The 141,644-nt window shown below is 54.3% G+C and overlaps 1 protein-coding gene, 3 long non-coding RNA genes and 1 other non-coding gene across 6 annotated transcripts; 1 reads left to right on the forward strand and 4 right to left on the reverse strand.

Annotated features, from left to right (window-relative positions):
- Positions 1-9,304: 9,304 nt before the first annotated feature.
- Positions 9,305-19,867, reverse strand: LOC129634933 (uncharacterized). Its single transcript, XR_008706004.1, has 3 exons — positions 19,649-19,867; positions 12,180-12,293; positions 9,305-10,317 (listed from the first exon to the last, which is right to left on the reverse strand). It is a non-coding gene; the product is annotated as an uncharacterized LOC129634933 (long non-coding RNA).
- Positions 19,868-24,119: 4,252 nt separating this feature from the next.
- TRNAC-ACA (transfer RNA cysteine (anticodon ACA)) lies at positions 24,120-24,191 on the reverse strand. Its single transcript has one exon. It is a non-coding gene; the product is annotated as a tRNA-Cys (tRNA).
- Positions 24,192-31,201: 7,010 nt separating this feature from the next.
- On the forward strand, positions 31,202-94,506 carry WNT7A (Wnt family member 7A). Of its 2 annotated transcripts, XM_055557610.1 has the most exons (4): positions 31,202-31,272; positions 35,851-36,077; positions 52,601-52,872; positions 94,027-94,506. In XM_055557610.1, exons 1-4 carry the CDS (start codon positions 31,202-31,204, stop codon positions 94,504-94,506), a joined length of 1,050 nt encoding a protein of 349 aa, XP_055413585.1. The 2 variants fall into 2 exon arrangements, with proteins under 2 accessions (XP_055413585.1, XP_055413584.1); XM_055557609.1 differs by lacking the exon at positions 31,202-31,272 and having other exon boundaries at positions 35,672-36,077.
- On the reverse strand, positions 77,033-115,430 carry LOC129635018 (uncharacterized). The gene is made up of 3 exons (XR_008706067.1): positions 114,823-115,430; positions 114,364-114,488; positions 77,033-78,098 (listed from the first exon to the last, which is right to left on the reverse strand). It is a non-coding gene; the product is annotated as an uncharacterized LOC129635018 (long non-coding RNA).
- On the reverse strand, positions 113,201-114,357 carry LOC129635017 (uncharacterized). Its single transcript, XR_008706066.1, has 2 exons — positions 114,049-114,357; positions 113,201-113,498 (listed from the first exon to the last, which is right to left on the reverse strand). It is a non-coding gene; the product is annotated as an uncharacterized LOC129635017 (long non-coding RNA).
- Positions 115,431-141,644: the final 26,214 nt, after the last annotated feature.

Raw genomic sequence — 141,644 nt, forward strand, 5'->3', positions numbered from 1 at the left:
AAATATACTCAATTTAATTCTCTCCACAAAGCAACTAAAACTATTATATTTATTGTGTCTTCTGTAGTTGGTATAGTTTTAAAAATTTAGATTCCTTATGAGGAAATTAGGTTCTTTGTTCAAAAAACTGTTTCATAAAGAGACTTTAACTTTGCCTAACTATAAAATATCTACAGTATTGTTTCATGAAAACCTTTTTTGTCTTGGTTTTAATACCACAAATTTTAATGGTGTCAGCACTTAAACCTACGTTTTAGCAGCTACAAAACCTCAAATCACAGAACAGTGAAAATGAGGCTGCAATTATATTAAAAATTAAGAAAATAAAGTGATGATGATGATAGAGATTTCCTATGCTTGTCTAAGGATATTATCTCCCAGAAATCTGTGAGGAGAAAGACTATTTGGGTCCGTTTGTTTATCTTTAATCCATATATTATTTCATATTCATTAAAAGATTTCCATTGGTATGGATATGCCAGAACAAATTTCATTAGGAAGAAAATTATAACCCTTATCTCTATGCTTGGGTTTTGCATTTTCTTTTTCCTTTCTTTGTGATTTTTCAGTTGAGGCATAATTGACACACATCATATCAGAAATTTCAGATGCACAACATAATGATTTGATAGTTGTATGTGTGGTAAAATGACCACCACAATCCGTCTCGTTAACATGCTCACTGTAAATGTTTACAGGATTTTTTTTCCCGTGGTGAGAACTACATTTTACTTTTCAAACTATATCTTATCATGCATTTATAATAATAAACAGATAGATGTTAACCAATCTCCCTTCTTGTTACTAAAATACCAAGACTGTGATGAAAAATGGAAGTGAAAGCCGTTTAGCAAGAAAGCCTTTCTGCTCTTATTTTGCCGTTGGTTGATTAGGGAAACCAACTCTCACACAGGACTCTTTGTATTCTCGAGGTTTGACAACTTAATATTTGTGACATGTAGAGCCTCTGGGGTTTTAATGTTCCTTTAATTGGAAAAAATAATTACTCTTCTCACTATAGATAAAACATATTTACACTATAAATACTGTTGTTCAAGTGAGCACCTGAGATTGGACTTCACAATCCTTTCACTTAGGAAAATCAATAGATAATTCTCACCCATGTTTTCTGGGAAATAGCTGCCATCCATCAACTCACATACTCCCCAGGTTTGTCTTCCTCGTCCCTCTGGGGTTTACACACGTCACCGGTGCTCTGCACGCCACACTGACATCTGGCTGATGCTTGGGCTTTCCTGAGAGTGCTAGACGGTTCCCTGCAGTTCTCTTTGCAGTTTTCCAGCAACAGTTGTGCTTCAAGGTAGGTGGAGAATATACCCAATATACCCGCAGCCCCAAACCCACTAGAGTGGTACGTGATCAACTGCATCTTATAAATGCCTCTGGACCATTTTAACGTGATTTATGGATGACAAATGTAAGAGCAAAGATGAAGCTGGCCTATAAGATAATGAAAAACCAGTATACATGCTCTTTCACGTCGCAGGCCAGTTCCTAAGTGCTGACGTTAAACATTATTTACACATCATCTGCACCCTAATAAGTGTGCATTGTTATGATCCTGTTGCAGATGAAAAAGCGCACACGTCCTTTCTTCTCTTCTCCTGGTGTCTATGAAATATTCAAATCCTCCAGGATGTTTTCTAATAAAAACACTATGTTAGCACAGAAATGGCTACATATCTTCATAATGCAGTCAGTTCTCTGTATGTGTGGGTTTCATATCCACAGAGTCAACCAACCAGGGTGGAAAATATTTTTTGTAATTCCAGAAAATTCCAAAAACCAACACTTGAATTTGCCACATGCTGGCAACTAGTTACACAGGATTTACATTGTTTTAAGTATTGTAAGTAACCTAGAGATAATTTGGGGCTTCCCTGGTAGCTCTGCTGGTAAAGAATTTGCCTGCCATGCAGGAGTCTCCAGTTCAATTCCTGAGTCGGGAAGATCCTCAGGGGAAGCGATAGGCTACCCACTCCAGTATTCATGGGCTTCCCTGGTGGCTCAGCTGGTAAAGAATCTGTCTGCAACATGGGATATCTGGGTTTGATCCCGGCGTCAGGAAGATCCCCTGAAGAAAAGAATGACAACCCACTCCAGTATTCTTGCCTGGAGAATCCCACGGACAGTGGAGTCTAGTGGACTACAGTCCACAGGATCGCAAAGAGCTGGGCATGACTGAGCAACTACGCACAGCACAGCATGTTCAGAGCAACTAAGCAATAGAACTTCTTGCTAGGTACCTGTGAAAATATCATAGCCCTATACTCTTGATTTACAGATAACAGATCTGTGAAAATGTCTAAAGCCATTTTATGATGCTAGGTACCTCATATTTATAAGGCTTGACTTAAAGTAAATAGCTGCATGGCACAGATAAAATATCCCAGTAGACTATCACCAAATTCTTGAGTATAAACTGTGTGCTCGGTCCTCCTGATAGCGAGATAGCAGTGCTTGCTTGAAGGACACCTCCCGGCTTGAAGTCCTGTACTGAAGCCCTATGAAAGAAACCTCCTTCAGGGTGGGGTGAACACCAGTTTTCTAATTAAAACCTGCAAAGAAAACAATCTAGAATCTATTTAAACTGCTGTTATATTTACCACCCTGGTACCACATGTCAAAGGGTGCAGAGAAAAGAAATCTGTTCCTGCTAATGACTGACAACTCAAAGAGTCGTAAAGTAGTGTTTTCAGGTTAGATAATGAAATATATGTAGGATGTGAAGTTACCTTGGAGGATTCCAAGAAAAGAGCAACACTCCATCAGGACACGATGTACAGAGATTTTTTAAATGGTCCCCAGTTTTGGTAGTGATTTCCCCTCTCCCCTGAGGCAGGAGCAGGGCTAAGGAATTATTAAAAGAACTGCACCAACTCTCCCAAGTCACATGTATGAGGAACTAGATAATACTAAATTCTATAATTCTATAGAGACTTTAATGCATCATACACTCTTCTCCATTTGGCACGCTTAATCTGTTTATTCTCATAATATCTTTAGCATAGAGGTAATGTAGTTTACCGTGTTCTACACAAGAGATAAACAGTTGAGGCTCAGACGTAAAGTGGCTGCTGGAGCCACACTTGCACTCGGTGTCCAATCACACATTTAATCTCAAGCTGCCTCTCAGGGACTGTGCCTGTCAACATTTAGTCTTTGTATATTTGGTCTGACAATCAATAAGCTGGAGGAAAGGGAAAACCGAGATAAAACAACTCTGTGCATGGCCATCTAGTTGACACCCTTTGTTTAAGAGGACCTGCGGTCCACCCGTAGGCATTTCTCCTCATTCTAATTCAACAAAAGCGATAGAGCTCTTTTTACATATGTAGCCTTACATCACATTTCTGCAGATAAAAGGCAAACTATTTCTCACTATAGAGGAAGTCTCAGGTACTATGCAAGTCCAGCAATGACGTACACAAGCCAGGGAAGACTGGGAAGTAGTCAGGCTAGAGGAATACTGGGGATGGTGTTGGGGCAGGGGATAGGTAAAGCAGTCTTGTGCACTGAATAGTGGTAAAGCATAAACTGGGGTCAGCCCACCTGTTCATTTTTAATATTCACTCATTTATGCAGCTGCACCTGGTCCTAGTTGTGGCATGTGGGATCTAGTTCCCTGACCAGGGATGGAACCCAGGCCCCCTGCCTTGGGAGCTCAGAGTCTTAGCCAATGGGCCACCAGGGGAGTCCAACCCACCTATTCAGGTGGTGGCAATAGTGCCAGCTGAGGTTGTTGACATTGGTCATATTTGTGATAAAGAGTTTTCCTTGAGTTTCTCCACAGGTATTCACTACATGCTTATTTTCCTCCACAAAGATGAATAAAAACAGACTTTCCAGTTTCATTGACATAAGAAATGCCTTTTTCTCCGAAGTTGCCGTTGGGATCTTGGCCAACACCATCCTTCTTCTCTTCCATGCCCACAACTTCCTTCTTGAGAACAGACCCAAGTCCACTGATCTGACCATTGGTCACTTGGCCCTAATCCACATAGTCATGCTACTAACCATGGCATTTATGGCTACAGACACCTTTGGGTCTCAGAAAACCTGGGATGACACCCAATGTAAGTTGGTTGTCTACCTGTACAGTTCGATGAGGGGCCTCTCCATTTGTGCCACCTGCCTACTGAGTGTCCTCCGGGCCATCACCCTCAGCCCCAGAAACTCCTGTCTGGCAAAGTTCAAACCTCACTCATCCCATCACAACCTGTATTGCACTCTCTTCCTGTGGGTCTTCAACATGTTCATCAGTGGTTACTTCTTAGTGTCCACTATTGCCACCCCCAATGTGACCTCAGCCCATTTTCTACGTGTCACTGAATCCTGCTCACTTCGCCCTGTGATTCACTTCCTTAGGTATGTACACTTTGTATTGAGGACCTTCCAAGACGTCTGCTTGTTGGGGCTCATGGCCCTCTCAAGTGGATACATGGTGACTCTCTTGTACAAGCATAAGAGGCAGACCCAGCATCTTCAGAGCACCAAGCTTTCTCCAAAAGCACCCCCAGAAGAAAGGGCCACCCAGACCATTCTGTTGCTCATGAGTTTCTTTGTGGTCATGTACTTTTTGGACATAACTGTCTCTTGGTTCTCAAGAAAGTTGTGGGATATCGACTCTGTGCATATGTGTGTCCAGATGCTCGTGGGAAATGGCTATGCCAGCATCAGTCCTTTGGTTCTAATCAGTGCTGAAAAACGAATAATCAAGGTCTTAAAATACATATGGGTGAAATGGCATTAAATATGTAATTATTCTGCAATGGAAGTGAGAGTTGCTAAGTCATGTCCGACTTGTTACAACCCCATGGACTGTAGCCCACCAGGCTCCTCTGTCCATGTGATTCTCCTGACAAGAATACTAGAGTGGTACCCATTTCCTTCGCCAGAGGATCTTCCTAACCAAGGGATCAAACATGGATCTCCTGCATTGAAGGCAGATTCTTTACCACTGGTGCCACCTGGGAAGCCCATTCTGCAATGAATGAGCTGTTTAAAAGATGATGTAAGGTACTGACTTCGGTACTGACTTCAAAATTATTAATCACAGTGTACAGCCTGTGCTCTCTGGGTTAAATGAAATATGTGGCTTAGGCTTTGTCTGTTAAGTCTCTTCACTTTGATACATGTAGCTCACAAACACATGGAAGGTCATTTAATAGCATATCTGTTTGAGATAATTCATGAGTTTCACTCAAATCCCAGTCTTAAGATCTAAACCTCTTACCCAGTAACAAACTGTAAAGGGATAGAAAGGATATCAATGACTGTCTGGGAATGCATGAGGGGGAAAAAGAAAAGCAGAGTAAGATTTACAAATGGCGTGAAGAAAATTTGGGGGATTGTGACAGTTGTTTAACGTATTTAATACACATTGAAAAGAATCCATTCAGTTCAGTTCATTTCAGTGGCTCAGTCGTGTCCAACTCTTTCCGACCCCATGAACCGCAGCACACCAGGCCTCCCTGTCCATCACCAACTCCCGGAGTTCACGCAAACTCATGTGCATTGAGTCGGTGATGCCATCCAGCCGTCTCATCCTCTGTCGTCCCCTTCTCCTCCTGCTCCCAATCCCTCCTAGCATCAGGGTCTTTTCCAATGAGTCAACTCTTTGTATGAGGTGGCCAAAGTATTGCAGTTTCAGCCTCAGCATCAGTCCTTCCAATGAACACCCAGGACTGGTCTCCTTTAGGATGGACTGGTTGGATGTCCTTGCTGTCCAAGGGACTCTCAAGAGTCTTCTCCAATACCACAGTTCAAAAACATCAATTCTTCGGTGCTCAGCTTTCTTCACAGTCCAATTCTCACATCCATAGAATCCATTGGCATGCTTCAAATTCATGCAGTTTACTATATATCAGATAAATCAAACAAGGTGTTAAACAACAAAGTTAAAGAAGACCAAAGACAGCACAAGGAAAGAAGTCATAAAGATCAGGCAGAAATAGAGACAGAAAAAAAAGGAGAGAAAAGATCAATGAAACCAAAAGCTCTTTTTTAAAAGATAAACAAAATTGGTAAGCTTTTCAGTTCAGTTCAGTCACTCAGTCATGTCTGACTCTTTGTGACCCCATGGACTGCAGCACACCAAGCCTCCCTGTTCATCACCAACTCCCGGAGCTTGCTCAAACTCAAGTCCATTGAGTCAGTGATGCCATCCAACCATCTCATCCTCTATCATCCCCTTCTCCTCCTGCCTTCAATCTTTCCCAGCATTGGGGTCTTTTCTAATGAATCAGTTCTTCATATCAGGTCACCAAATATTGGAGAGTCAGCTTCAGCATCAGTCCTTCCAATGAATATTCAGGACTGATTTCCTTTAGGATGGACTGGTTGGATCTCCTTGCTGTCCAAGGGATTCTCAAGAGTCTTCTCCAACACCACAGCATCAATTCTTCGGTGCTCAACTTACTTTTTAGTCAAACTCTCACATCCATACATGACTACTGGAAAAACCATAGCTTTGACTAGATGGATCTTTGTTGGCAAAGTAATGTCTCTGCTTTTCAATATGCTGTTTAGGTTGGTCATAGCTCTTCTTACAAGGAGCAAGCATCTTTAAATTTCATGGTCGCAGTCACCATCTGCAGTGATTTTGGAGCCCCCCAAAATAAAGTCTGTCACTGTTTCCATTGTCTCTCCATCTATTTGCCATGGAGTAATAGGACCGGATGCCCTGATCTTCGTTTTTTGAATGTTGAGTTTTAAGGCAGCTTTTTCTCTTCTTTCATTTTCATCAAGAAGCTCTTTAGTTCCTCTTCACTTTCTGCCATAAAGGTGGTGTCATCTGTGTATCTGAGGTTATTGGTATTTCTCCCGGCAACCTTGATTCCAGCTTGTGCTTCATTCAGCCCAGCATTTCACATGATGTGCTCTGCATATAAGTTAAATAAGCAGGGTGACAATATACAGCCTTGATGTTTTCCTTTCCCGATTTGGAGCCAGTCTGTTGTTCCATGTCCAGTTCTAACTGTTGCTTCTTGACCTACGTACAGATTTCTCAGGAGCCAGGTAAGGTGGTCTGGTATTACCATCTCTTTAAGAATTTTCCACAGTTTGTTGTGATCTACACAGACAAATGCTTTGGCATAATCAATAAAGCAGAAACAGATGTCTTTCTGGAACTCTCTTGCTTTTTCGATGATCCAATGGATGTTGGCAATTTGATCTCTGGTTCCTCTGCCTTTTCTAAAACCAGCTTGAACATCTGGAAGTTCATGGTTCACATTCTATTGAAGCCTGGCTTGGAAAATTTTGAGCATTACTTTATTAGTATGTGAGATGAATGCAATTGTGCAGTAGTCTGAACATTCTTTGGCATTGCTGTTCTTTGGGATTGGTAAGTTTTTAGACACCTTCATTTAAAAAAAAGAGGGAGGACCCAAATAAATGGAATAATACATGATAAAGGAAAAGTTATAACTAATATCACAGAAACACAAAGAGTCATAAGAGAACTCTATAAATAATCATATGACCAATAAGTTGGACAACCAAAAAGAAATAGATTCCTAGAAACAGATAATCTTCCAACACTGAATCAGGACAAATAGACAATCTGAAAAGACTGACTGATATTATATAGTAATTTTAGTAATAAAAAAAGCAACAATGTCTGAGACCAGGATGCTTCACAGGGAACTTCCACTGAACTTTTAATGAGCTACTACCTATTCTTTTCAATGATTCGCAAGTATGTGGGAGGAGGGAACACTCCCAAATTCATTCTACGAGGCCACCATTATTACCTTGTTACCAAAAGCAGACAAAGATATTACCAAAAAAAAATAAAATTATAGACCAATATCTCTGATAAATATAGATGTAAAAATCCTCAACAAAATATTAGCAAACCAAATTAAACATTACATTAAAAAAAAAGTCACACACCATGATCAAGTAGGATTTTTTCCCCAGGGATGTAAGGATGGTTCGATATTCCAGAAATCAATCAATGTAGGACACCACATTAACAAAAGGACAGGAAAAAAAATCACACAATCATCTCAATAAATGCAGAAAAATCATTAGACAAAATTCAACATCCATTCATAATAAACTCTATCAAACTGGATATAGAGGGAACAAACCTCAATAAAACAAAGGTTATGACAAACCCACAGTTAACAGCATACTCAATGGTGAAAAGCTGAAATCTTTTTCTCTAAAATTAGAAACAAGACAAGGATACCCACACCTGCCACTTGTATTTAACATAGTGTTAGAAGTCCTAGCCACAGCAATCAGACAAGAAATAAAAAGCACTCAGATTAGAAGGGAAGAAGAAAAAAGCCACTATTTTCTGATGACATGATACTATCTAGAGAACACACTAGAGTTTCCATCAAAAAACTATTAGAACTAATGAATGAATTGGTAAAGTTGCAGGATACAAGATTAACATACAGAAATCTGTTATTTTTCTATACACAATAATGAACTATAGGAAGAGAAAGCAAGAAAACAATGCTGTTTAAAATTACATCAAAAAGAAAAAAATACCTAGGAATAAACTTAACTAAGGAGGTGAAACACATATACTTTGGCAACTGTAAAACACTGATGAAGGAAACTGAAGATGATACAAAGAAGTGGAGAAATATTCTGTCTTAACAAATTGGAAGGAATAATATTGTTAAAATGTCCATACTACCCAAAAGAATCTTCAGATTTAATACCATTCTTATCAAAATACTCATGATATTTTTAGAAGAATTAAAACAAGTAAGCCTTTAGGATTTTAATGTATACTGAACCACAAAAGATCCTACATAGCCAAAGCAAACTTGGGGAAAAAAAGAAAGCTGGAGATATCATGCCCCCTGACTTCAGACTATACTACAAAGCTGTAGTAATCAAAACTGCCTGGTACAGGTACAAAAACAGACATACAGATCGTAGAGAGCTCAGAAATAAACCCATACACCTACAGTCAAGTAGCCTGGGACAAGGAGGCAAGAATACTCAGTGGGGAAAAGACAGTCTCTTCAATAAATGCTGCTGGGGAAACTGGACAGCTACATGTAAAAGAATGAAATTGGAACATTTTCTCACAACATATACAAAAGTAAACTCAAAATGGATTATAGACTTAAATATAAAACCTGAAATCACAAAACTTCTAGAAGAAAACACAAGCAGTATACTCTTTGATATTGGCCTTAGCAGAAAAAAAAAATTTATATTTCTCCTCAGGTAAGGGAAACTAAAGCAAAAGTAAACAAACAGGACTACAAACTAAAAATACCCTGTGCAAAAAAGACCATTTATTTAATAGGATGAAATATTTGCCAGTGCCATATCAGATAAGGGGTTAATATCCAAAATATACAAAGAACGCATACAACTCAACATCAAAAAATAAACAACCCAGTTAAAAAGTGGGCAGAGGAACTGAATAGACATTTTCCCAAAGAAGACATACAGATGGCCAACAGGCACAATGAAAGATGCTCAACATCCTCATTGTCAGACAAAAGCAGATCAAAACCATAAGATATCATCTCACACCTGGCTATTGTGAAAAACACAAAAAACAACAAGCGTTGGTGACGATGTGCAGGAAAGGGAACCCTCATGGTGGGAACGTAAATTGCTGCAGCCACTGTGGAAAACAGTATGCAGGTTCCTCAAAAAACTAAAAAGACAACTGCCATATGACCCAGCAATTCTACTCTGAGACATTTATCCAAAGAAGACACAAAGACTAATTAGAAAAGACATATGCACTTTATGTTCAGTGCAGCATTATTTTTATAATAACCAAGATATGGAAGTAACCTAAGTGTCCATGTGGTTTATATATACACAATAGCGGAAATCTTGCCATTTACAAGGCATGGTTATACCAAAAGGGTATAGGTGAAATAAATCAGACAGAGAAAATCAAATACTGTATGATTTTAGTTATATGTGGAACCTAAAAAACAAAACAGATGAACAAACCTAACAAAACAGAAGCAGAGTCATAGACACGGGGAACAAACAGGTGCTTGCCAGAGGGGAAAAGGTGGGGGAAAAGAGAGAAATAGTGAGGGAAATAAGAGGTACAAGCTTGCAGTTACAAAATAAATGAGTCATAGGGATGAAATGCACAGTGTAGGGATTATAGTCAATAATTACATGACATCTTGGAATGTTGACAGATGGTAACGAGATTACTGTGGTCATCGTTTTGAAACGTATGGAATATCAAGTCCTTGTGCTGCGCGTCTGGAACTAACACAGTGCCGCGGGCCAACTGCACTTCAAGGCTGAACAGGTGGACTCATGGACAGGAGAGGAGACCTGTGGTGCCCAGAGGAGAGTAGGGGGAGAGGAAGTGTGAACGGGGTGACGGTGCTTAAAAGGTACAACATTTCAATTATAAGACAGGGAAGTACTTGAGATGCAATGCACAACACGATAATATAATTAATGCTGCTGCATGTTACATAGGAAAGTTGTTAAGAGAGTAAGAAGAGTTCCCATCACAAGGGAAACGTTTTTTCCATTTCTTTAACTTTGTACTGTATGAAATGATGGATGTTCACTAAACTTACTGTGGTCATCACATCATGATGTATGTAACTGAAATCATTTGCTGTACACCCTAAATTTTTACAGTGCTGTGTGTTGATTATATCTCAATAAAACCGAAAGAAAAGAAAAGATATTGGAAGACTTCCAAAATGTAAAGAGTAAACATAATAAATAACTTACTATATTTTAAAAACTAAATAGATGATTGTCACAAAACTACCCAAATGTGATTACAAACGTGGATTTCAGCAAACTTCAAACAGGAAAAATTAAAAGAAAACCTTCCCTGGGCAGATCATGATTAAACTAAAGATAAAAATCATAGATACATATTAGGAAATAATGATTCATATGACCATAGATTTCTCCTCAGCAATAACAGACATCAAAAGACAGTGGAAGATATTTTTAAGAGCCACAAGGGAAAAAAAGAAGATCAAAAACCCTGTTTTATACCCAGAAACAATATATTTCAGGAAAAACAGTAAAATGAATTAATTCTCAAAGTACAACTGAGAGAATTTGCCAACCAATCGGCTCCTGGAGGAAGGCTGAACAACTTCATGCCGAAGGGAAACACGGTACCTCAGAAATTAAAGGAGAGCCCAGAAATGGTAAACAGCTGGGTGCCTAGGAAAGATTACTTTTATCTCTTCTCAGATTTTCATTCAAATACACAGAACAGTTTAAAGCAAAATGTGTAACACGGACTAGCGGGAGTTTCATTATATGTAATAAATGTAACAGCGATGGTGCTGTGATAAACCTGTAGGGTGCTGAGGGTCTGAGAAATTACACAAAGTGCTACCAAGTTAATTCTAAACTGATTGGGAAATTAAATATGGATATTGTAATGCCCTGGGCTACAGCAAATAAAAATGTTCAAAGACATATTGCCAAAATGTCATTTGTTAACAGAATATTAATATTATTCAAATAGGGATTTCCCTGGCGATCCAGTGGCTAGCACTCTGTGCTGTCCATGCAGGGGGCAGAGATTTGGTTCCTGGTCAGGGAACTAAGATGCCACGTGCACACGGTGCACCCAAAAAAATAAAAATTAAAGGCATATATTACTCAAGTAATTCAAAGGAAAGCAAAGGCGAGAGAAAAATAAACGGAGGAGAAAAACAGAAAACACATAAAAAACATGATAGATCCCAAAACGTTAAAATCATCTAAAGCATCCAAATAAATGCAAAGCTGGAGAATGATTTTTGGAAGTCCATATTAGCTGAATCCTAAGATAGGAACACTTTAATACAGAGTGAGACAGACACCACATAGAGAGTGAGCAGGAGGAGTTTCTCTTTAATGTCAGGTAAAATAAACATAGGGTCAATGCATTTACTTTTTAAAAACTGGGATAAAATACACAAAACAAAAAATGTAACATGTTCACCATGTTTAAATGTATAGTATAGTATAGAGGCTGTGCAAGCATACACACCACCCATCGAAAGAACTCTCTGCACTTTGAATAACTGAAGCTCTGTCCCCATTACACACAACTTTCCAGCCACTCCCCCAACTCCTGGCACCCATCATCCTATCAGTGCTTCCTGTCTCTATGACACTCACTATTCTAGGCCCTCATGTAAGTGGAATCATTCAGTATTTGTTCTTACGTCACTCAGCACAATGTCCTCAAGGCTCATCCTCACTGCAGCAAGAATCACAATTTCCTTCTGACTCTCAGAGGCCCCTCCTCCTGTTTGCTCTTTGTCAAAACAACACGGTTTCTGAGAAAAGAAACGGGAAACTCACCCTCATGCAGTGTCCATCTCCAAAACGCTCCCTCCATAACTGGCCCACTTTTGTTTACTTTTCAGAGATCTTCAGAGTTGTCTTTTACACTCTGTCCAAAGATTTTATGTGCAATCAGCAAGAGCAATGGGTCTCACCATAGCACAATTGAAACATTTCCACTGCATTTTCACTTCAGTTTACTTTTTCATTTAATTTCTAGAATTATGAGATTATGAATTTCCTTCATGTTAGTTTTGACTTCAGATTAACAAACATATGCGATAAAGAATATATATTCTCTAGTTGTTAGTCCTCCAGAGCAAGAAAGAAGCAAATAACAATTCAATCATAAAACATTCTCCAGAGGAAGATGAGCTATATATGAGCAAAAAAACCCTAAATTTTCCATACACTGAAAAATCAAGTATCTGTTGAAATTAAAGAGGAAAGAACTATGTATCTCTAAAAGTACAGATCCTGTAACGATCAAATATGTAACATAAGCATAAAAAACATTAAAGAAGTAAGTATGGGAATTTAAACATGAGCAGAGGTCTAAAGACTTTAAAAATACATAAAAATAAATAAGGTTCCTATTTTTTCTCTCTCACGGATTTTTTTTCACCCATGAATTGGCCTGGCAGTAGTAATAGGAACCGTAGCCATCTGGACGGAGGATCCAGAAGAGACGCCTTTGAGGGCCAGAGAGTGTGGGAGGGAATTCCAGAGGGGGAAACCTACAGAGGGGTCCTAATTCCATGTGTGTGCCTGCAGGTGTCTCAGCCTAACCCCGCGCACACCCGGCTTACACCCACAAGAAGAGCTCGTGGCTCCAACACACAGAAGCGGATCTAGACACACAGGCTGAGCCACACCAGGCTAATGGCCTTCCGCAGCGAAAGATCTCAAAAGGGACAGAACAGGACTGAAACAGAATACAACATTCAAAATGTCCAAATATAATTTGAAGTTATTCACTATACAAAGAATCAGGATAATGTGACCAATTTTAAGGGATAAACAGGATCAGTGGATGCCAAACCTTCACCACACAGATGCTGAAAATATTAGACATTTGTTATATCACAAGATCAGACTTCAAAATTGGATTTAATGAAAAGCACAAAATTACAGAAAGAAGTCCAATTCATATTTCAGCATTATTTCAGATTTTTGGTAGAATGAGAAAGACTTCATTTTGTTTAGGGTTCAAATTCAATGCTCTTTCTCTCTATACGTAAGGAAATATTACTGAATTGCCATGTAGATGAGCGGCTCTACAACTCACTTATGACCCACATCTCAACATCTCTGATTCATGTTGGATCTTATAAACATTGAACTGACACAGCTTGATTGGGAATTTTTTTTAAAAAGTCTTAGTGATACATACGGAGAAGGCAATGGCACCCCACTCCAGTACTCTTGCCTGGAGAATCCCACAGGTGGAGGAGCCTGGTAGGCTGCAGTCCATGGGGTCTGTTAAGAGTCCAACATGGCTGAGCAACTTCACTTTCACTTTTCACTTTCACGCATTGGAGAAGGAAATGGCACCCCACTCCAGTACTCTTGCCTAGAGAATCCCAGGGATGGGGGAGCTTGTTGGGCTGCCATCTATGGGATCGCACAGAGTCGGACACGACTGAAGCGACTTAGCAGCAGCAGCAGCAGTGATACATAAAATAATGTTACTTCTTAAAATATGTAACAATTCTAGTTTGATATGTGGTACATGACCCTCATAAAAATACATATTTTTTAATTTGTTGTTTAAAAGTGAAGTAAGATACTGAGTTATAACTTCCAGTTATAACTGAAAAATATAACTGAAGTTATATCCTAGTATATTCCTATTCCATTCAAATATATGGAATTTTTACACTGTTACCTGAATTATTTAACATGGAAAAAATTATAAACTTTATCCTGAAGGCTTATGGTCTTATAAGTTTTTATCTTTAGTTTGGTATCAAACAATATCAACTTTTGAATATGTTTATATGAGTTTCACATTTTCCAAATTAATAAAGTAATTAGGTTTGTACACAACAGAAATTTAGTGATGCACAAAGAGGTTTCATTTCCAGATGATTTTCCCAGACTGGTTTTTCCACTTACATGTATCTCACCTATTTTGTACTTGCATGCATGAGTTCTTGCATGGTAAGGCACTTAGGGGCTTGCACACATTCTGATGAATTTAGTACATTAGTAAGGGTAGTGTGGCTTCCCAGGTGGCTCAAGTGGTAAAAAAAATTCAGCCATTATGGAAAGCAGTAAGGAGGTCCCTCAAAAAATTAAAAATAGAACTACCATATGATCCAGCGATTCCACGTCTGGGTATTCACTCAAAGAAAACAAAAAACACTAATTTGAAAAGATATCTGTACGTCCATGTCCACTGCAGCATTATTTACAATAGCCAAGATATGGGGAAAAAACCTGTATCCATCTATGGATGAACAGATTTTTAAAATGTGATATATATATGAAATATATACAATGAAATATTATCCAGTCATAATAAGGAATGAAATCTAGTCTTTGTGCCATAGATGGACATTGATGGCGTTATGCTAAGTAAAATAAGTCAGAGAAGGATTGTACAAATGCTGTGTAGTTTCACTTATATGTGGAACCAAAAAAAAAAAAAAAATGAAAGAAACAAAAAAACCCCCAACACCTCAGCTCTCTACAGAGAACAGACGTGATTACTAGAAGTGAGGGTTGGGGGACAAAGTGGGTGAAGGGGGACAAAATGGGTGAAGGGGGTCAAAGGGCATAAACTTCCAGTTATAAAACAAATAAGTCCTGGGGATATAATGTAGAGCATGGTGACTATAGATAATAATGCTATATTGCAATTTGACTGCTGTTAAGACAGTAAGTCTTTTTTTTTTTCTTTTTAATTGTTTTTTTTTTCAGTTTTATTTATTTTACTTTACAATATTGTATTGGTTTTTGCCATACATTGACATAAATCCGCCATGGGTGTACATGTGTTCCCCATCCTGAACTCCCCCTCCCACCTGCCTCCCCATCCCATCCCTCTGTGTCATCCCAGTGCACAAGCCCCGAGCACCCTATATCATGCATCGAACCTGGACTGGCAACTCATTTCACATATGATAATATACATGTTTCAATGCCATTCTCCCAAATCATCCCACCCTCACCCTTTCCCACAGAGTCCAAAAGACTGTTCTATACATCTGTGTCTCTTTTGCTCTCTTGCATACAGGGTTATCGTTACCATCTTTCTAAATTCCATATACACGCATTCAGTTCAGTTCAGTCGCTCAGTCGTGTTCAACTCTTTGCGACCCCATGAATCGCAGCACGCCAGGCCTCCCTGTCCATCACCAACTCCCGGAGTTCACTCAGACTCACGTCCATCGAGTCAGTGACGCCATCCAGCCATCTCATCCTCTGTCGTCCCCTTCTCCTCCTGCCCCCAATCCCTCCCAGCATCAGAGTCTTTTCCAATGAGTCAACTCTTCACATGAGGTGGCCAAAGTACTGGAGTTTCAGCTTTAGCATCATTCCTTCCAAAGAAATCCCAGGGCTGATCTCCTTCAGAATGGACTGGTTGGATCTCCTTGCAGTCCAAGTGACCCTCAAGAGTCTTTTCCAACACCACAGTTCAAATGCATCAATTCTTCGGTGCTCAGCCTTCTTCACAGTCCAACTCTCACATCCATACATGACCACTGGGAAAACCATAGCCTTGACTAGATGGACCTTTGTTGGCAAAGTAACGTCTCTGCTTTTGAATATGCTATCTAGGTTGGTCATAACTTTCCTTCCAAGGAGTAAGCGTCTTTTAATTTCATGGCTGCAGTCACCATCTGCAGTGATTTTGGAGCCCAGAAAAATAAAGTCTGACACTGTTTCCACTGTTTGCCCATCTATTTCCCATGAAGTGGTGGGACCAGATGCCATGATCTTTGTTTTCTGAATGTTGAGCTTTAAGCCAACTTTTTCACTCTCCTCTTTCACTTTCATCAAGAGGCTTTTTAGTTCCTCTTCACTTTCTGCCATAAGGGTGGTGTCATCTGCATATCTGAGGTGATTGATATTTCTCCCAGCAATCTTGATTCCAGCTTGTGTTTCTTCCAGTCCAGCGTTTCTCATGATATACTCTGCATATAAGTTAAATAAGCAGGGTGACAATATACAGCCTTGACGTACTCCTTTTCTTATTTGGAACCAGTCTGTTGTTCCATATCCAGTTCTAACTGTTGCTTCCTGACCTGCATACAGATTTCTCAAGAGGCAGGTCAGGTGGTCTGGTATTCCCATCTCTTTCAGAATTTTCCAGTTTATTGTGATCCACACAGTCAAAGGCTTTGGCATAGTCAATAAAGCATTATGCATTAGTATACTGTATTGGTGTTTTTCTTTCTGGTTTACTTCACTCTGTATAATAGGCTCCAGTTTCATCCACCTCATTAGAACTGATTCAAATGTATTCTTTTTAATGGCCGAGTAATATTCCATTGTGTATGTGTACCACAGGTTTCTTATCCATTCGTCTGCTGATGGACATCTAAGTTGCTTCCATGTCCTGGCTATTATAAACAGTGCTGCAATGAACATTGGGGTACACATGTATCTTTCAATTCTGGTTTCCTCAGTGTGTATGCCCAGCAGTCGGATTGCTGGGTCATATGGCAGTTCTATTTCCAGTTTTTTAAGAAATCTCCACACTGTTCTCCATAGTGGCTGTACTAGTTTGCATTCCCACCAACAGTGTAAGAGGGCTCCCTTTTCTCCACACCCTCTCCAGCGTTTATTGCTTGTAGACTTTTGGATCGCAGCCATTCTGACTGGCGTGAAATGGTACCTCATTGTGGTTTTGATTTGCATTAAGACAGTAGATCTTAAAAGTCCTTATCACAAGAAAACAAAGCATTTGTAACTATGTATGGTAACGGATGTTACCTAAACTTATTTTGCAATATATACTGATAACAGATCATTATGTTGTACACCTGAAAGTAATATAACATTATATGCCAATTTTACCTCAGTATAAACATAAAAATATATTAATAAGTTTGAAATCTTTGAGGTAAATGGGCTCCACTTTCCTGCTAAAGTTTTGCTGACATTATACTCTTGGGATTTCTGTCCAGTGTGCAGTTTCTGTGGTTAATGAGGCATCTGAAAGCTTTTAAATATTGATTACATTCAGAAGATTTATATACATTATGAATTTTTCTTATTGAATAAAAGAGAAGTTATTTTGAAAAGTTTTTCCCCATTAATTGCAGTTATAGATGAGTGCTCTCCAGGATGAATTCTCCAATTTCTAATGAGGATCATTTAGAGTTGAAGACTTTCCTACACTGTCTGCACCCAACGGAGTTCTTACAACTGCTGAAAGAGAGCTGAGCTATAGCTGAAGGATTTCCCACATCTACTACATTCGTAAGAATTTAATGGATTGAATTGTGTCCCCTTCAAATTTAGAAGTTTTACAATTGGTTAAACAGTAACCTCCAAAATTCACCCAGAACTTCAGAAGGTTGTCCTATTTGGAAATGAAGTCTTTGAAGATACAATTATTTAAGACAAGGTCGTACTAGACCAGGGTGGGTCCTAACTCCACTGACTGGTTTCCTTATAAGAAGCAAGAGGACACACAGACGCATGAAGGAAGAACAGCACAAGGAAGGATGCTGAAGGTTACTGGTGATCCGGGAGGCTGGGAAAGAGGCATGGGACACGAGGAACTAACCTCAACTACACCTGTTGTTCAGCTTCAGGTTTATTTGCTGAACTGTGAGAGAATAAACTAATATGTGTTCAAGCCTGGGTGTGCATGAACACTACGTCCATTCATTCGTGTCTGACTCTTTGTGACCTCATGGACTGTAGCCCTCCAGGCTCCTCTGTCCATGGGATTCTCCAAGCAAGAATACTGGAGTGGGTTGCCATTTCCTCCTCCAGGGGATCTTCCTGACCCAGGAATCGAACCCGCATCTCCTAAGTCTTCTGCACTGGCAGGCAGGTTCTTTACCACTAGCGCCATCTGGGAAGCCCATTTAGGTTTATATCTGGAAAATTAATTAGATACATAAAATTCATTGAGAGGTGTGCTAAAAAGATACAAGCTGCTAATAAAACAAGTTTTAAGTGGCTTTCTAAAAGGTCCAACAACCGAGCCAGTTCCCATGTTCAGTGGGCGCTAGAGAAAGCCTTAGGAGAAGGCAATGGCACCCCACTCCAGTGTTCTTGCCTGGAGAATCCCAGGGACGGGGGAGCCTGGTGGGCTGCCGTCTATGGGGTCGAACAGAGTCGGACACGACTGAAGCGACTTAGCAGCAGCAGCAGCAGCAGCAGAGAGCCTTGAGCACAGTTTTGGCGCCATCTCGTGTCAACACCGAGCCGAGCACTTCTAAATATTCTAAACAAGAGAGCGGGTGAAAAAAAGGCAAAGAGCAGAGGGATGTAGCCAAGCGTTCCTGAAAATCTGGGGAGGGAAAGGAGATGCGCCTGGAAAGGCAGGCAGGGCCAGCTCTGAGGGAGGCCTTTATCTCATTGGCACCGAAGGGCTCTTAGCACCTAAGTGACACGATCAAATGTGTGTTTTAGAACAAACCATCCTAGGAATACAGGCACGGACTGTGAGAAGGGATCAGATGCCACGTGGACAGCTGGTCCAAGCTGTGCTTCTGCCTGAATTTTGGGGCCAGATCACAGGAATAGCTGCCTTCTACCAGAATACAAGCAGGGATTACTCGGTTATATGTTCATGTCTATGCCCCCCACCCCACCCCGGCTTAAACAGTGCCTGGCACGTAACACTTTTTATTAGGAATTAAAAGGGGTGACATCTTACCCCATACAGACCACAGGATAATACTGCCGAAGTCCTTACCCCGAGCATCCCCCAAGCCGCTTTCTGAACATTCCGACAGGAGGGCGTGTCCACCCATCTCACGGGGGAGGTCGCCCCCGCCCGGGCCAAGGCCGCCCGTCCTCCGACTCCGGACTCCTTCACCGCCCGGAGCCCAGGGAGCGCCTCCCGCATCAGGTCCAAGCGCCGGCGCAGCCCAGGCTCGGCTGGGGTCGTCTGTCCGTCCCACCCCCGCCCCGGACCGGGGACACGTCCACCAGACGACGAGGCGGGGACGCGCTTCTCCGAACAACCTGACGGGCAATTTCAGCCTGAGACCTGTCCCCCAGGACCCCTCCCAGGTTAACCGGACCCGAGGGCCGCAACCCAGAGAGGTGACACCCAGTCCCGGCAGACAGGGCACAAGGTCTCCACCACCCACAGCCCGAGCTGTGCAAACCGGGAAACCCAAGCCGCCACAGGAAACGACTCCTCTGACGTTACCTCACGGGCCTGGCGAGCTAAGCGCCCCGCTTCCCCTGTTTAGCCTGAAAAGGTGGGGTCTAAACGCGAAGGACCGCAGGACTTCCAGAGCAGCTTCACCCCATCGAGTCCCGCCACCGCCTCCACTAGGCGGGACCCACTCAGTCACCCTTGCGGTCACCCGCTCCGCTCCCGGGGACTAGCCCGGCCCCGCTCGGCCCCGCTCGGATCCGCTCCGCTCTTCTCAGCTCCGCTCGGCTCCGCTCGGCCCCGCTCGGCCCCGCTCGGCTCTACCCGACTGGCTCTGTCCACCTGCTCGGCTCAACTCTGCTCTCCTCAGCCCCGCTCGGCTCCTCTCGGCTCCGCTCGGCTCTACCCGACAGGTTCTGTCCGCCTGCTCGGCTCCGCTCGGCCTCGCTCGGCTCTACCCGACAGGCTCTGTCCACCTGCTCGGCTCCGCTCGGCTCTCCTCAGCCCCGCTCGGCTCCGCTCGGCTCCGCTCGGCTCTCCTCAGCCCCGCTCGGCTCCGCTCGGCTCCGCTCGGCTCTCCTCAGCCCCGCTCGGCCCCACTCGGCTCCACTCGGCTCCGCTCGGCTCTACCCGACAGGCTCTGGCCAGCTGCTCGGCTCCGCTCGGCTCTCCTCAGCCCCGCTCGGCTCCTCTCTGCCTCGCTCGGCTCTACCCGACCGGCTCTGTCCACCTGCTCGGCTCCGCTCGGCTCTCCTCAGCCCCGCTCGGCTCCTCTCGGCTCCGCCCGGCTCTACCCGACAGGCTCCGTCCACCTGCTCGGCTCCGCTCGGCTCTCCTCAGCCCCGCTCGGCCCCGCTCGGCCCCGCTCGGCTCTCCTCAGCCCCGCTCGGCCCCGCTCGGCCCCGCTCGGCTCCCCTCAGCCCCGCTCGGCCCCGCTCGGCTCCGCTCGGCTCTCCTCAGCCCCGCTCGGCCCCGCTCGGCCCCGCTCGGCTCCCCTCAGCCCCGCTCGGCCCCGCTCGGCTCCGCTCGGCTCTCCTCAGCCCCGCTCGGCCCCGCTCGGCCCCGCTCGGCTCTCCTCAGCCCCGCTCGGCTCCGCTCGGCTCCGCCCGGCTCTACCCGACAGGCTCTGTCCACCTGCTCGGCTCCGCTCGGCTCTCCTCAGCCCCACTCGGCTCCGCTCGGCTCCGCTCGGCTCTACCCGACAGGCTCTGTCCACCTGCTCGGCCCCGCTCGGCTCTCCTCAGCCCCGCTCGGCTCCGCTCGGCCCACCTGCTCTGCCGCTGTCGACCCGTGGAACAATCGCGATTCGCGCGCTTCCCTGGCTGGGCGCTACGGTCCTTGCCGGGTCCAGCTCGGCCCTATTTGGCACCCTGCTTCGGCTTGTGTCCCGCACAGCCGTCTCCACCCGCAGCCTCGTCGCCTTCTTCGGCCACCCGAGGAGCCCCCTGCCCCTGCCCACCCGTCAGCGGCCGGGCCGCTCTGAGAGAGCCGGTCGTACACCACCCCGCAGAGGCCACGCGGGCTGAGGGGCAGCCCCTGGGTTTCGGACCGTCGCGGCCTCGGCTCGCGTCCAGGCCCCCACATCGCAACCGGAGGACCTTGGGGCCGACCCCTCCCCGCCGAGTCTCGGTCTCTGCATCTGCGGACTGGAGCTGCTGATAGCCCCGTGGTCCCGGGGCTCGCGGCGGGGCTGAGGAGCCGGGGAGCGCGTGTCGCTCTGTGAGCTAGACGGAGGGTGGACGCAGGGGAGAGCCGGGGACACGACCCCCAGAGCCCGGGCCCTGAGTGCGGAGACATGCACGGAGACCCGGCCCGCGGCCTGTCCGTCCAGAGCTGTGTGTCTTCCAGCAAGTCGCCCGGTTTCCTCAGTAAAGGACCAGTTCCTTTACAAGCACGAACTCTCTGTGGGCGCCCCTGCCCAGGACCTGGAAGAATGAGGCTGCACAGGTCTCAGTCCCATTCCGTGTCCTTCAGAAGGTTGGGTTGAGGGAAGGATAGCCCATAGCCTCCACTGAGTTTCATCCACAAACCTTTCCTAGCCTGTAACTCAAAGCTGGGGAGGCAGGGCAACAGGTGGGTACTTGAATTGCAAGCTGCAGAAACTGGATTTAGGAATTTAAATGAAAATAATTGTTTGAAAGGATATACTGAAAGGTTGGGGAATTAAGGGAGGCCTGAAGACAAAAAAACCAGTAGAAGTCAGTACCCAAGACCTCTGAACATTAACCCCGGGGCGCTGAGCTCTCACTGCTGGGACTGTGTCCAGAGTAGAGGATCTGATCAATGCGACATATGTGTCAGGAAATTCTTCACATTGGAGTCGGCTTTGAAGGATGAATAGACGTTTGCCAAAGGGAGAAGAATGGGGCTTCCACATGGGAGGAGCAGGGACAGGACATGATATGACAGGGCAGGGATCTGGCGACCACGCTACACCAGGTGCTTTCCTGGTCATCTTATTCAGTGCTCACAAACCCCACCAACTAAGTGCTGTTAATTTTGGGGGGAAATGATTTTATCTTCATAAAATTGCTAAATGCCTTTCTAAAGAATTCAAGCTAGATAGCAAAATGCTGCAAAAATTGGGGGTGGGGTAGGGGTAATCATAGCAAATTCTAGTACCCCAAATGTCTAACATTAATATTAGCAACATCATCACAGATATCTTTGTAGGCCTATATATGGCAGGAGGCAAGAAGGAGAAAAAACTGCGGGGAGATTGGATGGAAGGGAGGGAGGGCAAAAGGAATCAGAAAGAATTCTGTGAAGGGGATCACACTATTTGCTAAATTTTAAAATATATGAAGCTTATTGAATTTAACAAAGAGAATTTAAATGAAATAAAAGCAGTTGCTAATTTGATTGTTTGCTACCATAACAGATATTTCCTACAAGACTGCCCCCACCAAGATTATGAAGAACATTGAGAAGTTGAGGGTCACTTATTCTCTTTAAGTTACACGTTTTGCTCTTGGCTCAATTTTTCCCTACTATGAAAGTGAAGTTGCTCAGTCATGTACAACTCTTTGCAATCCCATTGACTGTACTCTACCAGGCTCCTCCTTCCATGGCATTTTCCAGGCAAAAGTACTGGAATGGGTTACCATTTCCTTCTCCAAGGGATCTTTCTGACCCAGGGATCGAACCCAGGTCTCCCGCATTGCAGGCAGACGCTTTACCCTCTGAGCCACCAGGGAAGCCCTTTTCCCTAATATGGAGCATGAAAAAAGTTAAGTTCCTCACATTTTCTTCATATGCCCACACCCAACATTCTGCTGTTGGGCTATTGTTTTCATAATTCCAAGGCCTTTGATATTACATTTACTCTGCTGCCTCCCTTCCCTTGGATATTTAATGCTAGTTCTGGATTTATTGGGAGCATTACTCACCTCCAGCCCTATTACCTTGGCTTTTCCCCCTCTGATTTCCATGCTTAGTTTTATCTCTTGGTGGGCACAGCCTCGACTGACGAATGTGAACCTCGAGCTTTGTTCAAAGACACGTTGCCTATGGCAGATCAGTGGAGGAGTCAAGATTCCGAGTTAGATTTTCCTGACTCCAAAGACTACCCAGGAGACAGAAGCTTTTGGTACGAGGTTGGCATCTGGGGAAGGGGAGAGTCACTCTCTCTCCTTGAACCTTCTTGGGAGGCCAGAGGGGGCTGGACAAGACATACAGCTAATTCAGCCCCAGGGCTCAGTTTCAGAGCTGGGCAGATTCCCTGTGGTGCCTCTAACCCAGCCTCAGAGGTCTGAGGAGGGAATGAGTGACACAGGCTGCTAGTCTTGTCCTAGATTTACCTGGAGGCTGAGAGCTGTGGACAGAGAGCAGGACAATGAGGAAGTTCAGTGCATCCCCTTTCCTATCGTAGGAACAAAAGTTCCCAACCAGTGGTCTATGCCAAGTTTCTTTCACTTGGGGGCAAATAATAAAGCCCAGAGTTGGGCAGCCTGAGCTGCAATGGCAGCTCGACCACGTCCCCGGATCCTTCTTGTTTTCCAGTCTGCCACCTTTCTCAAGATGGTGGCCAGAGGTCAGCAAAGAAGGGGGAACCCAAGAGACCAGGAGCCTGGAGACTTGCACCTGAGTCTCCCTGGCCAGAACAGAGTTCTGCGGACAATGCTGGGAAATGTAGCTTTTTAAGTCAAAAGACAAGCTTCATCTTCAATGGTAACTTGTGTTTCTTCATCACCTTTTAATCTATAGTCACAACAGCCTCATCATTTACTCACAGATGTTTGAAGTGCCAGCTGTGGGTCAGGCACAGACTTGTTGGATGTTTAGTGGTGGCTGGATAAGGGTCCATCCTCACAGGGTCACTTGAGTGCTTCCTAAGTGCCAAGCAGCTGGTAGCAATCACTCCCTTTAACTCTCCTACCAGCACTGGGAAAGAAAGTGAAGTCGCTTAGTCCTGTCCGACTCTTTGCGACCGCATGAACTGTAGCCTACAATGCTCCTCCGTCCATGGAATTTTCCAGGCAAGAGCACTGGAGTGGGTTGCCATTTCCTTCTCCAGAGGATCTTCCCAACCCAGGGATCGAACCTGGGTCTCCCGCATTGTAGGCAGATGCTTTACCATCTGAGCCACCAGGGAAGTCCTTGATGACTTCACTGGGAAGTGAATACTATTTTCCCATCTGATGGACAAGTCAACGGAGGCTCTAAGAGGCTAATGATCTATTCAAGGCACCGTCATTATATAACAGAGCCAGAATTCAAACCCATGTTGGTCTGCTTTAAAGCTTTGGCTATTCACCATTTTTTCCATCCTTCACTGTGTTCAATGCCTGGGACCTGCCCCTCAGAAATGCTGATTTACTGCTTGGAGGTAGAACCTGGGCATCAGTGTACCTGTATTACCTTCTTTAGTCTCACAGCAACTGGAGATGGTATTTTCTATTTAAAATTGGGGAAGCTAAGATCGGAGAGGTAGACTCGCTTGCCTAAAGTCACAGAGCAAGTTCTCCGTGGAGCTGGGAGGTGTGTGCCCATCTCCTGACCTTCTCCAAAGAGCTGTCCTTGGCTCCAGAAAAAGATCGCGTCCACAAACTTGGGGGGAAGCTTCCACACTGGCCAAGCCCTCTGCCCCAGCCAGGCCGGAAGCCACCCTGGAGATGTGTGTGCCCGAGGGGAAGGGCACCACGTGGCAGCCGGGTGATAAAGGGCTGGGCTGGGCCAGGATGTGCGGCGGAAGCCCAGCCCACTGAAGGCAGAGGCGCGGCTGGACCAGGGTGGGGGCCAGACATAGGAATGCACTTTTTCCCCAGCACAACACGCTGCGGGTTTCCTCCGCCCCGACTGAGCCCTGCCTAATATGTCAGGCCCAAAATGGGTCCCCAGCCAGGGACTGGAGGACTGGCTGGCGGGCAGGGGCCTACGGCCAGTCCCCGGAGGAAGTCACATGGGGGAGGGGTGGTCACAGGCCTGACCCAGGAATGGTGGAGGGAGGGAGATATTTCAGGCCCAAGAGGAAGGACCCAGCCCATGAGATGAATCACCAGGGACAGATTATCCTGAGGAAGACCTTGGGGGCGGAATTGTGATAAGCACCTTCCTCCCAAGGTGACCAGAAGCCCACGTGAGCTGCCAGCAGTCCTTGAGGCCCGTGTGGCTGGAGCACTCAGAAGTGTGTAAGAATAGCTCCAGGTGCTTTCCAAAAGGGGCTTCTCAGGGACCTTACGGCAGAAGGATGAGCGCCTGTGGCAGGAAGAGGAGAAAACAGAGTCTTGGGGATGAGTCGCTCGTTCAAGGTCACACGGGCAGAAATGGGCTCTGAAGGGGGACTTGGCCTCTTCATCTGTTGCCACCAGCTCCTCGTGTTCCTGGTACTCTGGCCTGGACATGAAGTCTCACAGATAAAACCACTGGCTGCAGACTCCTCATGGCAAACAGGCATCCAGTCCTATACATGCCTCTGGAAGATGCACTAGACTTGCCCAAGCTGCTCAGCATACAGATGGGAAGGATGGAGTCCAGAAGTGACAAACAGGATTCCGGTACCACCAAGCTCCAAGCTCCCCATCCCCTCCCACACACTATAGTTAGTGTACAATGGCCTTGTAATTACTTTAACCCCAAGGTCAGTGGAAAATCCCATGTGAGGCTCCACCTATGGGCTCACAAACCATGACAGTCCTCGGAAACACTCATGGACGGTGCTTCTTGAGCGTGAGGAGGCTGTGTGTTTCTCCCCTCCACCAAATGTCCACTTGACCAATTTTTGTTACAGGCATGCCTCGCTGTAGTGTGGTTCAAAGATTTTTTTTTTTTATTTTTTACAAATTGAAGGTTTGTGGCAACCCTGTGTTCAGTAAATCTATCAACGCCCATTTTCCAATGGCATTTGCTCGCTTTGGGTCTCTGTGCTACATTCTGGTAATTCTCGAAATATTTCAACTTTTTCAACATTATTCTCTTTGTTAAGGTGATCTCTGATGGGTGGGCATTACGTTACTGTTGCAAAAAGGCCACAGCTCACTGAAGGGTCATATGATGGTTAGCGTTTTTTAGCAACAGAGTATTTTTAAAGTGTGTACTTTTTTTGGACATAATGCTATTGCACACGTAACGGACTATCGTATAGTAAAGTATAAACATAGCTTTATATGCACTGGGAAACCAAGAAATTCTTGTGACTTGCTTTATTGAGATATTTGCATTACTGTCTGGATCATTGGTGGTCTGGAACCAAACCCACGATAACTCAGAGGTCTGCCTGTATTACATTGTTTAGTATATACTATCATAAAACAAAGTATAGGCTCTTCTAAAGTCAGCAAGTTACAGATTAAATATAGTCAATGGCAGTCAGCATAGAGAGAAACTCAAGCAGGGCAGTCAGTGGAGGGTGGCCTTCAGTCAGAAAGCTGTCATCTCCAATCGTCCAAGATCTGTGGATGTTCTATTCATGTTGCACTGAAATAAGACAATTTTTAAATTCTCACTCTTGGACCCTTGAGCTTGTCTCTGGAAAACTAAGTGTCTGCAGAAGTTCCTTTGGGGGAGATGCACACATATGGCAGCCAGCCGTGTCTGAGCTGGAGACATCAAGGCCCAGAAATGGTGGAGACCTGCTCTTCCCCTACCTGAATCAGAGTGAGCTCCAAGCTCCCCATCCCCTCCCACACACTATAGTTAGTGTACAATGGCCTTGTAATGTAATTTGTGAGTGTGTAATGTAATTTGTCGGAGAAGGCAATGGCACCCCACTCCAGTACTCTTGCCTGGAAAATCCCATGGACGGAGGAGCCTGGTAGGCTGCAGTCCATGGGGTCACTAAGAGTCAGACACGACTGAGGGACTTCACTTTCACTTTTCACTTTCATGCATTGGAGAAGGAAATGGCAACCCACTCCAGTGTTCTTGCCTGGAGAATCCCAGGGATGGTGGAGCCTGATGGGCTTCCGTCTATGGGGTCGCACAGAGTCGGACACGACTGAAGCAACTTAGCAGCAGCAGCAGCAGCAATGTAATTTGTAATTTGTGAGTGCTCTGGGCACAGTGGCCACCACTCGGCCAAGACAGGTCCAAAGGGGGCTGGGCTCTGCGTGAGGCCTGGACTCCAATGAAGCCAGACTTGGCTGGTACCTTGGAAGCTGGTTATAAGCAGAGAAGTGATGCCCACCTCCACCAGGAAATCCAGGAGAGGACCTGGGCACTTTTTTTTTGTTTTTGTAACCAAGTCATTCTGTTGCACCTGGAAGTTTGAAAAACACTGATCTAGATGAACTTTAAGATTCCTGAAGGTCCTAAAGGGCTGGATCCCAATATACAATATTATCACCGAAATCATCTTCATCAGCATCAAATAGCTATCGCATGCTGAGTGCATGGTATCTACCAGACGCTCTGCTAAATGCTCACATACATGATTGCATATAATTCGTGAGGAAGCGTTATCATCCTCACCTCAGTTTACAGAGGAGGAGACATGCAGTGACTTCCTCGGAGCCACGCAGAGTAGTGACCAAGGAGAATGTCACTCTCCTGGCTCCCACATGAGCTCCCTGCCCCATGCCCCACGGCTCTGTGTTGCTCGCGCTGGAAAGGCCCTGACTTTCACCACAGGCTGCCCCAGGCAGCAGGTCACTGGGAGCCTGGCTCTTGGGAATCTCCACACCCTCCAAATACTTTAGTGATGAAAGCTTCACCTCTGGTTTGCGTTGCTGACATTTTTCTCATAAGCACAAATGAAGGCAGAGACTGTCTTACACACAATGTCCTTTCCTGATCAGTGGTGTTGCCGAGTGACATCTGTGGCCACCCCCATTGATTTAACATCCCAAATGCGTGCACGGCCCTTTCTGTGCTCCAGGCCGCCTTCTGAGCCCTTTATGTGAGTGTCTCAAACCTTACGATGCTCAGAGGTAGAACCTGTTACCACCCCCAGTTTACAGGAGCGCCAAGGAGAGCTGTGAGGACCCTCCCAGGGTCACAGAGACAAACGTGGAGCCAGGCTTTGACCCGTTCTAAGAGCAACCACTCCACCAGGGTTGTTAGGACCCATTACTGCAACCCTTGGGGATCAAGCAGCCTCTGACTCCAGCAGGGGGCGCCAAAGCCCCCTGCCCCAGCCCTGCCCCAGGTGCGCTGCAGGTGGCTCAAGAGGGGGTCTCTAAATGCCAAATGCCCTCACCTCCCTGGCAGGGTCTGACCCTGCAGGCTCCTTGCTCCTTCCTGGCTCTCTCAGTGACTCCCAAGCCGCTCCTGCTGCTCCCGCCCCTAGCTGGTTCTCTCCATCATACTCAGCCTTTCTTTGGGGGCTTCCCCTGTGACTCAGATGGTAAGGAATCTGCCTGCAACGCAGGAGACCCGAGTTCAATCACTGGGTCGGGACCCTGGAGCAGAGCATGGCAACCCACTCCAGTATTCTTGCCTGGAGAATCCCATGGACAGAGGAGCCTGTGCAGGCTACAGTCCACCAGATGGCAAAGGGTTGGACTAACACTTTCACACTTTCAGCCTCTCTGCCTCCCAAGGCAGTATCCCATCCCTGCCTTGGTTTAACCGACTGCTGGCTGCGGAGACCTCAGTCACCCTCGGAAGCCCACACCCTCTCTCCCGGCACACACATTCACCTGTCCGATCAGTGACCTACAGACACATCAAACTCGGTACCACCAAAACCAAGTTCATGGGCCTCAGACCAGCTTCTCCTGCCCAGCTCTGTGTTGTCCTCATCAACCACCCTGCCTCCCAGGGCAGAAGCCTGTTTTGGGGCCTCTTCACCCCATCTCCCTGCCTTCAGACTGTCTGCATCCACTGGTCTCCTTGAGTCTTCTCCAACCTGAGCCCTCTCTCCCAACAACCTCCCACCTCATGTCCTGCCTCCCTCTACTGGTCCCATAACAGCAGCCATGTGCCTTCTGAAGCACAAACCGGAGCCTGTCACACACCCGCTTGTCTTTCGGAGAAGGCCCATACTTATTCACTTTCCTTGTTGTGCAGTCGCTGAGCTGTTCTGACTCGTTCAAACCCCACTGAGGCACCCCAGGCTTCCCTGTCCCTCACCATCTCCCGGAGCTTGTACCCTGAATTTATCCCCAGGCCTCCTCTTGGGCCTCACCTCTGCAGCCCTCCCCACCCCATTCCCTCCAGCACTCCGTTCATATTAGCAAGAAGAGTAACACCGATCTCATTGTTTCATGAGAGGACTGAGTTAATCTGCTGACGTTCTTGATGACAGCACCCGGCATGCAGCCCGTTCTACCTATGTGATGGTTAAACTGGCCCTCAAACTACTTGCCTCTGGACAGCAGACACTGAATTATTTATTTGATCCACCTGCCCCAACATCCTGGTCGTGAACCAGTCCCTGGTTCTGAATGTTCCCTAATATTTGTGACCTGAGTGTGTCATTGGTCTAAGACTGATGGTGCGTGTAAAGAAGAAAGAGCACATTTGAGGGGCCTTCTGGAGGCCAGCTGCTCAGGGCTGGGAGAAACAGGCGGAGGATAGCTGCTCGCCTGCCCATGGGGCTCCACGGGGTCCACATGCCGTCTCCCCGCTCCGGCCTCACTGGCCTTCCGTCTCTCTGGAGCACAGCCCTCATCCCCTCCTGGGGCTCCTGCCCACCTGTGAGCCTCTGTCCTGCCTTCCTCCTCTGCTGGACCCTCTCATCCCTGCCCTTCAGGTCTCATGTCTAAAATCAACCCTCCAGCCCCAGTGCTGTCTCTCCCCATCACTCTGTCTTATCCTCTGCACCTGCCCCTCCGACGTCTCCAATTATGCACTTGTTTACTTCGGGTCTGCCTCCCCCATCAGCTCAGAGAGAAGGATGTTGTACTTATTCCTTAAAATATCCACGGCGCCCATCCTGGGGCGTGGCACAGACATTTGTGCAACAGGAATGGACGCTAGAATAGTGGTTTTCATTGACCTTGTGTGATTTAGCAAAGCCATTCAGAAGTGATAACCCTGGGGAGCTGGGAGCTGTTCACTAGAGTCACGCACGCTTTGTTTGCAATCTGGCTCGGCCACTCCTCCAGCTGGTGTCTTTGGGAAAACACCTTCGCTGCCCTGAGCCTCGATTTCTTTCGTTGCAATCTGAGTCCCAAAGCCCCTAGCTCACTGGACTGGGCTGTGTATCACGGGAAGGGGTCAGGACCTCTGGTCAGCTCGGACGCTGTCCCCGCGAGCGAGCCAGGCCTACCTGCACCGCCCGCCAGGTGTCGCCGCGAGCGCGCGCTGAGCCGCCGGCTGCGCCCGGAGCCCTCAGGCGGCTCGGCTGCCCGGCGTCTGGGCTGCGAGCCGGGAGTCCAGGCCTCCGCCCGACTCTGACTGTCCTCCAGGAGCGGGATTCCAGCGGAGGCTGTCTCACCTGGGCACCCACCTGCCGCCCCGCCTCGAATAGACGGGGGTGAGGAGGAATACGCTGAGCCAAGTCATCCTCCTCCGCCACTAGCCCTGCTAAAGGGGGCGCCCTTCCCCAAAGCTGGGGAGAGGGGGGTGAGCTCTCCACGACCCCCCACCCCCACCCCAGCTCCGAGCACTCGGAGGGACCGGGAGGCAGGCCCGGGAGCGAGCGAGGGTTCTCGGCTGAGCCCCGATTCCCCCCCAGCGGGAGGGCCGTCCCTGCGCGTCCGTTCGCCCCGCAGTTGGCGAGTTGGAGCCGGAGGGGCGGCTCGTGCTGACTCCCATTGCCCCCCACCCGGCTGGGCGCCCCGGAGCCGGGAGGGGGCGCCGCGGGAGCGCGTGGGGCAAGCGCGAGCGCGCTCGGAGCAGGAGGCCCTGTCCCGCGGGCGCGGGGGCGCGGGGCGGGCGCTCCGGGGAGGCGGGCGGGGAGGGGGCGGGGGACGGTGGGAGGGGCGGGGGCGGGCGGCTGCAGCGCCCCCGCACGCCCCGCGCCTCGCACACTCGCCCCGGCCGCTCGCGCGCAGCCCGGCGTCGCCCCGCGCCGCGCTCGCTCCTCCCTCCTCCCCGGGGCTCGGTGGCTCCCGCGCTCCCGGCGAGGCTCCGGCGCCGAGCGCGCGGACGGGCGCACGACAGACGGCCTCGGGAAGCCTCGGCCCGCGCCTCCAGGGCGGGCTATGTGGATTGCCCCGCCAAGGCCGGCCCGCGGGATCAGCCCGGCCCGGCCCGCGGCCCCGGCGGCCAGCGGGGACTATGAACCGGAAAGCGCGGCGCTGCCTGGGCCACCTCTTTCTCAGCCTGGGCATGGTCTACCTCCGGATCGGGTAAGGGCCGCTCGCACCCCCTGCACGCGCGTCCCGGCAAAGTTGGCGTGTCTCGGGGAGGGGCTGAGCTGCCCGCGAGCCGCCGCCGGCCGCCAACTTCCTTGGCTCCGCAGATAGGCTGAGGGGGTGAGGTGCGGGAGCGGTGGGCGCACAGAGGGCCCCCGCAGGCGCGAGCCCTAGGGGCGCGCACAGCTCCAGAGACACAGCCGTCCTGGGAATGCCCGAGGGAGGAAGCCCCCCCACCCCAAACTAAGGACAACCCGCAGGGACGCTCCAGTGCGGAGGACTCTGAAGAGGGTCCCCCGCTGCAAAGGGTCAGCGCCTCCCAGGGACACTCGGACCGGGGCATGGGACCACCAGCCAGGACCACAGCAGTTCCCAGGGAGCTCAGCCCCCCAGAGCCCGAGAGAAAGTGTCCACAGAGGGGCGGGCACAGCCGCTCCTAGAGCAGGGCAGTCCCCGGGTGGCAGGCGGGGCGGGTCTGCGAGCAGGGAACAGGTACCCGCAGGGAGGGACGTTCACTGGGCCAAAGCACAGAAGCCTGGGCACCACGCGTTTCTAGGGATACGTTTCTAGACCCCCGGGCCGAGGGGACAGCGCCAGCCACCCGAGCAGACGCACACAAGGGTAGAGCTGGAGATGGCCCGAGACACCCAGGGACGCAAGCTCGAGAGCCAGCGCCGGCGAGAGGCGGGGCAGCCCGCCCCCTAAAGCTGGGCACCCGAGGCGGCCAGCGCGTCCGCCGAGCGGCCCTCCCCACCTCACCCTGGCGTTTCTAGTAGGTGGGCCGGGGAGGGGTGGGGAGGCCGCTCGGGCTGGAAGGTGGGAGGGGGCGGCCCTGGACGCGTCTTGGAGCTGCGTTTGCAGGGCCAGTCACCCTTTGTACTTCGGAGATAGTGCGCGTGAAGCGTGGGGGCAGGGGCTCCAGGGATGGATGGGGGGTTCCGACGCGCCGGGGCCACCTTGGCAGGTTTCACATGAGCGGCGCCCCCAGCTCCGCTTGGGGAGGGGGCGGACTGCAGGGTCTGCGGCGAGGTGTGTGTGTGTGTATGTGTGTGTGTGATGGACCTTTTGTGTTTTGTCGCTCGCTTCCCCCGCCTCCCCGCCCCGCGGCTCCGGCGATCTCGCAAGTTGACCGGCCGCGGCGGCCAGCAGGTGCGCACGGAGCGGACCAGGCGGCTGCCAGCCGTGACCGCGGGCCGGGAGGCGGCTGCGGGGCTCGCGCGCTGCCTGCCTGCGGCTGTTTTAAGTGTTATTGATTCGCCCGCGTCTGGGTGGCTTTGCTGCCGCCCCCCCCCCCCGCTTTAATCTTCATCTTGGCCCGCGCCCCACCGCCCCGCGCGCATCCAGGAAGCCGGTGGGGCTGATTGGCGCTGGCCGCGTGCGGCTTTATCTCCTTTTTAATTAGAAACGGGGCGGAGGGACCCGGGAGCGGAGAGAGAAAGGGAAAACAACAGAAAATAACCTCCCCTGGCCGCCCCACCCGCCCGACCTCCCGCCGCTGGCGCCGAGACCTCAACGTCCCCACAGGGATCCAGCTGCCCAGAGGGACGGAGGGAGGGAGCACTGGAGCCACGGAGGGCGCCCGCCTTCCGTCCTGCGGCCGCCCTTTGGGGTGGGGAGAGAAGGCCGGGTCAGGCGGGGAGTGGCAGGGTGGTTTGGGGCCAGGCCCTGCTGCTCTCTGCACCTCGGCTTATCCATCTGTAAAATGGGCATGAAGGGTGAAGTTTCACAGCTCTCTCCCAAGAGGCCTTCTGGTTCCAATGGATGGCAAGGCACCTGTGTATTCTTATTTGGATAGTTCCGGTGACTCAGGCACGAGCCTTTTGGAACAATCAGACCCAATAACAGTAACTACTATAGCAGCTCATTTATTGAGTGCTCCCTGTGTGCCTGACACCTTGGGAGCACTTCCCACGTTTAATTTTTCAGCCGCCCTTTGAGAGGAGGCCTAGTTAATACCCTCATTTTAGCAATGGGGAGACGGAAGCGCAGAGAGGAGATGTAACTTGCCCAAGGTCGCACAGCTTCTAGGTGAAGGAAGCTTCGGTGGCACCCTAGGCCTGAACGCTTAGCTTTGAGACTGATTGTGCCTCTGAATTTTATTTTTCCCCCAAATATATAATTTCACTCTCTGCCGGTGGAGGGGGTTTCCTGGTGGTCAGCTAGGTGTTCAGAGGCATCTCCCGTCTTGTGGCCAGAGCATCTCTGCTTGACTTATTCTTCTTATGCTGTCTCTTCCTCAAATAGTGCACACCCTTCTAGCTCTGTATTTTAGAGGCTGAGACGAATGACCGAGAGCACTTGTCAGACTCCAGGTCTCACCCTCTGTGAGCCTCAGCTTTCAGCTGTGCAGAGGGGACACGTGAAATGGACGTGACGGTCCCTGCCCAGGAGGGCTGTTCAGAGAGGCCTCGTGGTCCAGTGTGTGTGGCGGCACGGCCATGCTGCCTTTCATATAGTAGGCATCCTGCAAAGCTCACGGATGCGTCCGAGGCTGGGGGTGCCTCTGCATGGCAGGCACGCAGCCTGAGTGATGTTTCCGAGGCTCGTGATCGGGATGGAAAGTTAGGAGGGATGGAGTGGGGAGGCAGGTTCCCTTAGGCGGGATGGTCAGGGAGGGGACCCTCAAGGTCACATGGCTGATGGCAAGAGGCCAAGCACGTGAAGCTCAGGGGGTGAGAGCTTCCCGGGAGAGGGACTGGCAGGGATCAAGGACCCGAGGCAGGAGGAGGAGGGCTGGTGTGTGGCAGGGGCGGTGGGAAAGAGGGCAGAGGTGGTCTGTTACACACTTAGAGAGCAGCATGGGCCCCTCCCCTTGGCGAATCCCAATCCTGGATCGAATTCCCACAGCCCAGGATGGGCAGGAAGGATGAGGCACTCGGTCAGCGGGGCCACTGACCTTGGCCGTGTCAACAGGAGCTCATTACTACAACCCGACTGAGGTCTTCTCATTCAGAGGATGCTCGATGGCCTTTCAAGGATTACACACAACAGGAGCTCCAGACAAGTGGGCCATCTTTGTGTAAGGAGAGGGCTGGCTCCACGGTCAGCGCTGCCATCGGAGCCTCTCTGGGGTTACCTTGATGCTAGGAAGCGGCCCCACACTCAAGCCAGACACCTGCGACTCACACGGTCGCCTCTCTTTCCCTGTGCCCTTGCCTGAGCCCTCCACAATGCTGGGTCACTTCATCTGCAGCCACCCCACACCACTGCCACCAAGGCCAAGCCACCGCCACCTCTGGCCTGCCCACACTCCCTGCCTCGTCCTGGAGTCCCGCAGTGCTCTCCCGCCCGGGGCTGGAGGTGGGGGGAACCCTGCCAGTGACCGGCTTCCAGCCCTCCCGTGCCTCGCCACACATGGAGAAAGTTCCTGCCGCCAGCCATCACCTCTCTCCGGGCTCTCCCCTTCCCTGAGCACTGGTTCCCAGCTGGCTTCTGTGGCTTCTTTCTGTTCCTTGGCGATCCCAAGCTTGTCCCCCTCCCGGGACTTTGCATCTTCTGTCCCTGCCACACCCCCTCCCCGGAATACTCTCAGTCCTTCCCATGGCTGGTTCCCAAGCCTTCAAGGCTCCGCTGCACTGTCACCTCCTCTGGGAGGCCCTCCTTGACCACTCCAGCTGAAGCGGCCCCTCCCCTCCCCTCCCCTCCCCTCCCCTCCCAAGCCCACCCCTACTTGCTGTCACAGCATCTTCATTATTTTCTCAGTAGTGGGCATCGCTGAATGGCCTCTTGTGTTTATCTGGTGCATGCGTTGTGGCCTTTGGTGGCCCCTCGAGGGCAGGGCCTCGCCTGTCCGAGCCTGGTGCCCTGACAGGTGTCTGGTATGGACCTGTGCAGCGAGTGAGGGAGCAAGACAGAAACCTCACTGCCAAGGTCGTGAGCGTGCTCTAGGCCACTCGTGTCTGGAGTGGGATCCACATACTCCATGCGCCTGCAGGAAGGAACTTTTATTCACAATTGCTTTTTAATTTTGCTTTATTTTTTCTATTTTTTCACATTAAAATTTTTTTTTCTGTTTTTTTCTTGTTTCTTTTTCTTTTTTGTTTTCTCTTTAGAGTTGCTTTTTAAAGACATGTTTATAATGAAATGCGTGCATCCATGATACATCTATAACACGTCTAAATGTTTTTTTCTTTAACTAATATCTGTGCACCTGCTGCCCTATTAGAGGCAACTGCTTCGTGAAACTGAGGGGTTACCTTTGCAGTTTCATCACACAGAGATGATCCCTAAACAGTTATCAGTTCCATTTTGCATGATTCTAAACTTCGTCTCAATTGAATCCTCCCAAAGATGCAAAGGCAGCTGGCTGAGTTCGTGTGGCAGTATGTTTGTTCCCGGCGTCATCTTTCTTTGTGTCTAAAAAGAAATTACGCCTGATATTGAATATACACAAGTGCTGGGAATGACAAACGCGTGAACGTGGGCTGGGCGTGCAGTGTCAGAAGCTGAGAGGCCTGTGATGGGAGCCGTGGGGGAGGGCAGGGCTGGACACCCAGGCAGGGTCTGCAGGCTGTGTCCCGCCCGTCCACCTTGCTGGCCTAACGCTCCATCTCTCTGTGTCCCCTGCTCCAGTGGCTTCTCCTCGGTGGTAGCTCTGGGCGCAAGCATCATCTGTAACAAGATCCCAGGCCTGGCTCCCAGACAGCGGGCGATCTGCCAGAGCCGGCCCGACGCCATCATCGTCATAGGAGAAGGCTCGCAAATGGGCCTGGACGAGTGTCAGTTTCAATTCCGCAACGGCCGCTGGAACTGCTCGGCACTGGGGGAGCGCACCGTCTTCGGCAAGGAGCTCAAAGTGGGTATGTGCTACCTGGGCGCCCCGAGCGGGGTCTGACAGGCCATGGGGAGACAGGAGGCCTCGGGACTGCTCCATGATCTCCTTCTCCTGCCCCAGGGTGGAACGCCCCAGCTATGGGATCCCGCAGGTGCAGAATTCAGGTCCGGTGAGGGGGGTCAGCTCTCTGGTTTGCATCCACGCCACCATCTGTTCACGGCGGAGCTGCAGACCAGGGGCCCAAAGGCGAACTGGCTGATACAGCACTGATACTGGTCTGCAAGTTGACACCCAAATTTTCAAGTTATCCGTTTCACCCAAAAACATGAACTTCTGGCTGCTTTTGCAAAACTCGGAAGAGCTACTGATAGCTTATACCTGTGTCCACTGAGCTAATGATGGGCTGCAGCTGAGAACACCGCACCCTGTCGATGGAGCCTGGGCAGCCCAGTCATGCCACAGGGCCCACCCCTACATGTCCACCCGCTGCCCTGATAGGGGCTGCCTGGCCTCTGTGGGCATTCGGGTCTCCAGCCCTTGTCTTACGGGAATGGTGCCTTGTGCGGTTAAACACACACAGACACACACACAGTGCCGGGCTGCGCATCCGGTCTCCAAGGCGATCGTGAGGGAAGCCTGGTGGAAAGGGCATCGGAGCGGTGTTGGTGGCTGGGATGCCCGTGCTGGGTGGGGAAGGTCGTGTTGTGTGTCTTCTCGCTTGTGTGCGTCTGGACCTGGTGGGGCCGGGAATCCTGCAAGCCCACTGCTGAGCCGAGAAGTGGGGCGCTTCTTTGGAAGTGAGGTCAGCTTGGGGTCCCTGAGCCTCAGTGGTTCACCCCAGCCCTCTTGACTGCTCCAGGGGCATCCCTGGGTTCTCCATCTCCCGCGGCCCTGACAGCAGCAAATTGAGTTCGTGTCAGAAAGATCCAACTGGATCTGCCCACTGCCCCGTGTCCTCACCCCAGCCTTCGGGAGCACCTCAGGGCTCCCCGGGCACCCCGAGCCCCCTACCTGCCCCCGGCCGCCCTGAAGACCTCATGTCCCTTGTAAATGGAAATTGGAATCTGTCGTCTCCCAGTTAGCCTCCTTGGGAGGCTCTCCCGGCCTCGGGATGAAATCCCACCTGCTTATCCATCTACTGCGCCCCCGGTCCTCATCTGTTCCCACCTTCTCATCCTCCCGCCCACCCAGCCTCACCGTGTTCCCCAAGCACCCGACACCGAGGTACCGTGTATCCCTTGCACCTCGTCTCCTCTCCCGCCGTCTTCTGAGCCCTCGCTCGTGGTCCCTCATGCTTTTCTCACCTTTTCCTGCCCACGCCCCTACCCCCTGTTTCTGGGACCCACGCCTGGGCTCTGGCATTTTAGCTGGATCTTTGTTAACAAGTGAGGTGTTACGTATGGGGAAACTGAAGCTCAGGGGGACTTGCCCAAGGTCAGCAACCGCGAGTGGCACGGCCTCCTGGGGCTGGGCTGACCCCAGTCTCACTGGCAGTCTTGGAATAGCTAGCCCGTTGGTGGCGTGGTGATAGTGCCAGGCATGGTGGCATCCATGTAATAGTGGGCCTCCAGCGTAGGGAGTCCTGGGATGAAGCCCCCCAGCTGCCCAGAGCTGCGAAATTGAGGGGTCTGTTGCAGGCTGAGGCGGGGGGCAGGGCGGATACCACCAGTCTGCACTTCTTGTTTATACTACCAGTATATTCCCAGCAGGACCAGAGGCCTGGGGCAAGGAGCATTCTTGCAGAGGAGGCTCCAGTAGGAGAGGTGGCCTCGGGGGTTTTAAGCAAACAGAGGCTCCAGGAAAACCCCTGGGATTGCAGTTTTAGAGCGACAGGCCTGTGAGGGACCTGGGACTCAATCTGATCGAATCTGGGGCCTGACTCGGGAACGTCCGCCCATCCCAAACCGTCACAGGGACCGTGGACAACAGGGCTGATGTTGTACGGGCCTGGGAGCCGCACTTTGACCATCTTCCCGGGAGGGGGGCAGCTCGGGCGGCCATACAAGCCAAGGGCTGCAGTCTGGGCAGCTCCCACGCACAGTCCTGGGGATGGGGTCTGCGATCAGGGCCCAGGCAGGGTCAGCTTCTTCTGAGGCCCGCCCCGTGCTTGGTGTGTAGATGGTCTCCGTCTTCCTGTGTGCTCACTTGGTCTTTGCAGGTGCCCTGATGTCTCTGCCCTAATCTCCTCTTCTAAGGACACCGGTCAGGTTGGAAGACGGCTTAGCCTAGTGGCCTCATTGTAACTTAACCCCCTCTTTACAGGCCATGCCTCCAAATACAGACACGTTCTGAGGTCCTGGGGGTTAGGGCTGAGTGTATGAAGTTTGGGGGACACAGCTGAGCCCTTAACAAGCAACCAGACAGCAGGATGGTCTGCACTTTAGGGAAAAGCATATGAGGAGAGCTGGGTGCTCAGAGGTGAGATGCCCAGGTGGAAAGAGTGGACTGGACAGTGGAGATGGCTTTGCTCTGGGTCCTGAAGGGTGGGAGGAATTCCACTGGCCAGTGAATGGGATCCCAGGCGGAGGGAACCGCAGGGAAAAGACATGGGCGTGTGATTGCTAAGGGGAGGGGCAGCGGGGGTCTGTGGCCTCAGGGATCAGGAGCCTCAGGTGAGACCATAGGCCAGCTCTCAAGGGCCTCACACGCCAGGCATTCTGTGACCCCTCATCAGGCTTATCAACAGTGTGGCCCCGGGGGACCCAGGAAAGCATTCGGCCCCCACTCCAGGCTTTTCCTCTGCTTAAATAGAACGATGAACTCCCCCTAGAATCCACCAAGATGACAAGGAGAGCAAGCTCGGTTTATACCCCTTGTGAGCATTTCTCAGGTGGCTTCTGTCTCCGCCACCCAAGCCACACTTTGTCTCTCCTGAATCTTGATGTCTGATTTATCCTACTGATAGATCCCCCCGAAGCACATTGTTGTGAGTTGTGTTTAATTTTACAGAGGAAAGGCATCACGTAATATACGGTCTTTTGGAATTTACTTTTTTCCCATCGCCGCTAGCAGAGCTGGTATGTGTCGTTCCTTGTAGCTCTTTTTTTAAAAACATATTTTTTATCTGGCTGCGTCGGGTCTCAGGTGCGGCATCGGGACCTTTCGTCGCCATATGGACCTAGTACTTGTGGTACTCGGGCTGCAGAGTGCTAGGGCTCAGTAGCTGTGGTGCGCAGGCTCAGCTGCTCCATGGCACGTGGGATCTTAGTTCCCGCCACCAGGGTTCGAACCTGCGTCCCCTGCATTGCAAGGCGGATTCTTAACCGCTGGGCCACCGGGGAAGTCCCCCTTGTGGCCGTGGTTGAATCATATCAGCCATGGTGAGTAGATCCCATCTGTGTGCCCACACACTGGCTGAGGGGTGTCTGAGCTATTACTAACAGGGCCCCTGCAGGCCGCCCTGTGCGCATGTCCCTGGGCCCCCGTCTGTGTCTCTGGCGTCTGTAGTGAGCCACAGAATTGCTGGTGGCGGTGGGTGAGGACAGAGCTGCTTGCCCCAGTGACTGCGCCCTTGCCGCTCCCCCAGCCCGCAGCGCTGACCTGCGGCCACTCCAGCACTAGGGATCACCCAGAGGTCTTCCTCGCTGCCTGCGGGGCAATGTGAAATGCTTTCTCACCCTGATTTGCATGTCCTTGAAGTCAAGGGGTTGCAATCTCTTCTTGAATTTGCGGGCCAAGCAGGTTTAGTCTTGGGTGAGTTGCCCATTCATTCTTGTCGCCCATTTTCCATCAGGTTGTACGTGGTCGCGTCGTGCCATGGGGAGAGGGTGAGAGCTGCATCCCAGTCCCTGGGCAGGGCCCCAAGGAGGGTGGGTCACATGGGGCTTCAGCCCCATCTTTCATCTTCTTATTGAGCCTTGATTGGGGGGTGGGGGCAGTGGGCAGTCAAGGCGGCCCTTCCTCACCCATCACCGTGCTGGTGTCTCGCACGTGCATCTCAGCTCAGCACCAGGTGGAGGCTGACCATGTCACACGGAGGTTTTGTGTTGAGATTGAGATGGCTGCCGAGTTTCCTGTGGCTGCAGAGGTTCTTGTTCGTATGGTCCTAACAGACATACGACTCCCAAGGCCGCCGTGTATCCAACAGGCTGGTGGTAGCAGTGGGCCGTGACCTTCCAAGTGAGTGCCGGTGTCCACCTCCCGCGGCCCACCTTGCCAGGAGGCAGGCAGCAGCACCCCCAGGACGTAAGGCCCTAGCACCCGGAGGGTGTGGGCCATCGGGGTCATCCCTTCACCCTCCCAGGAGGCCCCCATGCCTCTCTGCTATGAAGACAAACTCAAGGAACTGGGGGTGCTCTAGACTTTATTCCTGGTTTTTCCAGGACAAGAAGATGTGGAATAGAAAGGGGAGAGGCTGTTGCTCCCGTTTCTAACCTGAGCTCCTCATTTTGCTTCTATGAAGCACATCACCCAATCTGTCCACTTCTCCCCGCCTCCACCATCACCTCCTGGTTGGAATCTCCATCTTCAGAGAGCTATCGCCCAACTCCATCAGCCCCTAATACTCTGCCCCACCTCCCCCCGCCAACCACACGACCCCACAAAGCCTGTCCTCTCCGTTGCTTCGACCATGGCATTTCCCTTTGTAAAACCCTCCCTGTTGCTCTGAGAACAAGATGCTAACCGTCCCCCGGTCCTTTGCTGACCGTAACCTGCATCCCGACCCCATCTTCCCCCCTACCCTCACGCGTGACAAGTCCTTCCCACCTCAGAGCCTTTGCCCCGGCTGGTCCCCAACCTGGACGCCCTCTGCTCCTTCCACCCTCGGCTCACGTGCCCGCCGCTCACCAGGGCCTGCTGTGCAGTGTAGACTGCCCGTCCCTCGTTGCCCCTCCCCTTCCGTGGTTTTCTTAGTGTCACTTGCTACTCCAGGGCACGTTCTCTATTTGCTTGCTCATGCAGCCCTGAGGGATGGTGCAGACCCCCACCCAGTTCCTTCTGGAACAGGGGTCAGAGCAGAAGGGCCACAGGGCCACGCTGCTGAGCGATGGTGGGGACCAGGGGTCAGAGCAGAAGGGCCGCAGGGCCACGCTGCTGAGCGATGGTGGGGACCAGGGGTCAGAGCAGAAGGGCCGCAGGGCCACGCTGCTGAGCGATGGTGGGGACCTTGCATAGCCCAGTGTTGTGCAGGCCTCCCCCTAGATGCCACCTCCTCTAGGAGGCCTTCTTTGACCACCTGGCCATGACAGCCGCCCCGCAGGTCACTCCGTCCTGTTGTCTTTACAGCACTTACCGCTTTCAGAAGTGACTGCGTGCTTTGGGAAGGCTGTGTGTGTCTGACATCAGTCCCCGGCCGTGGGGAAGTCCATGGAGCAAGGGCCTGTCAACCATCTTCTCTGTGTGACCCCAGGGCCCGGCGCACAGTAGGTGCTCAGGAAACATGTGGAGACAAGCTTGCTTCCTGGGCAGGCCCGCCCCACTCCGCCCTCCGCGCCCAGCCGCTCTGAGCCCTCCAGGGTCTGGGTCGTCTTCCGGCCCAGGTCTGGGCGCACCACACACGAGGGATGCGCTCTGTCCTCTTTGAGCGAATGCTTTCCGTTTCTGACCCGAAATGCAACCCTGATGGTTCAGTCTTGCCTGCCGTCATTCTGACCTGTCTTAGCCCAGCTTTCTGTTAGCTCTCTTCATTGCTTCAGGTAGAATGAGTGCTATCTAGGTCACTGCCTTGGGGAGACTGCACCCCCCACCAAGGCACGACTCAAGAGGACCTGTTACTCTGTCTGTTCTGGGGAACACAGGTCTCTAGCCCTCCCCACCCCCACCTGCCACTCTGGGGTGAAAGGCAGGGCTCCCCAGATGATCAGTTTGGGACCTCAGCATGCTGTACTCCCTGCATTAGAGGCTCTGAGAAGTCCTGCAGACAAGAGAGCACCTTGAGTAGGCTTCCCTGGGGGTCCCGTCTCCCCAGACCTCGGGCTCATTGACAGTCTTCTGGAACTGCTCTTCCAAGGCACCCACCCCAGGAAACAGTGCTCTGGGGACCCTCATGGATGGGCCATGCTTGTCCCAGGGCTTTCGGACTAACCAGGAATCCACTGAAAGTGCATTCACCCGCCCTCAAGTCCAGCGTCCTTCCCCAAGGGCACAGCAGGGCCATGCCCCAGTGTCTGATGTGGACGTGGACCGTGAGATCCATCCCAGCCAGCATCACTCTCCAAAGTCCCTTAAATCAGCCACAACATTTGGAATCCCTGGTTCTCTCTACACGTACAGGAAACCATTCCTGTGCACGTGTAACATATGTACAGCAGATAGAGTGAAGATGCGCTGTGTGCAAAGGATTCACACAGTATATTTTTCATATTTTTTTAAGATTCCACATATAAGTGAGATCATATAGTATTTGTCTTTCTCTGCACTCACAGTCCATTCAGAATGTTGCAGATGGCAGGAGTTCTTTCTTTTTCTGTGTGGCTGAGTAATATTCTGTTGTATGTATACACGTGTGTGTGTGTATATATATATATTTATATATGTATATATATGGGCTTCCCTGGCGGCTCAGGTAGTAAAGAATCTGCCTGCAGTGCAGGAGACTCGGGTTTGATCCCTGGGTTGGAAGATCCCATAGAGAAGAGAATGGCAATCCACTCCAGTATTCTTTCCTGAATTCCATGGACAGAGGAGCCTGTTGGGCTAGGTCCACAGGGTCGCAAAAGAGTTGGACACGACTAAGTGACTAACACCTTCACTTCTTTTCATGTACACGCACACACCTATATGTACATATGTATCACTTCCCTATCCGTTCGTCTGTCAATAGATCTCAGGATATTTGCATGTCTTGGCTACTGTAAATAATGCTGTGATGAACTTGAGGGTGCAAATATTTCTGAGTTAGCACTTTCATTTTCTTTGGCTATATACCCAGAAGTAGAATTGCTATATGCTAGTTCTATTTTTAATTTTTTAAAAACACATTTGTCTGTGTATTTGGCTGTGCCGGGCCTCACTTGCAGCATGATGCAGGGTCTCTAGTTGTGGCATGTGAACGCTTAGTTGCGCCCCTTGGATCTGGTTCCCTGACCAGGGATGGAACCCAGGCCCTCTGTCTTGGGAGCACTGGGTCTTAGCTGCTGGGTCACCTGGAAGTCTCTGTTTTTAGTTTTCCGAGGACTCTGCACACTCTTACACCAGATTACAGTCCCATCCGTGCAGTATGTAACCTTTACTTCTGCTTTAGGTGCCTTTGGTTGAATTCATGGCACTTAAGTGCTCGTGGGACTCCCCCGCCCCCTGTGTCCACCCCTCATTCATTCATTGGCCCCACAGATATTTACTGGAATCTTCCGTGTGATAAGCGGCTGATGAATCAGCCACCAGGCCTGCCCTCAGGGTGCCCACCATCTGCTGGGCACAGACAGTGAAGTCGGGGCTGAAGTGTGCCCTGGGAGTCTGCTAGAAGAGGGCTGGGCGCCGGGTGGATGGCACCAGGCTGGAGCGTGGAAGGCTGCCCGCAGGGTCACCTAGAGTGGGCCGCCGCCACCCGGGAGAGGAAGGGCGTGGTAGGGAGGCGCAGTCACAGGCGGCCTGCAGGTGTGGCCCCGGCAGAGTGACCTGGGCACTGGCGGGACGCTGGGGGCCGGCAGGGGCAGAAAGGGGCTGGAGACAGGGGTGGGGAGGGGTCCTTCCCACAGGGTCTGCTAGGGGACGGGGGTGGGGAGAGCTCTCTGAAGACCCTCTCTCCCTTGTGTCCAGGGAAGAGGCAGGATGTGGGAATGATCAGATTCTTAGCACATATAGAAATCTGCTAGGAGTCCAGCATTATTGTCAACAAAGAAACGGTGATTTCCTGACATGCGCTCCTGGGGACTGCTGCATTCTTTTTCAAATACTCACGACCTCCTGTTTGGTACACCCCTGCGGAATTTTTCCAGGGAAGGGCACCGGTGACCTAGGACTCAGGCTCTGGGGGCCACCCTCCTCTGCCTACCAGCCGGGCAACATGGATGCGTTTCTGGGCTTCTGCTCCCACCCCATTTCACTGCTTCTCCTCTCAAGTGGTCTAGAGCAGCTCGCCCCTCTCCCCGGGGTGGCCAGGTTTGGGAATCCGCATGCCTTGCACAATGGCTCCGTCTTTCCCCCATCTCGGGCTGGGCGGGTGGATGGAGCCCATGTCTGGTGAGCGGATGACAGCTTGGAGGGGTGATCTGAAGACCTTCCCAGAGAGACACACAGAAGCAAGGGGCGGGCCAGCTCCACTTTCTCTCTGCCATTTCTTAACAATACGCCATCTTGCCAGAGCAAAAGACCTATTCTTTCCCTATTCTTGTTTAGAATGCAGCTAACAAAGGACTTTTTGTCTCGTGTGCATTTTTTTTTTTTTTTTTTGCAAGCCTCAGTTCATCCTGGGTTTTAGTTCTCCTGACACTATTCTTTGAGATGACTCTTTTGTTAAAACGTTCTCTTGCCAGCTTTCCTCTGGTCGACAGACACACTCTCACACTCTCACACGCCTTTACACGCACGTTCATTCATTCAACGGCCGAGGCGTTGCAGATGAGTAGTCTGGGTCCTCTGTGTTGAACTGGTCTTTGAATTCAACACAGAATAAGGATGGTGAAGGTGCTGAGCCACAAGCCACAGAGAGGATGTCAGGAAGTCCTCAGAGGGGACCCCTAGCTGTGCCTTGAGGGAGACGGTAACCACAAACCCTCCTAGGAAGAGCCACTGCTTACCCACCCCTTCCAGGCGTGCTCTTGATTTGGTGGCTGGTGCCTTGGCTTGTTTCATCTTCCTAACACCCTTAGGAGGCAGGTGCTTTATTATTCCCATTTCACAGAGGAGGAAACTGAGGCCTTGAGAGGTCAGACAACTCACCCCAGACCCCACCCCCGGGAAGTGGAGCTGGGATGTCAACCCAGCTGGATCGGCACTCCCCTGCCCCGGGCCCTGCTCTGAGACCACTGGGCAACATGGCCTGTCACCAGCTCAGTGGGAGAGGAAAGATATTTGCAGACTGAAGGCAGAAAGGCTTGGAGGAAGGAAGGAATGCCTTGAGCATTTCTTCTTTTTTTGTAAATGTATTTGTAATTAAACCACAGGAAGATACAGTACGCACGTGTGTGTTAACTGCTCTGTCATATCCGACTCTGTGCGACCCCATGGACTGTAGCCCGCCAGGCTCTTCTGTCCATGGGATTCTCCAGGCAAGAATACTGGAGTGGGTTGCTAATTCCTTCTCCAGGGGATCTTCCCAACCCGGGAATTCCTGCATTGCAGACAGATTCTTTACCATCTGAATGAGTATCAGTCAAGTGTATGGCTATTTTGAATTAGATTCTGATACACCTATGGGCCAGTGTACGGCATTGTACGAGTATTTTAAAAAAACCTCAGGTGTTTGAACAATCTTCTGCAGGTTTGTTGTTGACCCTTGACAAACGGCAGCAGTGTGCTCCAGCCTTGCTCACTGGGAGGAGATGCTTGGTTGCAGTGGAGGCAGGAGAGAAGGGTGGACGCTGGGGACCGGAGATCAGCTCTGTGGGCCTGTCCCATCAGCCAGGCTCAGCCAAGACACGAGCCCCTGAAGCCCCCACTCTTCCGTTCATCCAGGGGTCCCCCAGTTCCTCGGCTCAGAGACAGCCAGGTGTGGCATTCTGAGCCCAGAGAGGGCTGTAAGTGCCATGCCACGGGGCTGGCAGAGGCCACCTTTTTCCATCTGTATGTTTTCCAAATCATCATATATTTCGGCCGGTGTCACTGCAGATTGCTCACTCTCTGACCCATCAGCTTTAAATAGCAAAAGAGAAAAAAAAATACAGTGCACTTTGTGGTTTCCAGTAAGATACCGTAAATACACCCAGATAATATTCCGGTGCAAACCATTTGCAGCGGCTGCGCAGGGCGGTGGAATGGAATCTTTCGGGCAGGCTTGGACACCAGTTCATTTCCTCTGTCCCCGCCGGGATCATTACGGAGCTGGAATGCGGGGAGGGCGTCAGCCGGGCTCCCCGGGTTCATCTCCCTGATAACTCCAGTCTTTACGAAGAACCTCCCAGGGAACTGGGCTTCTCTGAACACAGAGGTTTCGTTTCATCTTCAGGGCAGCTGGGTCATGTCCTCCGGGCGGTTCCCACTTCCTAGGCAGGGAAGCTGAGGCTGGGGAGCCGGAGTCCTTGCTGAGGGTCACCCCGCTGAGTAGGGAGCAGGTAGGAGGGACGAAGAGGCTCCATCATAGCCAAGTTTGGAGCTGAGGCCACCTGGGCTTCTGGCTGGAAAATTACCCGCAGGTGCAGGTGGCCTAGTGGAGGATCCAGAGGCGGCGGCGAGGGCAGGACTCCTGCTGGTAGCCAGCCAGGAGACCCCGCTCCTAACCCTCAGGTCTCGCTGAGTCACTGGTGACCCTGGGCAAGTCTCCCGGCCTCTGTGAAGCTCTGGGTCCAGGAGGAACCTTGGGCTTTATGTCTGTGGTGCTGGGTACTTTTCTCTGGTTCTGAAGACAGAGGGCCCTCTGCCCAGGCCGGGTGGTGGGGCTGGCAGGATCTCCTCCCATGCCTGCTCCCACCGCTGCCCACGCCAGGGCAGGGCTGCCTGACCCTGGTGGCCGGGAGCCCTCTCTCCCTGTGCAGAAGCCCCATCCCAGAGCTCCCTGCCCCTGTCATCTCCCTGTCCTACACTCTGCAGGGCCCTGGGCTGCCTGAGTGATGCGATCTTGCTGTCTGTCCCGCCAGAAGGCAAGGCTTCGCCCAGATCCCTCCATCAGGTTCCTCAGCCCCCAGCATAGTAACCCCCACCCAGGAGGTGCTCAGGAAATAGCTGTGGAGTGAAGGAACAGGGCACTTGGCTTGGTCGGGGGCCAAGGAGAGGCAGGGCGGATGGAGGCTCTTCCTCTGCTCAGGGACCGGAGGGAGGCGGGGTGGTCAAGGCGAGAGGGGGCTGAGTCTGCCCCTGGAGGGGACGGTCAGCGATGGCCAAGCCCTCTGGCCCCATGAGGAAGAATCCGGAAAGAGCCTGGCCAGGGACTGGAGTGGGTGTCCTGACATCAAGGCAGGAGAGAGGGTCAGACTCTGGGGCCAGGCTGACCGGGTTTGGGTCCTTGTCAGAGCACACCACCTCTCTGGGCCTCAGTGTTCACATCTGTAAAATGGAGATAATGACATCACACCCCTCATGGGATGCCAGAATGAGGTGAGTCGATCTGCATTGAGCGTTTAGGAAAGGGCCTGGCGCACAGTAAGCATTCCATGACTTTGCTTTTCTTCTTATGAAGCGGGTGCCAGTGGGTCGCCACCTCGTCCCGTTCCTGCAGCAGTAAAGCAGGCCCCCGGGGACACATGTGTACGTGTGTCCAGGGAGACTCACATACACAGCCTCGGGAAACCGCCCCACCGGAGGGCCTTCCCCAGGCCGAGAGAGGGGTGGTCCCGGGAGCACGCATGTGGTCGGGGTCGGGGGAGTCCTTCGAGGCAGCCCGTGACCTCCGGGTTGGCATCCTGGCTGCCCCTGGGCAAGTCCGCTCCCCGAGCCCTCGTTTCCCACAGACCCAGTCAGGAACTGCTGTTCGCCTGGGCAGGCGGAGGGCGTGGGCGGGCGGCATATAAGGTGGCCTCTCGCGGAGAGTCTGAGGGTTTAAGATTTTGGGACCCTTGTCTACCTTCTTTCTGCCGTCAGCTCTGTTCTCAGCAGCCCGTCCCATCTGAATGGGTCTTATAAGTGATTTATTGATGTTTTAACTGATAACCATTGAATGGCAGAAATAAAGGCATGTTGATTGGGGTTGATGCCTTATGCTAAAGGAATCTCTCTCAACCGTGGGCTTTCCCACGCAGTGAGGAGCCAGGAAGGGAGGAGGGAGCCGGGACTGAGGAAGGACCCTGCCCACTGACCGGGGCCCGGAATCCCAGTCCGGGCTGGTTTGCTTCTCAGAGCCTCAGTCTCCTCCTCCTCAGTAACGTTGTGGAGAATGGTGGCCACCCTCAGGGCCATTGGGAAACAGCCTCAAGTGTGGGTCTGGAACAGAGCAGTTGCTTCACCAAGGTCCCTTCTCTTCTAGCCTCTCCCTGCATCCCCAAAAGCCCCCAAACCCCAGGCCTTGAGCAGACTCTGTGCCGACACCCCGAATGGGGGGACGGGGAGGTCATGCCAAACAGGCGCGGCCCATCCCTGCCCTGCACCTGCTGTGTCAGAGCCTCTCTGGACCCCGAACAGCTGGGTTCCTCGCCCACAGCTGAGCAGAGCTCTTCCCCAAAGTGCCGAGCCAGTAATAAGTGCTCAACGAAGTGCCCTCGGCTTCTGGCCGCTGTTGGGAGCCTGCCTTCATTCATTCACTAAACAGATGACGTACTGAGCACCCGCTCTGCGGCAGGCCCTCGGGACACGACACGGCACTGCCTTGCAGGGGGTGAAGCTCAGAGCCAGCGGGAGTGGTCGGTGCGGCACGAGCAACAGCCAGCAGAGGAGTCTGACACGGCAGGAGGGCGATGGAGAATGCCGAGGTGGGGAAGTTTCTCCCTGTTCCTCCCAGGAGGCCTGGGATTCCATCTGTTACAATTATAATTCTCACCTCCGCTTATTCATGCACCGGCCATGGGCCAGGTGGGTGAGACTCACAGATACAGAAATGGAGGTTCAGAGAGGCTCAGTGACGTGCCCAGGGTCACCCAGCTTCTGGCAGGGTGGAGTTGCTCATTCATTCAGCCCTCCATCACGCGCCGTCATGGCGGCTGTCAACAGTTGGAGCCAAACAGGCTGGGAACCCCGAGTCTGGCCGGGCAGCCGGACAGTGGGTCATTCCCACACACTGGCCTCTGCATGAGGCGGCCATGCCCTTCAGCCCTGGTGGTCCAGTGGCTAAGACCCTGCCCTCCCAATGCAGGAGGCCTGGGTTTGATCCCTGGTCAGAGAGCTAAGAGCCCACCGCAACTAAGAGTTTGCATGCCACAGCTCAAGTTTCCGCATGCTTGAGCTGAAAGCCAGCACAGCCAAATACGTATATTCTCTTAAGAAAGATCTTTAATAAGAGTCACAGCAGCGGTATCAACTGTTTACGGAACAGTCACTCCATGCCGGGAGCAGTGAGTCAGCCTCCTGCCAGCCCATGACTCACAGATGCTCTTACACCCATTTCACAGAGGGAGCAATAGAGGCCTCGACAGGTGAATGGGCTTGACAAGAGTTACACAGCCAGCCCCCTGCCCAGGGGAGCTTCCCTGGTGGTCAGTGAGGAAAGGGAAGTAGTGGGGCTGGGCAGTCCTAGTCTCATACTGGTGGGCAAGGTCTAGGCCAAGGTCAGTGGCAGGAGTCAGCAGCAGCCCTTCCGCATCTGGACCTGAGCAACCGGTTCCTGGGTCCTGGGAGCTCGGAAGCTAAGAGTAATGGTCCCTTTGTTTCCCAGGGGCCGTGGGTGCAGAGGTGAGGGCCAGCTTGGGGGCTGGGGGGAGAGGGGAGGCCATGGCCCATGATAGACTTCACCCTGGTCAGGGGCTGACCTTGAACTCAGGGGAGCTGTGTGTGTGCAGGGGTAGCTGCCCTTCTCCCACGCATCTGGGATATGCTGGGGGATCCCGGTGGGAACAGAAGCCATCAGCATCGCTGTTGGGTTTGGGTAGGTGTTCTCCCTGAGCGTCTGGGTTGCCATGTGTTACACAGGGGCCTCAGAGGCCCGGGAACCTGAGTGGGAGAGCCCCGCCCCGTCCCAGCCCCGCCCACTGAGTGGGAGAGCCCCGCCCCTGTCCCCAGCCATACCCTGCCCCAGGGATGAGCCTGGGGAGCAGGGCAGGTCTCAAGTGGCAGGCCAGGGCGCCACCCCTCCTCAAGTTGCTGCTCTGCTCTGGGGCAAATAAATGAGACACAGTGTCCACTCACCTGCCGAGGCCACCAGCCGGGCCTCCGCACTTTGTGGTCATCTGATCACCAGGGACAGTACCTGGTCTGCACAGCTCATCACTGCCGCCCTACCAGTTGGGTGGCCTGAACGAGCCAGACTTTTCTCTCGGCCCCAGTTTCTTCAACAAATGAAGACTCCTTCTTACCTCACAGCCTTCTCCTATGGGACTGTTAACTACCATCATCAGTAGGAATAGTAATCAATTTGATACCCGGGGTCAGTTTCTCATGCAGGGCTTCCCTGGTGGCTCAGATGGTAAAGGCTCTTACCTGCAATGCAGGAGAGCTGGGTTTGAACCCTGGGTTGGGAAGACCCCCTGGAGAAGGAAATGGCAACGCACTGCAGTATTCTTGCAGAGGAACCTGGTGGGCTGCAGTCCATGGGGTCTCAAAGAGTCAAACGTGACTAACACACACTTTCTTTCTCATGCCAGGCTCTTTGCTAAATTCTTTGTTAATTCTGCCAAGTCCTGTCAACCTCCCTGACAAAGTGGGTGGTCGTTCTCCTATTTGGTAGTGAAGGCACTGGAGCACAGAGCAGTTAGGTGACCCGGCTGAGGCCACACAGCCAGAAAGTGGCGGAACGGGGCTCTCCTCCCCGTCTCACTCTCTGTGTTCCCTCCACCTGGCGATTCTCTGCTGTCTGTGCGGCTCTGACCTCGCTGTCATCTGTCTGTTCCTGTGGGTTGTTTCCTTGTGGGTCTGGTGCTCGGTAGCGTGAGCTAGAGCTTGAGCCTCAGGACGAGGAGGACCTTGCCTGCGTTGCAGCCACTGCGTGGCCGAGCTGGGGTCTGGACTTGGGTGTTCGCGCTCTGGAGCCCCTGTGTGAGCAGAGCTGTTGTAGAATGCCAGGGTCTGGCTGTGGCGCAGTGAAGCAGTGGGTCCGGCAGGTGGACAGGTCTACGTGTCTGCAGGGTTGGTGGAGCAGGGGCCGGCGGGGGAAGGTGGCTGGGGGGCAGGGTGCTCATGTCCTGGCAGCCTGGGTGGGGGCTGTGCAGTGAAGCGGGGCGGGGTGCGTGAGAAAAGGCCTGCCTGAGTCAGATGACAGTGACCCGGGGCTTGAAGCATCTTGGGGGTCGCTGCCTCCTCCACCTCCCTGGCCCCCGCTTCAGCCACCGTCACCCCCCTCCCAGACCCTGAAATGCTTCTCTGCCCGCAAAGCCTCTTCCTCCAGGGGCTTCCCTGACCCCCACCCATTCTGGCTCTGAGTGCCCACGCCACATGCAGGGCCTGGGATCCTGTCCTTCCTGGGCAGATGGTGCTGCTCTCAGACCCAGAGGGGCCGGGAGGCTGTGTCACCAGCCCGAGTGACTCCCCACTTGGTTCTGTCTCCCGCCCCCCAGCTATGCAGGACCCTTGCGCCCCGCTGACCACCCCAGCGCCCTCCTGCTGGGCCCATGTACCTCCTTCCACGGGGCCTCCAGCCATCCTCCCGGCCAGGCCCCGTCTCCACGTAGCTGGGAAAGCGTATGGGGAAGCGACCCCTCAGCGCTGGGTCTTGGCCTCCCCCCTGTAAGGTGGGGACCCCGCCACAGTGCCTTTCTCATGGGGACCCCAGGGAACAAGAGGTCAGAGTTTAGAACAGTGTCTGAAGGTGGAGCCCATATGCTGTGCAATTGATTCAAGCCTGCGAGAGTGAACGGAGAGTGAGGACTCGATGCCACTTTGAGTGGGGTCCCCAGGACCCCGCTTCCCAATGCCGGCCTGTCCTCCCGTCCCTGCGGGCGGTCCCTCTCCCCTCCCCCAGCTCTGATATCTGTGTCAGACGGAGGCTGAGGACGCAGGTCCCAGCCTTGTCTGCACGTGCTCACAGTCTCGTGGGCTGGACCTCTGGACCGCAGGTGACCTGAGCGCAGCAGGAGCAAGACCCCGAGCACAGGAGCTGCTGTTCAGGCAGGTGCCATGGGCCAGGTGGGCGCCCAGAGCTGCGGACAGACTCTCATCTCTCTCTCTGTTTTTAATCCTTACTTATTTTTTGACTGAAAATTTTGCTTTTCTTATATTTGGTAGAGTTATTAAGTAGTTCTATTTAAACATTATTGTTCAAAAAATAACAGTAAAACATATATTGAAGCGTAAGGATGCATGTGCACACCGCATTTTGCAAAAGGTCCTTTTATTAGTTACCTGAAGGCTCAAAGTGGCAAAGAGCTGTCACTCTCCGTTCATGTTCGCAGGCTTGACCCAGTTTCATAGCAGGTGTTCGCCACCATCAGACACCGGTAAAAAACCCTGATCTCCTATTCCCTGGGGTCCCCACTTTATGGGGGGAGGCCGAGACCCAGGGAAGGGTGGCAGCAGCTGAAAGTACTAGAGCAGAGACTGATGCTTTGTGGTTTTGGCCCAGGCTTGTGGCTCCAGAGCCTTTGCACACTGTGGGTGTTCAAAGTGCTGCTTGATGGTTGCCAGGGCCTCGTGTGTGTGTGTGTGTGCACGCAGCCACATCAGTGTGGAGTGTGGGTGGTAATTGGTATGCTGGGGGGGTCCCTCCTCTGACGTCACAGGGGCCAGGCAACCAGGTGCCCCTCTCCTGCGCTGCCCCCGTCCACTCCCCAGGGTGTTCAGTGACTGGGGATTGAACTGGGGTGCACGTGATGGGGGGGCTCTGGGGGCCAGGGACGGGCGCTGGGTTGGTCTTGGTGGACCCCAGCGGAGCTCAGCCTGCCTCCTCACCCTGGACACCCAGACCTGAGCCCAGTGTTCCCGCTCTTGTCCCCGCAGGGAGCCGGGAGGCCGCCTTCACCTACGCCATCATCGCCGCGGGCGTGGCCCACGCCATCACGGCGGCCTGCACGCAGGGCAACCTGAGCGACTGCGGCTGCGACAAGGAGAAGCAGGGCCAGTACCACCGGGACGAGGGCTGGAAGTGGGGTGGCTGCTCTGCCGACATCCGCTATGGCATCGGCTTCGCCAAGGTCTTTGTGGATGCCCGGGAGATCAAGCAGAACGCCCGGACTCTCATGAACTTACACAATAACGAGGCAGGCCGGAAGGTAGGTGGCCGGGGGGGTGCCAGGCGGCCCTGGCGCAGGCGCCGCGAGACGGCGTCTTCGTTAACGGCTGGGGTTGGGGGTCTGGCGATGGGGCACGGGGCTCTGCCCTTGCCTGGTTCGCCTGGAGTCCATGGTCCATTCGCTGCCGGTCGGGGGTCCTGTGTGGTATGATGCTGGTCAGTTACCGACAAGGCAGAGTAATTGTGTCCCTGTTAGAACATTGTAACCCAGCAAGATGGGACGAGGGGTGGATATGAACTCTAGTCCTGGGATCCACAAAATCAGCTGTAAAAACTCAGATTGTGGGCTGGGGGGGCCTCGGGAGTCGAGATGAGTTCAGTAGAAGTCATCCCCCTGGGGTACATGCCAGGGCTGCTAACACATCCTTGGTCAGCTTAACCAAGATCTGGAGCTGAAAAGGATGGACGGGACCACCCCCTCTTCACTGTCTCCTCATGCCCTCTGAGAGTCTGGGCTCAGCTTGGAAGATGGTCCGGGGTGTCCCAGAGTGGCTGCCACCTCTGCCTTTAGACCCAGATTTTCAAGCACAAGCACTTCATTTTTTTGCTGGTTTTTAAAACTGGTCGTCACCAGTGACTCTTGAAAAATGTGCAAGAGGGAAAAGAGAAAGAAGGTTACTCTAGGGGCTCAAACACATGTCCTGGCGAGGGGGCCTGGCGCTGCCTCTTTGGCTGCCAGGGCTCCTTGCTTTGCTCGAGCGTGTCTGGGGGCCAGCGGTCTTCTCCCTTCATCCTCACGGCATCCCTGTGAACGGTAGCACTGTTACCCCATTTTGCAGATTGAGAAATTGAGGCACAGAGGGGTTGACTGACGTGCTATTCAGGGTTAAAGCCAGAATGTGAAGCCTGGAGTCTGGCTGGCGGGTTGGCCCTCTGCACAGCGTGGGCCGGCAGTGGGCCCCCTGGGTTCTGATCATGGCTCTTGCCGCTCTCCTCCTCCCGGGAAGGAAGCAGGGCTGGCGCGAGTGTCCTCGGTCCAGGGTGAGGAGGGACGGGGAGGGGGCAGGGGAGCCCTTCCCAGGGCCTGGCACACGGCTGGCCCTCAGCACAGGGTGGGTGTGACCGCAGACGGTGCGTATGTGTGGCGTAGGAGGGAGCTGTCTGGTACCGATGTTGGGGGTGGCCTGCCCGTCTCAGAGGGGAGCCGGGCTCCCTGCAGGCGGACAGGGGAGAGGCACCAGCGGCCGTCTGTCCCTCCCGCTGTGTCAGAGCCTCCCGGCTGGCCGTGGTGAGTCACCGCGCAGGTGGTGATGGTGGGGCAGGGGTTGGACTGAAGGCCCTGCCGGTCCAGCCCTGTGCCGGGAGCGCCTGCCCAGGGCAGTCTGCCCACCCGCTTGCTACGGTCGGAGCACTCCTTAGGGCTGAGGTCACGGGCTCCCTCCTAACCTGGAAGCTCCCGTCCCTGGGGGTGGACAGCTCCACTCTGGTTTGAGAGGACACTTGAGGGTGGCCTCCTGGATGGCCGTTCAGCCAGACGCTGTATTTTCCAGAGCAAAGAGGCTGAATCTGGGGCTCCCCAATGCACACTGATCCACCCCCAGCGCAGCTGCTCTGTGGTTTGGGGGTGCAAGCCGAGGCCCGGAGCGGGTCCTGACTAGCCTTCAGCTACCCGGGGCAATGGCCACACCACTCGGTCGGAGCACAGCAGGAAGGGGGTCTCCCTGCCTGGCTCCTCACCCCCAGAACCGAGGCACCCCAACTGACCGGACCCAGATCCCAGCGGCCAGGAGCAGGGCCTAGCCCCAGGCAGCCGAGGCTCAGCCTGGGGCCCACCCCTCTGGGGGCCTCAGTGTCCTCATCTGTCACACGGGTGATGAGCCTCCGTTTGCTCCGGGGCTTGGCGGGGGCGCAGTTGGGGGATGCCGGGGACCATGCAGCCTGTAGGCATGGGACCCTGCACCAGAAACTCTGCCCACCCCAGGCTTCCGTGGGCCCCAGGTGCAGTGGGGCTGGAGGTCTTGGTGAGCTGGAAGTCCTGCTGAGCGTCTTGGAAGGAGGCACAGATGTGTTTATCGCCGGCTCCCTCCCCCTGCTGAGAGGAGACAAGACTCAACCTGACCACGGGGCTCTGGGCTTGCTGGCAGCCTGCGCGAGAGAAAGGGGGGAGGGGGGCGGGGTGTGCGTCCCGGGGGCCGGGGTGGTGGCAGACCCCACGAGGGGTGGCCCTGGGGCTGCAGGGGCGCACCCGACCCAGCTGACTGATGACGAATAACGCGCAGGGACCACCCTGTCTCCAGTTTGCTCCGGGGGGGCGCCGAGCCAGGCTTTTACCTGCAGATGTGTCCGAGGGGCTGCGCTGGGAGGGCGGTGGGCACCCCTGCAGCCATGACCTGCTGTCCCGAGCAATCGTGTGGTCAGCAGTGTTGAATCAGAGCGAGAAGACAGAGCCAGCAGATCCTTTGGAGATGTGATGTTCCAATCAGAGTCGCTGTTGGAATTTTGTTGTTCAGTCGCCAAGTTGTGACCAATACTCTGTGACCCCATGGACTGCAGCACGCCAGGCTTCCCTGTCCTTCACCATCTCCTGGAGCTTACTCAAACCCATGTCCATTTAGTTGGTGATGCCATCCAACCATCTCATCTTCTGTCGTCCCTTCTTTTGCCTTCAAGTTTTCCCAGCACCAGGACCCATATTTTGGAATTTTAGGGTCACCGTATTTTGGGGTTGAAATCACAGACTGTTGAGGTTGGGGCTGTAGAATGTTAATGTTTACACTTTCACACTTTAGGTTTGAAATCAAGGTCTTTGGGAGGGAGCGAGGCGTCCGAAGCGGTGGGTTGGAATCCCTGGACGGTGTTGGGATCTTTGCGGCTTTGCGTCATCTCTTTCCCACCTTTGGGGCTGTGAGGGGATGAGCTCACCACTCCTTTTGCCCTCAAGGTGCTCAGTCTAGTGAGAGAGGCGGGTAGAGGAGCAAAAATGATAATTCGGGACTGAACAGTGCAGGAGACACGCAGCTGTTCAGGAGGCTCGTAGGGGCTCAGAGGCGGGAGCAGTTTCTTCTTGGACAAGTCCAGACACCTCTGGGGCAAAAAGGAGGGACCCTTGAGCAGGGCTTTGAAGGATACCTAGGAGTCCTCCACGTGGACAAGGCAGGCGGGAGGGAGGGAGTTCAGGAAAAGTCACGGCCGCTGTAAAAGCATGGTGTTGGTCGCTCAGTCGTGTCCAGCTCTTTGTGACCTCATGGACTGTAGCCCCCCAGGCTCTTCTGTCCGTGGAATTCTCCAGGCAAGAATACTGGAGTGGGTTGCCATGCCCTCCTCCAGGGGATCTTCCCAACCCAGCTATTGAACCTGGGTCTCCTGAGTTACAGGCAGATTCTTTACCATCCGAGCCACCAGGAAAGCTCTACAGGGGCATGAAGTCCTACAAAAGCATGGGCCCTTGGGGCAGACTGCATATACGTGGGGAGAGGGGCCCGTGGGTGACGGGGCTGCAGAGGGGGCTGGGGTCAAGTGTAGGCCCAGGAGAAAGCATCCCCCCTGGGCTGGCGGTTCTTGCAGAGGCTTTGCAGGAAGGGTGCCGGGGGCAGGTCTCTGGGACCAGGTGGGGAGCAGAGTGCAGGGGGTAGGGTGGCAGCGGGTGCCCCAGCCCTGCAAAGCCCATGGGTGGGCAGGGGGCACTGCCATTTAGGGGCCAGAGTGGGCAGGAACCCAGCTTGGGTTGTATCTGGGGTGGGTGGGTAGGAGCCCACCTCCCTGCGGTCAGGCCCTGGGGCGGGTGGAGACTGGACATGAGGGGTGATGGTTATGAGGGTGCACTTGGGCTTGGGAGTGGGGGGCCCCATGAGTAGCAGGTGGGGAAGCCCAGGGACCACGCGTGCCTGGAGGGGGGTCCTGGTTGGAGCCACTTCTGGAAGCCACCAATGGGAGGTGAGAGCCGACGCCCTGGGGTAGTAGCAGGACAGGCTAGCCTGAAGATTGTACTGGGAAGGCCCAGAGCCGGGCTCAGCCCTGGGGAAACAAGCACTGGGGCAGGAACGTATGGGCCGCAGAAGACGGGGAGGTGGGCCTTGTGGATTGTCCCTGATCCCTGCGCTTGGAGCTGGCTTTCTGCTGGGGGCCTGGGGGTCAGTCTCTGCGCCTCCATGACGCTCCTGCACCGGGCTGGGCTTGCCTTCGAGGCCTCACTGGACATTATGCGCCATGCATGCAGAGGAGCTCTGGAGGCCCTTCCTGGGCACGCGGTGCCTGAGCCCCGTGGAGGCAGCCCTGGGGATGGGGGCCCAGCTGGGATGGGGCTGGCCCCGCTGGAATGTGCCGCTTGCTCCAAGGAAGGTGAGCTCAGGGAGATGGAATTCCACCCTAACGGGAGTCACCTCCCAGTCCCTGCCCAGCCCCTGCCCGCCGAGGGTGCCGGTCTTGTCCCTTCCTGCCCTGCCCCGTCTGGTCTGGGTGCTCCCAGGAGCGGGCTTCCCACCCTGCCCTAAGGCCTGGGAGCCAGGGAATGGCAGGGCGCTGGCCTCAGGTGGCTGGGGCGGGGCCCAGATAAGGCTGCTTAGCTATGCTCCCCTCTGCTGTCCTGAGGGCCACTTGCATATTTGATCAGATGGAGTGGTCAGGTGGCACGCCGAGGGCCTGAGCCCAGCCAGGTCCCACCTGCCCCGGAGCCGGCCAGCCGCCCAGGCTGCGCTCTGGGGAGGCCTCCGAGGGCCTCCGTGTCCTTCCTGGCTCCAGGTCTGGTGCCCCCGTGGGTTCTTCCCTTTCCAGATGTGACGGCTTCCAGATGTGAGGGAGGTGGACCAAGGGTGGCTGTGGGCAAACCCCGACCCTCCAGGGCTTCCATGTCCTCCATGGTGGGACCTTGAGTGTCAGAAGGGTCTTCTAGTTCTGACGTGAGGGGATGGGAGGAGTACAAGGTGCTTAGGACCGACTGGACACCAGCCGTGTCCCTGGCCGTATGCTCTGGAAGTCCGCCAAGCTTGTGTTCCTGCCGCAGGGCCTTGGCACGTGCTGTTTCCCTGGTCTGGAATGCCCTTCCCTCAAACGTCTGCGTAGCTAATTCTTGCTGGTCTCTGCTCAGAGGCCCCCTTCCCTGGGAATCCCTCCCTGACTTTCCACCCGTCTGTCCACCTCAGCTCTGTTCACTGTCCTGCTTTATTTTCTTTGTCACTCTTACCGCCGTGTGAAGTCATCTTATTCACACATCTCTCTACGTCTCTGCTCGGGGCTTCCCTGAATGGCTCAGCGGGTAAAGAATCTGCCTGCAACGCAGGAGACACAGGAGACGTGGGTTTGATCCCCTGGGTCAGGAAGATCCCCTGGAGGAGGAAATGGCAACCCACGCCAGTATTCTTGCCTGAAAAATCCTCTGGACAGAGGAGCCTGGTGGGCTATGGTCCAGAGGTGTGCAAAGAGTCAGACACAACTGAGTGATGAAGCACACACTTAATGTGTCTGTCCCCCGTCTCCTCCCACTACAACATCAGCACCGCAAGGGCTGGGCGGCCTGAGTTTGCAGCTGTCTCCTCCGTGCCTAGAACGGGGCCTGGCATACAGTAAGTGCTCAGGCAGTGTGTGTGGACTGACGAGTGACGTGCCAGGCATCTCCTCTCACCTGGGGGGATTTCCCAGGCGTAGGGTTGCCAGATAAAGAACAGGCCTCCCAGTCCAATTCGAGATACTGAAGGGTTTTTTAGTACGAATGTGTCTCCAGTGTTGTGTGGGGCATTTTTAGAGCAAACATGTATTCATTGCGTATCTCACAGTAAAACGTCAATGAATTTCTTGCGTTTTTACATTAAAATGTTTATGTTGAGATGTCAACCCACGTGCGGTTGTAAGAATTCAGAAGGCTCCTGCGTGCCCTTTGCTCGGTGTTCCCCGGCAGCTCGTAAAATTAACACGGCATCCCAGCCGGGTGTGGGTCGGCACGGTCAGGACACGGAACGTTCCGTGGTGAGGATTCCTGCGCTTCCCTTTGGCAGCCGGAGCTGCTTCCCTCCCTCCTTGTACCCTCCTCAGCCCTTGTTGTTCAGTCATGTCCCTGTCTTTACCTAAGTGGACTGCAGCACACCAGCCTTCCCTGTTCTCCGCTGTCTTCCAGAGTTTGCTCAAGCTCATGTCTGTGGAGTCGATGATGCCATCCAGCCATCTCATCCTCTGTCTCCCTCTTCTCCTCCAACCTTCAGTCTTTCTCAGGATCAGGGTCTTTTACAGTGAGTCAGCTCTTCGCATCAGGTGGCCAGAGGATTAGAGCTTCAGCATCAGTCCTTCCAATGAACACCCAGGACTGATCTCCTTTAGGATGGACTGGTTGGATCTCCTTGCAGTCCAAAGGACTCTCAAGAGTCTTCTCCAACACCACAGTTCAAAAGCATCAATTCTTCCGCACTCAGCCTTCTTCATGGCCTTCCTAGCCCCTGGCAGCCACTAATCTCTTGTCCATTTCCACATTTTATCATTTCAAGGTTGTTATATAAGTGGAATCACACAGTAGGTAACCAGTTGGCATCGGCTTTTTTCACTCAGCATAATCGCCTCATGATTCATTCAACTTGTTACGTCGATGGAGAGTTTGTTCCTTTCTTTGACGGAGTGTGGTTTCACGGTACGGAGCCCTTCCCCCGTCCAGGGCTGTCTGGGTAGTTTCCGGGCGGGGGCTGTGGCGCACGAGGCGGCTGTGAATGCTGGTGGACAGGTTTCGGTGTGAACGCACGGTTCCAGGTCTCCGGGGTCGGTGCCGTGGCTGTGTGTTGAGCCTTGTGAGGAAGGGCCACACTCGCGCAGAGCGGCTGCGTGGTCTCGCAGAGCGGTCCAGGTGGCCGCCGGTGCTGTGCCAGGGAGCGTGTTTGACTGCATCCTCTCCAGCACTGGGAGTTGTCTCTGGCCTTCGGTTTTGCTGTTTGAGAGGTGGGTGCAGGTCCTCACTGTGGTTTCAACGACTGTTTCCCTCGTCGCTAGTGATGTGGACCGTCTTTCCACGTGTGTATTTGCCAAATGAGCATGCTCTCCCCAGGAATGTCTCTTCGTGCCTCATGCCCGTTTCTGATTCGATTGGGTTTCTTGCTGCTGAGTTTTGAGAATTGCTTGTATGTTCTGGATGTTAGTCTGTCAGATGCACAGTTTGCGGTGCCCCCTGCTCTGGTTTATGCTTGTCCCTTCCTCCTTTTCGTAGATTCTTTTGCAGAGCAGATGTTTTTAATTTTAATAAGGTCTAATTTATCAGTTCTCCCTTTTACGAATAGTGCTTTTGTGCGGAGAACTCTCTGCTGAGCTCTCGGTCCCGAAAATTTTACTGTTTTTTTCCTCTAAAAGCTTTGTAGTTTTACATTTGAATCTGCCTTTTGCAGGGGGCCTTCCTTGGTGGGCTCAGATGGTGAAGAATCTGCCTTGCAGTGCAGGAGACCCAGGTTCGATCCCTGGGTTGGGAAGACCACCTGGAGAAGGGAATGACTACCCTCTCCAGGTTTCTTGCCTGGGAAATCCCATGGACAGAGGAGCCTGGCGGGTTACAGTCCATGGGGTCACAGAGAGTCAGACACGACTGAGCGACTTAACATACACACATAGCTTTAAATATTTATAACGTATCTGTTACAAAGTAAAACTCAAAAACCGAAGCCCCTACTCTGGTCCCCAGCCTCTACTGCCCTGGTCTCCAGACGGCACTGAGAACTGTGCCCGTTTAATAAATGAGAGACCCATCACAGAGACCGTGCCGAGGCCACAGGCAGCAGGGGTGAGGGGCAGGATGTGCGCCCAGGCCCAGCTCAGCACCCCCTTGCTGTGTCGACCCCTCCCCACCCCGTGACCGGCCGAAGCAGGGGGTGGGCTGGACGGGTTGCTGCCGTGGGGCTGGGAGGTCCCTGGGGACAGCCCGCAGGGATGGCCAGGCCGGGACGTGCAGGCCCAGAGGAAGGAGTCAGGCAGGTCCAGAGCGGAAGCCGCGAGGAGGGGCTGGAACAGAGCCCGCAGGGGCCCGGGGGGAGGATGCCTGGGAGGGAGGCTTTTTTTCCAGTTCTCCGTGGTGACACAGTGAGGGCAGGGCACAGCCAGGTCCGGTGGGTGATGCTGCCGTGGCGATAGCAGTGGGAGGGGCAGGGAGGCGATGGGGGGCGGGGGCAGCCCCAGTCCTTCCCCGGAGAAGGGAGATGTCTCCGGGACCCCAGCTCCACGGGGCCTGGTCCTCAGCACCCCGCTTAGCCCTGGGTTGCTGAGACCCCCACTCCCAGCCCAGTCCGGGTAGGCACAGGCAGGCCCAGAGGTCTTGGGAGGAGCTTAGGACCTCAGCCTGAGGCGGGTGACCTTGGGAAGGCTGTCACTGTCCCCCGGTCAGCGAGGGGCCCGGGGTGGGGGTGTGGGGAAGCAGGCGGCAGGACCACCAGACAGAGGAGGCTGGGAGGAGGCTGCCGGTCGCAGCTCTGATGATGGGATGAGCCGGAAGGCAGGTGCCTGGTTGCTGGGAGAAGGTGGGGGCCGGGTTCTGAGTTCTCACCAACTTCATCCCCACGGGTCCCGTGAGGCTGCCATTCTCCGTTGCCGTCTCCATCTTACAAATGGGGAAACAGGGGCTCAGAGAGATCAAGACACAACCCAGGCCACATAGCAGGCATGCACTGCCTTGGCTCTGGATCCGGCTTTTAACCTCTCACAGCGTCTCCTGCCCCAGGACCTCTTGGACCTAGGCACGTTTCTCCCCATTTCTTCCATCCCATGGTTCCAAGACGTTATCCTGAGATTCTCCAGCACCCTGTTTGGGGCACCTCAGATGCTCTGGGGCCCCCACCCCCCCCAGAAGGCCCCAGTGTCTGAGGTTTGGGGCTCGTAGGTTATTCGGGCACCTCCTGTCCTCTCCTGTCCTGGCCGCTGCAGCGCTAGGGCAGCCTTGCCTTTGTCCTGGGAGAGGACTCTCCTGGGCCCTGTGGAGAGGAAGTTGCGCCCGTTGTTCATCGCCAGCAGGAGAGGGGCCTGGGCCATCCTGGGGGTGCAGGAGCTGGACGAGGAGGTGCCAGGGGTACCCAGGCCCGTGCCGGGACTCGGCACACCTCCTGCCATCGTGGGACCTCTGGGCTGGCTCAGCCTAGGGAAGCTGGCCGGGGACCCCCATCCTGTCCCCCTGCCGACTCCTCTCGTCTCTCTGGGCAGGCATGAGAACCACCTCAGCACCTCCCAGAGCCCACCCTGGAGGCCGGCGCCCAGTGGGTGTGCTCAGCAAGGTGGGACAACCTCAGTGTGATGCCTGCTGTCCAGAAGGGGTCCTGTGGGGCTCGGGGGTTGCAAGGGCCTATCCCCTGCCTTTCTGCACACAGCCGTGGAGCCGAGGGGCTGGGCTGAGGCTGGCTTGGCCTGCTGTGGGGACTAGGCTCTGGAGATGGTGCCCAGCTTTCCTGTTTCTGGGCTGTGTGACCTTGGGCGTCTTAACACGCCTCCCTGTGCCGCAACGTCTCCCTCTGCAAAACGGTGACAATCGCTTCGTATTGTGAGGGTTGGAAGAGCAAAGGCATTGAAAGTGCTCCTAGCCCTGCTGTCCTACGTGGCCGCCACGGGCTCCGCATGGCTGCTGAAGTTTGAATTCATTGCCAATGAGTAAGACACAGCATGGCCCTCAGTCTGCGTTTCCAGGGCTAGGCGGCCACGTGGCTTGTGACTCAGGTAGGAAGGCCCGATGGACAGGCTGGCTTGGGGTGGCGGGCACTGGGCTCACATCTCTGTGTCACTTCTCGGGGGACACGGAAAGGTCTGGCAGCAAGGGGTGCAATCCTGCTGCCTCTCTGGGCCCCAGCCAGCCCAGGACAGGGCCTTGCAGAGGGGCTGTGGGTGGCGGTTCCCTTGGAAGGCGTCCCCAGAGTGGCTGTGGGCCCTCCGGGGGCAGGGTAGGGGGGACATGCATTTGAAACTGGCCAAAGTGGGAGGGGGCGGCCTGGCAAGGCCCTGTGAGGCCTCCCAGGTGGGGCGCAGCAGAGGGGCTCAGTTTCAGCGCGGCGAGACCAAGTCAAAAGGCGCCCACCAGGGACAATTGCCACCTTTGTGCTCTGCGGGGGGAGTGGGACTCCGGGTGTTATCAAATCTGCCCAGGCCGGGGAGGGGGAGCGGAGTGGGGGCGCGGTGGAGGACTTGGCACCGCGCGGCAGTGTCGCTTGCCCTGATTCTGACACTTGTGTGTCCCTTGAGGAGTGATCAAGGTGCTGTCGTGTCCCCCAGAAGGACCCCTGGGCTGACAAAGGTCTTCTTCAAGCCCTCCCCTTGCAGCGCACCTTCGCTACGCGGGTCCTGTGCTCTGTCTACACGAGGGCGTCCGTTTCACCGGCCTGACCACCTTGCGGGGGGTGGTCCTCGTGAGCTCCATTTCGCAGACGGGCAGCCGAAGCCGAGGCCCCAGATTGAGGGCTGCCGCAGGTTGGGGGCTCACCTGACCTCAGGGCCACCCCGGGACATTGAGGGGAGGGGGCGGGCCAGGCAGGGCCCGCTGGGGGTGGACAGGGCCAGCCCAGCCTCCCCTGCTCAGCGCGCCCCTTGCAAGGTCTGTCTCACCGTGTGTTGGCCTAGTACCACTGGTCTCCATAAATGAGCCCCTGGCCCCCCGGGGAAGGTGCTGTTGCTCCCATTTTACAGATGGGGAGAGTGGAGGCACAGGTGGTTAAGGGGTGGACTGAGGTTGCCCAGGCAGAAGACATGGAAGCAAGCTTCCCTCTCAGCCACCTGCCTGTGCAGCCCACGCTCTGCCCGGCCTCTCTGGGTCTCTTCTTAGTGTGTTTGTGTGTGTGTGTATCTGTGTGTATCTCTGTGAGTGTGTGTGTGTGTGTGTCTGTGTGTGTCTGTCTGTACGTGTGTATTTTAGACCTGGAAGGATTGGTAGTATTTTGAAATAATAATGATTCTAACAACGTTTGTAAAACACTTTATAATTTGCAAAGCCGCCTGGTGGCTCAGGCAGTAAAGAATCCCCCTGCAGTGCAGGAGGCCCCGGTTGGATCCCTGGGTTGCGTAGATCCCCTGGAGAAGGAAATGGCCACCCCTCCAGTGTTCTTGTCTGGAGAATCCCAGGGACGGAGGGGCCTGGTGGGCTGCCGTCTATGGGGTTGCAGAGTTGGACATGACTGAAGTGACTTAGCAGCAGCAGCAGCAGCTCTGAAGCTCCGTGTTTCCCATGGACCATTTGTGTGGCCCGCTGAGGACTTGGGGAGGAGGTCTGCGGGAACTCGTGGAGATTGGTCACTTCACTGGACAGAGGAGAGGAGGTTGCTAGGGGCAGAGCCCGCTGCATGGGCCCTGTCTGCTCTGTGACAGGTGAGGTCCCCCTGGGCCTCTCGGGGGTGTCAGAGCAGCGCCCCCAGGAGAGAGCTCTGCCCCGGCCCTTCCCAGCCCGCCCAGAGGTACCCAGGCACCGCCACAATCCCGGAGCTGCAGAGCTGTCTGTGGAGTCCACTCTCCTGCCCAGACGTCTGTCCAGACTCGAGCCTCAGCTGCCCCCACCCCGCTCCAGGGGGTCTGCTGGCCCAGAGCCCGCCCGGCCCAGCCCTCACTGCGGCTGCTTCTCCCACAGACACACCCCTGCCTCCACCCGCCCACCCACGCAAGGGGAGCAGCCCCGTCCTCCCCACCATCCGGGCCCCAGACCTGGGCTTGGTCCTGACCCCTGCCACTGCCTACATCCGGCAGGTCGGGTTCTGCCTTCGTGCGTGGCGTTCGCGTCCACGCCCCATCCCCTCCCCCTGGTTAGTACAGCCGCAGCTCCTAACGCACCTCCCTGCTGCCAGCGTGCCCGGCAGCCTCTTCAAATGGAAGGTGTTTCTTTTTTTAATATTTATTGATTTATTTGGGGCTCTGCTGGGTCTCCGTTGCTGCGTGTGGCCTTCCTCTAGTTGCAGAGAGTGGGGGCCACTCTCCAGTTGGGGTGCGCAGGCTTCTCACTGCCGTGGCGTCTCTTGCTGCAGAGCGTGGGCTCCCGGCGCACGTGGGCCCCCGTCCTTGGGGCTCACGGGCTCTGGAGGGAGCGCTCAGCAGCTGTGGCACACGGGTTTGGTTGCTCCGGGGCATGTGCTGCTTGAACCAGGGATTGAACCAATGTCCCTGGCATTGCAAGGCGCACTCTTAAACCACTGGACCACCAGGGAAGCCCTTCAAACGTGAGTTACCTTATCCACTCTCCACTCCCAACCTTACATCAGCCCCCAACTTGCTCAGAGCAGAAGCTGAAGTCTTCACAAACGCCAGTGAGGCTGTTCATGACCCGGACCCCGGGGACCCTCTGACCTCATCTCCTCCTTCCCTTTGCTCACTCTGTTCCGCCTGTGTGAGTGCTTGTGTCTGCTAAGTCACTTCAGTCGTGTCCGCCTCTTTGCGACCCTGTGGACTGTAGCCCGCCAGGCTCCTCTGTCCATGGGAGTCTCTGGGCAAGAATCCTGGAGCGGATTGCCATGCCCTCCTCCAGGGGATCATCCCAGCCCAGGGATCAAACCCTCGTCTCCTGTATCTCTGCATTGGCAGGCGGGTTCTTTACCACTAGCGCCACCTGGGAAGCCCACCCTTATCTTACTCCAGGCTCTGCTCTAAGCACTTGATGTATATTAAGTCATAAAAATCTCATAAAAGCCTAGTGAAGCGCTATTTTTAAAAATACTGTAGTTGATTTACAATGTCGTGTTAATTTCAGCTGCATAGCAGACTCATTAGCTTGCATGTACACATAGTCTTTTTCGTATTCTTTTCCACTATGGTTTGAGACATTGACATAGTTCTCTGGGTTACACAGTAGGGCCTTTTTTGTCTCTCCATCCTGTATATAACAGTCTGTGTCTGTTAATCCCAAACTCCCGACCCTTCCCTCCTCCGACCCTTGGCAGCCGTGGCCGTTCTCCGTCTGCGAGTCAGTCTCCGCTTCGTGTACCGGTTCACATGTGCCCTGTTTTAGATCGGACGTATAGGTGATGTCATGCGGTGTTTGTCTCTCTCCTTCTGACTGAGGAAGGAAGTACTGTGATTTCCCTTTTACAAATGAGGACACCGAGACACAGAGAGGTTCATTAACTCACCCAAGGTCATACGCTAAAAAAAAAAAATAGAGAGCCAGGATCTGCCTCCAGGCAGTATGGCTCCAGAATCTCTACTTTTGCCATAGCTCTTCTCTCGTGTGCGTTCACTGACTCATTCACTCAGTACGGATAACACACCTTGTTTGCGTCAGATGCGAGATTTTAGCAGCAGATGACTAGAAAATGGCCTTGGCCATCAGGGAGTTCACAGTCGAGTACGAAGTGCAAAACAAATAAATACGGGGGAAAGAAAAATCTGCTCGTTCAGCAAACGTTCACTGGCATCTCCTACATGCCAGCCCTCTATCAGGCGCTGGAGAGCAGAGGGAAGGCACAGCCTGTGCTTCCGAGGTGCTGATGTTCTAACAGCAGAGGGAAAGAGTGATTGCCACGTGGCATCACGGCAGCATGCGCTGAACTCGGGGAAGGAGGGCGGAGACTGTGGGTCCTGGCAGTAGGAGGTCCCAGCATCTGGGAGCTGGTTTGGGTGGGCGGGAGACTGAGCAGTTGGGCAGGTGGATTATGTAGATCAGTTTAGGTCAGTTGCTCAGTCGTGTCTGACCCTTTACGACCCCATGGACTGCAGCACGTCAGGCCTCCCTGTCCATCACCAACTCCCAAAGCTCAAACTCAAACTTACCAACTCAAACTCATGTCCATTGAGTCAGTGATGCCATCCAACCATCTCATCCTCTGTCGTCCCCTTCTCCTCCTGCCCTCAATCTTTCCCAGTGTCAGGGTCTTTTCCAGTGAGTCAGTTCTTCACATCAGATGGCCAAAGTATTGGAGTTTCAGCTTTAACATCAGTGATTCCAATGAATATTCAGGACTGATCTCCTTTAGGATAGACTGGTTGGATCTCCTTGCAGTCCAAGAGACTCTCAAGAGTCTTCTCCAACACCACAGTTCAAAAGCATCAATTCTATATGTCATTAGTTGGATGGATAAATAGATGATAGGTTGTATTTGGAAGGATGGTCAGATGAATGGTTATATGGGTGGATGGATGTGTGATTAGATGGACAGATATTAACAGATGGTTAGGTGGATGGTTGAATGGTTGGTTGGATGGATGAATAATATAGGCATGGCATGGATATAGACATGGATGAATAATAACCATGGCACCCCAGGGTGGTTCACTTGCTCCCCAGTTCTATGTTTATGATTAGATGGGTAGATATTAGGAAATGGTTAGGTGAATGGATACGTGGACAGATGGATAGATGTTTGGAAGGGTAGGTGGTGGTTGTGATTTAGTCACTCAGTCGCGTCTGACTCTGCCACCCCGTGTAGCCCACCAGGCCCCTCTGTCCATGGGATTCTCCAGGCAAGAATACTGGAGTGGGTTGCCATTTCCTTCTCCAGGGGATCTTCCGGACCCAGGGATTGAACTGGGGTCTCCTGCACTGCAGGCAGGTTCTTTACCACTGAACCACCAGGGAAGGAAAGATAGATAGGAAGTATTTGGAAGGATGTTTGGATGAACAGTTATATGGATAGACAGTTGGATGGATGGATGGATGGATATTCGGAAGGAGGCTGTGTTGAAAGGATGCATGAAAAGCTGAGCTCACCGCTGGCAAGTTGGACATTATCCCAGTGAGATCACAAGACCAGCTGAAAGAAAGGGATGGAAATCCATGCATTCACTCTTTCAACAAATGTTTATCAAGCACCTATTTCTGTGTCTGGTACTGTGTTAAGCTCTGGGATTAAATGGTACTTGCCTTTATGGAACTGACATTCCAGAGGGAAAGCAGGGGATAAACAAATAATCACATATGTATAGATTCTACTGTCAATGTAATGAGTGCTGTGGTGAGAAGGGAGAGCAGGGTGAGAGGGCAGAGATGACCGGAGGTGGGGGGCATTTTCTCTTAGGGAGTCAGGGGAGGCCTCTGCTGAACGGGAGGTCAGGAAGCGAGCCGCGTGGGGAACAGCATCCCAGACGGAAGGAACGGCAAGTGTAAGAGCTTGAGGCCAAGAGGCCAGTGTTGCTCACTGACTGAAGGAGACAGGAGGTGAGCTCCCAGGCGGTGTGTTTGGGGTCTGGGGTGGGGGCGACGGGCAGATCACCTCCTGGACTCTGGAAGGAGTGTGTGTGGTACAGCTTCTGTCTCGGAAAACCAAGGGCAAAACTCTGAGCCTGGGCTGCTTTGCGTGTAGAGAGGCCCCGCCCTGCCCGCTCCCCTGGCAGGTCCCAGCCCTGCTCCTCACCCAGCCTGGAGGCCCGTCAGCATTTTGATTCCAGCGCCCAGCTCTCCGTGGTTTACAGCTCCACCGTGAAACAGCCCTGGGCCCTGGCACCTCGAGTGATTCACTTGCTCACCAGTTCTATATTTAGTGCCGTTGAACACCTCGGGGCCAAGTTTTCAGAGAGAAAAAGGAGGAATTTAGGGAGAATTGGTTACGTGTTTTATTTATTTATTTTTTTAAACATGCAGATCCATTTTTCAGTTGTTTTCTGAGATTATTTCCCAGCCTTTACCAAGTTACATGGCTTCCCTGATAGCTCAGCTGGTAAAGAATCCACCTGCAATGCAGGAGACCTGAGTTCGATCCCTGGGTTGGGAAGATCCCCTGGAGAAGGGAAAGGCTACCCGCTCCAGTATCCTGACCTGGAGAATTGCATGGACTGTATACTCCATGGGGTCACAAAGAGTTGGACATGATTGAGTGACTTTTTCAGCAAGTTACAGGATGCCAGCGCATGGTGGATTTGGGAGAGTGCATGGCTCGTTTTGAGGAGAGCCCAGTCTCCGCTTAACTACCCCTTTCTCTTGAAAGTTTGTGTTTGTTCTTGGTGAGAGCCAGCTGGCAGAAAGGACACTACAGACCAAGCGTATGACTCAGGGGCCGAGAGATCGATTATTTAGTATCCCACGGAACACGGCTGAACTTCAGGCTGTTTGTTCTCAGTCCCCCAAAGCCAAGTCCCCCAGACCCTGGGTCAAGGCGCCCGCAGGGCGTCTCAGATTTTCATTTGCACACATGTCACCTGAGGGGTGTGTGAAGGTACAGCTCAGGGATTCTGACCAGTGCTGTCCAAGAGAAACTAATATGAACCACATACATAATTTCAATTTTCTAGTAGCCCCATCAAAAAGGTAAGAGAAGATGACATTAAACTTAATAATATTTTTAATATGCCCCAAATATTGTCATTTATTTAATATGCAATCAGTATGAAAGTGGGCTGCCCAGGTGGCGTTAGGAGTAAAGAACTCGCCTGCCAATGAATGCAGGAGACATAAGAGACAACGTGGGATCAATCACTGGGTCGGGAAGATGTCCTGGAGGAGGAAATGGCAACCCACTCCAGTAAGCTTGCCTGGAGAATGCCATGGACAGAGGAGCCTGGCGGGCTACAGTCCAGAGGGTCGCACAGAGTCAGACATGACTGAAGTGACTGAGCACGCATGCAATATGAAAACACGGGGAGGGTTGACTCACCTTTTCTTCCTGTCCCCCTCCGATAGTGCATCTTTGAAATCTGGCCATCACTTTACACTTAGAGCACATCTCTGTTCAGACTAGCCCCAGTTCAGATGCTTGTGTGGCAGGGGGCTCCTCTCTTGGACGGCACAGATCTCAGTCTGGCTTGAATACCTCTGGTGACAGGGCACTCACTCCCTCCTGGACATTCACTCCATCCCCACAGACTCTTAGTTGGGAGTTGCCCCCAGGCCAACCGGGAAGAACCCAGCATCACTGCCTGCATTTCCGGGCTGGCTGGCATCCTCTGCAGGGAATAAACAGTCCTGCAGACATGCCAAGGTCCCCTCCTCCAGCTCCCCGCTGCGGGCAGGCCCCTCGAGGCCCTACCCCAGCTGTGGTCTCTGCTGTTTTTCCTTCTTATTGAACCAAGCTCAGGGACTTTAAATGTTGTCCCCTGATCACTCGGCCAGGATGCAGCAGAGCTGGGGCTCCAAGTCAGGACACTGATGCCTTTCCTCTCTGCTGTAAAAGCACCAGGGGCTTGGTGTGACACGGTTTCAATGGACCTCCTGGTCCTCCCTAGCTCCTGCAGGCACACAGGGCTGCCCGCCTGCGCCGACAGCCCTCCTGGACACCAGCACAAAGGGGGCTTCTGCTCTGGGGCGGGGGCGTTCGGGGGCTTCAGTCGTGCCTGGTCACCCGGCGCTGTAGAGCAGTAAGGAGCTGGCTCTCCCTGCACCACGCCCGGCCCCTGGCAGGGGGAGAGCCCCCCACCGCTGCTGGAAACTGCCCTGGGACAGAGATAACCCGGGGTGTTTTTCCCTCTTGTCAGCCTGGAAAAAACCTGCCTCCTGCGGGGACAGGAAAGAGGCGATCTCAGGGGAGGTGTCCCCATGCCGTGGCCCCTGGGCTGGCTGCCGGCAGCAGGGGCTGCCGGCTGGGCCTGCCCGCCCGCCTGGACGCCGACGCAGAGGGCGCTTCCACTGCTGGACAGGGGCGCTCACAGGGCTTCAGCCGTGCCTGGCCACCCGGGCAGGACCTCACAGGGGTCCAGGCCCTTCATCTGGGGGTGGCCAAGGGCACAGAGGGTGCCAGGCAGCAGGGCCTGGGCCCTGTCCCAGTACTCTGGGGAGTCCGCTCCTCTGTCCTCGGTCCCAAAGCTGCTCCCTGGGGCTTCAGCGTGGTCTTTTGCAGACTAAGTCAGAGGCCTGTCTATTAGACCCCACCATGAAGGAAAAGGCCATCTGGGCTCCCAAGCCAGGGCACCTTCGTTCATTCACTCACTCATTCATTCACTCATGCATTAATTCTTTCATTCACTCATTCATGCACTCATTCATTCATTCACTCATTCATTCCTCACTCATTTCTTCACTCACTCATTCACTCACTCATTTCTTCACTCATTTCTTCATTCACTCATGCATTCATTCACTCACTCATTTATTCATTCACTCACTCATTCATTCACTCACTCATTTCTTCACTCACTCATTCATTCACTGACTCATTTCTTCATTCACTCACTCATTCCTTCATTCACTCACTCATTCATTCACTCACTCATTTCTTCATTCACTCATTCATTCATTGACTCATTTCTTCATTCACTCACTCATTCCTTCATTCACTCACTCATTCATTCACTCATGCATTCACTCACTCACTCACTCATTCATTCACTCTGCAAATGCTTGCTGAGCACCTCGGCCCCCTCTGGATGCCTCCTGAACAGGACAGACGAGGAACCGAGGAAGGGTGCTGCAGGCAGAGGAGAGCGCAGGTGCTGAAGCCCCGAGGGTTGGAGTGGTTCAGAGCAGCCTGGCACGAAGTGCACAGAGGGCTTCCCGGAGCCACACAGCCATCATCACAGTCCATTCTAGAACTCTTTACTGCCTCGAAAGGAACCCCCACGCCTGTCCATGGTAGCTCCCCGCTCCCCGTCCCCCAGCCCCAGGCAGCCAGCAGTCTGCTTCCTGTCTCTACGGATTCCCCTGCTGCTAAGTCGCTTCAGTCGTGTACGACTCTGTGCAACCCCATAGACGGCAGCTTGCCAGGCTCCACCGTCCCTGGGATTCTCCAGGCAAGAACACTGGAGTGGGTTGCCATTTCCTTCTCCAATGCATGAAGGTGAAAAGTGAAAGTGAAGTCCCTCAGTCATGTCTGACTCTTAGTGACCCCATGGACTGCAGCCTACCAGGCTCCTCCATCCATGGGATTTTCCAGGCAAGAGAACTGGAGTGGGGTGCCATTGCCTTCTCCTACGGATTCCCCTATCTAGGCCCTTTTGTGCAGATGGAATCGTTACAGTATATGACCTTAGGGGTCTGGCTTCTGTCACCGAGCATCACGTTGTCAAGGTCCATCCATGTTGTAGCCGGTGTCGGCACTTCACCCCTTTAGAAAAACCGTTCTTAAATTCTTTTGGCTGCGCCGGGTTTTAGGAGCGGCATGTAGATCTTCGATCTTCACTGTGGCATGCGGGGTCCTTTTAATTGCAGCATGTGGAATCTAGTTCCCCACCCAGGGATCGAACCCAGGCCCCCTGCACTGGGAGCTCAGAGTCTCAGCCTCTGGACCACCAGGGAGGTCTCCACCCCATCCCTTTTTAGGGCTGCGTAACACTCCCCTGTGGTCCAGACCACGTCTTGTTTATCTGTCCGTCTGATGCTGCCGTTTGGCTTGTTTTACCTTCTGGCTGCTGGAGCATTGCTGCCGTGAACACGCATGGACAGGTTTTGCGAGGACGCTCGTCTCTGGTCTGAGTGTTGCATCGTCCTTGTGTCCAGGTACCACATGTCCTTGAAGTCCATCCTCTTCGGAGCCATCCCTGAAAGGGCCCAGGTCTCTGGGTCAAGACCAGAAGGGGGGTCTGGATGGACGCGGGCAGGACCTGTGCCCAGGGTGCTCTGGCCCTGCCTCTTTGCGGGGCTGGCCGGGGCCAGCAGCCCAGCAGGTGCCGTGGACACAGGCTTGGTCCATGGGGGCTGTCCCTGGAGGGAGGCGAGCAGTTCTCCAGCATCTCTGCTTCCTGGCTTCCCTCTGCAGTTGCCCCTGGCTGAGCCACATCCTCCTCCCCACATTTGATCAGGTCTGTCCTCCACGTGGTGGCCGTAGGGAGCCGCTGCAGTGCCAAGTCCCCATCCCACGGGAGGTGGGCGGCCGTGCAGCTAGGCCACTGGCCTCCTCCCCACTTTGGGGCTCCCTTCCATGCATGCCTTCACCCGTGCTGTTCTCTCCACCCGGCCTGCCCTTTCCTCCTCTGCGCCCAGCCTGGCCCTCCTCGTCCTGTGTCAGCTCAGGGATCATTTCTTCACCCACCCCCACTCCAGCCAGGCCTGCCGTCAGCCGTTCCCTCAGTTACTGAGCACCGGGCCTGCTCTGGATGCCAGTCTGGGTGCTGGGGCCCCGGCAGGAGCAGGCAGACTGAGTCCCTGCCCCTGGGCAGGTGGCGTTCCCGTGGTAAACAAGAGAAGCCGAGGACAGCAATGTGTGCTATGTCAGATACTGATGTCCGCGGGGCTCAAGACGAACCAGGGCAGGGGTCAGGGAGAGTCCTGGCAAAGGTGAGACCTGAGCCTAAGGCCCCCAAGAAGCGGGGGCGGGAGCTGTGGAGAGAGCCGGCCGTGCAAAGGCCCTGAGGCAGGAGCATGCCAGGGGTGTGGGAGGAGCCGCAAGGAACCTAGGGCGATCAGGGTGAAGAGAGGAGGTGCGGATGAGGCAAAAGAGGCGGCAGCGACCGCGGGGGTGGAGGAGGGGGACCGGGAACCCACGGAGCCAGCCCTTGGTCAGCAGCCATTGTCATTGTTCCAGGGTCCTCCCCAACGCCCCCAAACCTGGAGCAGCCGGAACAGCCCCTCCATACTGCACGACAGCCCATCTGACTCAGCTGCTCCCATTGTCTTGCAAGCACTTTCCAGTCGGGCTGTGGGGGGGCCAGGGCCGCTGCTGGGGGTCCGTGAGCACAGCAGGCACTCCTCTTCAGAGCTGCCAGCAGGGGAGGGCAGCGTCAGCCTCGTGCCCATGTGACAGTCGGGGGCATGGCCGCCTCCCCACCCAGGATGTCAGCTTCTGGTGAGCGAGGCCTGGCCTCTTTCTGCCGCTCGGTCACCGACCTCAGGCCTGCCTGGGGCAGAAATTCAAGAACACGTGCTAGAAAGTTGAAATTAGCGAGTGAGTGAGCGAATGGATGGGCCTCCCTGGTGGCTCAGCAGTAAAGAATATGCCTGCAATGCAGGAGACACGGGTTCCATCCCTGGGTCAGGAAGATCCCCTGAAGGAGAGCATGGCAACGCATTCCAGCCTTCTTGCCTGGAAAATCCCACGGACAGAGGAGCCTGGTGGGGTGCCATCCATGGGGTCGCAAAGAGTTGGACAACAACTCAGCGACTGAACGATGGGTGAATGAATGAATGAATGCCAAGGCCAATCCAGTGATGTCAGAAGTCGGGAGGAACACGTTTCTGTGGCTCTGCTCACTCCCATCAGCCTCCTTGCCCCGCACCCTATAGCTGGGGGTACCTGACTGCCTCACTTGGGGCCACAGTACACGCCCCAGGGCACCGAGCTTGCACGGGAGGTGGTGACACGTGTGCTCTGAGTGTGCAAGAGACAAGTCAAGAAAGAGACGAGTCTGCAGTGAGGGCCGTCTGTCCCCGAGAAGCAGCTCCTCCCAGACCCCTCCGTGGGCAGAGGCTGGCAGGCCCCAGGCCCCAGGCTTCAGCCCCAGGACGACAGGGAGCCAGGGGTGGCGTCTGAGCGGCCGTCACCCGGCCAACACTCACTTCAGCAGGTCCCAGTCCAGACCCGGGAGCGTCTCCCTTGGGGACAGGACTGACGCTGCTCACTCCGAGGCCCGGCCGGAGTCCGCGCCCCTCCCCAGGCCAACCCGGCCGCATTCCAGCAGCCCTGCTCTGTGGAACGCGGCCTCCCCGGCCATCCCCACCGGAGGCAGGCAGGAATCCTTGCTTGGAGTCAGCGCATCCAGAGTGACTCAAAGAATGTGACCAAGGAGAAAATACTCCACGTGTTTACCAAAAAAAAAAAAAAAGCTGTCTTTCCCCCTCTTTCATCTGAGTCGCCCAGAGGAACACAGCTGCAGCTGAGTGAAGTGAAGCTTTTCTGCTCATGATGGATCGACGTGCGGGGAGGAGGGGCGGTGGAGAAAGGAGTGGGAGTTGGGGGGCGGGGGGCAGGGGATGGGGGTGCTGGCAGCTCCCTCCCAGGGCAGCGCTCACACCCGTGGCACCTCCTGTGTCTGGGGGGTGGCGTCCTGCCCACGGGTTCCATGGTACCCTAGATCAGGGTCCTTGGAAAGGGTCCCCGATGTGGACACTCACCTGCCGTGCATTTCCCAGGAAGTGGGAGAGAAGCCAGGCGAGGATGCCATGGCTACAGAGGCTCCAGTGGGTCCTGGGAGTGGCTCTGGGCTCCAAACGTCCCTTTAGCGTCGTCCCCAGAGGGAGGCAGGGGACCCAGCATCAACCAGGCACTGGCCACAGCCGCCCTGACGAGGGCCGCGAGCTCGGGTGCGGGGGCTCCTTCGTGTGCTGAGTGCCATCAGTCATCTTGGACTCTTCGCGACCGCATGGACCACAGCCCCCAGGCTCATCTGTCCAGGGGATTCTCCAGGCACGAATACTGGAGTGGGTGGCCATGCTCTCCTCCAGGGGGTCTTCCCGGAGGATGATTCCAGGAGGCTGTGGGCCTCACGGGCTGACACCCTGCGCAGCTCATTGGTGAGTGCTCAGTCCTGGAGGAGGGCCTGGGTGGGTGCCGTGGCGTCCACTGCACCGTCCAGCCCCGTGACTGTGGCCCAGGGGGACAAGGCCGACCCGGCATGCATGTCTTCCTTCCTTCTGTTCAGCTGTATCCTACAGCCCGACTGTCTGGGTTCACACCAGCCCAGCGCTGCCCACCTATGACGGCCTTGGCGCCTCTGCTTCCTCCCCTGGAGAGTGGGGGTGATGAGGATGAATGTGCCTGGCGGGGTCACTGGGCGGCTTCAGCGAGTCGCTGTCTGTTGCGTGCTCAGGACACCAGCGGCTTGGACTGGAGTCGGGCACGGTGGTGCCTGCCCTCCAGGGAGGTGCTCACAGTCCGGCGGGAGGAAGGGGTGCGCAGACGGGAAGTTGTGACCCCGGGCAGCTTGGCATGGAGAGGGCACGGGGCCCGGATGTGGGCAGTCATCCCTACGCTCACCCTCGGGTGACGCAGGGACTTCGTGTCTAAGCGCCTGGCAACACGGCTGCCCTTCTGAGGGCTCCTTGGACCCGGCACCTCGCTGTGGGTCACTGGCCCTGATGCAGCCACCATGGGCCATGTCCCCTCGAACACGGAGACAGAACCGAAGCCTGTTCTGTCTTCGGGGTGGGGCCTGGTGGACGGCACAGTTGGGGAAACACAGGGGAGTTGAATGAAGGGGCTACTTACAAGCGCGGGCGGCATCAAGGTGCCTCAGCACCCGGGCTGGCAACTGGGGCTCCCCCAACTGGGCCTGGCTGGAGGCTGGGCACAGGGCGTCTGTGGGTGCAGCATACACAGGTCGCCCTTGGGGGATAGAGAAGGGGGCACAGAGGTGCCCAGCGCACCCAGGGCCTCTGCCTTGACTCCAGCGGGGGCCCCACCTTGTTGGGCTCCCTAGGAAGTAGGCACGGGGTGCTTGGCACAGGGTGTGGCCCCAGCACGCACAGTGAGGGACACCTTGAATCATGTGCAGAGGTGGGGGGCCCGTGCGGGCCTCCCTGCAGCAGGCCGTGTGGGTCACACGCTGCCTGGAGACGGGCAGGCGGGGCCCGGGGACCATCCCCGTGCCCACGTCCCCTCCCTTGGTCCAGCCCGGCCCTGGGAGAGGAGGCCTCCGCGCCCAGCAGCTCTGCCCCCTGCTCTCTGCTCCCCCCAACTGGTGCGGCCTCTCCCAGGTGGTCGGCTGCCTTGGGGGAGCTTGGAGAAGGTTCCAAAGCCAGGTCTCCTGCTGGAAGGGAGTGGCTGGGGTCTGAGCATGGGAGGAGGCACAGTGTCCACATGGATGATGGGCAAGGATGCAGCAGGGGCCAGGGCAGTGTCCAAACGGAAGGTCAAGGATGCGGCAGGGGCCAGGGAAGTGTCCACACGGATGATGGGCAAGGATGCGGCAGGGGCCAGGGACGTGTCCACACGGACAGGCAAGGATGTGGCAGGGGCCAGGGAAGTGTCCACACGGATGATGGACAAGGATGAGGCAGAGGCCAGAGTAGACAGTGCGCAGGGAGGAGGCGGCGATCGTGGGGTGCACTTGGGCAGGCGGCAGGAGCTGGGTGTGGGGTTCCGACAGGAGAGGTGTCTGGGTGTGGGAGGAGGCGGGAGGGAGGGGCCGGGCCGTGGTGGGCACTCACAGTGCCCCCCACCCCGGGGGGGATGGTCACTCCCTCACTTCTGTCCCTACTCCTGCATCAGCCAGAGCTTGCCTCCTGCCCCAGCGACACCTGGGAGAATGTGCCCGTCTCGCCCCTGTGTCCCTGTCTTCTCTCTTGGGAAGTCCCCTCTGGGGCCTTCGTCCTAGAGGCAGAGGAAACCGGGGCCCAGAGAAGGAAAGGGACTTGCCAGCAGCCACACAGCAACGCAGGGGCAGAACCAGGACTTGGGCCTGCCTGCTCCCTCCACCCCACGACCCTGCCCCCCACCCCTCCCACCCCGTGCCAGCTCACCCCAGCATTCATTGTGCAGAACAAGGAAAACTCGAAGAGGTTTTTTAAAAAAATATTTATTTGGCTGCACTCGAGATCTCTGATCTTCTCTGTGGCATGAGGGATCTTTAGCTGTGGCGTGTGAACACTTGGTTGCCGCCTGTGGGCTCTACTTCCCCAACAAGGGATCGAACCCAGGGCCCCCTGCATTGGGAGCTCAGCGTCTTAGCCAACAGGCCACCAGGGAAGCCCTGCCCTTCTCTCCTTAATCTCCACCTTTTCCTCTGAGGAAAGACTGCTCCTGCTTGACGACAAGGAGCAGATCTCTGAAGGTGCAAGGTGCCAAGTACCAGCATACCTTATTAGGTGTGGCTTCAATGATAGGAGTTGGCTTTTTCCTGCAAAATGAAAGTCTGGATACAGTTTCTTTCAGAGGCTCTGCAGACTCTGCGAGGCCCAAGCTGTTTCCATCCTTCCGTCTGCCCTTGTCACCTTGTTTGGCCTCTGGTTCTGTCGCCTTTGGGTCACAAGGTGGCTGCCTAAGTTCCCGCAATCACACTTTCACACCACAGCATCCAAAGATAAAAAACGGAAGTTGCGTTCTCGGGTCTCTCTTTTTCAGGTGGGGTCCAGTGTTTTCCCCTCTGTGGTCAGAGGCGGCCAGCTGTGGTCAGGGGGCTGGACAGGCAGGCAGCGTGCCCTGTGTCCTGCGGCCATTTCTGTCACCACCAGCGTGTGGTGGCCGGAGGTGGGATTTGAAGCAGGTTCTTGGGCTGCCTCGCTCTGGTGCCTGCTGCCCTGCTTCAGGCTGCTCTCGTCACACTGTACTGCTGTGCTGAGACTGAGTCTGACTGCCTGGGTCACTGCTCACCAGCTGGGGTACAGACAGTCCAGAACTGAGCTCTCCCTGCAGAGCCGCAGGTGGGCCAACAGGGGAGGCGGGGCTCAGATGGACCGAAGCTGGAGATGGTCGAGGCTCTCAGCTCTGCTTCCAGCTGTGACTTCAAACCCACCAACTAGGGACTGGCTTTGGGGTTTACGTGAAGCATCGCGCTGTACCGGCAAAAGGACGTCTCGGCCAGGTTCAACATTTCAGTCCACAAGGACAGAAACCCAAGTCAAGCCGGCTGAAAAACAAAAAGGGAAGTCATTAGTTCATGGAAGCAACTGGTCCCAGGGTAGAGACTCAGGGCCAGTGTGAGCCAGGGCACAAATGATACTCCCAGGAAGCACGTCCACACACCCCTCCTCCTCTCTCCACTCTGCCTTCCTGGTTAGACCACGTGGCCGCGAGATGCCCGTCCGTGGCTCTGCCCTCTGTAGCCCCTCCTGCTCCTCTGGTGGGAAATTACAGTTCTTGTTCTGAAAGTCACACGGCCAGGCCGTCTCCTCCTATATTACGAATGTTACACGACTGTTAATACGGCTTCAGATGGTTGCCTTTCAGCAGCCTCTTAGTTCACAGTGAGCTGGTGGTCGTCTAAAGCGGTCGATCTTTCTCAGTCTGTCGCCGAACCCCGAGGACTCTCTCTGATTGGTCACGACCTGCCTGAGTCACCAGCCCGGACTTGGCGGTGACCAGTGGGAACTGGAGAGTTGACTGGTGGCAAGTGGCAGTGAGGACTGGCTGGGGCCCCTTTAGTTTCCGTGGCTGGAGAAAGCCTCACCGCGGAATCCACGTTCGCAGAGCTTGCAGGCCACGCGGGTTGGCGGTAAACGGGGCACAAAGAGAAGGGTGTCAGGCGAAGGGTGTCAGGCGTGGGTGTCAGGCGTGGGAGAGGCCCGTGCTGGAGGAGTCCTCCTGGGCTGGGTGGGGCAGGGGCAGGGCGCTCCGAGGAGGAGGAGGAGGAGGTGGCATTTGCAGAGGCCCCAGGAGGGCTGGGCTGGGCAGGGCCATGCGGGGATGAATGGAGGTGCATTCCTGGAGGAGGGCCGGTCACTGCGAGGTGGGGAAATCGTCCTGGGTGAGGGCTGCAATGTGGAGGGGGGCAGTGGAGCTCAACACTGGCCAAGAGCTTTTGGTCTCAGCACTCAGCTGCCTCTCACAATGCTATGGGGGGGTGACAGAGGCCCTCCGTCACTGCCTGCCCTCCCTCCCCGGAGGACCCCTTCCTCCTCCAGGAAGTCCACCCCCAGATCATCCAGGCAGCCCCAAAGTCTGGGGCGGCCCAGGAGGCCAGCCTCGATAGTATCTGTTGGGTGTCATGAATCAGGAATTTTTTCTGGAGCGAGTTTCTCCTGAGGCCCCTCCCAGGCCTGGGAGCCCCGCCCTGGTAATTCCGGGCTCTGGGCAGCACCTGGTACATTGTTGGCACTTCCCGGGGGACCTGTCAGGGAGAGATTGATTTTTCTCCCTCCAGCGGTGCAGAAAATCCTTCCTACTACTCCAGACAGGTTTGGTTGCCGGGCTGGGGGACAGAGGAGCAGGTTAAAAGCGGCCCCGCCCCACCTGGTTCAGGAATGCCCCCCGCAGACCCCAGCTGCCTCCCCCCACACCTCCCAGGACAAGAGGTCCCCACCTCTGGCGGCCCCTCCAGTGCTGGCCAGCGTGCTGGGGTCACCTGGCTTTGCATGGAGCTGGGATCTGCTGCCTGTGAGTCCCCTGCAGCTGGGGTACTGGTTCTGATCCCTGGACACACAGCCCCTCCCATTCACCCCCCAGGACAGGCCAGCAGAGTGTAGGGGGTGGTGCCCAGGACCCCAGAATCTGCCTTCTCTCGGCGGGGGGGCAGTTCCAGCTCTGTCAGCCTGGGCTCTCCAGCGCCCTCGTGTACGCGTGCTCTCTAGGTCTGTCCATCGGTGGGGGCATAGCCCAGTTCTGAAAGTCACATGGCCAGACTGTCTCCTCCTATGTTATGAACGTTAGACCTCTGTTAATATGGCTTCGGATGGTTGCCTTTTTAGCAGCCTCTTACTTCATAGTTAGCTGGTGGTCATCTTTCTCAGTCTCTCGTTTCTTGTGCTTTTGTAATCTTTTTTTTAATACCCAAAATGATAGAGATGGGTGTCCTACTTCTAGCTGTTTTCATCCACGTTTTGAGTCTTTGGAAGTGACTGGATCCTGACCGGAATCATATGCTGTGGTTGCTCAAGCTGACCGGGGCCCGATTTCAGATTTCTGCTCCCGGAGAGGCCCCCTCTTCCTGACCACTCACTGAGCCTGAAATGTCCCCATCACGCCCTCGACATGTGGCCTTCCCCGAGCCTGGCTCCTGGTCTCTGCACGGCCTCCATGTCCATCAGAGGCCCGTGAGTCACCCCGGGGCCCCGCACCCTTCCCCACTGGGTGTCAGCTCCCCTTCCCCCCACTGCCACTGCCTCCATCGGGGCCTCCAGCGTCTCCGGCCTGGGTGATGGGGACAGCCTCCCCGCCCTCCACTCTGCCTCTCTGACCTCATTTCCACCCTCTCTGGAGTCGTCTCTCAGGGGGTCAGCCAGACCATCTGTCACTGCAGGAAGGCCCCTTCCCGGAACCCCTGGGCCCTCAGGTCATCAGGAGCGCCCCTGCCCTGCGCGTGTAGCCCTGTCTCCTCCCACTCCTCCTGGGGGGTTATCCACATGCCGCCCACCTCCGGGCCTTGGCATGTGCTGTTCCCTGGCTTTAACTGCCATTCCTCCATCTCCCCTAAGTTCGACTTTTTTAAACTTTTATTGAAATATTGTTGCTTCACAGTGTTGGGTTAGTTTCAGGTATATAGCAGAATGACTCACCTAAACATACACGTTTCTATGTTTCAAATTCTTTTCCCATTTATTACAGAATCGTGAGCAGAGTTCCCTGCTCTGTACAGGGCGGTCCTTGATAGTTTTATTTTTTTAATGTCAGGGCTTCTCATGTGGCTCCGGTGGTAAAGAAAGAATCCACCTGCAGTGGGGGGCGTCCTGGGTTCCATCCCTGGATTGGGAAGATCCCCTGGAGGAGGGCATGGCAACCCGCTCCAGTATTCTTGCCTGGAGAATCTCACGGACAGAGGAGCCTGGTGGGCTACCATCCACGGGGTCGCAGAGAGTCGGTATGTCCGAACGACTAACACGTATTTAGAGAAGATTTTAGTTTCTTTTCCTTTACATTTTTTACATTCTCTCAGGTGCCACAGAAACTTTTTAATATTGTTCCAAGCTTGAATTTTCTTTTAACATGTATTTTGTATTGGAGTACAGCCGGTTAACAATGTTGTTAGTTTCAGGTGTACAGCAGAGTGACTCAGTTATACATACATTCATTCTTTTTTCAGACTCTTCCCCCATTTGGGTTATTACAGAATATCAAGCAGAGTTCCCCGTACTATACAGTAGGGCCTTGCTGGTTATCTGCTTTAAATACAGCAGTGTGTCCGTGTCCGCCCCAGGCGCCCAGCCCGCCCTCCCCCACCCTTCCTCGTCGGTATCCCTCGGTCCATTCTATTTCTGTTTTGTGAATAAGCTCGTTTGTATCATATTGTAGATCCCACATATAAGCAGCATCATATGTATCTGTCTTTCTTGGTCGGTCTTCACTTAGTATGATAATCTCCAGGTCCATCCACGTTGCTGCAAATAGCAGGATTTCACTTTTTATGGCTGAGTAGTATTCCTAAAGGAAATCAGTCCTGAATATTCACTGGAAGGACTGATGCTGAAGGTGAAACTCCAATCCTTTGGCCACCTGATGGAAAAAGCTGACTCATGTGAAAAGACTTTGTTGCTGGGAAAGATTGAGGGTGGAAGGAGAAGGGGATGACAGAGGATGAGATGGCTGGATGGCATCACCGACTCGATGGACATGAGTTTGAGTGAACTCCGGGAGTTGGTGATGGACAGGGAGGCCTGGCGTGCTGCGATTCATGGGGTCGCAAAGAGTAGGACACGACTGAGCGACTGAAGTATTCCACTGTGTATATGTACCCCATCTTTTTTATCCATTCAACTGTTGATGGACGTCTTGGCTGGTTCCGTGTCCTGGCTGTGTTTAGTGCTGCCGTGGACACTGGGGTGCGTGTCTTCTGGAATTACGGTTTTCTCCAGATATACGCCCAGTAGTGGGACGCTGCGTCGTAGGGTAGTTCTGTTTTGAGTTGCTCAAGGAACCCCCATATTTTTTTCCATAGTGGATGTACCAATTTACATTCCCACTGGCAGTGTGGGAGGGTTCCCTTCTCTCCACACCCTCTCCAGCATTTATTGTCTGTAGACTTTTTGATGATAGTCATTCTGACTGGTGTGAGGTGATATCACACTGTAGTTTTGATTGGCATTTCTCTTAATCATCATCCGTGCTGAGCATCTTTTCGTGTGCCTCTTGGCCATCTGTGTGTTTTCCTTGGAGAAAGGTCTATTTAGGTTCCTCTGCCCAGTTTTGGATGGGACCGTTGGTTGTTTTATTTAATATCAAAGCCCCCGAGCTGTTTGTAAATTCTGGAAATGGATCCCTTGTCAGTTGCATTGTTTGCAAGTATCTCCTCCCATTCTGCGGGCTGTCCTTTTGTTTGTTTTTTTTTAATTTCATTGGCTATAGTTGCTTTGCAGCGTTGTGTTAATTTCTAGTGCACACCAAGGGGAATCCGTTCCACGCATACACACGTCCTTCCTGCTCTGGACCTCCTTCCCGTTTAGGTCATCACAGGGCACGGAGCAGACGCCCCTGTGCTGCACAGCAGCTTCGCATCAGTCGTCTGCGTTACCCACAGTGGCGTGTATTCGTCAGTTCCAACCTCCCAGTTCATCCCTCCCCACCTTATCCGCTTGGTATCCATTCATTTGTTCTACATCTGTGTCTTTATCTCTGCTTTGCAAGTAAGTTCATGCGAACCACTTTTCTACCTTCCGCCTATAGATGATAGTATACGATGTTTTTCTTCACTCTGTACGACACTCCTAGGTCCATCCATGTCTTTGCAAACAGCACGATTTTGTCCCTTTTTATGGCTGAGTGATATTCCATTGTGTATACGTGCCACATCTTCTTTATCCATTCCTTTGTTGATGGACGCTTAGGTTGCTTCCATGCCCTGCCTGTGGTAAGTAGAGCTGCAGTGAAGACTGGGGTGCCTGTGTCTCTTGGATTTATGGTTTTCTCTGGCCATATGCCCAGCAGTAGGACTGCTGGGTCATACGGTAAGTTCTATTTTTAGTTTGTCAAGGAACCTCCATACTGTTCTCCACAGTGGACGTTCTCACTTACGTTCCTACCAACAGTGTGGGAGGGTTCTCTTTTCTCCACACCCTCTCCAGGAATTCCTGTAGATGTTTTGGATGACGGCCATTCTGACCCATGTGAGGTAATAAGACCTCCTTGTAGTTTTAATTTGCATTTCCCTGTGTCTTTTCATTTTGTTCATGATTTCCTTTGCTGTGCAAGAGCTTTTGAGTTTAACTTGGTCTCATTTGTTTTCTTTCTGTTACTCTAGGAGATGGATCCAGAAAGATATGGCTGCAATTTATGTCAAAGAGTGTTCTACTTCTCTTTTCCTCTAAGGCTTTTATAGTATCCAGTCTGTCATTTAGATCTTTAATCCATTTTAGGCTTACTTTTGTGCATGGTGTTAGAGAGTGTTCTGCGTTCATTTTTTCCACGTTGCTGTCCTCCCGGAACCATTCACTGAGGGGACTATCTCTCCTCCTCTTTTTTTTTATTTTTTTATCTCCTCCTCTGTGTCGTCTTGAGTTGGGCGGATTCTCGCGTGCCCTGCCTAGTTTCTGGTCCTTGCTGCGCACAGGGCAGCTCCTCCCGGGTCGAGTTTCATTTGCTGTCTGTCTCCCACTCTCCGACTTCGATCTGGGGGCGGTATTAATTCCAGGGCTGCTCCGTCTGGGTCCTCAGGCTCAGGGAAGGCAGCACGGCCCGTGTCTGTCTCACGGAACCCCCGGGGCCTCCGCGGCAGAGGTGAGCAGGTGCTTGGTGCACGACGAGTGAGGACTGAGGAATGCACACGGGAGCAGACGCACAGCGAGTCCTCCTCTCCCCTCGCGGCTGGCCAGCACCTACTCCGAGCCAGGCTCTCTGCCCGAGGCTGGGGTGGAGGGCCATGTCCTGGCCCCCCAGGAGTGCCACAGCCTGGGGGGCAGGGGTCTCCTCATTCTCGTAGCCCCAGGAGCAGAGGCTGAGATGGAGTTCAGTCCAAGCTGTTCATGAGGAATCAGTGAAGGGGGGTCCCAGGTGGCTCAGTGGTAAAGAATCTGCCTGCCAATGCAGGAGACGCGGGTTTGATCCCTGGGTCGGGAAGATCCCCTGGAGGAGGAAATGGCAACCCACTCCAGTATCCTTGCCTGGAGAATCCCACGGACAGAGGAGCCTGGTGGGCTACAGTCCATGGGGTCACGAAGAGTCAGACGTAAGTGAGTACGCACACACAGGGGGTGGGGAGGAGCAGGGTGGGGCGCGAGTGAGCCTGCAGGGCCTCGGTGGGAGCGCCAGAGCAGGTGCCGCCCGTCAGAGCGGCCAGACCGTGGGACCCCCACCTGTCTCTGTCCCCGGCTGCGGGGAAGGCGGCAGGTACGTGGGGCTGGGACGGACCCTGCAGGGTCGCACAGCTGGAGGCTGCCCGGTCCCCTGGTGTGCTGCAGCTGGCTCCTGGCACTCACAAGACCCTGTATTAAATACTGGAGATATGCAAGCTGATTGCTAAACCACTGGGAGCTTCAAATTGGCCATGGTGGGAGCAATTATCCCACACTGGGCTTTTTCTTCTCTTGGGAGCCGGTTTACCAGCACACCGCTACAGGCAGGAGGTCTGGGTGGCACGGCTTCATGTCCACCGCAGGGAGCTGCTGGCCTGACGCCAGAGGCTATTAATAACTGGCACACAGTCAACAGGGGGACAAAGTGAAAATTACCCAACAGCCCAGGGCAGGGGTGGAAACCATGGGGGAGTCCGTGACTGCCCTGGCCATCAGGGAAGGCTCTGTGGAGGAGGTGACGCTTTTCCAACCTGGTAGAATATTCAGATGGCGTCAAGAACAATCCTACGGCAAGGAAGGTACCAGGTATCCTCTCCGGAGGCAGCCCCTCCTCCCAGCGTCTCCTGCTGCTCGGGGCGCGCACTCTGGGCTCTCAAGCACACACACAGTCTATCTCGCGCAAACAGCGCGTGCTCCGCATGCTTTGCACACCCCTGCTCTCTCCACCGGTGCATCTCACTGGGAAGCACAGGGCCGCCTCGTCCTCTGGCAGTTCAGGACATTCCAGTTTATCGATGCCCCGTGATTCGCAGAACCGGTCCCATTGGTGGATCCCGAGAGCGTTTCGGCCTTTTGATATCTCAGATAAGGCCTCTCCGAGGCTGTCATTTTACACATGCATGCGCCTACCCCGGAGGGTACATATTCTGTGGTGGAATTGTTGGGTCGAGCCTCCGTAAAGGCAGTAAAGATTGGCCTTCCAGATAAGGGCCGGCAGGTGCAGAGCCCAGAGGTGGAGGGAGGGGAGAGCGCGTGGGCTGGGAGTCGAGGGGCAGCTCGTGCCCGGGCCTGCCGCGAGGAACCAGGGTGTAGCACCGGGTCAGGGCCGGGCGGCCGACACGCTCCGACTCGGAAACCCAGGACGGTTTTAACCAGAGAGCCTGAGGCCAGCGGCTGGTGGCTGGGCGGATGGAGCGCCGCTCGGCCCCACAGGGAGTATTATTCAGCCGTGAAAAGGAATGGGTGCTGAGCGCTGTGGCACTGGGGTGAGCTCTGAAAGCTTTGTGCTGAGTGCAGGGAGCCGGACACACAAGAGGCCACACGCTGTATGAGCCCGTTTATGCGAAATGTCCGGAACAGGCAAAAAAAAAAAAAAAATCTATAAAGAGAGAAAGCAGATGAGCAGTTGCCAGGGCCCGAGAGGGGGAGAAACTGGACTGACTACTGCTGCGCAGCATGGGCTTTCTCTCGGGTGATGAAGCGCTCCGCACTTAGCAGTGGCGGCAGCACACGGCATGTACTAAAGCCGTTGACGTGCACACGCTTAGGAGGGTGGGCTCTGTGGCTTGCGCATTACACTGCAGGAAAGAGAGAGGCGAACAGAATAGAGGACACAGGCAAGGGAGCCCAGAGGGAGGGTGCAGCTCCCTGGGGCTGGCAGCAGGGGGGCCGTTACTCCTCAGGCCGGGTGGGCCATGGGGGGTCGGGCTGCTGGAACCCAGTGGGCGCACAGAGCACATGGGAGCTGTGACCTGTGACCTTGGTGAGGGGGATGCGGCTACCCCGTGGAGCCGGAGGGGAGGAGCAGGAGGAATGAGAATCAGGACTTGGCTCTGCCCCCGGAGCTCCCTCCGGGGCCTCCACCGGCCAGAGCCTCTGCATTCATCCCGAGGCAGCTGTGCTCGGAGCCAGACCACTTGCCCCTAGGAGCGAGAGCCAGCTCAGAGGTGCAGCCTTCCGGGCCAGTTTCCTGGGGCCGCGCGGGGTAGGGGGAGGCGGAGGGTGGGGAGTGCTCCGGACAGACTATGGAGGAGATGCAGCCTGCACTGTGGTCTTGAGTCCCTTTCCTTCTCTGAGCCTCAGTTTCCTCACCTGTGAAATGGGATGGACGTGCCCATCTCTCAGCGGGTGTCAGACCCCTGAAAACGCTTTGCGTTGAAGAGCAGTATTGGTACGAGGTCGGGATTCTTAGAGTCAGAAGCAGCCTTGGGAATCATTTACTTCAAACCCTTGACTTTGAAATGGGGAAACCCAGGTCCAGGGAGGCCCCGTCAGCAGCAGAATCAACCACGTCTGGACTCCAGCGACTCTCCCTGAGTACAGCCTCTCGCCTGGGGGTTTTTAAAGACCATGTTTCAGACAAGTTTTAGGTCCACAGTGCAATTGAGCAGAAGGTGCAGAGTTTTCCCAGATGCCCCTGGAGTCTCTCACACACACCGTCTCCCGGGACTGAAGTGGTGCCTTTGTTACAGCCAATGAGCGGACTTTAAACAATCGTAAATCCTGCTCCTGGCCGCCACTGGCTGTCCTGTCCTCACACAATAAGACCCCGTCTCGCAGCCCAGGGAGACAGGCAGACTGAAGGCCATGGGGTGGCCTGGATGGGCTCCTGGAACAGGAAGGGGACAGAAGGTCCCAACCCAGGGGATCCGAATGAAGTACGGACTTCACTGAATAAGCAGATATTATAAGAAGAAAGTGGCTCGGTTGTGTCTGACTCTTTGTGACCCCACAGACATACAGTCCATGGAATTCTCCAGGCCAGAACACTGGAGTGGGTAGCCATTCCCTTCTCCAGGGGATCTTCCCAACCCAGGGATCGAACCCAGGTCTCCCACAGTGCAGGCGGATTCTTCACCAGCTGAGCCACCAGGGACGCCCTTAGCTCGTTCGTTAATTTACCGTGCTGATAGGTGTACGTTATGCTGAGCTGAGGTGTTAGTCACAGGCAAATGGGCGAAGGACGCACTGGGGCCGCTGTGCTTTCTCCACGCTTCCCCAGCGAATGTGGAACTTCTTGTGCTTCTCCCCCTCCCTCCCATCCACCCCGCATGACAGCCCTCTGGGTCATCGCAGGGCACCGGGCTGAGCTCCCCGTGCTGCACGGCACCTGCTTTGCACACGGCCATGTATACACGTCGTGCTGCTCTCGCAGTTCGTCCCACCCCGCCTCTGCCCCACTGTGTGCACAAGTCCGTTCTTTCCAGCTGCATCTCTATTCCTGCCCTGCCGTAGGGCTTCATCACCGTTTTTCTAGATTCCACATATGTGCATAAACATGTGTTTTTCTGACTGACTTCACTCTGCGACAGGCTCCAGGTTCACCCACATCACTTGGTACATATGGCTGATGGATGATGCTGTACACCAGGAACACACATCATATTCCACTAAAAATAGAAAAACCAAGCCACCGCTCCTGAGCATGGTCAGCAGAGCCTGTGGGAGGCCCCCTCCTGGGCTCCGCACAGCCCTGGCCCTGTTCAGTGGAAGCCTTGGGCCCTCTGCCCTCCGGCTGCTGGCCCCAGTGTCTGTCTCTCAAGGGGCCTGTGCTGCCCCACCCCGGCCTGCCCTGGGCCTCTGCTTCTGCTGGAGCGTCCCCTCCTTCAGAGAGGATGTCCCGCCCACCGGTGTCACGCGGCTGCCTGCCTCCCACCCCCATACTCCGCACCCTTGACCCAGCTCCACCGTCTTCGTCTGGCTTATTCTCTTATTTGAGGCAGATGCCTGCACCCTGCTTCCCCACGGGCTCTTTGCAAGGGCGCAGGTTCTGTGGCTCAACGTTACTCACCAGGTGAGTCCCCGGTCCTCACCTGGAGCCACTTCCATGAAGGCCAGTCCCTGCCCTGCCTGACTGGCGGTGACAGGTGGGGTGAGGGGCAGGAACAGAACTCAGAGGGCCTCGCGATCTGCTTTCTCGGTGGCCTTTCCTTCCATCTCGAGAGGTCTCTGCATCAAGGATGCCAATGTGGCATCGCCCGGGCAGGCTCGTGGGCCCGGTCATTAAGCCAGGAAGGACCCAGAAGTGCAGCCATGGGCAGAAATACTGACAGTGGTCCACTCAGGCGGCTCCAGGCCCCCCACTGCCCCTCCCCGGGGCCCCTGACCTTCCCTCCATCTGGCGATGCAGGGCCCCCAGGACCCTGGAAGCTCGGGATGGGTGCTTGAGCCTGGGGTACCAGCTGTGCCAGGGTGTGAAGGCACTTGTTGCTGATTTCTCTCTGGACATCTCCTGAGTGCACCAGCCACGGGCCAGGCCACAGGGAAGGTGCGCGGACCCGTGACTGCCTGACCCAGAACTGCAGCCCAGGCCCCAAGTGGGAGGGCCCCGGAAGGCCCTCTGCCCCAGGCAGCTCAGACGCTGGCAGCCAAGCCTAGCTTTGTCCCACATGCATTTCCTCTGCTCGCGCCCCCTTGCCTGGGGGAGAGGGCTCAGTGCCCGTCCGAGTGACCAGTCCTGGCCAGCACGGCTGTGATTCCGCCCAGCTTAATGCGGACTTAATGTGATCACCGAGCTCTCAAAATGCAGAGTCTGCAGGGTTAATTAACGGGCTGCGTGTCATGTGATCAGGGCCCATGCAAGTGCTGCCAGGGCCGCAGGCCATGGTGGCCCCAGAGGAGGAGGGAGGCAGTGAGCTGGAGGCGGCCGCCCGGGCGTCTGGCCCTGGCGCTGGGGCTCGCCACCCGGGGGGCCACCACCAGGGACACACTCGGTGTCACCCAGTGCTTCCTCACAACCGGCCAAGAACTTGTTTTTTTTTAAAGCCAACTTAGTTACAGTCTACTGCACACACCGTGGCGTGGCGCTCGCCCAAAGGGCGCAGTTCAGCACTGTTTGATATTGTCACACGTGTGCACAGCCTTCCCCACAGTCAGCTTACCTCCAGAAGAGCCCTGCACCCTCCAGCACTCACCCCCCACTTCTCTGGCCTGCCTCCTGTCTGCACAGCGCTGCCTCTCCCGGACATGGCCGGTAAACGCGGTGAGACCGGACCTGGTCCTGTGGGTCTGGCTTCGGTCACAGCGCCGTGTGATCAGGGTGCATGGTGGTCGGGTCAGCACCCATCCCTTTTCATGGCTGATACTCTGCGTGCGGGCGGCCCACATTTTCTCTCTTCACCCGTCAGTGCTCGTCTGGGTAGTTTCCACTTTGGGGCTGTTGTAAAGGATGTTGCTGTAAACGTTGTTTAATCCATTTTTTTACATGGATGTGTGTGTGTGGGCTTCCCTTCTGTTCAGTATATCGACTCGCCGGGGTTACCTCCTCCTGAAGGCCGAGCATCTGGGGTCAAGAGGACCCTGGACACGGGCCCATCCCTGGAGATGGGGATCTGATCTGGTCACCTCTCTGGCCCCAGCACCCACAGAGGCCCAGCCCAGAGATAGAACTAATGGCGACTTTTGGAACATCTGATTCTCTCCCAGCCACGCCCCCCTGCAACTTTTGCCACAAAAGATCAAATTGTCTTTACTGCATGTTTACTGAAGGCAGCTGAGGCTCAGAGTGGGAGTGACAATCCCAAGGTCACACAGCAAATAAGCAGCCACCAACCACTCGACCCACACCCCTTGGCAATAAGACCCCGGCCTCCGAACACCGCACAGACCAGCTCTAGGAGGTAGCTGACCCTTAGATTTTGCCTTGTTAAGTGGAATCATGAAGTAAGACACCACCTATAAAAGCATGGACCCAGTGTGCACAGGTGATGAACAGATTTCTCGGTATCCTTGCTCTAACATCTTACAGAAAAACTGAAATGACCTCTGTGGCCAACCCAACACCTAGGGAGAATTGCTGGGTGTCTTGGGGTGCCCGAGCAGCTCCAGCAGAGCGCCCCAGACTGGGTGGCACGGGAGCAAAACAACAGAAACGTGCTTCTCCCACTTCTGGGAGCAGGGGGCCCAAGGTGCGGCTTGTGCCCTGGTGAGGACCCGCTTCCTGGCTCTCGGCCGGGACCTTCTCTTGGTCCTCCTGGGCTGGAAGGGGCTCTCTGGAGCTTCCTTCACGAGGCACCAAGAGCATTCATGAGGGCTTCATTTGTGACTGAAGACCCTCCCAAAGGATCGCCACTACCCCCCCTTTGGGGGCTAGGGTTTCGGCCTGTGAGGTGAGGGGTGGGGAGCGCGGCCCCAGGCCATTCGGTAGCCGCGTTAACACGGAGGAGCTGCCAGCCTGCCCTGGGGGCTCGCCTGCTCACACCCCTCAGCAGCATACGAGGGCCCCACTTCTCCACATCCTGCTGCAACAGCGGCCCTCTCTTTCCTCTCGCACACCCCGATGGGTGGTGCGTGCTGTCTCACCGCAGTGCTGATCCGTGTTTTCCCGGAGCTACTGACGTGCATTCTCTCTGCATGTGCTTGTGGGCTCCTGCGCCCGTTGCATTTTTATAAATTGCAAGCACAGCTCACGTACAAAAAAAGCTCTCAGATCGTCCATGAGGATTTAAATGAATAAAGAGAAAGCACCCATATCAAGGAACAGAAAGCTGCCAGGACCCCAGGAGCCCCCTGGGTGACCCTAGCCAGCCCCAGTCCCTCGCCTCCTACCCCAGGGACAACCACTGTCTTGGTATATCTGTGACCCTCCTTTCTCTCCAGTCCAGTTCTGCCACCTTTGGACTTGATACACATGCAGTCATTCCGTGCAGAGCTCCCATGACTGCCCCCTTCCCTCCCAACTGTGTTCCAAGGTTGACCTCTGCCGCTCTGGCTGTTCAAGGTCCCTGTCCTTGAGGGCCCCGTTGAGCCCACTCACCTCCGTTTATCCATCTTACCGTGGACGGACATCAGATCATGCCCACAAAGCCGTCACGAACACTGCTGGCAGGAACATCCCTGAACCTGTTTCCGGGCATGTGATTTCCAGGGCAAGCGCCTCAGAGGGAACCACTTCCAAGCCAGGTGCTCCGTGTCCTCATGCCTGCTCAGTGTCAGAACCTGTTCTGAATGCCCCTCACCCCAGGCATCCGTGTGGGAGGTTCTGATGCTCTAAGATCCACCAGCCAGGGCATCAGGCCCCAGAAACGCCTGCTGAACTCTGCCCCCAACACACACGACACCTCTGCTTTTTAGGCCAACACGGAAAGGTGACACCTGGGGACTGTCTGCTCACTGATGACCACAAGGGACATCTGTGTGACTTGGGGGGCTGCTCCCCCCCACCAGCTGCACCATGTGGGGATCACACAACAGGTGTCCTGGAAGCAGGTGTTCAGCTGAGTCCCAGGACACTCTGGTGCCCTGGCCTCGCTGGCGTGTTTAAGTACAGACACTGTGGGTTTCCCTCCTGTTGAGTATCGTGACCAATCACCTCTTGGACTCGGAGCGTCTGGGGCCAAGAGGACCCTGGACACAGGCCTGTCCTTGGAGACAGGGATCTGACCTGGTCACCTCTGTGTCCCCAGCACCCACACAGGCCCAGCCCAGAGGCAGAACCAATGGCTACTTTTGGAACATCAGGCTCTATCCCAGCCCCTTTAACTTTTGTCAGAGAAGATGCTCCCGTCACTCCATGTTCACCGAAGGCAGCTGAGGCTCAGAGAGGGGGATTGACAACACCAAAATCACACAGCAAGTATTCAGCCACCAAGCACTTGACTCGTACCCCTCGACAACAAGACTCTGGCCTCCGAACACCTCACAGACCCGCTCTGGGAGTCAGCCGAGCCTTGGTTTTTGCCTCGTTAAATGGAATCCTACTAACCCCACAGAGTTAAATAAGACGCCAGTGCACGGGCTTCCCTGGTGGCTTGGTGGTGAAGAATCCACCTGCCAGCGCAGGAGATGCAGGCTTGACCCCTGGGTCAGGAAGATGCCCTGGAGAAGGGAATGGCGACCCACTCCAGTCTTCTTGCCTGGAGAATCGCATGGACAGAGGAGCCTGGCAGGCTGCGGTCTATGGGGTTGCAAAGCGTCGGATACAACTTAGCAGCGAAACAACAGCATGAACGCATGGGCCCAGAGTGTGCCCAGGCCACTCCCTCCCTCCCGCACTCAGCCTGTCGCTGTCACAGACAAAGGCAGCCGGGCAGTGTGGATGCAGGACCACCAGCACGCTCACACGCGGTGACCCAGAAACGGCGCCCACCAGCACGTGCCCATCGCGTGCCCAGCGCACAGCAGCAAGGGCCTGTTAGGATGACATCAGGCTGAAGATGGCCTGGAAGGAGGAGACACTGTAACCCCAAAGATGCCTCTTCATGCACAGAGTTTAAATCAATGAACAACAGAAAGGAGGGAGGGAAGGAGACAAAAACTGGGAAAAAAAAAACAAAACTCGACCTAGATAGCAATATAAATATCCTGTCCTGTGGGGGGTTTGGTAAACGTTGTCTTCTTTAATTGTTGGGCTATTCCAAGAGCTGCCTCATTGGAAGAGGCCCTGATGCTAGGAAAGATTGAGGTCAGGAGGGGAAGGAGATGACGGAGGATGAGACAGTGGGATGGCATCACCGACTCGATGGACGTGAGTTTGAACAAACTCTGGGAGATGGGGAAGGACAGGGAGGCCTGCTGCGCTGCAGTCCATGGGGTCGCAGAGTCACTCAGTCGTGTCCGCAGCAGGGGCCAGCAAAATCCAGGCCATGGGCCGTCTCAGCCCGTTTCTGAAGATAAAGATGGCGCGGAGCCCCGTCCTCAGCTTCGCCTGTCCTGGAACTTGCTGTCACTGCCGTCACGTAGTAGGTCCTCTTGCGCCCGGCTTCTTCCGTGCCACGTCGTGCCGTAGATAGCTGAGCTTCCTGTGTGTCTCAGAAGCCCACCCTCTCTCCTTTCTGACCAGCATCTCACTGGAGGCTTATAATGAAGTACACCCATCACCCTGGTTCTGCACGTGGGGAAACAAGCAAGCTGACTGAGGGCACTCAGCAGGTTCATGTTAGATCTGGGACTTAAACCAGTCCTTACGGCTCCAGAGAACAGTAAGGACGGGGGCGAGCCAAGGGCTGCCAGCCCGGGAGGCAGGCGGAGGCTGGCGCAGCTCCGTGTATCACTGCCCGGGTGGCCGAGCTGGCCGAGGTGAGCCAGACACTGCTGGACCGCCGTGCTGGCCTCTGTGGCCAGCTCCCACGCCAGCAGGTCAGCGTCCAGCTGCTCTGGTTGTGAATAATTTCGAGCATCACTCCGGAGTTGCTGGGTACCTGTTCTGTTGGCCTGGCAGAACACCTCACAGCCTGCCTTTGAAAGTCTCCTCCTGGCTTTCAAACGTTGGTTCCAAAGTGATTTTAAGCCGGTGCAGCCCTGAGAGAACCCACGTGTGGTCAAGATGGGCCTGCGTGGATCTAAGCAGCGGCATGAGGGCCCCTCGGGGTTGGGAGCAGGGAGGGCAGGCGAGTCCTGGGGAGGCTTTGCATCCAGGTCTGAGCTTCCAGCACCAGAAAGAAAGTAAGTGAAAGTGGAAATGGCTCAGCTGTGTCCGCTTCTTTGTGATTGCATGGACGATACAGTCCATGGAATTCTCCAGGCCAGAATACTGGAGTGGGTATTCCCGGCCCCAGGATCGAACCCAGGTCTCCCACACTGCAGGCAGATTCTTTACCAGCTGAGCCAGCAGGGCAGCCTCCCGGAAAGGAAAGCACAGGCCAAGCCCACCAGGCCGGCGGCAGAGCGGGTGGGGGGTGGCCCGGGGCGCCCGCCCGGCCCTGCCGTGACAAGCTGTGCTCTCTCCGCCGCCCCCCGCAGATCCTGGAGGAAAACATGAAGCTGGAGTGCAAGTGCCATGGCGTGTCGGGCTCCTGCACCACCAAGACCTGCTGGACCACGCTGCCGCAGTTCCGCGAGCTGGGCTACGTGCTTAAGGACAAGTACAACGAGGCGGTCCACGTGGAGCCCGTGCGCGCCAGCCGCAACAAGCGGCCCGCCTTCCTCAAGATCAAGAAGCCGCTGTCCTACCGCAAGCCCATGGACACCGAGCTGGTGTACATCGAGAAGTCGCCCAGCTACTGCGAGGAGGACCCGGCGACGGGCAGCGTGGGCACGCAGGGCCGCGCCTGCAACAAGACGGCGCCCCAGGCCAGCGGCTGCGACCTCATGTGCTGCGGCCGCGGCTACAACACCCACCAGTACGCCCGCGTGTGGCAATGCAACTGCAAGTTCCACTGGTGCTGCTACGTCAAGTGTAACACGTGCAGCGAGCGCACCGAGGTCTACACATGCAAGTGAGCAGCAGGAGGCGGTCCCCGGGCGACGCGCGGGGCGGGGCGGCGGAGGGCCGGCACGCTCCCCGCGCGGCCCCGCCCCAACCTCCATAGCCCCCAGCCCCAACCTCCACAGCCGCTGCTGAGCTTGTCTTGTCTGCTGGGGCGGTGGGGCGGGGGGGCGGCCCTGACGGTGGGGAGGGCGGCGGGGGACCCCTGCCGGGCCCCAAGTCGTCATCCACGCCCCACCCAGACGCCGCCTTCGGCCGGAGCGGAGCCTGAAACACCAGACCCCGGGGGCCTCAACAGTAATAGCAATATTTAACAATTTATTCTGATATTAAAAAAATAATATTAATTTATTTAATTAAACAAGAACCCTTCCACCTCGTCGGGATCCGTTTTCTGCAATCAACGTGGACCGCTGGCTTTCCCTGTGGGATGTTCTGCTGCTAGGACGAGGAGTGGAGTAGAACTGTGCGTAGTGATTCTTCAGGCAGATCTTTTTCCTAGCTGATTTCGCCAGGACCCCCTTGCCGCACTAGATGTTCGAGTGCAAGGGCAGACACCTTTCTACGTATATAGATACACACACACACACACACACATTTTTTTTGCTGTTGCTGCTAATTCTCCAGAGATTTAAGCTGGTCTGGAATTGGGAGACGTTTTCTAGAATACGGTTCCCAGCCTGTACTCCTGCGCAGCTCAAATCTCCCCATTAGAAAAGTCCAGTTTGGAACAGAGAGAGGGGGGGGGGGAAGGTAATGCTAAACCCCCAGCAGTTCCCACCTTCTAGAAAGTGAGCCACTGGATAAGAGAGAATATTTTGTAAGAGACTATTTTTATATGAATATTTTATTTATATTGAGTCCGCCTGTATCATTCCACGGCCTGTGCTCCTTCTTAACCCCGGTACTCCCTCTGGGGTAAGGAGGGGCCAGGCCTCACAGAGACCCTGACGTACACGGCTGGCTCTCGGCCCTGTTGGCCAGGTGGGTAGGAGCAGCCCCAGACGCCTGGCCGTGCTGTTATCAGCCTCCCCGAGGAGGACGCAGGGCCCTGGCCCCGGCCTGCTGAGCTCGGCCTTTTGAGCACGGCCCCCGAGTGCTGACCTTGAGCGGAGCCGTGTGGAGCACAGGCTCGTGTCCCGGGCCCCATGTGACTGTCACAGGGACACGTCATAACCACCTGGCAGAAGTCACCAAGGGAGCCCGCTCCTCCTCAGGATGCCCTGCCGCTGCTGGGTGCTCTCAGTTACGGAGCAGCAGAGCTGGGCGAGGGGCTCCCTCGAGCAGCAGGGCTTCCTGGATGGCACAGTCCCAGGGCGCAGAAAGGTGTGGATGAGGCCTCTGCACTGGGTCCACCAGTGTCCAGCGCCTCTCAGCCTGGAAGTCTCTCCTCCAGGAGAGTGTGGGTGTTCTAATGCGTGTCTGTTTGCATTTCCCTGTGTGTGTGTGTGTGTGTGAGAGAGAGAGAGACAGAGACAGAGACACACACACACACACACACACACACACACACACACTTTAGGGATGCTCAGCGCTGTCGTGTGACGCCCCCTCGAGCACCTTCCGGGTGCCGACATGTACGTCTTGTGTGCTCCTGCATGTACATGGCTATCTGTGTATCTCTCTCCACGTGCCTGGGAGATTCAGGGTGCTGTGTGCCTGTCGCTGTTCTGGTCCCGGGGGTGTCTGCTTGCGGGTGAGGGCTTGTGGTGTGATGCAGGTTGCTGGGATCTTTGGCGATTGTGTTGAGCCACCAAGAAGAGATGGCACCTCTGAACTCTGTGCCCACAGACACTGATGAAACTGATACCTCTGAGACAACAGTCCCCTGGCCCCACACACTGGGAGGCCCTCGGTGTCTATAGGCTGTGTCAGACTCCCCGATGTTAGCACTGGGCCTGGATCACAGCATGGACAAATAAAATGACTGGACAGTTGCTTGACTTCTTCCCTTGGACCTTTTTTGTCTTCTTTACATGGGTGTCTGGATGTGTAGGCACGTAAAGGGATGAGTGGATGGACGGATGAATGAGTGGATGGGTGGATAGAAAGATGGATGGGTAGATGGATGGGTGAGTGGGTGGATGAATAAGTAGATGGTAATGGATGGGTGGGCAAGTGGGTGGGGAGTGGATGAGTGAGTGGATAGGTGGATGTATAGATGGGTGAGTAATGGATAGGGGGTGAGTAGGTCACTAGGTGGATAGGTGAATGGATGAATGAGTTAGTGGATGGGTGGATAGAAAGATGGATAATGGATGAGTGGGTAAGTGGATGGGTAGATGGATGGGTGAGTGGGTGGATGAATAAGTAGATGGTAATGGATAGGTGGGCAAGTGGGTGGGGAGTGGATGAGTGAGTGGATAGGTGGATGTATAGATGGGTGAGTAATGGATAGGGGGTGAGTAGGTCACTAGGTGGATAGGTGAATGGATGAATGAGTTAGTGGATGGGTGGATAGAAAGATGGATAATGGATGAGTGGGTAAGTGGATGGGTAGATGGATGGGTGAGTGGGTGGATGAATAAGTAGATGGTAATGGATAGGTGGGTAAGTGGGTGGGGGGTGAATGAGTGAGTGGATAGTTGGATGTATAGATGGGTGAGTAATGGATAGGGGGGTGAGTAGGTCACTAGGTGGATAGGTGAATGGATGAATGAGTTAGTGGATGGGTGGATAGAAAGATGGATAATGGATGAGTGGGTAAGTGGATGGGTAGATGGATGGGTGAGTGGGTGGATGAATAAGTAGATGGTAATGGATGGGTGGGTAAGTGGGTAGAGGGTGGATGAGTGAGTGGATAGTTGGATGTATAGATGGGTGAGTAATGGATAGGGGGGTGAGTGGGTCATTAGATGGATAGGTGAATGGATGAGTGAGTGAGTGGATGGTTGGATAGAAAGATGGATGGATAATGGATGAGTGGGTAAGTGGAAGGATAAATGGATAATAGATGGATGGGTAGGTGGGTGGGTCAGTGAATGCTTAGATGGATGGGTGAGTGGGTGGATGAATAAGTGGATGGTAATGGATGGGTGGGTAAGTTGGTAGGGGGTGGATGAGTGAGGTGACAGGTGGATGTATAGATGGGTGAATAATGGGTAGGTGGGTGAGTCGGTCACTAGATGGATAGGTGAATGGATGAATGAGTGAGTGGATGGGTAGATAGAAAGATGGATGGATAATGGGTGGATAGGTAAGTGGGTAGGTGGGTGGATGGATGGATGGATAAAAGGTGGGTGGGTAGGTGGATGGGTACATGGATGAGTGAGTGGACAGGTAGGTGGATGCATGGATAATGGATAGGTGGGTACATGGGTGGGTCACTAGATGGGAGAGGGATGGGTGGATGGATAGGTGGATGAATGGATAGGTAGATGGATGGATGAGTGAGTGGATGGAAGATGGGTAAGTGGATAGATAATGGATGGATAGGTAAGTGAGTGGGTAGATAGATGGATGTATTATTGGCTAGTAGGATGGATAAGTGGATGGGTGGATGGATAATGGGTGGGTAAGTGAGTGGGTTGGTGGATGGGTAAATGGATGAATGGATGGATGAGTGAGTAGATGGGTGAATGGATAGATGGATAAATAATAGATAAGTGGGTAAGTGGGTGGGTGGATAAGTGGATGGATGGATAAAGGGTGGTGGGTAGGTGGATGGGTAGATGGATAGCTGGATGGATGGGTGAGCGAGTTGATGGATGGATGGATGATGGGTGGGTAGTTGGGTGAGTCAGTGGATGGCTAGATGGATGGATGAGTGGGTAGATGAATAGGTAGATGGATAATGGGTGGGTGGGTGGGTAAGTGGGTGGGGGGTACATGGGAAGACAGATGGGTGGATGGATGAGTGAGTAGATGGTAGATGTATAAGTGGATGGATAGTGGATGATTAGGTAAGTGGGTGGATAGATGAATGAATGGATTAGCTAGGTGGATGGATAAGTGAGTGGGTGGGTGGGTGTGTAGAAAGATGAATGGATGGATGAGTGAGTAGATGGGTATATGGGTAGATGGATAAGCCTGTCAGGTTCCTCTGTGCATGGAATTTTCCAGCCAAGAATCCTGGAGTGGGTTGCCATTTCCTTCTCCAGGGAATCTTCTGGACCCAGGGATTGAACCCATGCCTCCTGCTTGGCAGGTGGATTCTTTACCACTGAGCCACCTGGGAAGCCCAGTTGGATGGACAGATGGATGTTAATGGATGGGTGGGTAAGTGGGTGGGTGAGTATATGGGTAGATGGATGGGTGGGTAAGTGGATAGATAGATGGTTGGATATGGATGGAGGGGTAAGAGGCTGGGTTGGTAGATGGATGTGTGGATGGATGGATAGATGGATGGGTAGATGGTTGGGTGAATGAGTGTGGGTGGATGAATGAGCTGATGGCTGGGAGGGTAAGTGGACAGATGGGTGAATGGGTGGATAGGTGGGTGGATAGATGGGATTAGGGAGAGGAAACATATGGAAGTTTCTTGCACCCAACCCCAGGTCACAGTTTTATCCCCACCTTGGAAAACCTCCAGCATCTACCATGAGTAGAGGCTCCCCAGTCCTGCGGTTCTCCTGCTCCTGGTCTCACAGCACCTGACAAAGGGGAGGCTCTGACCACACTCCCCAGACCATTTAATGTTAATCACATAACATGATATCAGAAGTCACCCCATGACTTCCATCTCTCCAGCTAAGGAACGGGCCTGGCATGAGGGCAACCAGGCCTTTAAGAAGAATGCCAGCCTTCATGTGGCACCTTCAGTTCAGTTAGGTTCAGTTGTGTCCAACTTTTTGAGACCCCGTGGACTGCAGCCTGCCAGGCCTCCATGTCCATCGCCAACTCCTGGAGTTTACTCAAACTCATGGCCATTGAGTTGGTGATGCCATCCAACCATCTCATCCTCTGTCTTCCCCTTCTCCTCCTGCCCTCAGTCTTTCCCAGCATCAGGGTCTTTTCCAATGAGTCAGCTCTTCACATCAGGTGGCCAAAGTATTGGAGTTTCAGCTTCAGCATCAGTCCTTCCAATGAACATTCAGGACTGATCTCCATTAGGATGGACTGGTTGGATCTCCTTGCAGTCCAAGGGACTCTCAAGAGTCTTCTCCAACACCACAGTTCTGGCACCGTAGAATAATGTTAATTCCCAAGCCTGGGGCCTGCCTTCTCTCTAAGATGCCCAGCTCAGCTGTGCTCTGAGCCCCAGCTTCTTCACCTGAAAAGTAGGGAATAATCCCTACTTCACAGGGCTGTTGTGAAGGTCCTCCCTCCCAGTAACAACTGCATGGCCCTTTCAGCGGCAGAGCAATGGGTCAATGCTAAATATTAGTATTATTAATTATTTCTGTTACTATTATTCTCCCCGTAAGGGTGAGATTCTTCAAATACAGTGTAGAGCAATAAATATTTGGCTTTGTGTTGGGCAAAGGTATTTTTTCCCTCTTGAGTTTATTTCTAAAGTGGCTTTTCAATAAAACAGACTCTAAAAAGGCCAAAATCATAAGAAGCTGAATCAAAACTTAGAAAATCCAGGACTATGGTGTTGAATGCTCAGATGCCAGGTCCCCGGTATAACACAACTGAGGGAAATGAGTCACTCAGCACGGGCCCACTGCAGTCGCCCAAGTCTGGGAGGCATAGAGAGTCCCACACAGGACAAACCCAGGGAGAAACTCGCCAAGTCACATATTAATCAAACTAGCAAAAAGTAAATTCAAAGCAAAAAGTATTAAAAGCAGCAAGGGAAAAGCAACAGATAGTATACAAGGGAATCCCCAAAAGTTTATCAGCTGATTTCTTCAGCAGAAACTCTGCAGGCCAGAAGGGAGTGGCCAGATATATTTAAATTGATGAAAGGGAGAAACCTACAAACCAAGATTACTCTACCCAGCAAGGATATCATTCAGATCTGATGGAGAAATCAAAAGCTTTACAGACAAGCAAAAGCTAAAAAAAATTCAGCACCACCAAACTAGCTTTACAACAAATGCTAAAGGAACTTCTCCAAGTGGGAAACACAAGTGAAGAAAAAGACCTACGAAAGCAAACCCAAAACAATTAAGAAAATAGTAATAGGAACATACATACCAATAATTACCTTAAATGAAAATGGGTTAAATGCTCCAACCAAAATACATGGACTGGCTGAATTGATACAAAAATAAGACCCATACAAGATGCCCACTTTAGACATAGGGACACACAGAGACTGAAAGTGAGGGACTGAAAAAAGATATTCCATGCAAAAGGAAATCAAAGGAAACCTGGAGGAGCAATACTCAGTTCAGTTCAGTTCAGTCGCTCAGTTGTGTCCGACTCTTTGCAACCCCTTGAACTGCGGCACCCCAGGCCTCCCTGTCCATTACCACCTCCCAAAGCCTACCCAAACTCATCTCCATCGAGTCGGTGATGCCATCCAACCATCTCATCCTCTGTCATCCCCTTCTCCTCTTGCCCTCAATATTTCCCGGCATCAGGGTCTTTTCAAATGAGTCAGCTCTTCGCATTAGGTGGCCAAAGTATTGGAGTTTCAGCTTCAACATCAGTCCTTCCAATGAACACCCAGGACTGATCTCCTTTAGGATAGACTGGTTGGATCTCCTTGCAGTCCAAGGGACTCTCAAGAGTGTTCTCCAACACCACAGTTCAAAAGCATCAATTCTTCAGTGCTCAGCTTTCTTCACAGTCCAACTCTCACATCCATACATGACCACAGGAAAAACCATAGCCTTGACTAGACAGAGCTTTGTTGGCAAAGTAATGTTTCTGCTTTTTAATGTGCTATCTAGGATGGTCATAACTTTCCTTCCAAGGAGTAAGCGTCTTTTAATTTCATGGCTGCAGTCACCATCTGCAGTGATTTTGGAGCCCCAAAAAATAAAGTCTGACACTGTTTCCACTGTTTCCCCATCTATTTCCCATGAAGTGATGGGCCCGGATGCCATGATCTTCGTTTTCTGAATGTTGAGCTTTAAGCCAACTTTTTCAGTCTCCTCTTTCACTTTCATCAAGAGGCTCTTGAGTTCCTCTTCACTTTCTGCCATAAGGATGGTGTCATTTGCACATCAGAGGTTATTGATATTTCTCCCAGCAATCTTGATTCCAGCTTGTGCTTCATCCAGCCCAGCATTTCTCATGATGTATTCTGCATGTAAGTTAAATAACCAGGGTAACAATATACAGCCTTGACGAACTCCTTTTCCTATTTGGAACCAGTCTGTTGTTCCATGTCCAGTTCTAACTGTTGCTTTCTGACCTGCATACAGATTTCTCAAGAGGCAGGTCAGGTGGTCTGGTATTCCCATCTCTTTCAGAATTTTCCACAGTTTATTGTGATCCACACAGTCAAAGGCTTTGGCATAGTCAATAAAGCAGAAATAGATGCTTTTCTGGAACTCTCTTGCTTTTTCCATGATCCAGAGGATGTTGGCAATTTGATCTCTGGTTCCTCTGCCTTTTCTAAAACCGGCTTGAACATCTGGAAGTTCACAGTTCACATACTGCTGAAGCCTGGCTTGGAGAATTTTGAGCGTTACTTTACTAGCATGTGAGATGAATACAATTGTGCGATAGTTTGAGCATTCTTTGGCATTGCTGTTCTTTGGGATTGGAATGAAAACTGACATTTTCCAGTCCTGTGGCCACAGCTGAGTTTTCCACATTTGCTGGCATATTGAGTGCAGCGCTTTCACAGCGTCCTATTTTAGGATTTGAAATAGCTCAACTGAAATCCATCACCTCCACTAGCTTTGTTCGTAGTGATGCTTCCTAAGGCCCACTTGACTTCACATTCCAGGATGTCTGGCTCTAGGTGAGTGATTACACCATCATGATTATCTGGGTCATGAAGATATTTTTTGTACAGCTCTTCTGTGTATCTTCTCTTCTTAATATCTTTTGCTTCTGTTAGGTCCATACCATTTCTGTCCTTTATTGAACCCATCTTTGCATGAAATGTTCCCTTGGTAGCTCTAATTTTCTTGAAGAGATCTCTAGTCTTTCCCATTCTATTGATTTTTCCTCTATTTCTTTGCACTGATCACTGAGGAAAGCGTATCTCTTCTTGTTAATCTTTGGAACTCTGCATTCAGATGGGTATATCTTTCCTTTTCTCCTTTGCTTTCACTTCTCCTCTTTTCATATCTATTTTTAAGGCCTACTCAGATAGCCATTTTGCTTTTTTTGCATTTCTTTTTCTTGGGGATGGTCTTGATCCCTGTCTCCTGTACCTCAACATAATAAAGGCCAAATACAACAAACCCACAGCAAACATCATTCTCAATGGTGAAAAACTGAAAGCATTTCCTCTAAGATCAGGAACAAGACAAGGATGTCTACTCTCACCGCTATTATTCACTATCACTTTGGAAGTCCAGCCATGGCAATCAGAGAAGAAAAAGAAATAAAGGAAATCCAGATTGGAAAAGAAGACTGTCACTGTTTGCAGACGACATGATACTTTACATAGAAAATTCTAAAAATGCTACCAGAAAGCTACCGGTGTAATCAATGAATCTGGTAAAGTCGTAGGATACAGAATTAATGCACAGAAATCTCTTGCTTTCCTATATACTAACAATGAAAGATCAGAAAGAGGAATTAAGGAAACAGTTCCATTTACTATTGCAAAAAAAAACAAAAAAAAAAACCTAGGAATAAACCTACCTAAGGAGGCAAAAGACCTATACTCAGAAAACTATAAGATACTGATGAAGATGCAAACAGATGGCAAGAAATACCATGTTGCTGGATTGGAAGAATCAATATTGTGAAAATGACCATACTACCCAAAGTAATCTACAGATTCAGTGTAATCCTTATCAAATTACTAATGGCATTTTTCACAGAATTAGATTAAAAAAACTTAAACTTTGTATGGAAACACAAAAGATGCCAAATAGTCAAAGTGATCTTGAGAAAGAAAAACAGAGCTGGAGGAGTCAGGCTCCCTGACTTCAGACAATACTACAAAGCTACAGTCATCAAAAGTGTCTGGTACTGACATAGAAACTCACACACAGGTCAATCCAACAGGACAGAAAGCCCAGAGATAAACCCACATACCTCTAATCACCTCATCTGACAAAGGAGGCTAGAATATACAATGGACAAAAGACAGTCTCTTCAGTAAGTGGTGCCGGGAAAATTGGACAGCTACATGTCAAAGACTGAAATAAGAACCTACTAACACCATACATGAAAATGGATTAAAGACCTAAATGTAAGACTGTTCACTATAAGACTTAGAGGAAAACATAGGCAGAACACTTTTTGACATAAATCACAGGAAAGTCTTCCTGACCCACCTCCTACAGTAATGAAAATAAAAACAAAATAAACAAATGGGACTTAAAAGCTATTTCACAGCAGAGAAAGCCATAAAGATGGAAGATCATATTCTCCTCTGAATAGGAGAAAATATTGCAAACGAAGCAACAGACAGGAATTAATCTCCAAAATATACAAACAGTTCATGCAGCTCAATATCAAAAACAAAACCAACAACCCAATTGAAAAATGGGCAGAAGGCCTAAACTTCTTCTCTAAAGAAGACTGCAGATGGCCATATGAAAAGATGCTCAACACCCCTAATTATCAGAGAAACACAAATCAAAACCACAGTGAGGCATATTACCTCACACTGGTCAGAATGGCCATCATCTGAAAATCTACAAACAATACATGCTGGAGAGGATTTATTGGAGAAAAAGAGCACCCTCTCTCACTGATGGTGGAAATGTAAACGGATACAAGCACTAGGGAGAACAGTAGGGAGGTTCCTGAAAAAACTAAAAATAAAACCACCGCATGAGCCAGCAACCCCACTCCTAGGCAGATACCCTGAGGAAACCAAAACCGAGAAAGACACGTGTAGCCCAAGGCTCATTGCAGCGCTAGATACAGCAGCCAGGACACGGAAGCACCCTGGGTGTCCGTCAGTAGATGAACAGGCAAAGAAGTGGTACATACACACAGTGGAACATGGACGCAGCCATGAGAAGGTACAAACTGGGTCATTCGTGGTCTTCATCTAGCGTGCAACAGCGTCTCACTAGCCGCCTCACTCACGTCACGGTGCTCTTTTTCTCCAATAAACCCTCTCCAGCATTTATTGTTTGTGTATTTCACACACATCAGTGCGTGCATGCCAGTGCCAGTCTCTCGATTCATGCCACCCTCTCCTTCCCCGCTGGTCCTCAAGTCCATTGTCTACATCTGTGTCTATTCCTGCCCTGCAAATAGCTTCAGCAGTACCATTTTTCTAGGTTCCACACACTAACATGTGTACAATAGATAGCTAGTGGGGAACTAGCTAGTGGGAAAGCATTTTTGTGTTCTAGAGCACAGTGCAGCGTGCCTATGCGTGAATGCACTATGAGTGATTGCCATGTCCTCCTCCAGGGGATCTGCCTCACCCACGGATCAAACCCAGGTCTCTTGCATTGCCGGCAGACTAGGAAAGGAGTACGTCAAGGCTGTATACTGTCACCCTGCTTATTAAACTTATATGCAGAGTACATCATGAGAAATGCCAGGGTGGATAAAGTACAAGCTGGAATCAAGATTGCTGAGAGAAATATCAATAACCTCAGATATGCGATGACACCACCCTTATGGCAGAAAGTGAAGAAGAACTAAAGAGCCTCTTGATGAAAGTGAAAGAGGAGAGTGAAAAAGCTGGCTTTTTGAGTTCACACTCTGAACTCAACATTCAGAAAACTAAGATCATGGCATCCGGTCCCATCACTTCATGGCAAATAGATGGGGAAACAATGGAAACAGTGAGGGACTTTATTTTTTGGTCTCCAAAATCACTGCAGATGGTGACTGCAGCCATGAAATTAAAAGACACTTGTTCCTTGGAAGAAAAGCTATGACCAACCTAGACAGCATATTAAAAAGCAGAGACATTACTTTGCCAACAAAGGTCCATCTAGTCAAAGCTATGGTTTTTCCAGTAGTCATGTATGAATGTGAGAGTTTGCACTATAAACAAAGCTGAGCACTGAAGAATTGATGCTTTTGAACTGTGGTGTTGGAGAACACTCTTGAGAGTCCCTTGGACTGCAAGGAGATCCAACCAGTCCATCCTAAAGGAGATCACTCCTGGGTGTTCATTGGAAGGACTGACGCTAAAGCTGAAACTCCAATACTTTGGCCACCTGATGTGAAGAGCTGACTCATTGGAAAAGACCCTGATGCTGGGAAAGACTGAAGACGGGAGGAGAAGAGGACGACAGAGGATGAGACAGTTGGACGGCATCACTGACTCAATGGACATGCGTTTGAGTAAGCTCCGGGAGAGTTGGTGATGGACAGGGAAGCCTGGCGTGCTGCAGTCCATGGGGTCACAAAGAGTTGGACATGACTGAACTGAGTGGGAAACGGCTGTGTAACGCAGGGAGTTCATCTCAGTGCTCTATGATGACCTAGAGGGGTGAGATGAGGGGGTGGGAGGCAGGCTCACGAGGGAGGGGACATATGTATTCATATAGCCGATTCATGACGTTGTACAGCAGAAATGAGCACAACGGTGTAAAAGACAACAGGGCTTCCCTGTGGTCCAGTGGTTTAAGAGTCTGCCTTGTAACGCAGGGGACACCAGTTTGATCCCTGGTCTGGGAAGATCCCACATGGCACAGAGCAACTAAGCCCATGTGCCACAACGACTGAGCCCGCAGCTCTAGAGCCTGCGAGCTGTAACCAGAAGTCTGTGTGCCCTAGAGCTCCACAGGACCCCACAGCCGTGCTCCACAGAGGCACCGCAACGAGAAGTCCACGCATCACCACTAGAGACTAGCTCCTGCTCGCTGCAACTAGAAAAGGCCCATGTGCAGTGATGAAGACCCAGCACAGCCAAAAGTAACTAAATAAAATTATTTTTTAAAAGACAATAGATAGTCAATATATTTTATATTAAAAAAGTGATGAAAAGACAACCATCAGAATGGGAGGAAATATTTTCAAATGAAGCAACTGACAGAGATTAATCTCTGGGAGTTGGTGATGGACAGAGGCCTGGCGTGCTGCGGTTCATAGGGTCGCGGAGAGTCGGACATGGCTGAGTGACTGAACTGACCTGAATCTCCAAAATGTACAAACAGCTCATGCAGCTCAATATCAAAGAAACAAACAAAAAACACAATCAAAAATCGGGCAGAAGACCTAAACAGACATTACTCTAAAGATAACACAGAGATGGCCAACAAATACATGAAAAGATGCTCAACAATGCTCATTATTAGAGACGTGCAAATCAAAACTACAATGAGGTATCACCTCACACCGGTCAGAACGGGCATCGTCCAAACATTTATGACCAATAAATGCTGGGGAGGATTTACTGGAGAAAAAGGGAACCCTCTTTCACTGCTGGTGGAAATGTAAACTGATACAGCCACTATAGGGAACAGTGTGGAGGCTCCAGAAAAAATTAAAAAGAAAGCTACCATTGATTTAGAAATCTCACTGCTGCTAAGTCGCTTCAGTCGTGTCCGACTCTGTGCGACCCCATAAACGGCAGCCCACCAGGCTCCGCCGTCCCTGGGATTCTCCAGGCAAGAACACTGGAGTGGGTTGCCATTTCCTTCTCCAATGCATGAAAGTGAAAAGTGAAAGTGAAGTCGCTCAGTCGTGTCTGACTCTTCGCGACCCCAGGGACTGCAGCCCACCAGGCTCCTCCGTCCATGGGATTTTCCAGGCAAGAGTCCTGGAGTGGGGTTCCAGTGCCTTCTCCGATGGTTATACCCTGAGAAAACCATAAGACAAAAAGACACACGTAGCCCAAGGTTCATGCAGCACTCTTTACAATAGCTGGGACATGGAAGAAACCTAAATGTCCATCAGCAGATGAATGGATAAAGAAGATGTGGCACCTAACACAATGGGATATTACACAGCCATAACAAGGAATGAAACTGGTTAACTTTCAGAGACATACATGGACTTAGAGACTGTCATGCAAAGTGAAGTAAGTCAGAAAGAAAAAGAAATACCGTATATTAACACACACACACGTGTATATATATGACATCTAGGAAAGTGGTGCAGATGAACATACACGCAAAGCAGAAATAGAGACACGGAGCTAGAGAACAAACATGGACACCAAGGGAGGAAGGGGGAGGCGGGGCGGGGTGGAGGTCAGGATTAGCACATACCTACTGCTACTTATAAAACAGGTAACTAGGAGAAGTACTGTGTAGCACAGAGAACTCTACTCAGTGCCCCGTGGGGGCCTAAATGGGAAGGAAATCCAAAACGGGGTACACGTATACGTATGGCTGATTCACTTTGCTGAACAGCAGAAACCAACACGACCTTGCAAAGCAGCTATACTCCAGTGAAAAATTTAAAAACCCACTACTTCTACTGTTACTGCCATTCTCCCCACAACGATGAGGCTCCTCAAACACGGCGCACGATAATAGGCATTTGGCTCTGTTGGGCAAAGGTATTTTTCCCTCTTTGGTTTATTTCTAAAGTGGCTTTTCAACAAAACAGACTAAATAGGTGAAAATCCTAAGAGGCCAAGTCAAGAATTAGGAAGTCCAGGACTTTGGTGTTGAAGGTCCACGTGTAACAAAACTGCAGGAGGTGAGCAGCTCAGCACGGGCCCACGGCAGCCGCGTGGGGACGTGGGCCACCCTGTGGCCAGACCGTGTGGTTTTTCAAGAAGGGCTGAATATTCAGGTTTTCAGGGTAAAGCCTCCTCCTTTTTCTGTATGTTGACAACACCAGGAAGAAGGCGCAAGCCTGACTGCAAGCTGAGTGTGGCATTTGTGCACACAGCACCCGGTCCAGGATGTGCACCAAACCTGTTTTCAGGACAGAGAGACTGAGGTCCAGAGAGGTGCGGGCTTCTACCCCAGACCACACACACAGCAGAGGGACCGTCAAGGCCAGGACTCGTGCCTCCTGGGGGAGCCCTTTCCTGACACAGGGCACCCCAGAGGCAGCAGAGTCATCCGCACGCGGGTTAGGAGGATCAAGTTCCCATGTCGTCCAGATGTACATACGTGAGCACACGTCTGTGTGCACACACTCACGTGTCTTCTGCAATTATGTTTAAAACCAGCTCAAAGTTCCCCGGGGCAGGAACTGGGCCTTCCCGAGGCCTCACAGGGATGTGCTGTGCCCAGCAGAAGGCCCAGGGACCCCAATCCTTGCAGACTCCCTGCCCCCGAACTCAAGGGACTCCCTCAGCGAGACCCGGGTCAGGGGAGTCCTTTTCTCCACCTGAGTTGCAGCCGAGCCTTGCAACTTCAGAAGAGACCGCGACATGTTCCCTGAGCCCCTAGGAGTTCGCCCATCCCCAGGTTCAGGGGAGGACAGTCTCAGGGGAATGAGAAGTGACAGCTTCAAGGCCCCCCACCAGGAGGAGGGACAAGGGCTCTGGCCGAGGCTGTCCCACGCCAGCCACACACGGGGTCCCGAGCCTCCACCGGTTCCACAGAGGCTCAAGGAAGACAGTGGATTCAGTTTGGGATGCCCATGCCAGGCACAGAGTGCCGTGAACTTCCTCTAGCCACCTCTGACAGGTCACCATGCTCCAGCCCTGCTTCCCTGGGCCCCCCTCTGTCTGCCCGCCGTCTTCACTGACCTGCCATCGTCTCTCCCCCAAGGAAGTCACAGCCTCCTCCCAGGCCTCTCTGCCTCCACCCAGGCTCCGTCAAGCCAGCCTCCCAGCTGCAGCCAGGTGAATCCATTCCCAGCATGCCGTGCTCTGCTCTGCCTCTGGGCCTTTGCACACGCTTGTCCCTCTGGCTTCTGCGGGGCTGGCTCTTTCGGGTTCTTAAGACTCAGTTCAAATGCCAACACTTCAAGGACACAGCGCCAAGCACCCTGGCTTCAGCGCCCCTCCTCCTCCGTTTCTTTCTCTTTGTGGCGAGTACCACTATCTGAAACGTTACTTCTCATTTCTTAGAGGCTGTGCAGTATAGCGGCAGTTAAAAGCAGGGATGCTGGAGCAGACACCCTGTGTTCAAGCCTGCCTCTGCCATTTACTGCTGTGCGGTTTAGGGCAAGCGACATAACCTCTCTGTGCCTGCCTGTCTCTATTTATAAAATGGGAGCGGTGACAGAACTATCGCAGTGATTGAATGAACTCATGCATGTAAATTGCAAAACACAGGGCCTAGTGCATTATAAGGACTGAGGAAGCATGAGCTTTAATTAACATGCTGTTAAATTCCCCGAGGGCAGGACTTTGTCTGTCTTTATGGCCACTGGGTCTCCAGTGCCCAGCACATAGCTGAGGGTTAATATCTGTTAACTAAGAAAGAATGATGATAAAATGGACAACCTAGGAGAAGTGGACAAATTCCTAAAAGTGTACAATCTCCCAAGACTGAGTCAGGAAGAAATAGAACATATAAACATACAAATTACCAGTAATGAAATTGAATCGGTAATTTTAAAACTCCCAAAAAAACCGAAGTCCAGGACTAGATGGCTGCAGAGGTGAATTCTGCCAAACACTTAGAGAAGAGTGAACACCTACCCTTCTCAAACTATTAAAAAAAAAAAAATCACAGAGGAAAGAACACTTCCAAACTTATTCTAGGAAGCCAGCATTACCCTGACACCCAAACCAGACAAAGATCTCACAAAAAGAAAAGTACAGGCCAACGTCATTGATGAACATAGTCGCAAAACCCCTCAACAAAAGAGTGGCAGACTGAATCCAACAACAAAGGGCCAGACACCGTGATCAAGCAGGATTTATCCCGGACGCAAGGCTTTTTCAGGATCCATAAATCAATCAGTGTGACACATTGCACTGACAAATTGAAGAGTTGAAATCACGTGATCATCTGACTAGACGCAGAAAAAGCTTGTGGCAAAGTTCAACATCCATTCATGATTTTAAAAAACCCTTCAGAAAGTGGGTGTAGAGGGAACGTACCTCAACATGATAATAAGCACCGTATATGACAAACCCACAGCAAACAGCATTCTTGGTGTTGAAAACCCGAAGGCATCTCCTCTAAGATCAGGACAAGACAAGCATGCCCATCCACTCTCACCACTTTTATTCAGCATAGTTCTGGAGGTCCTAGCCATGGCATTCAGAGAAGAAAAATGAAAGAAATTCAAGCTGGAAAAGGAGTAAAATGCTCACTGTTTGCAGATAACATGATACTATACATAGAAAAATCCTAAAGACGCCACCAGAAAGCTACTAGAGCTAATCAATGAATTGAGTAAAGCTGCAGGATACAAAATTAATATACAGGAATCTGTTGCATTCCTATATGCTAACAACAAACTGTAGGAAGAATTTAAGGAAACAATCCCATTTACCACTGCATCAAAAAGGTTAAAGCACTTGGCGATAGGCCTACCGACGGAGGCAAAAGACCGGTGCTCAGAAGACCCTAAGAGTCTGATGAAGAAACTGGAGACACAGACGAAAAGACAGCACACGTTGGGCTGGAGGAATTAATATTGTTAAAGCATCACATGATATCATTCATATGTGGAATATAATTTTTAAAAAAGAGATACCAATGAACTTGTTTATAAAACAGAGACAGACTTAAAGACATAGAAGACAAACTTACGGTTACCAAAGGGGAAACGTGTGGGGAGGGATAAACCAGGTGCTTGGCATTTACATATACACACCCCTACATATAAGAGAGAAAACCAACCAGGAACGCACCTCAGTATTCTGTGATAACCGAGATGTGAAAAGAATCTTAAAAATAATGAAGACATGTATTTGGAGGTGTTGCTTAGTTGCTCAGTTGAGTCTGACTCTGCGACTCCATGGACTGTAGCCCACCAGGCTCTGTGGGGTTCTCCAGGCCAAGACTACTGGAGTGGGTTGCCATTCTCTTCTCCGGGGGATCTTTCCCGCCCAGGGATCAAGCCTGCCTCTCCTGCACGTCTCCTGAATGGCAGGCAGGTTCTTTTCACTGCTCGGCCCCCAAGGAAGCCCAGATAGATGTATGTGTGTAACAGAATCAATTCGCTGTGCACTTGGCATTAACACAACATTGTAAATCAACTCACTCCAGTGAAAGTAAAGGCTTGAAAATGTTCAGGGACTGTTACTGTGACCACACACTCAAGGCAACCTACAGATTCAACGCAACCCCTACCCAAACACCAAGGGCACGCTTCACAGAATCAGGACAGACAATTTTAATATGTGTATAGAAACGCAGAAGACCCCAAGTGGCCAAAACAATCTGAGAAAGAAGAACAGAGCTGGAGGAATCACGCTTCTTGACTTCTGACTATACCGCAAAGCTACAGTAATCAACGCTGTCTGGGACTGGCAGAGAAACAGATGCACAGATCAACACGACAGAACACACAGCCCAGAAATAAACCCACACACTTGCGGCCAATTATCCCACAACAGAGGGGGCAAGAATACACAACAGAGGAAACACAGTCTCTTCAATAAGCGGTGCTGGGAAAACTGGACAGCTACGTGTAAAAGAAGGAAATGAGCACATTTTTTCACACCACATACAAAAATAAACTCAAAATGGATTAAAAGGCTTAAATATACGACCAAAACACATAAAACTCCTAGAAGAAAACATAGGCAGAACACTGTTTGATATAAATGGTAGCAACATTTTTTTTGGATCTGTCTCCAAAGCAAAAAACAAACAAGGAAACAAATGGGACCTAATTAAATGTAAAAACTTTTGTATGGCAAAGAAAACCATCAGCAACATGAAAGTACAATCTACTGAATGGGAGAAAATATTTGCAAATATGTCTGATAAGGGGTTAATATCCAAAGTATATAAACAGCTTATACTGGAAACAGACAAAAAAACTGATCTAATTAAAAAAAAAACAAACAGGCAGAAGACCTGAATAGACATTTTTCCAAAGAAAATATACAGATGGCCATCAGGCACACGAAAAGATGCTCAACATCGTTAATCACCAGAGAAATGCAAATTTAAACCATAATGAGCTATCACCTCAGATCTGTCAGAAAGGCTATCAGCCAAAAGACTGCAAATAGCAAATGTTGGTGAGGATGCAGGAAAAAGGGGCCCTTGTATACTCTCGGCGAGAATGTAAATTGGTGCAGACACTGCAAAACAATACGGTGGTTTCTCAAAGAACTAAAAAACAGAACTACCATATGACCTAGCAACTCCACTTCTGGGTGTACATCTAACAAAAATGAAAACAGTAATTGAAAAAAGATACATGCACCCCAATGTTCATAGCAACACTATTTACAGTTGCCAAGATACGGAGCAACCTAAGCGCCCATGAACAGATGAATGGATAAAGAAGACACGGTACATATGTGTGCACGCGCGCACACACACACACACAGGAATACTGCTCAACCATGAAAAGGAATGAAAGTTTGCCATTTGGAGCCACATGGACGGACTTGGAGGGCATCACCCTAAGTGAAATGAGTCAGAGACAAATAGTGTGCGATATCACTTATACTTGGAATCGAAAAAGAACAGCTAGCGAGTATAACAAAAGGAAACAGACTCGCCCGCACAGAGCACAAGAGACCGGCTACTCGCGGGGAGAGGGGAGTGGGGAGGGCAGGACAGGGGCTGCGTATAAAATAAAGGAGCCACAGAGGCACCGTGCGCAGCACAGGGAATGCCGCCCGTGTTTTATAACAACTGTGCGCGGGTGTGACCTGTAAAACCGTGAGCCATGATGCTGTACACATGAAACTTACATAATACTGTCTACCAGCTCTGTCTCAAGAAAAAACATTTTCAATAAAAATAAAAACAACAATAACAAAGAGTGAGTGAAGACGCACATCCACTCCCAGACGTGCCAGGCCCCTTCCCCAGGCCGAGGCTGGGGGTCAGCGGGCTCAGGTGGGCTTCTGGGGCCCAGGCCTGGGGGACAGAGGTGGCCTCCCCTGGGAGCTGCTCAGGGGGGTGGCAGGGACAGCTGGAGCCCCTGGACGTGGTCACAGGCCCATCTGCTCCATTGACAAGGTGGCCGCTGGTCGCCACGACGACGCTCCTGGCCCCAGAAGAACGTGCTGGAGACAAGGGGAGAGCCTGCAGTCACCCCCGGCTCAGCCCCCAGGATGGCCGCCTCTGACGCAAAGGAAGTGTCACAGACGTGCTCGTGGGCAGGCACGCACAGACCCGCAGCCACACGCGGGAGGAGCCAGACACCCACAGGGACTGCACACACCGGAGGGGCTCACACCAAGGGACAGACCAGACACCCACACGGCAAGGGCACACGCGCACCCGCCCAGACCAGACCCAGACAGACCCCCACGGGAGGCCCCCCACCCCCAGGGCCACCCACGAGATGCACACCCACCCAGAGGCCAGACACGGACCAGGCAACCAGCATCACCTGGGAGGCCACATCACACCTCACCGTTCACCTGCGGTCCCTGGAGCCCGCTCTGTGCAGGCCCCCAGCGAGTGTGTGCATAGTGTACGCATGTGTCTCTATGTGTGTAAAGAGAGACCACCTCCGAGGCCCGAGCCCTGCTCCCCACCCCGCCTCACCCCCACCAAGCCCCGGCTCTCAGCCCAGGACGCAGGCCTCCAACCACAGCTCGCCCCTCTTACCTGGAGAGATGGGGGGATGGATGCAGATACCGGTGGGACACCCCGTTGCCTTCAGCGCCGACAGCAGCTGGGAAGGCCCGCCACGGAGTGGGCAGCGCCCGGACCACCACCTCGACACCCAGGCCTGGGGCAGCCCCACCGCCATCGCGGCCGGGTGAGGCTCAGGGGTCGGCGGGGCGGGGGGCATCTTCCCAAAAGGAGTCCCAGACAGGGATTCTCAAAGCGAGGTCCCAGAACCTCTCAGGGGATCCAGAGAGCAAACGATCAAAACTACTTTCTTGACGATAGTAAGAGATTTGCATTTTTCACTCTCACCTTCTCGCAGGCAGGCATTCCACGGAGTTTTCCAGAGGCTACGTGAGGCGTGATCTCGCGAGAGCTTCAAAGCCATGGCAGGTGTGAGAACCCAGCTGGCCTTGTGTTAACCTCGCTCAAGAGAGCTGCAAAGTGAAACACAAGGCCGCTCTTTGGGCTGCTTTGCTGGTTTTAAGACAGAGCTATTTTTCATTAAAAAAAAGTGCATTATTCCTGTAAGCACAGTGAGTTCGTTGTCAGGTAGCAACGAATGCATAAAGACCTCTGTTTTTTCTCAGCTTTAATTTCCATCGCTGTAAATGTCGATACACACATACACAACAGCTCTGGGCCTGCAATGATTTTTTAAATGCTAAGGGGCCCTGAGACCCCCAGTGTTTGAGACCTGCTGCCTGAGACACATGGCTAATGATTGATTACAGTTCCTCTGCGCACCCAGACTCAGTGAAGGACACTCACAGGGAGCACGTGTTGAGTTCTTTCTGCGCCCAGCCCCCAGCTGAAGGCTTTAGAAGGTCATCTCAGGGAATCCTCACACCAACCTTATGCGGGCGATAATGTCAAGGCCGAGGAGGAAACCCAGGCTGAGCCGTGAGTAACCCAATGGGGTTGTGGGACCAGTGAGTGGTAGTCAGGACTGAAACACAGACTTTCTGGCCTGAGAGACCCCAAGTCGAAACCCCACTATCTCCCACCACTCCCTGTCCCAAATAAGATACGAAGTGCCCAGGTAACTCTCAATTTCAGATAAGCAAAGCATTTAGTACAAGCATGTACCCAGCATTACACGGGACATACTTATACTAATTCATCGTTTGTCTGAAATTCAGATTTAACTGGTGTCCTATATGCTTATTTACTAAATCTGGTGACTCTAGCTCTGGGTGCTCAGGGTCCCCGCCGGGCAGCGTGGCCTGGCCACTTTCTGGCTGTGCACCCTGAGGCCAGCCCCTTCCCCTCTCTGATCTGCTTTATGGTCCCCCTCCCCAGGGCCAAGATGGAGGGGTGGTGGGAGCAGAGTTGTAGTGATCGCGGGCGCTTTTCATTCTAGTAAACTTTCCCCTAAAATTCAGTCCATAGCATCCACTCACCCACCCCACACACCAGCCCTGGCTCCGCCCCGCCCCCTCTGCAAAGCCGGTCAGGGCTACTTGGCAGGGTCGCCCCAGGGCTGTTGCAAAATGCACCCCCTGCCCCCACCCTGGGTGCCCCGGAAGGACTGTGTGTTCTGCAGCCTCACCCTGACCCTCTATGACCTCCCACGGGGCGTGGCTGGGGAGGGGCCAGCCAGCAACAGGTTCTTGAAAGGCCACAGGTCCTGGAGCTTCCTCTTAAGAGAGATACCCATTTTACAGACAAGGAAACTGAGGCTTAGCTTTCAGGGTCTGTGATTTAGTACTTGATTAGGTGCCAGGCCGCTGCATCCTGAAACGCCAGGCCCTCTCCCCAGGGGAAGGTCTTCTGCCTGGAGCGGCCTTCAGTCCACCTGCCTCTGGCGCCTACCCGCCAGCACACCTGGATAGCGGCAGAGAGGCGACCACTGGCGGGCATGCTCACACATCGCCTGCCAGGGGAAGGCAGCCAGGGCTGCACATCCCTCAGGGACTCAGCGATGCCGAATCACTAAACACACCGGTGGACTTTTCCACTTAATACATGATTACTTCCTGGAGTAAGAGCCTTCCTCTGCCAGCCTGGCCCCCTTCTCTGCTGTTCCGCTTTTTTCCCTTGACCTCTGAAAGGATGATCAATTGGCGTGGTTGAGCCCCAGCTACAGGCAAAGAAGGCCCAGGGTGGCAGGAACCCAGCAAAGCACCCTCGGGAGGGGCTTCACACTGGAGCTCAGCAGGGTCACCAGGAGATCAGGCACCCAGGAGCTGTGTGACCCAGGGCAAGTTGCTTAGCCTCCCCGAGCCTCAGCTGCCTCACCGATGATGGAGCGAGGCCCTTTTCTAAGCCCTGTGCACATCTCTGATGTACTTCTCTCCATATGAGACAGGACTCTTATCAGCCTTGGTATGAGTACCATAGGCTCGGTGGCTTAAATAACAGAGATTTATCACCTCTCAGTTCTGGAAGCTGGAAATCCCAAATCAGGGCATCAGCAGGCAGGTTCCTTCTGTGGCCGTGGCAGACTGTCTGCTCAGGCCTCTCTCCTCAGCTTGTATATGACCCTCTCCACACTGTCTGCCCTCAACGCATGTCTGTGTCCATATTTCCTCTTTTTATAAAGACTCCAGTCATACAGCCAACAGTCCCTTGCCAACAAAGGTCCGTCTAGTCAAAGCCATGGTTTTTCCAGGAGTCATGTACAGATGTGAGAGTTGGACTATAAAGAAGGCTGAGCACTGAAGAATGGATGCTTTTGAACTGTGGTGTTGGAGAAGACTCTTGAGAGTCCCTTGGACTGCAAGGAGATCCAATCAGTCCATCCTAAAGGAAATCCGTCCTGAATATTCATTGGAAGGACTGATGATGAAGCTGAAGCTCCAATATTTTGGCCAACTGATGCAAAGAACTGACTCGCTGGAAAAGACCCTGGTGCTGGGAAAGATTGAGGGCAGGAGGAGAAGGGGACGACAGAGGATGAGATGGTTGGATGGCATCACTGATTCAATGGACATGAGTTTGAGCAAACTCCAGGAGATAGTGGAGGACAGAGGAGCCTGGTGTGCTGCAGTCCATGGGGTTGCAAAGAGTTGGACACAACTGAGCCACTGAACAATAATAAAGGAGATCGGGTGGGCAGGCAGGCGGTCACTGGCACTGCTCACACATAAGCTGTCTCTCCACCCCTCAGGTGCATCCAGGGCCATGCTCCTGCCTTGCGGCTGGCCGTGTGACCCGCACTGGCCAGTTTGCAGGGGAAGTCATGCGTCTCGTGTCCAGGCGGACACCCTGGGAGCTGGCAGCAGCCCCTGCTTCCTTCTCTCTGCCACAGCGACTGGCAGCGTTCCCGACGCTGGCTGCCCCGTCAGCCTGACTCGACGGCACACAGCAAAGCCACAGCCAGCCCATTTGGGGCATGTTGAATGGGTGAAAAGGAAACTTTTGTTGCACTAAAGCCACTGGGGATTTGGGGCTTTTGTTACTGCAGCAAAACTTGGGCTCTCCTGACTTGACGGTCCTGACGAATGGGATTCCACGGCCCTCATGCTCCCCGGAGGATCTGCAGGAATAACAATGCCAGGGGCTTATCCGCGTTGTGTGTCTAATGCCCCGACTGGCTCACTGCACGGTCGCAGCAATCCGGTGACCAGGCACCGCTGCTGCCCTGCTGGTGGCACAGATGGGTGGGACACTTGCCCGGGGAGCCCCGGGTGGTAGGCAGGCTGTGAGCTGGGCCCCACTGGTTCCTGGTCCCTGCCTCTGAGAGTTGGAAGGTTCCAGCCACCCCAGCCCAGCGGCCAGCTTGACCCCGAGGAAGGCTGGCAGATCAGCGCCTGGCCTCTCTGCTCGGTTTGGGCCCAGGCTGAGCTAGGGTGCCAAGTTCAAGGGTCTTTGCTCAGGCAGTCACATGGGTGTGGCTCTGGTGCTCAGAAAAGGGCTGGGCGCCTGGTTGCTATGAACCCCTCAACACACGCCCAGGCCCGGGTGCAGGCTTGTCCCCACCCCCCTGGGGAGTCTGCCTTTCCCCTACCTTGGCTCTTCCATCCAGAGCACCCAGGACCCCTGGCCCCTGATAGGCAGCACTGCTCAGGTAGAGTCCAGCAGCCCTGCTGGACTATCTGCCAACGGAGGGATGGCGGCTGGGGTGAAGGCCTGGATTCAGCTTCTGCAAACCAGTTTCCATGACTCCCGCCCCTCTGAGAAGCCTTCCTTACTGAATTTTCAGTGGCGATGGGAGAGTTCTCCCATGTGCCTGGGGAGTGGGGAGGAGGAGAAGAAAGAGTTGTGTCAGGGGTTGGCCCAGGAAACCTCACTAAGGCCTCTGAGGTGGGTGCCCTGTGCCATCTCATAGATGGGAAACTGGAGGATGCCAAGCAAAGGGGCGGCCAGTCTGAAGTCGTACGGCTGCTGAGTGGCAGAGCCCGGACTCATGCAGGGATCCTGTTCCCTCGCTCCATCATGGCCGACTCTTTGCGACCCCATGGACTGCAGCACGCCAGGCTTCCCTGTCCACCACCAACTCCTGGAGCTTGCTCGAACTCATGTCCATTGTGTTGGTGATGCCACCCAACCATCTCATCCTCTGCCGCGCCCTTCTCCTGATGACGGTCAGAGTGCAGCCCGCACGCCCACCTCCTGCCCGTTTCTCAGCCACCGTCCATGCAGAAGCCGCCCCTGTGATGGGAACTGGGTCAGGAACTGAAGACACACGACAGCTGCCTCAGGGTCAGACCTTAGCTCCTGACACTCAGTGCCTTGGGCACCAGGGCTCCGACCTGCTGAGCCTCAGTCTTCTCGGCAGTACAATGGGCACAACAAGAGAGATTCTTTCTGCAGTGCAATCCTGAGGTCAAGTGCATGTGTCTGTGAGCTCACTGCCCCAGAGAGCACTGCAGGACGGGGGCTTCACAGGGACCTGAGAGCAAGTCTGGGGACCAGTTCCAGGAGCAGAATTGCTGAGCCCTGGAGGTGGCCCCACCAGCTACTGTTCCCACTCAGGGCACCAGGGGGCCCTCACGCCCACATCCTCACCTGCCCCAGTCTAGTGGATGCAGGCGAGACCTGGGCTTCCCTGGTCACCAGTGAGTTTGCCCATCTGGGCCTTTTCCGTCTCTGCTGTGAATGGCTTGCTTACACCCATGGCTCTGTTTCTACTGTGGCTACCACCTGAGAAAACCCTCCTGAGACGCTGGCCTGACCAACCTCCCTGCTCCAAGGCATTGTCTCCTTAGGAAGCAGGCAGGAGCCCCACGTTCGCGGGGCGCCTGGACTCGGGTGGTTGGCTGCGCTTGGCTCTCCCTGCTGGGACAGGCCGCACTGCATTCTCACCCCTGCCTGCTCCTCGGGCTCCTTCCTTCAGCCACTGTGATGGTTTGTCATCAAACTGGAATAAATTCAAACTCTTTACTGTGGCCAGAGGGGCCCCAGGACCGGGCTTCTGCTGCAGCCCACCTCTCCTGACCGGCCTGCAGCCTGCCTAAGCTGGGGCTTCCAGGCTGGTTTCACCTGCCACGTTCATCCCCACCCTGAGGACTCGGCCTGTCGCTCCCTCTGGGCCAGTTCCTGCCCACAGAGGCTGCCCCCGCCTGCCTCACCATGAGGCTTCTGCAGACTCAGGAAAAGCAAGGAGTTGGCCTCAGTTGCATGAAGCAGGGGGCAGCCTCTGTGAAAAGAAGTGATCTCCTTACGGTCCAAGGGACTCTCTAGAGTCTTCTCCAGCACCAGAGTTCCAAAGCATACGTTCTTCGGTGCTCAGCCTTCTTTATGGTCCAACTCTCACATTCCAGCACATGACTACTGGAAAAAACACAGCTTTGACCAGATGGACTTTTGCCGGCAAAGTGATATCTCTGCTTTTCTAACACACTGTCTAGGTTGGTCATAGCTTTCCTGCCTCCTAAAAGTGGGGGTTCTGGGTCAAACGGTAGTGGCTTTTCCATTCTGATGGGACCACCAGAAGCGGGGTGGTCTTCCCCCAGGATGACTCTGGCTCAGCCCTGGAGAGCCCTTGAGGAAGTGAGCTTCCCTTTGTTGGAGGAATTCAAGGGATTTTTAAGCCACCCCCACCCCCCAGATGAGACCTGCGTGAGGTCCCTTCACAGCCACGGTGTGAAGGCAGGGAGGGGGCTGTCTGCTGAGGGAACCAGAGCCGCCGCCACCTGGAGTTGACGCTCCTCCGCCCCCCGCCCTGGGACGGCCGTGAAATCAACAGAACAGCAGGCCTTGCAGAATCACGGCACTGGTTGTCACCAGATGCTCTGAGGCGGGGGTGCTAATTTATGCAGACAAGTGGGAAGGGGGCTTCGAGGAGGATGTGCGGGCTAGGGGGGTGAGAGAGCCCCATGCTGGGCCCGGGCAAGGAGGTGCACCCGTGTTTGCTGCTGTTCAGTGGCTCAGTTGTGTCCGACTCTGGGACCCCATGGACTGCAGCACGCCGGGCTTCCCTGTCCACCACCAACTCCCGGAGCTTGCTCAAATTCATGTCCATTGCATCGGTGATGCCACCCAACCGTCTCCGGCTCTGCCACCCCCTTCTCTGTTTGCCTTCAGTCTTTCCCAGCCTCCTAGGAAGGACTGAACAGGTGGGGGACCCCGGGACATTCAGGGGCTCCTGGCAGTGAGACATAAGGAGTCTGACAGTAAAGGATCTCTGATTTCCCTCTAAGATCTCATAGTGCCATTGAGAATTTCTGCCTTTGGTTTCCTGTATCCAACTCTGCTTTAAAATGCTCCATCACGTGATTCTGAGCCCCTGATTCTATGTGACAGCTTCAGAGGGGACCACACAGAGCAGGCGGCTTTGGGCCAAGGTTCCTGGAGATCAGACCTAACCCACAGGAGTGGTGAGAACTTGGGGCTCTACCTGGTGGCTCCGTGCCTTGGTTTCCTGGCTGGTCGATGGGGAGAGAAGGTACCAGCTCAAAGTGTCCCAGGGAAGGTTTGAGGAACCGACCTCCGTGGGCCGTGGCGAAGGGGGTCAGGCTCACAGGGGGCGCTCAGCAATGCTGGCTTTGGCCGCTCCTCAATGACTCTCCACAGCCAGGGGGAGAAGAGATGAGTCTGGGAGCTAAGGTCAAGGACTGAGCTCCGGGGCCCGGGTCCACCAGGTGGCCAGCCCTGCACAGCCGACAGCTGCCAGGAAGCTCAGCAAACACGCAGAGGGAAGGGGGCTCCGGGGGCTGCGAGAGAGCAAACAGGGCACGCTGCGGATGCCAGCCTTTCTCAGGGCTGCTGCTTGGGGGTCCTCTTGGGGTGCCCAGCCTGTGTTTGGACAGTTTGAGGGGCGTGGGTGCAGAGCAAGCGGAGATGCAGAGAGCCAGGCCCAGCCAGCCAGCGCGGCCCCGACCTGCCTGCCCCCCAGGCTGGGCACCGCGGGCAGTCTTCTGGCTACATGCTCAGCCTGGCCTGCAGGGCTCCCAGGATGGGGCACTGGGGCCGGGTAGCCAATGACATCAATAATAATAATTATTATTTCCTTCTCCGGGGGATCTTCCTGACCCAGGAATCGAACCTGAGTCTCCTGCATTGCAGGCAGATTCTTTACCAACTGAGCTATAAGGGAAACCCATAGTAATAATTAGCATTGGTTAAATGCTTACCACGGAACACCTGCCGACCTGGGCTGGGGGTGGGTGGGGGAGCTTCATCTTCCAGTGTCGTATCTGTTTGCCTTTTCCTACTGTTCATGGGCTTCTCCAGTCAAGGATACTGGAGTGGGTGGTCACTTTCTCCTGCAGTGGACCATGTTGTGTCAGAACTCCTCACTACGACCTGTCCGTCCTAGGTGGCCCTGCATGGCATGGCTCCTAGCTTCATTGAGTTACACCGGCCCCTTCACCACGACAAGGCTGTGATCCATGAAGGGGATCGTTTCACTGACTCAATGGACATCAATTTGAGAGAACTCCGGGAGATGATGGAAGACAGAGGAGCCTGGCGTGCTGCAGCCCGTGGGGTTGCAAAGAATCGGACATGGCTTGGAGACTGAACGACAAAATGCTTGCCAGGGGCCGGGCACTATGCTAGTGAGGTATGCAGAGCATTTCGTTTAATCTTCACAGTATCCCGTCACTACTGCAATTCTACGGATAAACACATTGAGGCAAGACAGAGTACTTCTACAGCCCAGAGGGTCCTGTTCTGGATACCACACCATCACAAACCACACGCTGCCTTTCAAGAGATTCTGACGATGATGCCAATAGGGAGCATTTTCTGAATAACCTGCTTGCACTGAACCCTATTAGGTGGGAATCATTAGGAGACCCATTTTCCAGCTAAGGTAAACTGAGGCACAGAGAAATGGAGCCGTTTGCCTGAGAGTACACACTTAGAAATGGTAGCAGCTGGGACTCACAGCTGTTTCCGTCCAGCGCTGGAACCCGTGACGCTGACCAAGCGCTGAAACCCGTGATGCTGACCAAGCGCTGAAACCCGTGACGCTGGCCACTACGCTAGTGTATGAGACTCCTCTTGCTGCTGTAACAAACGACCACAGACTGAGTGGAGACTTACCCGCTTCCAGGTCTGTAGGTCAGAAGTCTGCAGTCACTTTCCCTGGGCTGGAGGCAGGTGCCGGCTGGGTTGGTCCCTTCTGGGGCCTCTGAGAGGAGGACCCATGCCTTTGCCTTTTTCAGCTCCTGGCGGCCTGGCCCCTTCCTCTGTCTTCAGAGCCCCTCACCCCCTGCCTTCCTCATGAAGCCATGATGATCACATCAGGGCCATCTGTGCAACTGAGGCTCATCCCCCATCTCAAGACCCTAGATTTATCCACGTATTCAAAGCCCTTCTGCCACTCGAGGTTAACACACTCAGGCTCCAGGTATCAGGACACAGGTGATTTGGGGGGCCGTTATCCCGCCTGCCACAGCCATGAACAGGCTGGGCTGCGTCTTGCTAAAGAGGAGGTAGTGGCCGCCCCGTCCCTGGTGCACAGAGCACATCTCGGGTCCACAGAACACTGGTGGTGGGAGTCGTGGGTGCTCACCTCAGACCTGAAACCCTGACACTCACTTTCAGCCCAGCCTGCACATTTCGGGGCAGAGAAACAGAAACATCCCTTGCCCCAGTTCAGGGTTGGGGGGACTCCTCCACACCAGCTCCCAGCACCCGGCCTGCACCTCCCTTGGGGATCATCACCCTCAGGGCTGTGTTACCCCACGTGCCTCTGCCGTGTGCTGTGAGCTTGGCCGGGACCCTGCTCTCTCTGGTGCCAGCAGTGTGCACGCCGCACACAGGCACGTGGGGAGAGTGAGCAGCGAGGCTCAGAGGGCGCCTCTGACCCGCGGGTTTGCAGACAGCCAGGGTGGGGCCTGGCACACAGCAGGTGCCCAGCAAGTGTGTGTTAGTCCACTGCACCCGGGCTCGACGGCCGCGCCACCCAGAGACAATTCCACGTGGAGCAGTGTGGCAGCCACGGCCACGCCTGGGCAGGAGCGCGTGAGACGCGGCCAGTGCGATGGAGAAGACAGTATTTCATCTTTCTCAAATGTGAGTTGCCACACAGGGCAAGTGGCTACTGCATGGACAGTCCGGCTCGCCCAGCACCTGGCCCACCCAGACCCACAGCCTGTTCTTTTTGGGGGACAGGCCACTGCGTGGGCTGAATTCCCTCAAGAGCCCCAAGTCCCGGGACTTCCCTAGTGGCTCAGTGGCCAAGATTCCATGCTCCCCACGCGGTGGGGGGGCCTGGTTCAATCCCCACTCAGGGAACTAGAGTCCGCATGCCGCAACTAAGAGTTCGCGTGCCACAACGTAGAAGATAATGCAGCCAAGACCCAAGACCCCACGTGCCGCAATGAAGACCTGTGCAGACAAACAGATATTGAAAAAAAAAGAACCCCGAGTCTCAGCCTGCAACCGGGCGTCTTCAGGGTTAGCCCCTGAAAGGTGTGGCTGGGAAGGTCTCAGGGGAGCCTGGCCTCTGCGTGTCCCCGTGGGGACCCCTCACACCTGGCTACAGTTCTGCCCGGCCTCAGGTCACCACTGCAGGCTTGTGCTGCGGAGAACCACAGCCTGCGGCAACCGGGCCAGCGGCCGCCATCAGCTCGGACCCGCAGGTGAAGAGTCGAGAGGGCTCCGCGAGGGTCAGAAAGGCTCCCGGCTTCCCCAGGAAGGCCTGGGCCTGCCCTGCTGCACCACGAGTCCCGGCCTCCCGTGCGCCGCTGCAGAGAAACTTCTAGAGCAAAGGAGTCCGGCGTCCAGGGGGGCAGGAAAGAGACAAAATTAAGGCCACCTGAGGTGACAGCAGCCTCGCCCCCCTCGCCCAGCAGTACCCCCACCCCCGACCCTGCCTGCCTCCTGGACATGCTGCCTCAGCCGGCCAGGGTCTGAGGGCCCTCGGGGCGCAGAGGGCTCTGTGGGCGGAGGCGGGGCAGCCCCTCGCCCGGCAGGGCCCAGTTTCATCCAGGCCCGGGAACAAAGTGCTTTCATGGGGTGAAACCCAGGCCCAGGTGTAGGGGGGCAGGTTCCCACAGAGGGGAAGAGGCAGCCGCGCGGCCTGGCTGGCACGGGGGCCAGTTCCGGCCGCTCCCCGGGCGCTGGCAGCCGCTGAAGGCCCTGTTTGTGCGCCCTGTCGGCAGGGGAGGGCAGCCTCTCCGAGGGGCGAGATCGTGTGGCCCGATAGCTCACCGGGGCCTCTCCCTAGGCGGGGAGCCGGGCCCCCCGTGGGGACTGTCGGCCATTGTTAGCTGCCCTCGTGTGAAGGGAAACGGGACCCAGGCGGTGAGCTGATACCTGTGCGATCCGGCCCAGGCCGGGCTCCCCGCGCTGCGGCTCTGGTTACACGGCCGGGGTTGGGTGGGGTGGGGGGTGCCTGCCCTGAGAGGGGCCGTGATGCTGCTGGCCCGGCGGAAGGCCCTGTGTGTCCCCAGGGGCAGATGGAGTGACCCCCCACACACCCCAGAAGGGCGCATACCCTGAGGCCACAGAGCCCCTGGGCCTGACACCCCTCCGTCCGAGAAGAGAGGACCCACATGCAGCCTCCAGGAGCGCTTGGCCACGTCCACCCGCCAGCCACATGGCAGAGGAAGTCGAGGTGGGTAACCGGAGAGGCGGACGAGGCCCTGCGTGTCGGGGTTGTCAGCTTCCACTCTGCAAATGCTGGGGGTGGGGGGGGGTGCCTGCTGCTCCCTGCAGACCACGGGCGCTCAGCCTCTCCCCCGCACACGTGGGCATCTGTGGCCACTCGGGAAGGGCAGGGACAGCCCTGCTGGTGAGCGTGCAGAGTCCTCATGTGTAAGGTGCTCTAGTAACTACCACTCCTGATTTACAGGCGAGGCTCAGAGAGGCTGAGTCACTGGCCCAAGGTCACACAGCTGCCACATGGCCGAGATGTGATCGCAGTCCAGACCGTCCAGCTCCAGAGTCAAAGCTGTTGACCGCGGTGGAGCCCTCTCCGCCTGCCCCCTGCAGCCCAGTTAAACAAGAGCCATCTGCCAGGAGCGGGCGATGGGCTGGCCACGCCACTGGGATTCTCTGCCTTAACCTGTTCAGCAGGGTGTGGTGCCTGTGAGTACGCCCATTTCACAGAAACCGAGACTCAGCTATGCAGGAGGACTTGCCTGGTGTGTCGGACAGGGTCCTGGCGGGGAACGGGCAACCCCGTGGGTGGGTGATTCACATCGTTTCAGAGGCGCCGGCCAGAGAATCCAGGAAGATATGGGGGTGCAGGCGGGGAGATGTTACCTCTGAGGCCTGAGGCTCGGAAAAGCTGGAACCAGTGCCCGGAGGAGCAGTGGGTGGCCGGGCAGGAGCCACAGGCCCTGGTGGATGCAGTGCCCCCCTGCCCTGCTGCCAGCCTGCGGGAGGGGTAGGGAGCCCCGCTCACCCTCCGCCCAGTGGCTGGGAGGCTGTGGGAGCCTCCCCAGGGCCTGGAGCAGGGCCGCCAGGCGGTCTGCAGGGGTCAATGTAGAAGGGCCAGCCCAGCTGTCTGCACAGAGCGAGCGACGGCCAAGCTGGGGGTCCAAGGGGCGCACGACCTGCCCGCACACACATGCCTGCCCACGAGCATGCTGCCAGGAGCCGGGCCTGGCGCTCAGGCCAGGCGCTGGCCACAGAGATGATGCAGAGTCCTGGGTTCAGGGCCCCTGTCTTGCAAGCGTGTTCATCCACTTACGGAACATGTCGTCCGGGGGCTGCGGGCACCGTGCTAGACGCCTGCTGGGCACACAGTGATCCACGTACGCCCTGGAGGCTACAGAAAGCGTTCCCCCCTCCATCCCCGTCAAGCCGCCTCACCCTGGCATCCAACTGGCATTTTCTAACAGTTTTTACAAACTGAAGATGCCTAACCACACCAGTTTACATACACAGATGCGTACATGTGATACGTATCTGCATGCCCACTATGTGAAGCACACGTGTGTGTGTGTACACGCACAGGTGCTGTCTGTGTGCTTACATGTAGACGCGTGTGCATGTGTGCACACAGTGGATACAGGTATGTGCGTGTGTGACTATGGCTTCCCAGGCAGCTCAGGGGTAAAGAATCTGCCTGCCAATGCAGAAGCTACAGGATACGTGGGTTCGATCCCTGGATCAGGAAGAATCACTGGAGGAGGAAATGGCAACCTACTCCCGTATTCTGGCCTGGACAATTCCACTGAGCTACCGGGAAGCCACACACACACACACACACACACACACACATCCATGGACAGAGGAGCCTGCCGGGCTACCATCCATGAGTATATGTGTGCCAGATACACAAGCCTGAATATACCAAGCTCACAGATGAGGGAGTCACAGAAGCCGCTACGAGGCCGCACACATGTGGGCTCATGAATTGCAGCAGGTGGGACCTGGGTGTTAGGTCCACTCGGACAAGGTGATGATGCCAGAGGTTTGGGGCGATGAGGCGGGCGAGGGGCTCCAGGCTCTGGGAGGACCGTCTTAGCACTTCCCACACCCTGACGCCCCAGGGGCGGCCACTGGGCTTGCTACCGACCAATACCCTGCAGCGCCCGCTCAGCCCCATCGGCTCTGAAGCCACCCGCTCTCTGCCTTAAAGCCCCGCATCTGTGGGCTCTGTTTGAAGGACACACACCCCGGCCCACGCTCACCAAGACGGGGCCCTAGCACAGCCGCCCAGCAGGGTGCTGTCGGACAGCACCTTCCTCCTCCGCGCCTCTTCCCCTGGTGGTCAGACAGGCAGCATGGACATGGCGTCACGGGGCTCCGTCCGGGTGAAACGAGCCCCACCTCCGTCCACAGCAGCTGCCACCATTGCCATTGCTCCGTGCTTACCCCGTTAACGCCATTTGCAGCAGAAACACAATGCAAACCACTCAGCTGGCTTAAAATTTTCTAAAAGTGAAAAGAAGCCAATGCGAGCAACTCTAATAATATATGTTGTTTAACCCAATATATCCCCAATATTGTCTTAAAACACAGTACCGGCCACCTGTGAAGGACTCAGTAGCCACACGTGGGCCAGTGGCTACCGCACAAAACGGCACAGGTTAAAGAACACACGTGTGAACATGAATGAGTCAAGGAGGGTTTTGCTGCAGCCTGGAGCCCTCCAGAGAGTTCCTGCAGGAGGGGGCACTGGCCCGGGAATTGCAGGGTGAGTGGATGTGACCCTGTGAAGATGGGGTAGGCAGTACCCAGGCACGCGCCCTTCCCATTCTACAGATGCAGAAACTGAGGCCCAGAGGATCTGAGAGCAAGAAGCCCTGGACCGCAGGGACATGGCTCAGCGTGTGAAGGTGAAAGGGGAGCAGGGACGAGGCCCAGCGTGTGAAGGTGAGAGGGGAGCACGGGCGAGGCTCAGCGTGTGAAGGTGAGAAGGGAGCAGGGACGTGGCACAGCGTGTGAAGGTTAGAGGGGAGCAGGGACGAGGCTCAGCGTGTGAAGGTGAGAGGGGAGCAGGGACGAGGCTCAGCGTGTGAAGGTGAGAGGGGAGCAGGGGCGAGGCTCAGCGTGTGAAGGTGAGACGATAGCAGGGACGAGGCACAGCATGTGAAGGTGAGTGGGGAGCAGGTATGACCCCTCGTGTGAGCACAGCGTTGGTGGGAGGGAGAGAGAGGGGGAAGGAAAGAGGAAGGAAGGGAGGGAACAGTGTTAAGGAGAACTGGAGCTGCAAGGGGAAGGGAGGGTGAGGGGTGGAGCAAGGATGTGTGGAGCCCGAAGGGGAACCATCTATGGCTTTAAAAGATCCGGCTGCATCCCGCTGCTGCTTAAGATGCTCAGCCTGCTGTCGCCCTGGTAACGGGAGAAAAATCACAGAGCAATTTGTAATCAGTGGTGGTTCCCACTGCTCCCTGGGAACATTGTTCCCCGCTGGAGGCCTACATCTCTGAGCAGGAGGGGCCCTGTGGACCCCAGAGTCCCGCCCCCCACTCAACACCAGAGCCCACTTTTGCATCCATCAGCCTCCACATGAGGCTCCTTGAACGTGGCGCTTCCCCCTCTACGCGTCAGCCCGCTCCATCCTGCCAAGCCTGCCTGGGAGGACACGAGCCCCCACACCAAGCGGGAGCCCAACTCTGTGCTCTGGCCACTGGAGCCCTGCCTGGCCCTCTGGGCGCACAGCCCCACCTCCTCCCCTACCCGGGGCAGCCGGCAGAGACTCAGACGGAGCTGGGCATCTCCCTAGCCTCACTCACTGAATAGTGTGTGCAGTCGCCTCCCAAACCTGGTTGGCTCCTCTCACCCAGCTCCAGGCACAGGAGCCAGGAGGGGCTGGGCAGCCTAAGCACAACTTCACTTCCCTTCTTCTAGGTATTGACCTTGATTAATAGGACCCGAGTTCAAGTCGGTCCAACTATGAGCCCATCCTCCCTGCTCTCTCCATGTCTGTGTCCAGGTGATCTCACCCATGCCTGCGTGTCCTGTCCTTGAAGGTCTCCCTGGATGAGGTTAGCGTGGAACCCCTCACTATCCCCCAGTTCTTCCCGCTTAGGCCAGGATCTAGGATGCCCAGGGTCGAGGGTCAGACAAGCGTGTCCTGAGGGCTGAGGCTCTAATGGTCTTTCTCACGTGGTCCCCAGCTGCTTCGTGTTGGTTTAGTTGCTAAGTCGTGTCCAACTCTTGCAACTCCATGGACTGTAGCCCGCCAGGCTCCTCTGTCCGTTGGATTTCCCAGGCAAGAATACTGGAGTGGGGGTTGCCATTTCCTTCTCCAGAAACCAGCTGTAAAATTCACTCTCCACGTTACAGATGAGGAAACAGACTCAGCGGGAAGCAACTGGGTTAGCATCACGGAGCACATAAAGGTGAAGCAATGTGCCCTGCCGCCTCCGGCAGGCAGAGCAAATCCAAGGCCAGGGACAGGGCAGATTTGAGAGCCTTGAGGCTGACCCTCCCAAGTGCTGGAGCAGGTGGGCGACAGCGTGTGACTCAGGCTGCTAGGAGGGTCCCCAGGCACCTCTGGACCAGGAGAAAGGGTCCCGGACTCTAGAGGTCACTTATTCTGTGACCCCTGGACAAGCCCCTTCCCTCCTCCGGGCCTCAGTCGCCAGTTCCGCATAATGGAGCTGCTTGGCCCATCTAAGTGGTGGTGGATGGGGGCTGGGGGGAGGCTCAGAGGCTGGGGCATCGGGGAGAAGAGGGGCAGGGAGGCAGAGGGCGGGGGCATCCCACACCTGCGTGTCCCAGCCCCCATCACCTCCTCCAGGCTCGCCCCCTCCGCCCCATGTCTGGCGGCTGCATAACTCAGTCTGTGGTCTGTACCAGCTGTGCCCGCTCTGGCCCTGGAAGGTGTCCCGTCACAAATGCACTGGCTGAGCAGGCGAGCCTGTGGTTCTGAGGATGGGAGCCTCCTGTGATCAATGGGGTCTGGTGAGGGGGAAGGAGAGGGGCGCTGTGTCCACACCCACCCCCTCTGCCCTCCCACCCTTGGCCTGGGAACCGCCCTTCAAAGCTTGCAAGTGTCTGCTTTCCTGCTGTGGGTGCAGAGACCCTGGACGTGCCCGCCAGACGCTGTATGAGGAGGGCAGTGACTTCCCTACAGCTGCTCAGCACACATGTACCAGAGGCCGCCCCACCCAGCTGCCCCTCATCCCAGCTTCCCCCACTCCGGGGGCAGTAATAGCATTTTCACTTGGTAAGTGAAGGAGCTTTGCAGATCTTTGAACAGACTGGAGTGGGGAGGTCTCTCCTAGCTAAATGTCGACGAGGGACAGGTCAGAGAGTGGCTCAGCTGCGCCCTCCCTCCGCGTCTCTGTGTGAATGGGCCTCTGTTTCCACATCTGTAAAATGGGTGCAGTGAAGGCAGGTCCAGCAAAAGGACTGCTGCCTGGCTTGGGAGATACCCATCTAGTCCACCCCGACCTGCACTACCCCAGCGCCCCCACCCAGCCCCCCAGAGGGGCGGGACAGGAGCTGCGGCTGCCCAGGGTCACCGGGGAGGGTGGGCGTGCCCACTGACACCCTGCGGAGCTGAGCCACCCAGCACAACAGCCACCAGCCACATGTGGACTCTCGGCAGATACAAGAGGACTGAGACGTGCGGTGCAGGGGTCTGACACTCACCAGATTTCAAAGGCCCAGTGTGTTTCATAAACACAATGTCTCGTTAATAGTATTTCCAATAGAGGTTATGTGCTGAGGTGAGATTTCTGGCAAGTCTCATGAACTGTACTCCTGAAATTCATTTCACCTGTTTCCCTTTCCTTTCTTTTACTGTGGCTGCATGGAAGTCACACGCATCATGAGACGCCTGGCCTGCACCCCCTTTCTGCCAGACAGCGCTGCCCTCCTTGCTCCCTGCAGCCTCCCACCACGCCTCCTGGGCCCCCCGAGGCCTGGTGACTTGGCCTGCAGTGTGACCATCGCAAGCTGGAGGCAGTGCCGGGTCCAGCCCGGGTCACCGGACCTGGGGTCACCGTGGGGCTCAGGGCAGGGCCCGCCTAGCAGGTGCTCCCGGCGAGCACTCGGAAATGCTCCTCTTGGGGGCGAGTGTTGCTGCCGAGCCCCAGAGGGGGGTGCCCGCCCTGGCTCCCAGCAGCGGCAGTGGCCGCTCCAAGGGCGGCAGTCTGGGAGCCCCTCTACCCACACCCGCACGTCCGGGCCTCACGTCAGGAGGAGGGCGGAAGGGGGGCAGCAGCTGGGGGGCCGTCTGAATTGTTCAGGTCCGAGCTCCTGACACAATGGAAGTACTGACCGGGCCAGGCCGGGTGGCCCCTGTCTGCTTAGCATACCCGGCGGAGGCCCCCGGCCCGCCCCCGGAGGCGCTGGGAGCAGCCGTAACGTCCCGGCTGTCGGACAATGCCATGATGGAGGGCCCTGTCACACTTCTGCCCCGGTTACTGGGGTCCCCATTCACGGCCACTGTCACCGGGCTCAGAACAAGCCAGGCCTGGCAGCCTCCTTTGCATTAAAATGGGACGAGAACTAAGCCTTCTCCGCTGTTCAGCTGAGCAGAAAACGGGATTAGGCTGAGGGACGGGGCTCCAGGCCCCCGATGCGGGGCCCCCCACCCTGGGGAAAGAGAGTGTCAACTGCTGCCCCCAAACATCCCGCCCCCAACACCCTGCTCCGGGCAGGGCCTTGCCCTCCAAGCCCCTCTGCCTGGACCTCAGGGTCCCTGGATCTAGAACATGGAGAGAGAAGGGCCTTCAGACGTGGTTCCGCAGCTGACAAACTCCACATCTGCAGGAAAAGAAATCCATCTAAAACTAGATGGAGCGGCTTTGCCCCAGCTGGCTGGCGCCGATCGGGGTGGAAGCTTCAGGGACAAGCCTACCTGTCCCTCTTCTCACCCTCGACGGTGTTTCCCATCAGAGCCCTGAAGTGGGGCGGGAGCCATGGGATAGGTAAGGCTTCTAGACTTTCTAAAGCAGAGCAGAACAACCGCGCAAAGAGCCACGGAAAGAGCGAAGGATGGAAAGCAAGGGAAAGGCCCAGCTGTGCGGGGCAGGCCTGGCCGGTCAGGGACCTCACGACTGCAGCAGACACACAGGCTGGGGGGTCGTACAGACTTGCTTGTGCAGCCTGGCCCAGGGGCGCGAAAACCAGAAACTGCCCATTGTCTGCACACGGTGGGGGGTGGGGGGAGGGTGGGGGGAAGGCTTAATAAAGCACGAGGCACCCGGACCTTGGAACACCACATGCCACGAAAACCAGTGGGGTGGTCTGTGAACTCTGCAGCGGCAGGATTTTCACTAGCAGATTAAAAGAGGAGACGCAGACAAGTATGTCTCGAGGGTCCATGTGTAGAGAGAAATATATATTGTGTGCAGAAGCACAGAAAATGTGTGCAGTGAAGAACCAGAGACTCAACAGTGGTTGCCTCTAGAGGAATCAAGAGGTTGACAAGGAAAATGTTACTTTTACTCGATGTAATTATTTACTGCTTTATATACATAGACACACACATATATATTTCCCCTTATGAATGTCTCGTTTTTTAAACAAAACATCCAAAAACATCTACCTTGGCATAGAGTCCCCTGAGTGTCCCCCTCTCCTTGCTCGCTAATTCAATCAGATCGGTTCAACCAACATTTAGGAAGTTCTTCTGAGTGGCCGTGCCCACTGCGGTTACGATGCCCGCCACCAATCTGCCCCCAAAACACTCCCACTCGGAGACAGAAACGAGCCAATGGCCTCGCAAACGTGATGCCACCGGAACAGGCGGCACCCGATGGATGGTGCCCCTGAGAAGGAGGAGAGCAGCCGGCACTGGACTGAAGAGGGGGAAACCAGCTGGGTTTTGAAGGACGAATCAGAGTTCACCAGGCAGATCAGCAAGGGAAAGTTTTCCAGGAGAGGGAGGGGAGATTTGTGCATCTGTGCTGGAACACGGGCTAGCCTGTCCCCACTTTACCCACAGCTCACTCCCAGCACGCAGTGCAGACTCACAGCTGACATTTCTTTTTATCGAAGCCGTTCCTGCTCATGAACGCATTCCACAGACTCTCTGAGCTAGGCAGCAGTCCTTATAACCATCCCCACTTTTACAGACAGAGAAACAAGGGTTGTCCAAGGGGAAGCAAGTTCAGGAAGCTCACGGGTGCCAGGGCTGGGATGGGAAGCCAGGTGGCTGGCTGCAGAGCCCACGCTCTTAGCCGCGACGCCAGGCTGTCCTTGCAGCTGGAGGACGTGCTGCCTGAGCCTGCAAGCTGAGCGTTCTACGCACGCACGTAACCGCACCCCCGAGGCCGCTCAGCCAGCAAGGGGCAGCAGGCAGGGTTCAGTCCTTGGGTGTCCGGCCCTGAAGCCCACCTGCCTCTCAGCAGGGGCACTGTCTCTGGGCACGTGCAGGCGAGTCAGCACCGCCGAGATCCAGGCGGTAACGGTGCACGTGAGCGTGAAGGCAGGGCACTGCAGGGTGACCACAGGGGCCGAGGGGGACGTGGTTACCAGAGCGTGGGTGCCCGGTCCAGGACGCTCAGCTCTGCCCCTTCAGAGCGCTGTGCGTGCCAAGTCACCTCAGTCGTCTGACTCTTTGCGACCCCGTGGACTGCACCCCACCAGGCTCCTCTGTCCATGGGATTCTCCAGGCAAGAATACTGGAGAGGGTTGCCATGCCCTCCTCCAGGGGATCTTCCCCACCCAGGTATTGAACCCGCGTCTCTTACACCTGCCTGCATTGGCAGGTGGGTTCTTTACCACTGGTGCCACCTGGGAAGCAGCCCAAATAAAACACACCCGCAGGCACTCCAGCCTCTAACTGGTCTATCCTGCAGGTACGAAGGCGGCCCGCACAGCCAAGCCCTTGTCTCAGGGCTCCCACCTGCCGAGACCAGCCAGCAGGTCGACCTTCCTGCTCACCCTCCGATCTCTTCCGTCTCAGTCTGGGTTTGACCTCAGCCTCTCCTGTTGTAGTTTAAATTGGAGCCTGCGTGCAGGTCCCCCTTCATGGCCGGGGGCTGGGGGTGCAGGGTAGCTGGCCTTCACAGCCCAGCTCCACGCTATTTGCCCCCCTGGCGGGGACATCACAAGCCAGATGGAGGACGTTCCCAGCACCGTGCCCTGGTCCGCGCCCCACAGACCCTGGCTGGGGCGCTCCCCATTAGATTAAACGGCATTTACGGCAGCTGTAAGCACGTTTCGAGTTGATTACCCTATAATTTGTATGCAGTTGCAGGTCATTACCAAAATTACAATTAAACGCCAGCACCCTGTAATTAGATGTTTTCATGAATTAGGTCCTGCGGTATTAATGTCAGATTTCCACGCTGTGCTCCTCCCCCGACTCCCCTGCCCTGGCCCCTGCCAGCCAGCAGACCAAGTGACCTCTGGGCTCTTCTGAACCCTGGGCTGGCTTTGGTCAGAGGCTCTGCCACGTCCCAGATGGCCGTCACCGATGCCTGTGTCTCCTGTCTCCCCGGGGACAGACACGGCTTCCCACAGCCTTACTCCAAGCAGACAGCACAAGTTCATTCCGTCTGTCTTCATTGAGCACCTTCTAGGGGCATGAGAGGTGGAAGTGATGGCAGTCAATGTATTAGATAAACAAACAGATCCCCCAAACCCTGTCCGGCTGGAGCGGATAGTTGAACAGCAACCACAAAACTGATAATGTGTCTGGGGTGCCTGGTATGTTGGAGCCACAGTGAAGCTGGAGAGGAAGATGAACGCGAGCTTCAGACGTGATACCCAGAGGCGGGCTCCCTGATGCCTGACCTGCAGCCTCTGCATGTGGGCATCTTGCAGGAGCGTCACCCGCCTGGGATGTCAGGGCACACAGGCCTGAAGCTGTCTCCTGGGAACTGGCTTCCCTTCACCTCCGAGGCACTCCCCCGAGTCCCCACCGCCCCGCCAGGCAGGGAAAGGGCGCCTCGGTCTCCCCCATCACCTCCACAGCTGTGCCCATTCTCCACGGCACACCCTTCCACATCCCTGAGAGATGGAGCGTCTCTGGCAGCCCCGCCAGGCTACAGTCCCCTCACTCCAGGCCCAGAACTGGCCTGGCTTCCTGGAAGGCAGCTGGCAGGGGCTCAGGGGCGGGGGGATGAAAGAGACCCAAGTGAGTCCTCGGAGACCCCAGCCTGCCTCCCCAGGCCCTGAGGCAGCTGTGCTCAAGCCTGGCACAGCTGGGGTCTATGGGGCTGCTGTCTGACACACCCTCCTGCCCCGGGAAACGCCCGTCTTCTCCCACCGGACCCTTCATGGTCTGACTGGTCCCTGTCACTGGACTGCATGGGAAAGCAGCCTGGAATCCCTAAAACAGAGGTTTCCAGGGTGCAGACAGCAGAACCACAGGTAGGCACCTGATGCAAGGCCGTCTTTGGGCACATCCATGCGCCGCGGCTAACAGGGAACCCAGCACCCAGTGGGGGCTTCCCCGGTGGCTCAGAGGTAAAGAAGCCAACACAGGAGACCCAGGTTCGATCCCCGGGTCGGGAAGATTCCCCTGGAGGAGGAAAGGGCAACCCCCTCCGGTGTTCCTGCCTGGGAGACCCCATGGACAGGGGAGATGGGCGGGCTACAGTCCATGGGGTCGCAGAGAGTCGGACACAACTGAGCAACATCAGAGCAGAGGTGGATGGTGACCCGGCCCCCGGGACACGCCGGATAAAATGCCCTGAGAAGCACCATCTGGGACATCCTGGCCCATAACGCTGCACCTTCTTCAGAAGATTCGTGCTGGAGGTCAGTCAGCAAAGAAATTGACGGGCATGCTCGTAAAACATAAACCCAATGACAAAAGCCCCAAGACAAGCCCCAGGTTGGTAGAGACAAAGGATGCTCTAAGACATCTGAACACACCAGGGCTGGAACGGCTCTTCAAAAACCAAGACACTCGGAAGTTGCAACTCAGCTCAGCGTTCTCCCTCCTGCTAAGATCCCCCTAAAATATCTGAGGAGAGGAGAGGAGATGGTTTTTCCAGCTTGGGGCCACCCTGGAGGGGTATGAGTCAGCTGCGACAGGACAAAGCTTCCGTCCGGTACCGAGATGAACGCTGTCTGGCTGACTTCCGGGCGCCCTCTCAGGGGGTGCCATGCCCTCTGGTCAGGCTCTGAGCACAGCCTGTGCAGCAGCCTCCACGGCCACAGAGCCCTGGAACAGGCTGGGTGTCCTCGAGGGCCCCCGGGCCCCTGACAACCAGGCTCCCTCCACGCCTTTGCTCAGCTGCCCTCAGGCCCCAGTCAGCCTCCCGGCCAGGAGGAGACATCACTTCCCCCAGGAACCCTCTGCTTGAGCCAGGCCGAGGCCACGCTCACCTCTGGAACCCCACGGCTTCTCTCTGCCCATCCTTGGCCCCTGCCTCACTTCACAGGAATTCTCGAGACTCCTCTCAAGGGTGGGGACAAGGCCACGTCCACCCATGTGTCCCCCTGGCCCCTGCCTCCAGCCCAAGTCACTGGCTCTTCCGGAGAAAGACGGAGTGAGCCAAGTGGGCAATAGAGCAGGAGCCTCCCAGGCAGGAGAAGGGGACGACAGAAGATGAGGTGGTTGGATGGCATCACCGACTCGATGGATGTGAGTGTGAGCAAGCTCCGGGAGTTGGTGATGGACAGGGAGGCCTGGCGTGCTGCAGTCCATGGGGTCGCCAAGAGACACGACTGAGCGACTGAACATCAACCCCAGGCAGCGGGGTCAGCAAGTGCAAAGGCCCTGAGGCAGCACGTGTTTGCGGCTACAAAGAGTGAGCGGGAGGCTGGAGTTACCCCTCTGAGGGTCTTGGCAGCACCTCTGAGCCACTCAGGGAGCTGAACAGACAGCAGGCCTTCCCGCAGGGGTTCCCGCAGAGCACTCCTCATCAGCATGTGAGCATGGGTGTGAGTCCTGGCCCTGCCAGGCCCCAGCAGTGTGACTATGGGGTCACGGCAGCACCCGGCAGGCAGTGGGCATCCCCTACAAGCCAGCGTCCCCCACTGCTCTGTGGGTCAGAGTCTTCTCCAGATGCTGAGGCTCTGGGTCCTCTGCTTTCCCGGGGAAAGGCGGGGCACCCCCACCCCGTACCCCCTCCCCCAGCCCCCTCCCTTCTCCTCTGGCTGCGCATTCTTGGAATTGCTGCTGGTGAGGAATGACTCTGAAGCCAGGCTGCCCGCAGTCCTTATGACTTGGTAGCTTTCACTTCCTCCACGGTACTGGCTGGGGGGCCACCAGGGAGCCATTTCTCTGGGCCCTGGGCTCTCCTGGCTCCGACCTGGAGGGACAGCCCAGCCTCCAAGGCTCCAGCCTGGACGGTGGGTGAGGCCCCGCCCTCCCTGGTCTGCTCCATCCTCCCGCCTCTGCACATGGCGCTTCTTCCCTCTTTCTTTTGCCAGCAGGAACACCCGCCCTAAGCAACCATACTGCAGCCCATGGGGTGTGGGCAGAGCTCTGCCCTCCGAGGAGCTGGGCCTCTGGGCTGCTGGGGTTACTTAGTGACCCACAAACCTCACTTTTTGCACAACTGATGTGCCAATACAGAATCGCCTGCCAATGCAGGTGATGCAAGAGACCCGGGTTCAATCCCTGGGTTGGGAAGATCCCTGGAGAAGGAAATGGCAACCAACTCCAGTGTTCTTGCCTGGAGAATCCCATGGACAGAAGAACCTGATGAGCTACAATCCAAGGGGTTGCAAAGAGTCAGACATGACTGACCACTATCCACATACACACACACACACACACACACACACACCTCACTTTATGGGGTGACCACAGCCCCTGACCCTTCTGACCAGAATCCAGTGAAGACCCTCTTTCTAGCAGCTTCTTGGGGGTCCACTGCTTTGGAGTACAGGACCTATCGTGAACCCCATGACAGTGGCTTAGGCTCGACGGGGGACTTACTGACCCCCTGGGGTAGATCTGAAATAAATGAAAAGGTGGGGCTTCCCACTTTCTGTGGAAGTTGAAGGAAATGCTCTGAAACCACGCAGAGCCTGCGTATAATAACAGCACCCACCTCCCGGGGAGGGAGCCGGCTAAGACCTTTCATTGCCTCTGCTTTCCCACTCTCCAGACTTTCTACGACCCTTCAGCGTCTACTGGATGGTCACACTATTAAACCCAGCATGTGTCAGCCTCCCGCAGTGCTGTGTCTCACTGGCAGGACCGGGAACTCCCCAGCTGAGTTGGGGTGGGGGTATTGGTGACTCGGGAGTCAAGGTGGCCTTGAGCTGGGCGTGGGGAAAGGGGGAGAGGGGCTGGGCACAGTGCCAGGGAGCAAGGGGGTTGGGAGGGTCAGGCTGGACCGGGCGGCGTGGGCAGGTGAGTGGGGCGGAGGGTGAGGCACTCGTAGGGTCAGGGAACCCAGGGCCTGGCACTAGTCCCGCAGGTCCTGGGCAGCCATGGATGGCGTGTGAGCAGAAGGCTGAGTCTGGGAAGGACAGCGGGCATCTCCCAGGTTCCTTTCTCCCGCTTTGCAATGTCGATCCCATGCTTCTGTGCGGTGTAAAGATCCCGAGCGTGCCTGCTCTGGACGGCAGTGTGACCCCGGGCTTAGAAGCAGTAGCTGCGGAGCTTGGCCGGCTCAGACCCTCAGGCTGTGCTCTGCGGCTGCGTGCATCGTCCACAGGCCGTGACCCCACCTCCCTGGGCTTCAGGTCCTCACCCCCGGGTTGAGAACAGCCATAAAACACCAGCCTCCTGGACGGGGCGGGCAGGCCTTCGATGAGTCAGGACACGTAAAGCATTTGAGACGGGGGGACCGGCACACAGCAAGCCCTCGAGACACCTGGTCCTTGCCGTCACCCTGTTGCCGGCGTCCTCCCGACTTCAGTCTCCCTCGACGCTTGCTTTCGAGGGTTCCTCGGGGGGGCAAGCATGGGCTCAGGGTCTGTCGGCCGGCAGACGCCAGCAAGGCCTGTCCTGCCACCCACCCTCAGGACGTGGTGTCCCCAGGCTCCCTCTCTCCATCCTCAGCATCTGCACGAGCCAGGCCAGTGCTGGGGAGCCCCCGATTCAGCCTTGCCTCACCTCGTTTATTCTCCTCTGAGACCCTCTTGGGGTGCTGGGGTGGGGGGCGTTCGTTCTCGCTCCCATTTTATAGACGGGAACTCTGAGGCTCAGAGAGGCGAGGGAGCACACCCACCAACAGCTCCCTCCTGTCGGGGCCCTGCGGTGCCTGCGCGCCCAGCTGGGACGCCCTTTCCGAGGCTGGCAGGAGGCAGCAGGCGGGACAGAGAGTGAAAGGGAAGCACTTCGGTTTCCCAGAAGGCTGTGGGGTCCCGGGCTCCAGGTGGGGAGCTGGGGAGACGGGGGGCACCTCTGGCCTTTCATCTGGAGCCAGAGGTCCCTCCCTGCAGGCCTCAGTGGGGGGCCCCCACATCACCCACCTGGAGCCATCAATGAGCTGCTTCTGAGGCCCACCTGTTGCCCAGCAGGTACACCAGGACCCAAGACAGGGAGGGGTCCTCCGCCCACTCCGAGAAGGAAGCGTTGCCCACCTCGAGCTGCACCATGCCAAACTTCTGAAGCCCCATAAAAGCTCAGAGAGCTTCCCTCTGCCAAGCCTCACCTGTCTGCCCGGCGGCTACCCCCTCCCCTCGCCCAGCTGGGGGTCCGTTAACCAGGGGCTGGACCCCTCTGAGCCTCTGCTCCCAGCTCAGGACAGGGGAACGTGCCAGGCATCTCAGGGGGTCAACTCCGGCCACCCAAGGGTCCACCACGCTGTCTGCCTGCGGCCCTGCAGGGCCTTTCCAACCAAAGCTGGCATCCTGGCAGCCGCCAGCTGGCTCTGCAGCTCTGAGCTGGAGCTCCGTAGCGGGCCAGCGGGCTGGGTGGTCCCTGGGGAAGCAAGCCCAGATGCCTACCCAGCCTCTCCCTGAGGGCGGTGGGGACCCCATGTGTCCTGTCCTGACAGTCAGCAGAGGCGGGCGCTCTGCGCTCTTAGGACCTGTTGTGCCCCGGTTCTGAGGGACCCAGAAGCGCCCCCCGTGCTGTGCTGAGAGGCAGAAGCCCCGCCGGGTCACTCGCCTGGGAGCCCTACCTCCTCTCTGAAGCCCAGCATCCCTGGGGCAACCGGGAACCGGTTCTCAGTGGCCGGGGCCCCGCCCAGAGAGAACCCGAACTCACCTTCCTCGCTCTGCACACCTAAGCGCCTGGCTTTCAGAGGTTGGATTTTCTAGAAAAACAGGTATGCAGTGGAATGGGGACACAGCCTGCCCCAGCACAGGGGAGAGGCAAGCCTCCAGGTAATAACTGTTCCGATAAGCGACTACCTCGTGCGTTATTTTTTTTTCCCCCTTCAAAGTGGTTCGCGGAATCCAGCCTAATTAATTTTCCCCAAAGTGGGGAGGACCATCACTGGTCCCCTGCTCTGATGTCCGAGCACACGTGAAGGACGGGGTGTGGGGTGGGTGTTCCCAGAATCCCAGAGACGGCAGAGAGGCTAACTTAGCTGGCAGAGGCCTAAGGGAGGGCGAGGGAGGAACCGGCCCCTGGGAGGCTGCCCGGTGAGACGCAGAGAAGAGCAGAGATTAGAGGGAGGCGGGCGGGCTGGGAGCGGGCAGGCCTCTACCTGCCCCGAGAGCCGCAGGCCGCCCTGGCCGCCTTCGCGCAGAGTCACCTCGGAACAGCCCCAGTGCTGCTGCCCTCTGCCCCTGCTCTGCCAGCTGAGAACACTCTCTCGCCAACAAAAACCATTAGCTTCTCGGTGGAGGCCTCCAGTCCTTGAATTAGGAACAGGGACTATAGGTATAAAGGAAACGGAGTCCGTGGACTTAGGCCCAGTCCACAGAAAGAGAGACCACTCAGCAAGGGGAGGGACTGACGGGGCGGAGGAAGCACAGAAGGGGCACTGAAGCAGCGGCTTGGAGACGTTTCACGCCACAGGCAACGTTTCATCTTAAACTGGGTTTTGAAGGGTGAGTAGGAGCTTGCCAGAAAGGGCATTCAGGCAGAGAGAACAGCAAGTACAAAGGCCCACCTTTGGAGCTAGACAGGGCCTGGGCGTCTGGGGAACCATGAGTAATTCCAAACGACTGGAGCAGAAGGTGATTCCTGAGGATGGGCTTGGTTGTCAACAGTTGGACTGGACTCATCGGACCTCAAGAAAGGCTTCCCGGCCTTTGCCCCATCCCTCCGGGGTGTGCAGAGGTGTGTTCAGCTGCTGGGGAACAGAAGGCGCTGCTGAGGTCAGAAGCTGCCAGCCTGGGGCTCCAGCCACTCAGCCTGTTCCACCTGCCTGAGGCCCGAGGGAAGTCATAACTCAACACGCTACAACCAGTAACACAGAGATAAAAAAGTGTTGCCTGAGACATCACTTTTGACCACACAAGAAATCCCAAAGTAAGGATCCTGCTTTTGTCCAGGGGCTCAGTGATGCCACTGAAGTAACAAGGCTTTCTATGTTGCCACTCTGTGATTCTTTGCATGCCATGCCACCTCCCTTCATGGCCACAAGACGGCTGCACAGCCCTCGTGTCACATCGCCTCATGATAGCAGCTCACTCAAAAATGAAGGGAGGCTATGGCTAAAAGGCTTGCTCTGTGCACATCTCTTTCTAGGAAAATTGTTCCCAGAACTCCCTGACAGAATTTCCTGTAAATACTATCAGCCAAAATGAACTTGTGCCCATCCCCAAACGAATCCCTGGCCAAAGGAAGTGGGACAGTGAAGATCAACCAAGTCCGATCAGAATTCATCCTCAGCTTCTGCTGCTAAGTCACTTCAGCTGTGTCCGACTCACAGCGATCCCAGGGACTGCAGCCCACCAGGCTCCTCCTTCCATGGGATTTTCCAGGCAAGAATCCTGGAGTGGGTTGCCGTTTCCTACTCCAGGGGATCTTCCCAACCCAGGGATCGAGCCTGCGTCTCCTGCCTCTCCTGCATTGGCAGGCA

This window comes from Bubalus kerabau, chromosome 20 (assembly GCF_029407905.1).
Source record: "Bubalus kerabau isolate K-KA32 ecotype Philippines breed swamp buffalo chromosome 20, PCC_UOA_SB_1v2, whole genome shotgun sequence".
Lineage (NCBI taxonomy): Eukaryota > Metazoa > Chordata > Mammalia > Artiodactyla > Bovidae > Bubalus > Bubalus kerabau.

Excerpts from the sequence above, each read along its gene's own strand:
- WNT7A (XM_055557609.1), top strand. The coding sequence starts at position 35,738 with ATGGGAGCCGTGGGGGAGGGCAGGGCTGGACACCCAGGCAGGGTCTGC. Across the intron at positions 36,078-52,600 it reads CGGCAAGGAGCTCAAAGTGG|GGAGCCGGGAGGCCGCCTTC; the intron begins GTATGTGCTACC and ends TTGTCCCCGCAG. Across the intron at positions 52,873-94,026 it reads ATAACGAGGCAGGCCGGAAG|ATCCTGGAGGAAAACATGAA; the intron begins GTAGGTGGCCGG and ends CGCCCCCCGCAG.